The sequence below is a fragment of the Nipponia nippon genome, unplaced genomic scaffold (assembly GCF_047370975.1).
Source record: "Nipponia nippon isolate SJK-2023a ecotype South Korea unplaced genomic scaffold, ASM4737097v1 scaffold_7, whole genome shotgun sequence".
NCBI classification, from domain to species: Eukaryota; Metazoa; Chordata; class Aves; order Pelecaniformes; family Threskiornithidae; genus Nipponia; species Nipponia nippon.
The window spans coordinates 36,546,315-36,690,493 of NW_028262391.1; the positions used below are offsets into that span (position 1 = coordinate 36,546,315).

The 144,179-nt window shown below is 38.9% G+C and overlaps 1 protein-coding gene and 2 long non-coding RNA genes across 5 annotated transcripts; 2 read left to right on the forward strand and 1 right to left on the reverse strand.

The window, feature by feature from the left end:
* Nucleotides 1–26,245: 26,245 nt before the first annotated feature.
* Nucleotides 26,246–31,140, reverse strand: LOC148051009 (uncharacterized). The gene is made up of 2 exons (XR_015700480.1): nucleotides 31,011–31,140; nucleotides 26,246–27,544 (listed from the first exon to the last, which is right to left on the reverse strand). It is a non-coding gene; the product is annotated as an uncharacterized LOC148051009 (long non-coding RNA).
* Nucleotides 31,141–31,533: 393 nt separating this feature from the next.
* On the forward strand, nucleotides 31,534–110,030 carry TOX3 (TOX high mobility group box family member 3). 3 transcript variants are annotated; one of them, XM_087739527.1, is made up of 7 exons: nucleotides 31,534–32,007; nucleotides 83,923–83,988; nucleotides 87,937–88,191; nucleotides 102,546–102,815; nucleotides 104,210–104,437; nucleotides 105,793–105,873; nucleotides 108,081–110,030. In XM_087739527.1, the coding sequence occupies exons 1-7, from the start codon at nucleotides 31,906–31,908 to the stop codon at nucleotides 108,819–108,821; spliced, it is 1,743 nt and encodes a 580-aa protein (XP_087595653.1). In that variant the 5' UTR covers nucleotides 31,534–31,905; the 3' UTR covers nucleotides 108,822–110,030. The 3 variants fall into 3 exon arrangements, with proteins under 3 accessions (XP_087595653.1, XP_087595654.1, XP_087595655.1); XM_087739528.1 differs by having other exon boundaries at nucleotides 87,940–88,191; XM_087739529.1 differs by lacking the exon at nucleotides 31,534–32,007 and adding an exon at nucleotides 63,074–63,335.
* Nucleotides 110,031–130,275: 20,245 nt separating this feature from the next.
* LOC148051010 (uncharacterized) lies at nucleotides 130,276–139,494 on the forward strand. Its single transcript, XR_015700656.1, has 4 exons — nucleotides 130,276–130,322; nucleotides 136,431–136,572; nucleotides 136,698–136,790; nucleotides 137,600–139,494. It is a non-coding gene; the product is annotated as an uncharacterized LOC148051010 (long non-coding RNA).
* The last annotated feature ends 4,685 nt before the right edge of the window (nucleotides 139,495–144,179 follow it).

Sequence of the window (144,179 nt, forward strand, 5' to 3'; positions counted from 1 at the left end):
GTTTCTCCATAATTTTTATGGAGTCTACCTAGTTCACATACTGTGTTTGGCTGTGCAGTTAAGATGACTATGAAAAAGAAGTGCATTAATTTCTCTGCATATGAATTGCATGCACATAATTCTGAACCTCAGGTAGCAAGATTTATTTTAAGACTATAAATATCCCTGTGTTTCATTTGTTGCAGTGAAGCTTGACGATAATGGTATTATTAAAGTAAAACTTTGCAGACCTGCTGGAATTTAGGAAATGTATGAGCTCCAATTAATAGCCTAAAAAGATCCAGCCCTTTTTAGGAACTCGGTAACAATCTAAGGTAGTTCAGGTTTGTGTACCTTAAAATTAAAGACTGTTTTAGCTGCGTGCTCTTGCAAGAGGATATTTATGTTTTGCCTTTGCTCCAACAGAAGAGGAGTTAGGCCCATACCAAAGCATTTTCTGAACGCGCTTTTCTCAAGTGCTGTGGTTCAATGAAGTCACAGTCCCGTAGCTGTGGATCAGAAGTGTTGGTCTTGTGTCCTTGAGCAGATTATATAACAATTTATGATTACGTGGTGTTTGATGTGGCATCTGCTGATTAATTTAAATGCAGTCTTACAGACACACCCTAATGATCAGTATTACCATTTTTAATAACTTGATTATTTGTAATGGCTTTGGAGCAAGGATTGCTTTGCTGTTGTTTGTATTTGTCATTGTGGAAGGGAGTACTGATTCAGAGTTTGATTTCCTCTGTGCCTGCCATAAAATGAAAGCTAAATAACAATATTCATAATAATTTGGAAATATAAGTCAGGTGATGACTTTAGTTTCTAAAGATGATTATCTGTCTTGTTCTTGCTGCTGCTCTGAATATGGAAAGTTACATTAGGGGAATAAGAGTTCAGTGGTTTTTGATATATAAAAGGAAAAACTGAAATATCTTATGGTGAATCCATGAAACAATTTTAATATTAACTGAACAAACAAAGCTCATGGGTATGAGCCTCTGTTACTGTTTAAATGATCATTATGTTTCAGTGTTTTAATAAGTGGAAGTTGCTTCACAATGTACATACTGTGTGAGTTAAGCTGTTCCAAATCTTTTTCCTGACTCAAATCAATTAAGAATATAGTGTATCAATGAATATCATTGTTTGTGTACTTATAAATACAAATGCAGTCTCCCTCTAGAGAGCGTATACATTAAAAGAGAAATATTCTTGAAGAAATAGACAAAATGGAACTGGAGGACAAGAAATTACCAGCATGGTGTTGAAAAAGTGTTTCCTACATGAGACACATCAAAAGTGTATTAATTTGTATCATATCCAGTAATTATGCATTGCATTACTCAGCATGTCATGTACCTACTTGTTTTATTTGCTTATAATAAGCTATGTTTCTATATAATAGATTTTCTACTAATTTTCTGCTGGTCAAGATGAAAAAACAGGGGAAGTATATATATATAAAACAGAAGTAATATTTACTCATACAGGAATGTTTCCTATCACTTATTTTTTAAAGGAATCTCAGTGTTGGAGTGAGAGAAACCTCTCTCATACTATTTTAAAATCTTTTTCACATGCTTCTCAGCGTTGGAAAGAGCAGTGGAGTCAAAGTAATCTTCATACTGGCTTTCCTATATACAGGCAAAGTATATTTAACAAGGAGCATTACTGCTATTTTCTCTTGTGATTTTATTTAATTAATGTTATTTCATCTGTGTACAGATGACATACTGGGTTGGGTTCATAATATGTCTGTTATTGTGAATCCATTAACTTCAGGTGAGATACAGCACAAGCTGAAACCTGTTCTTTGAATCTGATTACACCCACGTGTAGCTTAGTTGTATTTATGCTAGTTTGGACCCTCTCCTCTTTCCTCTCTCTTCCCTTTCTTAAAGCTTACCCAAATCATAGGGGAAAGCCAATAAATCTTATGTAAAGAAACAGTTATGTAAAAACAAAGAAATCTGTGATACGGTTAATAGTTTTTCATCTACTTTGGGTGAAAGACATGAACTGTCTGGTGCTCTCCTTGCCTTATTTGTTCTGGAAGAAGCATAATAGGAGAAGGTGAGTCATTAGTATGTTACAGGAAAAATGCAGCTCAGTAATACACTCTATTTGTGAAGCAGACTTACTGAAACTGTTAGGAAAAGATGATTGCATAGGCAGTGAAAGGTCTAAGAATACTTTTCCAGCCCCGAAATGATCAATTGTGTGTGTGTAAATGATCGCCCATGTAGCTTTTAAGCTGAAAAGTTTTGACAGAGGTGTTCAAACAATTTCCATGGAGCACTGCAAAGACAAATACTCTTTCTAATGTCATTGCAGATTACAGATTGTTATTTGCTGAATGAAAATGAAAACACTCACAGAACACAGAATTTCATCGCATTCATATATCTTGAATGAGCTGTTGAAAAGGAAGATATTTACTGGAATTCAGAAAGAATTTTCTTGAGTTCTTATGGTGATAATAGGCCCTCTTTCTCTGATGCATCACTCAGCAGGTGTCAAGACTGAAAACGTGGGCCTAAAATTTTCACATGGAGTTTTCTCTGTTATATTATTATTTTTTAAGGATAATAAATAGTGTTTTTTGTTGAATCCAAGGAAGAAATTTGTTGTGACTGTAGAATGTCATTCTGTAGAAGAACAATGTGTGGTAGCAAATAGCCAATGAATCACACTTTCCAAACAAAACACCGTGTATAAAAAAGATCAAGGTTTATTATGCCTCACTTACTATCAATGAAAAATGTACCAGCAGATGCAATGTTAGCAAATTCATGGTGCACTGTTCACTTTTCCACAGCAGATGAATGACTGTCGTTGATAGACTGGTCAGACAGACTAGAACAAAATAATATTTATCTTTTACAGATCAAGGATTCACCTGCTTTCTTTTCCAAGAAAAACATGAAAGCTGGAATGAAGTTTTATTGGAAGTGATGCACCTTCATTGTCAATAGCAGGCAAATGAGTAGTGGAGTGACAGAAGGTAAGCTCAGTGTTTGTATTTAATATTTTAGAGCTAAAAGGCATGGAATTCTTCTGAGTCACTCGTACTTTTAAGAGCAAGATTGAGCAAGACTCAGTGTCCACTACCAAGTGACAAGGCCAAATGATTTTGCAAAATTTGCTGCGTGGAACAAAATCATTTAACTGCTCAGTGTATCTCAGGGTGTGTGCCACGGACTCAGCAATATGGAAAATAACCATGAGGTTGTCCTTCTACCATTTTTTCTCCTTCTTGCTGGATGGTATTTTTCTCTATGGTATACCTAATGACTCTTTATAGTTTTTTGCAGGGCATTCCTCAGTGTGCTTAAAATATTCTTGAAAACACACGTTATCTTTGGTAATCTCCATTAGAGGAGAAGAGCCCATCCACATTGGTAGAAAAGATCTTTGGTCCACATGGCCTTCCCCCAAGTTAAACTGTACTTTTTTAGTACAGGAGGAATGCCATAGTAAAATGTTAGTATAAGGATAGCTTTTGTGGACTTTGGTTGTCTTCCAGTCTCTCAATTTTCTTGACATAAAAAGTACCCTGCCTACATAATGTACGACTACTGTAAAATTCGGAAACAAGGTAATTCCTAAAAAATAAATCTGAGAGCTAGGTCCCTGCTTTGGTTTGATTACAGCAAAATGTTGAAAAAAACTTTGTCTTTGAATTCCTACCATGCAGACTAACTCATCTCCTTGTTCACATTGGTGCATTTCTTTTATAATAGTAAATGTAAATAGGGGCTGGAAAACTGAATCCAGTGATCGCTTCAATGGGTACTCACTATATTTATAGTAGGAAGAGGCAATAACTTAAAACTATGTGAAAAAAGCAGAAGGTAAAGTTGGTGGTCTTATAAATCTAATTTTATCCAAAGATTTCCAATTCAAACAAGGACTTGCAGAAAAAAAAAAACACACTCTTTAAAAAAATATCCATTATTCTTAAAAAAAATTAGGGCACTTCAAAAAACTAAGGGAAAAAGTTTTGTTTGCTGCCATGCTATCTAAAGTACATGGCCTTTGTGATGAAGAAATCCAGTATAGAAAGCAACTTTTCTGATGAGAGCTGAATAAACAGTAAGCTAATTGTGTTTCATTTGCAAACTATTAAATTTATGATAACCCTGTTTAAACACTATGATTCTCTACTGTACTTGTCTGATACAGTTCTTTCTTTGCAGTATGGCCATATCCTTTCGATATATGTTGTCACATCTCTGATAAAATGGACTTAAGAGTGGTGACAAAGCCAGAAACATCTGTGAAATGAAAACAGAAAAGCTAAGTGTCAGATAGCAATCAATGGATCACTTAGGCAATTATGCTTAGGAAGTGAAAGTAGTTCGTATGATGTAGTTTGCAGATGATCAGGCTGGTGAAGGGAGTCAGCCCTGCTTCCCTTAGGCTGTTACGGAGATGTCTGTGCAGATGTCTGTCCCAGAAATGCCACACATTCAGGAGAAACTGTCAACTCCCTGAGGTACCACCCACTTCAGATGAGATAGAAGAGGGCATATGCCCTGTGGCAGTGCCATCCATTAGAACAATCTGTGTAAGCTACACTGCAAAGAAATGAGCAAACTGGAACAGAATGAAACAGGAATTGTAAAGCACGGAGAAATTCTCCCTCCAGTCAGTTTAAGCTTCCAGGCTCAGTCCAATCTCAACACCTCTGCAGTGACACAGAAGTTACTCCGTTTTGCCAGGTCTGTCCTTTCCCGTTTGTCCAAGTTCACTTTTTTGTCATTTCAACTTAGCCTGTTTTCCGTCTCTGTGTTTTCTAGTGCAACTAATTTAGTGATTTTGCTCCCTTCCTTTTCACATCCTGTCAACTAATCACTTGCCCATATTTCTCCTGCCTCAGTTTGGCTGACATTTCTCCTATGCAACAATTCAGCTTTATGTTCCCCCCCCCCCCCTTAGTACTCTCCCCCCATTATTATTTATTAATGGATTGCACAACTCCTCACCAAGAACCTTGACATATCTTAAAGATGTTTGATAATTAAGCCCCACAATGAACCTAAAAAAGGATGCAATTATATTGTCTATTTACCAGATGGCTAACCAGGAACAGACAGAAGTTGGGTAAATTGCCCTGGGTTAAAAGTTGGGGAAAGGCAGCACTGGGAATAGAATCCAGAGTCAGTTGAGTTTCTTTGCCAAAAGCTTATAGTACTACAAAGTACATATACCAGCTGTTGGGGAATCACTGTGCTGGCCCAGAATTGTCCTGTTCTAGCTCAGAGCTTAAGATCTATTATTGAATACATTTTCGAACTCAGACCTTGCCCTTTTCTTTCCTAAGGGGACAACCGAAACATCTGAACTTGTAAAGTTAAAATAAAAGTCTGGCTATGTTTTCAGGTCTCTCCTGTACTAGTTCTGTAGATTAGTGAGGTCTATGCATAGCTGGATTTTTTATTCTAGAATGTGTGTTAACAGCAAAACTGTGTTAAGAAGAGAAGATCATTGTATCTCTGTCTGCCTGTCCGTCAATCTCTCTATCTGTCTGTCTATCTTAGCATGAGCCAGTCAGACAGCCTATCCATAGCACCAAAAAGCCAGGCTAGATTTGTTATCTGTGCAACCATCTGGACTACATACTGAATTCTCTGTCACCATTAAACAGATGAATCACACTTTGTAAATAGTGACTTTAAGGGGGTTTTGCTAGAGCTACTTGCTTTATAAGACTGGCAAATTCTTAAGCAGTCCTTGTAAGATTAGGTCTTGATGTCCACATTCATCCTATTATCACATGTATGACCCTGTTTGATATGTAGGATATTGAGCAGAATATTAACAGTAGAATATTCCAGATGCAGGTTTGCAGCACATTTATGGAAGCATTGACATGGTGCTCTAACTATTTTCATGAAATATTTTAGGATCATTTTAAGTCATCGGGGGGGGGGGGCAGTGTTACATTGCAGACTCATAGTCATTTCATGATGAATTAATACACTGCGATCTTGAAATCTCATTTTAGAGTAGACATTCTTAATTTTGATGCTGGGAATTAATCTACAAAGGGTAATTCTTATGATGGGCAAAAGTACTGATTCTCTGCTGCAAGAGCTGCAGGCCAATGTGATCACACTTATATAGGTTTGGTCCCATCACCAGGCATTGTGTCCCTGCTCTTCCTGTCCTGAACTGCACCGGACCTGTGGATGGAGAGCCAGTGTGCAAAATATTGTTGTTATTCAGTTGTAAACATGAAGAAATGCCGCTGGGTCATTTTGCCTTTTGGTTTCTGGTGCCTACCTTGAACTATTTCTGGGTTCCTGGAAGCTTTCCAGTATGAACACTGAGGGCAGTAGTCTCCAAGCATTTGGTATTCTCAGCACATTTCCAAATCTACAAGAACTAGTGCATTCCAGTGCCTAACGTGGTGCCTTGCAGGAGGGCTAGTTGCAGTATCCTGCATAAACTCCGCGGAGTTGCAGAAGATCTTTAGGGGCCGTTTGAGGTTTTGGCATGAGAAAGATCGAATGCTGAAATATAGATTGCCTTTCTGTTTTGCGGAGGAAAAAAAAAGCCCATTCATATGAAATTGTGCTCATTACTGAGGAAAATAAATTCTTGTCTGTCAAGCAAATGGCCAGCCTTTAGAACTGGATAGACTTGCACATCAATTACTATGGAAAAACAGCACCTGTATACACTAATTATTTCTTTAATGGAAGGTTTTCAGATACGGGGTCAAATTCTACACTTGCATCAATTGTATGCCAGAAAAATTCCATTGTTGTCAGCGGAATAACTCCTGATTTACACTGGTAGGTGTTAGAGTAAATTAGGTGAATAGTATGTTATGGCACACAACAGCAGTGTCACTGTAATAGGTGACAGCTTTAACTTTTAAATATATATTTTATATATTCTTACATGATCAATGTCCCTTTAAATACTGTTTGAGTTAAACTGAGTACAGTTCTGTTTCTTGTCTGTCTCATGTTTGTTGACTTTTTACTCTCCTTACTACTGTCAAAAACATTTTGATGCTATAAATAAGAGCATGGATTAAATACATTCTTTGCGACAAGCAATGTGCAGTGTATTCACTTCTTTCTTCTAGAAGATATATTATCTTTTTTATTATTTTGAATCTGCACTCTCCCATTATTCTGAAGATCAGGAGATGTATATCTGAGACCCAGTTACAAAAAAATGATGTCTCTGTGTGTGTGTACATATATACACACGCGTATAGGTATATATATATTCTGCTTGTGACAGATACATGCTTGCACCTGAAAATATCCACAGTCATACAAACTACAATTTTAAGGAAGTTGCAGACTCTGTGGTGTTGTTTTTATTTACTAGAGGGGTTCCGTATGATGCTGTGCTACAAGATCTTGTGTTATGATGAGATTGCATATGATTAATAGGATAAATCTATTAGGGTTTAAGTATTCCTTCTGGCTAAAGAGTTAGCTGTACGAAGGATCAAAACTGGAGAGGTCATCATGCATTGGTTGTACCTCCCTGTACCCAGGCACCTGAGGAGTTGTGTCCTAATTCCTACTGCAGCCAAGCATTCTGCAACAGGTCTGATGTCCTGGCAGGTATGTTTATGATTTATATGGGTATGGCCAAGTCTTTTGCCAAGTATAAGTTGACTTGAGTGAAACTGTGTCTGTTTGCATTGAAGGAAAATTTAACCTATGATGTGCATTATACCCGTTGCACAGGGATACTGATGCTTTTTGAAAATTTGACCTTGTCACTCCTTGTGGTGCACAGTGCAGTAGGAATTCACTTTAAATAAAAGCACGATACACGCAGGAGGAGAAATCAAGGGCAATTAGGTATACATTTTAGGTGCAGACAGCAGACATTGTTGTGTATTTTCAAGTTGTGTATTTTCACTGAATACCGTATTAGGCCAGTGATTTGCAGGCAGGAGAAAGACAGAAAAAGGATCCTTCCCTGTGTAACTGTCCTAGGGCTTGCAAAGTCCAGCGACTGTGAATTCTAGTCTCATCTCAAGCAATTCTATTTTGTATTTGTCTTCATTATTGAGCATGCTTCATATTCTCTTCCTCAGCTCACTGCTGTTTCATTTCTTCATTTTATGTATCAGGAAGCTGGACAAAGTCAGCTCAACCGGCAGCAGAATTTAGACTTTTATTAAATCAGATAGAAATCATCTCTCTCAGTAATCTGGAAAGATGGTGAGAATTTGTGGGTTTGGCATGGTGGTCTTTTTTAATTACTGTGGATTTCTGATCTTCTACATTTCCCTGCAGTTTAGCATATAGTTGTGAACTTGCAACATGCGTGTCAAACTCCCCTCTAGTGGTTGCTCTACACAGAGGATAAACATTAATTTAGCTTGATGACAAGTACTTAACTCTGGACTAAAAAAGATGACAATTCATGTGAGATTCTGATGACTGTACATAGCATAATTTATTTTTTTGTCTTTCTTCCTCTTTTAATGAGTTAGTTACTTCACATGTTGAAATACTGTAGTTAAAACATGAATCATTGTCAAAGCAAACAAACAAATAAAAACAAACAAAAAGAATTATGGCATTATACTCTGCAAAATGCGAATGTGCCACCTATTGGTCGTGGCTTTGCACTTCTTGATCACTTGTTCCAACAGGTCAGCAGCAATGTCGCGTCGAACACTGTCATTTGTCCCACACAACACAATAGAGCCACACACAGCTCTGTGTGTAGTTGTATTAATGCAGTACTAGTGCTGCAATAATATAAAAGCAAGAATTGAGCAATAAGTGTGAAATAAAGAACTGAGTGTTAAAAATGTGCAAAGAATAGAGTGACTCATTAAGTGTCATTAAGATTAAAGAGTTCCATTTCTTGCTAACAGAGTTCTCAGCAGCAGATTGTGAAACCAGAAATATACTCTACAAGGCAGAAGTTTTTTGCTATGTGTGAAGAGGAAAGATATGGTGAACTTGTATGTTTCTCAGCCATCTGAGCTGTAAATTTGCACCTCTACAATCCTCTCAGAGAATCTGTTAATAACTTTTTGGAAGCTATTCTACTCAAATCTTATAAGGCAGTAATATTGGACCCTGCCGGCACAGGGTCTCTGCACAGAAAGGAAAAAGCCTAGGGACATCTGACTTTGCAAGCTCTTTTGTGAAGGTTTTATTTCCCAGTTTTCAAAAGGGGCCTTCATTCATCTTTTATATATATCCAGAATTATATTTCCGTTGATTATATGTTTTACACAGGTACCTCTGGTCTTCTGTAAGTGCCAGTAATTACACTTGTGCATGCAGAAGTGGAGACTATATTTTAAAACTGTAGTTCTAATTTAATTTTCTTATGGTTTATATAGCAGTTACCAATTTTGCATCTTCTCCAGGATAATATTCGGTCACTGCTTGTGGTACAGTACCGCATCTACTTTATTTTATTTAGTAGAAAAAAATTTAACGGTGATGTTATTAGTTTCCTCAGCCTAAAAAAGAGAAAGTGCTATTTAGTAAAAATTTTTGAAACATGTTTTTGCTCTTAGTCTTACTGCTTCCTCACAGCTTAGTTTTGGTGATGGTTTGGGTATTTTTGTTTGGTTGGGTTTTTTTTTTTTTTTGTGAGTGGCTCAGCTTATTGAAAGGACAGAGTCAACCTGACTGGCTGCAATAAGCTAAGCAGTGATGTGCGACATTAAATGTACACACTAGAATGTAAGATGTCAATGAAAACAAAACCAGTTCTGGAGAGATAAGGTAATAACGATAGCTAGCATACAGTAAGCATGATTAAAATATACCGCAGTATAATATTTGAACTTTTAATCGTCTAAAAATATTGTTTTTCCTTAGTCTTGAGATTTGTTAGAATAACAAAACAACCCAGCAAGCTAGATAAAACTTGGAATGAAGAACCAAAAAAGCACATTTGAAAATATGGGGTATGTTGTTATACCCATAAAGATTGTAAAGCAATAGCTGTGTCAGGTCCTCTTAAAAATAATATGCTTTCATCTTATGTCTTAATGTAAGACCGTCTTTTATAGCAGATGTTCTGGGAGTGCTCCCTCCCTTACGCAATGACAGAAGCATACCAATGCTCCTAGAGAGGTTTACCTTTCAGAACTGACAAGTGTTAAAAGAAAAGGGGGGTGAGAACAGGTTTATAATCTACATCACAGATATGTGGGAAAGGGTTTTAAAATATACGGTGTAAGGGAGAGGAGAAAAATCAGACACATTAAATAAAATCTGTATAAATAGTAACAGTGAAGTCATACAATGATCTTTAGCAAAATAAGCCCTGCTAAAGCAGGCCATGAGCAGTGAGAGCCTGCTATTTCTTATGGGATGCAGTGATAAAGAAATTACGTACTTATTTGAGAGGAACATAAATAAAGATTAATAGGTTAATGAGTTATTTTCCTTTCATTACTATACTATTGTACTTTATTATAATTGCTTTGCACTCATTTAATTAAATTTGAACTAGGGCCAACACAAGATAATTTGTTTTCCCTGTACTAAACAATGAGTATGCAGATTGGAAGTACTGAAGCAGTAATCAGCCCTCTGTTTGCAACACTTTTCTACTCTGAGTAGACATTATAATTGATAATTTGATTGTTGCAGCACTCCATGCAATATATTTTAAAGCAACATTAACATAATGGAAATTATGTTGTGTGCCTAATCCGAGCTTTTCACTGTGTAAGTATATGAATCCCATTCTGTAGTGAATTAGGGCACTATCCACTAAACATTCGTACAACCTTTACATGCCTCATTTTGGAATAGAGCTTTCTGCTTCTAGTCTCCATTCAGTGTCTTTCCTATCAAGTTATATCACTGAAGTTGTATGCAAAAAGAGTAACAGTCACAAGCTAAAATAGCTAAGCTAAGCATTTCAGTAAAACTTGATTTGTTCTGACATAAATCTGTCATTAAAATTAAGTAGTTTTTGTATAGTCCCTGTACAATTCTTGCATTATTTCAAAGGAAGATGTTTATGCAGTCCATTAGAATTTATCTTTCCATTGTCTCTTTCCAGCTTCTGAGAAACCTGGTAGTAATTGACCTAAGTAGTGAAAAAATGACATGACTCAGATACCAAGGTAGGAATTTTTAATGCCTATAATATAAACAAACTCACCTCAGGGTCTCTTTTTTACATTTTTATATATATTGGACTGACTTAAGAATCAGACAGTGTTGTTTGTGCGCGTTGTACAAGAATAAAAAGAAAGGCTGGGGTTCTGTTTGATCTTTTCTGTATCCCAATCCCATGCCCAACATGCACTTTTAATATGTTGCTTCCTGTTGCCCCCAGGACCTGCTTGGGGAGTTAGCCTCTATGTGTCCTGACCAAATGAAGTCCTGAGAACTGTGGGACAATCCTAAGCAGTTGTGTGTGACCTCAGCAGTCACCAAGGTTACCTTGCCTTTCAAGTTTGGGCTGTGAAAAAGAAGTGGAAAAACAAAGTGAAGTGTAATGGCTTATAAAACTCTGCCAACATTGAACTTTATCTGTTTTCTGACAAAATAAGAGTGGCTTTTCTTGCGTAAATGTTTGAGTCACCTCACTTAATATTTGCCTATTTACTTTTATGGCCTGAAGTGTCCCTGTACTAAAAAGGTGAGTTGTGGGCTTGCAAAATAAGTTCAACTTGTTTGAGAAAAGTGTTGTAGAGGAGAGTATTTCACTTACTGTCTTTTAGGACTGAGCTGACAAAGCATCCGATGATCTTTCTTGTGCAAGGAATCCTACTGAAGAATAATCACGATTAGTATTTTAGAGAAGAAGTCACGATGAGATTAAATGTGCCTGTTGGTCTGGTTGGAGAGCGCTGCCAGTGAGTGCGGAGTGGTCCAGGTTGCCTGCACAGGCTTCTTTTGTTCTGTACCATGTTTCCAAAGGAAGTTTTTGAAGGAGACGGGAGGCCTGACTAACAGGCTTGACTTCACTTTTTTTTGGTTCTAGTGTGTCATTCTTTTTTCTTTTGCTAACGATTGTTTAACATCATTATGAAGCCCAGTATGTTAGGAGAGACGCCACTATGATATTCCTGGAGCTGACAGAAAATTAGGAGCAGGACAGGAGAAATGAATGCTGTTACATATATTTAAAAAGGTGTCAGAGAACGCTCCCTGCATCGCCAGCTCTAAAACGACTGATCCTCTGAGAGGTTCTCTCTGTCCCTTGCTATAGTCTGAGATTGCGTGCCACACTTTGATCCTTTTGGGACTTTGGCAGGTTTCCAGCCCTGTAATAGGTACTTGAGGAATCCTGCCCCGGATAGTCTCTCTCTCATATACTGAGCTTTCACTAATTTTGGTCTTCAAGTTCTGTTTAAAGTCCAGAAGTAATGAGGTGGACTTTGTGTCAGTAAAATGAGATGGAGCTGACTGCCAGTGGTGAGGCACTGTGTTAGGAAGGAGCCTGGAAAGCATACTTCCTTCTGTAAGTTAGGATGTAGGGAGCTCCTCCTCTTCATTCAAAATCTGTAGGCAGGTTTCTTTCCCGCAGATAATAGCAGAAAGCACAGGAGCCTTTGTAACTTATCTACTCTTAGGCCTAACCAAAAAGTCTCCTGAGTCTTAATAAAGGTTCCAATCATCCTCAGCGAAGTTCAGTTTTGCAATAAAGGCTGGGGCATTTCAGCAGCTTTTGAGTTTCCCAGAGATAGGCTTGGCCTGAGCAAGGAGACATGGGATCCATGGAAGACAGGGCATCATTTAGTCTTCATCTCAAGGAGTGGTGGGATTTTTCTGCACCACCTTGGAATTTGTTAAGGTGGGTTATGCCTTCAGAAAAACTAATTCATGTGTCTCAAGTAGAAAGTGGATCATAAGTGCGCTCTCTTTTTATACAAAGCCACTGCTATCAGGCCACAAGGCGAATCCAGGGAGGTTTCTGTTTTCCATTTACCATACTTTCGATTGATTGGTCAGTGGTGTGTATCCTTTTTCAGTTTCTTTATTCCCTCTCTTTCACACTTGGAATACCATTGCCTGAAATCCTGAGGGTAACGTTATAGATTTTTATTCTTTCACACGAAGACCTTTAAACACACCACATACCTGAATTGCCCTTCCATCTAGCTTTAATTCAATCTGGGTGTATAGCCCAAATCACAGGCTGAACACTGTAATACTGCTTCTTTACACAGTTTAAAAGTTTGGACTAAAAAGAGAACAAGCCTTGTCATAGGAGTGAATAATAAATATAGCATGACTGGAGATGTAAGAATGGGAAATATCTTGATATGAGGTGTTATAACTGAGTTAGGTTTATAATTAAATCAAAAAGCACATGAAGAAAGAAAAGCTCTAAAAAGCATGAGGATCAAGGAAAGGTATGGATGGAAAATAAAATAGGAGATTTTCAAAGCTAAAGTTTTGTAGCTAGAGAATTATACCTGCCATCCAGTGTGGATATTTATTTGGGATAAATAAAATAGCAGTTGAGACTGCTAAAATGCATATATCAATCATCTGTAAGTTAAAGTTGGTGGGGAAGATGGAAAGATAACAGAACAAAAGGAAGAGTGTAAGCAAAAAGAACAAAATAAAAGAAGTTTGTGGAAATGGCTGAGATGAATAAGAGATTTTCTGAATACAAAAGAAACAACGTCACTGGAGAAAGCAGTAGAGTTTGAGACTTCGCAAAGGTAAGCTACCTTTGGTTGAGAGAAATGTATTATTCAGGTGTTAAACGTTTTGACTCAGTTTTCTAAATGAAGATAAGGATAATACAAATAAGAGACACAGAAACAGAAAAAGAATAAGGAATTAATATCGCCTCTGAATACTGACAAAATCCAGGACTTTAAAAAATCAACCCAGTTTTCTGTGAGAATTTAAAACACTCAGGAGGAGACATGAAGATGCTGAACATGTCATGGGAAATAGTGGCTGGCTGAAAATGCCTGATGACTTGAAGTATGGTCAAAGACTTTTAATTCTTGGCAAAGACTTTTAAGTCATGACAGATGTTTTGGATAGTCTGTGGTTACAAAAGAATAGTTTTGCACATAGCAGTTTCCATTATCCTTGTGTACTACGTGCTTTTTTTTTTTTTTCTAGTTTGCTGTAGAGAGAAGGGCACCAAAATGGGGCCAAGCTGAGGTTGGTGTGGAGGAGCAGTGATGAGAGGCCACACCCTCATTCCACTTGGGTAGGGTTTTCAGTGGTGTAGATTTAACAAGTAAAGCAGTTGAAGAGGAGAAAGAATCTGCCAAAGCAAGGTCTCCCAGTGCTTTGCTAGTGCTTGTTTATCGTACCTTCCATAATCTAGCCCAAATTCTTCTATTATAAATACAGTAAGAAAAACTAGATGTATGGAGTTTCTGTACAGGCAATTTTGGGTTGTATACTCTCTTAAGTAATATGTATCCTACTCGTCATCATCCCATATAGTTCCAAACAGTACGTATATGTAAATCCTCGCTAGAAGGAGAAAACACAAAGATATGTCATGACATTTTTGGATGGAAGTAGGGGTAATTTTCAGAAGATGACTTAAAAATCTGAGAAGGAACAATGAACAGTACTTAGGAGAATAGAAAAGACCACAAGCTCACAATCAAGTAAAGAATGTATAAAATATGCTTTCAAAGACGGCACAAACCAATGGACAGCAGTAAGGCTGAAGATATTTCAACAACAAAAAAAGAATGAACAACAAAAAGAATCACGGCAAACTGTGAAATGCAAATACAGAGGCTTCATGTAGTCTGATATCAGTGAGAGGTGACAGTATTGTGGTAAAGCTCAAAAGATCAGTCTCTGGTTTTAGTTATTTTTTTAAAAAGCTCTTGTACAAACAGACAAGGTTCAAAACCAATGCTAGTAGGGTACAAGGGCAGAGAGACCTTAGTTATTTGTTAGAGAAAGCAAGTCTGTAGAAGAGAGGAAATTAAGAGGTCATCTCATTGAGTCAGAGATAATTCTGAAGGGAATAGGCAGGATAAATGCTACCAGGTTAGTTGAACTCTTCTGAGATGCAAGAACAAGGGAGTGTGAACTAAAAGAAATGGATAGCAAAAATATTTAGGTGGAATTTCTTACACAAATAGGGAGCAAGTGCATATATAAAATATTTCACTAATGGCAGCAAGAGAAAGAAATAATTGAAACAATAATTTAAAGGGTTAGTGTATGTAAGGCTTAAAAAATATAGACATTTAACATTAGCATTTACAGTGAGCTGTTTTCTTTACAAATAATTATGCATAATCTTTTTGCAAGGCAGCTCTATTTTAATAAATAGTAAAAGAAGGCAGAAAAACTTTGAAATAGAAATTTTAATTTAGAGGTGGTAATAATTGGAATTTTTTCTGCAGCAATTCCCCAGCAGCACAAGTGGGTTGTGTGGAGAGAGGGAGTAAAAACTACTTCACTAAATATATTTTTTTGTCTACCATTTACCCTGTTTGAAAACATGTATAGCAGAAGGGATTGTGTGATGTACAGGTCATCAGAGGAGTTATTTGTTTCTTTTTAAAAAAAAAATTGATTTAATTTTACCTCTGTGCAGAGGAGTACACAAATGCACACACCAACTTAGACGCAACTCAGGAATTTGCCTGTTGTAGTTCTGAAGAAAAATTGTGAGAGCACTTCAGGGATGGGTGCTTCCCGAGAGCCTCCCTGTCTAACCAGCAGCTCCCCTGGTGCTTCAGCCATGATCCTCTTCTGTAGCACAGCCCTTAATGGAAAAGTGCTAACTGAAATGTGAAGTAAAAGGACACATATGTGAATTTTTTACCAGAGACAAACAAACTCCTGTTTAAATGGCAAAATGGAGAATTCTGTCTGTAGGTGCCACAGACTAACATGTGCTTTATTTGTTGTTATACTTAGGAGATGCTCAAAAGCTCAGAAGAGGCTGTAGTGTCCTGCCTGGAAGCGCGAGCCTTTCTGCAGAGTGACGATGGATCACCAGATTCACTCTGTCAGATAGAAATCTTAATCTTGAATAACTGAAGCTCAGGTATCACGCAAGACCACTTCTATTCATCGAAAGATGACCGTCTGTATAGAAGCTGTCAGCAGAGGTCCCTATGGTCTGCTGAAACCTGGATCTTCCATTTTTCTTCGAGGATATGAAGGTAGGCAAAAAAGTACGTTAATAGTAAACGATGAAGCAAATTGAAGAGCGGAGAGTGGCGTATGATTGTAGTGATGATTGACTATTGAATTGCTGTATATTGAAGCAGTTAGGAACATTGATTACTGTGGATTTTAAATATTAGGGAGGCACATCCACTATCCAGGACATGTGCTTCTAGTACGTGTGCTTGAGAAATTGAAATATATGTGCCTAAGCCTAAAAAAACCTGTAGACTGAGAACCATTCCTGAAATATGCCTGGATTGGGTTTTGCTTCACTAAGGTCATAGAAAAGAGAGGATTCTCCCTCCTCCTTCTCAGGCAAAGTGGGTCCCAAATTGGTTCAAATTCCGGTAAGCCAGCCTGAAGAACAAAATATTCCTGAAAAGAGGGGGTACGCTGCATGCAGTGCAGATCTATGCCAGGGCTGCCGCTCTTACAGGCACATCCAAGCTGGCTTTAAATTAGGTTGCTCAGCTAGTAATGTAGCCACAGCAGCACAGGGCAAGCTGTTTACCCAGTTTTTCAGCCATGGAACAACATTCACATCAGTGAATGCAGTGGAGACATACCCAGAATAAGAATGTGATTTATTCTTTCAATGTGAGAAGCAGCTATATGTTCAACAAAGGCTTTCCTTAGACTAATGGCCAAAGTAGGCCCCAGTGCAGCTCCTCTATAGACCAAGAAGAAAGGATTGTTTGTTGAGGCCCAACTGTCCCCAAAAAACAGTCTGCTGAGTGGATTCCGTCATGTATGAGTTCTCTGCTCGCTTCATTGTCAAGGGTGTTTCCGCAAGCCTGCCATGCACAGCATAACTGGGGAATTTACTACAGCAGTCGCTGATATTGCAAATAATTCAAAGTCCTGTCACATCTTGAAAAGAACAGATGACTACTATAAACCAGTTTAATATATATAAGATATTGTTTACCGATGGAATACAGGACAATGTGATTTTCTATAGAACCTCTCATTCTCAAGGAATGGCAAAGCATTTAATGAAGGAATGAGTTAGAGTTGTGGTTGTTCAGTCCAGAGCATGGCTGGTTTAGCGTTTCAATGCAAAATCATTATGTGCTCAGCAGTAGCTCACAAGGCCGTGGCCAGTAAGGGCTGTCGTGCTGAGACAGGGGACACTGGCCCTGACACTGTCTTTGTCCTCTTGAACTGTTTGTGGTATTGCTTACCCTCTCCTCAGATGGGAACCGGAGGAAGAAAGAAGGAAACTTTTGTTAATTCGTAGCATTTCCCAATGCTAGTGACAATAATTTTGACCCTGTGGCACCGTTAATAGTTAATTGCAAGGGCTGCAATTGAGTGAGCCCTAGTTGGTGTGTAGGAATTCTGTTCTCCACAACTATTTTCTTGGTCAGTGTGTGCCTCCTGTATTCTTGTGAAACAAATATGTGCTCTCCTGTTCCAGTGTGGGCAGCTACCCTTCCTGAATAGTTGAAACAGCCAAGCAGTAAAAGTACATTATTTGCTTTCCAGGGGGACCTGACTTCAGCTGAGTTTGAAAGCCATTTATGCATCTAATTCATGTAAACTAATGCTCCTGAAAATTGCTGCTTTTTAAATCTAGTTTATAATATCACTCTTTTTGGACACTACTCATTTCCAGCCTTTTGGAATAGTGTTCTTATTTGCATATCTCTAGCACTGATTCTTGGATGTAACACTGCTGCATTCTTTGCGGTTCTTAATATTCGGTTTAGGTTATCATTATGGAAAAGCAAGATCACTCTTCCCAGCAGTGAGGTGTGTCTCACCAATGTATTGCAAGGACGTTCAAGCATGTGATGCAGAGCAAACGGTTGTGCTTGCACAACTAGCTTGTATGTTTGAACTGCACATTAGCATGGTTTTGGTGCTTGCACAATTTGCAGTAAACTTGGCTGGAAGTGTAGGATGGGAGTAATTGCTCTAAAATAAAGGTGATCAGCTGAAGGAGGCAGCATAAGTCTGGGAAGCTTGCAGAAGAAGGGAAAAAAAATGCATGTATTTAGTTGTCTTAGGTGAAGCTTGGTTATAAAGCACACGCTAGAGCAGAGACCAGTCCAAAAGGGGCTAGAGCTGCTGAGCCAGAAGATCACACTGCTCATGTGACATAGAAAATGATTTTGCTCTCTTCTGCTGCCTGCCATCTCTGAATAGCCCATGCAAGTTTTCCATTAGTGGGGGAAATTTATTTAGTTGGACTAATATTATTCTTCTGTCTGTAAATAATACCAAGGTGGCACTGAAATTACAGCTTTTAACCATTTAGATCCATATGGCCTGAAAACAATGGAAATGGCTTTTGTCTTATGTTGTTGCCATCACGGGCATTCAAATCACTCTCCTTAGTCTGCAGCAGATAGTATAGTTTTTATAATACTCTGGGAACCTGAACCACAGTGTGGGTTAAACAAAGCCTACCAAAGCTTGCTGAACAGATGCACAGCCTTGGATGTTGCAGGCAGCATGGCTCATCTCTGAATTGCAAGTGCATCCTGAGCTTAGCTCTGTGGCAAATGAGGCAGAACTCCAGGAGCAGTGTATCTGCCCATGGTTGGCCACAGGGTATCCCTGTACAGGCACTTTGGCTTTATGGTAGCAGCATGCTGTAGGTAGGTAAATGTTGGGTTTCTGATAGAGGTAGCTGGAGGCAGAGTTTCATTCCAGAATGCCCTGCAGTTTCTCCTAGCGTGCAGCCCTGAGCACAGGCTGATGCCCAGCCTTTATGAGATTCTGACTTGGTTTTTGTCACTATGCTGGTTTTGGCTGGGGTAGAGTTCATTTTCTTCATAGTAGCTAGTGGAGGGCTATGCTTTGGATTTGTGCTGGAAACAGTGTTGATAACACAGGGGTGTTTTCGTTACTGCTGAGCAGTGCTTACACAGAGTCAAGGCCTTTTCTGCTTCTCACTCTGCCCCGCTAGCGAGCGGGCTGGGGGTGCACAAGAAGCTGGGAGGGGACACAGCCGGGGTAGCTGACCCCAACTGACCAAAGGGCTATTCCACACCATATGATGTCATGCTCAGCATACAAAGCTGGGGGAGGAAGGAGGAAAGGGGGAACATTTGGAGTGATGGCGTTTGCCTTCCCAAGAAACCATTACGTGTGATGGAGCCCTTCTTTCCTGGAGATGGCTGAACACCTGCCTACTGATGGGAAGGAGCAAATGAATTCCTTGTGTTGCTTTGCTTGTGAATGCAGCTTTTGCTTTACCTATTAAGCTGTCTTTATCTCAACCCGCAAGTTTTCTCACTTTTACTCTTCCAATTCTCTCCCCCATCCCACCGGCGGGGGAGTGAGCGAGCGGCTGTGTGGGGCTTAGTTGCTGGCTGGGGTTAAACCATGACAGTCACATGCATGAGATACTATGCAGGCACCAGCAATGTGCAACTGGCAGGACACAAAGGTGCCATGGCACCATGGGCAGAAATGGCTAGAATATGATGGCGAGATGCAAAAAATCTGGAAAGACCTGAGAGGAGGATTCCTCAAGGGACAGGAAAGAGTTTATGGAAGTCACGAGCTACCTACAATAACTGCTTTGGAGCTGCCAGCGTCTTAGTGTGCATTATTAATGAGGGGCACTGACTGCCTTTCTTCAGTGTCAGTTTTCTGGTAATTATTTATATAGAAATTAAAAAAAAAAAAAAAAGGAAAATTCTCCATTCCAATTTTTCTAATATTTCCACTCACTGATTGTTCAGGCAGCTTGCAGGTGTCTGGGAGCTTTGTCTTGAATAAATACGTAACAATAGAATATTTGCAATATGATTTTCCCCATTTAAGACATCATATATTGAAGTTGTAATAAAGCAAATGTGGGGGAGCTCATAGACTGTTCCTGAGAGCCCTGAATTTGCTCTGCTTGAATGATACGCTTTCTAAGCTGAATTACAGCAAATCCTTCAGTGAGGGAGTTTCAGGACAAATATCAAATGTGAATTTTAAGTTACTTGTTGAAGAATATTCATCTAGAATTTATTCTGAGTGGATAAAAATGAGATTTTGCAGAAGACGATCAATTATTTCCACTTATCCCTCACAAAGAAGAGGAACTATACATGCTGACTGCTGAAGCCAGTAAAAGCCAACAAAAGAAACCCAGTCTAGGCATTTCACAATAGTTATTCACATAAACATCCACAATTTATAGGCCAGTAGGGTCTCATGCTTGGAGCATGAGACACTTAATGGATTCCCAGCTTTGGTCTGCCTGTTCCAGCCCTTGCATATCATGCGATGGTAGCTTGGCACAGATCCGCAGCCCCTCTCCAGCCCGGGTGTTTGCTGGCCCACACATGGTGTGTGGAGCTCCAGAGCAGGACAGAGATCATGATTTCATGTTCCACAAAAGCAGCGTTTCTTCCGGTTGGGCTCAGCTCTCAGAAGGCTGTTGTGCAGGTCTTCCTCCAATGTGGCTTGTCATACAGGGCCTCGCAGATCAGTATTTAGAAATGTGAGTGGTCTGGTTTCAACCCGTGTGAGCAAATGAGGATTTATTGAGAACACAATACTGTTAAGGGCTGTAATTCAATCAAACACTTAAGCGTATCCCTACCTTCAGCCATGTGAGGCATTTAGTTTTTAATGATACATGCCTTTGCAAAAAACACAAGCTGTTCATGACGTTTCATGAACAGAAAGGGAGGCTGTGTTCATCAGCTTTTTTTCTGCCGGAAATTATTCATTCAGGTCACCCTTTTATTGTGAAAGTATGGGAGCAGGAGTGAGTCGTGCTGAGTCCTTAAGGGGGTGGAGCTGCTCCATCGCATGCAGAGTATGGAAGAACAGGTGAGAGGGTGGGGAGGAAAAGAGCTGCTGCACCCTCATGCTCCTACTCCCAAAGCACTGCATCGGTCACAAAACCTCCGTGTCGTGGTATGGCATGGGGTCTGCATTCACGTGCTCCTGTGGCTGGCCCAGCCCCGAAGCCTCCCGTGTAAGAGACTGATTTCACAGTACCTCTCTGTGAGTGTTTTGCCTGCCTTCCCTCCACTGCCCCATGGCATCGGTGGCCCTCGGTGACGTGCCCTTCACCCGGCGGGCACTGCAGGTAGAGCTGCCCCCTCCATCTCCTGTGTCCCACTCAGTTCACTGTGGGCCAAAGAGAAACTTGCAGAGCTGAGGCCTTGATTGTCATGAAGGGCCTTGCAGTTACCTCAGCAGCTGGATGGATGTCATTGAAAGTCAGAGAAGGAAAAAAAAAAAAAACTAAAACCAAGTTAAGTTTTGGAAAAAAACTTGTCAAACAATACCTGTTGTAGGAACTGCTTTCAGCAAGATACAAACGCGTTATCCTTTCATTTCTGCAACAGTTCTGAGTTGCTTCATTAATAACAGACTTGTTTTGGAGAGTGACAAGATGGGAAACAGCACTGTAATTACACACTGCTCTTTTTGCGAGGACTGCCATAAAAACAACGATGTGTTCTCATTACCTCTAAAGACAAGGAGCGAAACAAATTTCTAACACCTTGCCCTCCATTACAGCTGGACACCGTTCCAGAATGACATGAATCATTCAAAAGTGAAAATGTAACCCATAGAAACGTTATTCAGTAGACCTCGTACAAAAGAAAGCATTTCTACTCGCCTAATTAAAGGATAATGAAAAAAATTTCTATATTTTTGGCAGTAGTTGTGGAAGTACATTGCTTTTTTCTCAAAAGTCAGATCATCATAGCACAAACAATTTACAAAAGAAAAATGTTTCCTTTTCCTGGAGTTGGGTAATTAAAAACTTTCTCCCTGATCCATTCACCGAGCACTGAAGGAGCCATTCTGTGGCTCTTTAGTACCTGGAATCCCTTTTTTTTTTTTTTTTCCAGTTGAAAAACTGTAGTATAGTGAACTAATATACACATGGCTTACCTGTCCTCTTTAAATAAAGTAGTGATAATCTTTATCATTGCTCTCTTGACTTTGTTGCAATGTGCTTTTTAATGCAAATTTCCTAATCTAACTTGTAAAACATTTAATATTTAGAATATACTCCTTTAAGATCCATCAAAAGAGGCAAAGCTGCATAACAATGCCTGGTGCTGGAGCATTGTGAGCCTGCTACAAAGGAATGAGGTGATTCTTTCTTTCAGGTCAGAAGGTCAGGCTTCACTGCATTAATTTTGCTGAGTCTCTTTGTTATTTATAACAAACAAGGTCATTTATTTTCATTTCCTTGTTTCTAATTGCATGCATCTCCTTTGGAGTATGAACTCGGTAAACAGGTGGCTGAAATGCTGGGGAAAATGCTTGAAGCTGTTCCAGAAAAAAGGGCATGTCCCACACTGGTAAAGCAATTTGATGAGTTAGAGATTTAGTCATAGCAGGATGTGCACCTGCTTGAAAGCAAACACGCTTCTCTTTGGCACACACAGATACATGCAAATTAAAAGAGATTATTTCACTCTGAATGGTGGGTTGATATTTGATCAAATTTAACATTGTATATTTTAAATAAAGCCTTGGTGTATATTAGTGAAATACAATCTCTTTTCAGCTGCTTTTGATTTTTTTCCCACTTCTCTTTGATGAGTATTACAAATGAGTGATATTTCTTCACTAGCTGAGCCTACAAAAAGAGTATATCTCCGGAGGAGAACTTTATCAGAGAATCTTTATGATGAGAACTACCTCCATGCACTGAAAAAAATGGAATAATGAAAAGCTAGGATGTTTGACTGACAAGGAATAAACCAGATCTTAGATTTTTAAATCTAAAACGAATTCCCACAAATTAAAGGGCATTCATTGGAGTGATTGTAATATGTCTTTTTAATCCAGTAAGACCCACGTTTCCAGGCAGCCCAAACGGAACTCCTAAATATATTCATGGGCAGCTTTTGCATAGGTAGTTATTGAATTTGCATTTGAAACTACAGGCACTATATGGCTAAATCTGTGGCTGCTTTGTTCTGGAAGATGAGATATATTATGGACTACCTTGATTTTAGGGGCAGTTCAGAATATAGCAGGAAGCAGTAAGTGTCTGGCATGACTGAGCTTTTGTTGTTGATAGCTGAGAATGGGTCCAGGGCTGAATCCATAAGGGAAAGAGAGGGAGCTTTTTCAGCAAGATTCTCTATTTCCCCAAAGAATGGGAGGCACCATGCCCTATGTCCGTAGGCTCTGTGGAGAGCTCCAGGGCTTAAGAAACTGTCTCTGAACAAGGGGAAAATGTGGGAGGAAATCTGGAGGGATGGACGTGCCATTCCAAGGGACAATTGTTTTGTCCATTTTCTAAGATTGGGCATATGGGGGGCGTTTGGAGGAGGCTCTGCAAGGTCATGAATCCCCCTGCTCTCCCTGTCATTTGTCTGCAGATTATTTCCTAAGAGTGGGGCAGGGAAAGCAATTTGGTTGTAAGGATTATGCTACAGCTTTCATTGTTTAGGATGCATACTGTAGCCTTTCTATGAGAAGATTACTGTCCTGGGCTTCTCTTCCCATGCATATGAAAATACACTTTGTAATTTCAGGGAGAAAATAGCTTTAAATGGTATGTTGGAGGAAAGAAAATATTTTGTATCTCTAAAAAAGATAAAAATCCAAAACCTTTCTGTAGGAAAATATTTGTTTCTTGAATGTAATTATAAATGTCATTGTACATTCTTCCTGACTTCAGTGCTTATCTTGAAGAGTTCAGTGAAAATAAATTGTTTTCATGAAAGCAGAGAAGCCATTTGATAAACACACTGTCTCAGAAAATTGTTCCTGAAGCAGAGGTCGTTCTCTCACTTTAAAAGAAAGAGAATATGTTTTAGAAAACAAGCCAGGCAGCAGAAATAAGCATTTTTTGTTTCAGTCAATTCATTTTAAAAAGCAATGTGTAAATCACATGGAAAATTCTGCATTGATTATTTTGACTGCTGTAGAACCCTGGAATAAATAGAGTTGAAATGGACTTATATCAAAGAACATTGCATTTAGTAGCAAGTCGAAGTGTTATTTTAGTACTGATTTTTTAGATTTGGGTTTGTGATCAGATGTTTTATTAAATATTAGCCATTCATGGAAATGAGGGCTGATTCTTTAAGAACAGCTTGGCACATACTGTTTATGAGCTTGGGGAAATAGTCTAGAGGACTGGATGAAATCTGTCTTCAGCTTTTCAATGTTGAAAACCCGGCCCATTGAAGCATCGAAAATGAGAGCTCAACTCTATAAACTGAACGTAAGTCGCCTAAATGAAAGTATAGCCGTTCGTGTTGGAGATGTTATTGCGGTCCCTAGATCACACTTCTAGAAATCTGTTTGTTAATTTTTAATCTGATGAATTTATGTATGTGTCTATTACTAAGTCCCAAACTCTATTGTACAAGTACTTACTAAAAAGTGTTTTATTTTTTTAATTCTCAGCTAGAATTATGCTGCTATTAATACCGGAGTTATTAATATGCTCTCAGAAGACTACATCATTAATTAGGAGACCTAAAGGATAACTGATGAGTCCTTTGGAAGACTACTTCCAGTTATTGTATGGATCTATCCAAATAAAGCTGTATGTCTACAGTCCTATCAAATGTGGATAAACTTCTGTATGTCTTCACATATTCTCTAGCATTTCTCACTAATTATTTTATGTTATAACCTGTGCTGGTAGAAGGTGACATTAATATCACAATAAGGCTCTGTACCATTTGAAAGGGACATGAGAAGAGCAGCATTCTTAAATAATGACTTTTATTTTTAAGGCATGACTGTAAAACTATACTTGGCTTTTTACCTTAAATCTTGGCAGCGTCTCATCAAGTCCTTCAGTGACTTCCAAGCGATGGCCCATCCCTTCCACACCCACCACCAAAAGATGTGCGTTGCGGTCACTGAGAGTATATACAACCACTTCCATGGCTTCTGGGGACAGCCAGGGCACCGCTTCTCGTGTCTCCCAAGGGCACCACACAGGCTCTCAAGGGTAAGTGTGCCCTCTCTCTGGGGCAATACAGTATTATTGCATTAAACCCACAAAAGCACAGAAAGATATTTTCTTGATCACTCCAGGAACATCACCACATCCTTGTTTAGATGCTTTATAATGAAACCTGTGCACCTGAAACATATCAGAGGTCATGTAGCTCTATGCTATATATTTCAAATAATTACTTAATAGAACATTGGATGAAATTAAAACTGAAAAACATGTGTGAGTGAATCTGGTGCAGATATAAGGATTAAATGTAACCTTTCTCACCCGGAAATACTCTTCACCATAACTCACCAAGACTTTTCAGATATGTTTCATTAAAATAATTCTTTTGGTAATTAGATTTTATTCTACTGTAAAATGAAAGTTTCTGGCTGACAAATTCCTTTAGACTAATACAGAAATTTAAAGAAGAATTTGAATTGCTCATGATGAACATGTTTTTCTTTCTGTAGACATTGTCCTTGTAAATCCCCTTTAAAAAGTAGATGCCAGCAGCTTCCCCCCCCCCCCCCCCCCCCTTTTAGTAATTCTTTTAGTTTAAATTCAACAAATGTATAAATGTGGAGAGGGCCAGAGGGGAAAAACAAACAAACAGAAACATACCACATAGCTTCCACAGCTTTATATCAACAGATGATATAAATGCAGTATATATACATGTATATATACACACAGAGCCATCGCTAACCAAGTTTTCCTGCCTTGTTTTAAGATGGCATCTCTGGAAGAAAGGAATACATTACAATAGTTTCTTAGTTTCAGTTAAAGCTTTTATTCTTTAATGCTAATCTAGAAATGACACTGTTCCAGTCATTGTTCTCTTAAAGAAGTTAATTTTTATATTACTGGACAGTTCCTTTTCTGTTTTCAGTACTGCAATCAGTTTGTTTTTCAATGTGGTCTTTATCTCACAATAACTGTATCCTAGTATGTCAGGATACTGTAACACTGCAGTCAATAGCAACAGGATATTCACTCTGCCAAAAAGTAATCCTATATTGTCCATTACACACAGGTTATTTTGGAGGGTTGTGGAATACTTTCTTTAAAGCAGCAGAAACCTTTTTGCTGTAACAAAGTTCAACAGTATTAGTGGTTGTCTCTGCTCTGTAAACAACTCAAATACTTGTTTTTCTGCTAGAATATGGTTAAAATCGTCGTACGTGAGTTGAGGTGGTAAAATGCTTCAGGTAAGGTAAGAGACTTCAGCAATCCACAGAAACATCAAAGTAGGCACATGTAAATGTTTGAAAAGTTTAATAATTTTGTTTTTTGCAGTTTCATGAAGTAATGCATTTCCTGGCTTGGGCCTGAAAGAAACAGACTTTTCACAAACAAAAAAATTTCAGTTGTGATTTTTTTTCCCTGCAACAGTCCACACTTGTAATTTGAAATAATGATTTGTATTTTTAAGGAATGACTATTAAAAATACTTTTTATTTTTTTTTAAATCCTTTGATGTGTAGTTTTATAGATGCAGCAACTGAGACAAAGAGAAGGTAAATGATCATCTGGCAGACAAGCACTAGACTCCAGCTCCCCCGATTATTTGGCTGCTCCCATCTGCTGGCTGACATTCCCTCCTTTACTGCAGGAAACATGGTCAGTTACTAATAAGTGTTTATTGATCTCTGCTTGAGATACTTGCTGAGAAATGTAGATATCAATGAATATTTGATCTGAATTAATGTTAAGAACAAAAGTTTTTTCTTCACTGCCTCATTTATATAGGATATTCATGCCTGCACGATCGCTTATAAATGCCAGCTGACTGTACAATCTGATGAGAAGGGGACTTCAGTGAGATAACTTTAATGAATTAATATGCTGTTAATTGTACTTTTTCTTAGCCAAAAGTTACCAGTGTAGTTGTTGCTTTGAGGGGTAAGTCAAAATATTATTGATTCTCAGCAGCTGTACTTGATAAGTAGAATATAGGTCTAATTCAAAGCCCATTGCAATCAATTAAAGGGACTTCCTATTGATTCTAGGAGGCTTTGGATTATTTTCTAAACCAGACCTGGTGCTCTGTCCTCCTTTTCTCCTCCTGTACTCCATCCTTTTTGTTTTGTGCCCTTTCCTCCTCCACATGTGCTCTGGGGGGAAGGGGCTAAGACACTGTTCCTTAACAAGTGACATCGAGGATGTTATATTCTCCCATCTCCTCTTGTCCCTCCCAGTTCTTACAGGAGCCAGTAGATGTGGACCCTGCGCTGTGAAAATGAATGTCAGGTCTTTTTTAATGTTGATTCTGCTTTGTGAAACTGCAGTGAAGAGTCTCAGTCCAGCCTTTGTTCATTCCACCCCTTCTTTCCTTATTCCTCATTTTCCTGCCCCCTCTCACGTTTGTTATCTTTGCCAGTGAGGGGACTGTCGCGCCAGAGACATGGGGGTTGTTGGGTTGCAGTACTTGTGGAAGACTTGGCTGGCTATGTGAACGTTTGGATGTTAGGGAGCTGGTGTGTCTGCTCTTATGTCTGAGGTTTCTTCCTGACTCTGCTATTGGTTGGAGTAAATCTCCTCCCAGTGCCTTTGACTTCTGTAGAGTAAAAAGAAAGAAAGAAAACATTACTGTGCCTCTGGTACTGTATCCATGTTACAGATTGGGAGGCTGACACAGGGTTTGCAAAGTAGTTCGCAGAGGCTGTATGGGTACCAGTTAAAGCAAATAAGCCGTAACCATTAAACATGTTCCCTTGCTATGTCCTGGTACAAAGAAAAGGACTCACCAGGCTTGCGTGGGAATCAGCTAGGCCTGGAACATCAGTATTTACCTGTGCGAGCTGAAAGGTTTCTGGGCAGCAGTGAGAATTTGTGCGTGCATACTTTCAAGTTTGTATATGACTGATTCACTCCAATACAATTTCTGCTCTTACATCAGAAAAGCAGTTTGAGTGTTCTTAATGGCTTTTAAAATTGAATTGTGATGATGAGTCAGAAGAAAGTATAGCTGAAGATGGAACAAAGTCACAGTTTGTGTGTTACTGCCTGAATCATAATTGTTGGCATCGGTAGGCATACATTCGAATCTTTATGGAACAGTGCTTTTCAAAAAGTTTCTTCGAAATCAAGGCTACCCAGGACCAGGGAAACTACTGGTGTACTCCACTTACTGTAGGTAGATGCTTACTTTTATTAAACCAGCAGAAAAGAAGGGAATACTTACTCAAAATTGCAAATACTTCATACTTCCAACTGCTCTGAAAGGAAAAAAAAAAGTAGAATTCCAAAGCATAGTTTTACTGAAGGACCTTAAGAGAAGAATTTGTTGGATTCCTTTCAAGCGATATGCACAGAAAGATGTAAATACTTTGGCTCATAGTCCATCTTTAATGGACTCCTGAGATAAATACATTGTTACTAACAAACAGATCTGACCTCATGTATATGGATTTAAAGTGTAGCAGAGATAACTCAAGTTTACTTATTTAATAAACTACATTGAAAAGGTGTTGAGAAAGGAAAATGCATACTTGCCTAATTTTTTTAGTTTGTAAAATTCTCTCTGGCACAATATCACATAAAACCTAATATTTTGTTTACAAAGAAAAACAAATCACCATGTATATCCATATATTTCTCTTCTGTTTTTCTTTAAATCACTCATTAATCTCACTGCAGTCTTACTAGTTCTGCAAAAGATGTAATTTGGGCACTTGGTAGAGGTGCCAAAGCCAGATTATAGTCAGGAACTGGAATTTTTTTGGTTGGAAATATCACCAAATGTCTATATTTTAGTTTCATAATTGTATAAATAGACAGTATTTAAAAACTTTTCACCAAATAGTATTTTGGGGATAAGTGTTTTGCCTGTGTGGAATTTATTTTTTTTTTTAATTCCGACTTACTCCATTTCAATTTTATATTAACTTCCTGCACCAGCGACGTCAAGATGGAATATTTTGGGGTTTTCCTATTGTGCCTGTTCTTTAATTTTCAGAAGAAACGGTGTTGGAAGCAGTATATTCCAACAGAGTACTTAAACTCATCATTATTTACATCACCATTATTTGCTTATCTTGAATTTAAGACTTCTAACCCAGAGGCGGCCGTTGCGCGCCCACCACAGCACCTCTTGTGCGTCCTGCCTGCCACCGCCTGCTCCGCAGCTCCTGTTTCTGGCTCCAGAGCGGAGGCGGCTGCCCAGGCGGTGGGACGGGAGCGATGAGCTGGGCTGGTCAGCCCGGGGTGTGCCCAGTCGGGCGGCCGTACCGCCCCTCGCCAGCCAAGGCTGGAATTGTGCAGCAGCCACAGTGCTTCGCAGGCCGTGCGCTGCCCAGAAGCCACATACTGTATAGGCCTGCAGCCTTTCAGAGGCTCCTTTTGGTATGACAACGGGACCAAATCCTAAACTTGGAATCATTTGCCATTCATTCCTCACTGAAGCAATTTCCCTTTGAATTCAATGGGAATATGCTTTCAGATTTCATTCAAAGTGTAAAGAACCAGAGCAAGGCAGTCTGGAAATACCCGGATTTATGTAGCAGAGCACCTCAGAACTTGGTGCCCATGATCTGTTCCTATACCTGAGAATCTGCTTATTCCAACTTTTACACTTGGGTTTACAGAAATGTGTGTCGCCCAGTGAATAAAACAAAGCAGGTATTACTTTATTAACCTCAGTTGAAACGTTGCAATGAGTTTGCTATGCCTATATACTACCACTTTTCCGTCACTGCTTTGGAGGAATGCTCTAATGCAATGTTGCGTTCTGAAACAGATTACATGTCTTTTTATTTCTGAACAATTTGTTTCTCTCAGGAGCATAAATAATTTTTGCCACAGGTATGGGGTGTGCCTGCGTCAATGCTCTATGCTGTATGTTCCTCAACCATTTCCCTTCTAGCAACAGAGTAGATTTTGCAGTTTTTTCCCTTTGGTTAAAAATGGTTGACTCAATGACCATGAAATTGGATTAAGTATTTGACGGAATATGCCTGTTTTCTACCGAGGCATTTACCAGTTGATATACATGTTTTCTCAAAAGTTAAATTCTAAATACTCCATATAAACACTGATGTATATCTGTGCTATGTTTAATTCAGCTCTTAGTGCAAAACGTCACTTTAGAGATCTTTCTTTGCTTCAAACTGTGGCGCTTCAGGATCAATACCCTGAATAAGGGTGATCTGGTGTCTCCTGTGCTCGCAGGAGCTACTTGTGCCACCATAAATATTGAAAATAAGATTTCTAGGAATGGCGATGGGAAGATGTTCCCTTTCTACGTGTTGTAGCTATTGACTGTTTCATGGTTTGCTCCCAATCTATGTAGGCAGTGCAAAATCATGCCTGGACGCAAAGCATGAGGCATTAAGCCCCTGAGGCGCAGGCTTCAGCCAGAACTGGGCCTGTGGCGTAGGCCCAGGGTATCTGTCCTCGGCAGCCACGGCAGAGATGCACAGACCTTCAGAGAAGGTCTTGCTGGTGTTGTACAGCTAAACCTTGTGTACTTGTGTTGTCATTGCTATTTTGCAACCAAATGGAGTAAACTAAAGACAGCCTGGGGTGTATTTCCAGTTGTGTTATAACTGCACAGGACTCAGCCCTAGACCTGAAGGGTAATTCTCTCCCTGTCACAGCAGCCTTGAGTCAAGGGCACATTTGCAGCCGCCTTCTTCCTCGCATCTTGTCGGCAGGGCACGAGTCATGAGGTTAAACGGCCTTTGTACTGCTTTAGTGTTTCCTCCAGAAGTTCTGGAGCAAGATTTTGGGTCAGGAGAGCTCCACGCAGGGTAGCAGATACAGCCGTGCACCACATATGACTGACTAAACAAATTTGGGTTATTAGTGGATGGCTTTGACTCAGCACCCAGCGACTTTGAGAGTTCAAGACGGTTTCTGTGGGGCAGGCTACTGTGTTTTAAAGTCCTGCTCTTGACAGTACGTTAGAAAAATCTCTTCTGCCACCAACCTCACGCAGCAAGACAGCGGTGTCAATCAATAAAGTGCATTACCAAAAGAAAACAAAAGACAGAAAACTGGTGGAAGCGGTGAAAGTTACTCACCTGGAACCTTCCCGGACGGAGGACAGCCACGGGAAGGGCCGGCTGCCGCCCGCCCGCCCGCCCGCTGCCGGCCCCGGTCCCGCTCCCGGCCCGGGCGGGCGAGCAGCGGCGCGGACCCCGCACCGGCCGCCGGGGGCGGCAGCGGGCGGGCGGCGGGAGGGGCGGCGGCGGGGCGGGGAGGGGCGCGGGCCCCGGCCGCTCCTCCCGGGGAGCGGTGCCAGCGCGGCGCCGGCTCCTTCGGCACTTCGCCCCGCTCCGCTCCGCCCGCCCCGGCCGGCGCAGCCCTGTTGCACCAACTGCGGGGCCGCTGCCCCCTCCCCGGCGGCCGCGGGGCGGCTGTGACACCGCCGTGCCCGGCTCCCCGGCCCCGCGGGCGGGCGGCGGTGACGGGTCCCCCCGCCTTTGTCGGCGGCGCGGGCAGGCTGCGGCGGGCAGCGGCGGTCCGTCCGTCCGTCCGCGCCGGGCGCGTGGCTCCTTTGTGTACAGCAGCTGCTCCTGAATGCGGAGGCAAAGCCCGTGGTTTGGCACTGAGCTTTTAAAAAACAACAGCCCTCCCTCCCTCCCTCTCTCTCTCCCTCCCTCTCTCTCTCCTGCCCTCCCTCCCCCACCTCCTCCCGCCGAGGCGGACGAGCACCCACCTGGGCTCCGCCGCCCACCTCTCCTCTCCTCCTCTCCTCTTCTCTCCTCCTTGTTTACCTGCACTTTCCCGCCGCCGCTTTCCCCCGCCGCCTCCCGGCCCGCGGTCGTCCCGGCTCCTCGGGAAGGCTCGGCGCTCCGCAGCTCCGGCCCCTCGGCGGTTTGCCCGCGCCCCAGCCCCGGGGAAGGCACCTGAAGGTGGATCTATTAAACCTCCCGGCGGCTTCTCCAAGTGCACTTCTTGGACCAAAGCACCGGCATGGATGTAAGATTTTACCCGGCTGCGGCGGGCAGCTCGCTTCCCGGAGACCCCTCCAACCTGGACTTTGCCCAGTGTTTGGGTTACTACAACTACAACAAGGTGATTATTCCCGCGTGCGTTAATTCCTCGTGCCGCTGCCAGGGCCGGGTCCCCGAGAGCCGGAGTTTGGGCTCCGTCGGGGCGGGGAGGCTCGGGGCTGGGGGATGCCCGGGAGCCCGAGGCGGCGGGCTGCGCCCGCGGGGCTCCGGGACGCCCGGCCCTGGAAAGTTGGCGGCGGCGGCGAGCGGCCGCGGGGCCGGGAGCAGCCGGGCCGCCCCCCTCCTCCTGGCGGGGCCGCGGCGGGGCTCGCCCCGGGGGGAGCCGCCCGCCAGGCCGCAGCCGGCCGCTGCCTCGGCCCGGCGCTCGGGCGCGTCGGTCCAGCCCGAAACCCCCAGAGCCCCGCCAGCAACTTTAGGGTGCGAGTTCCTCTCCCCCGCGGGCAGGGAACAAAAGGCGGCTCTCCCCAGCGCCCGGCCCTTGGCGGCTCGGGCCGGGACTTGCCGAACTTTTCCCCGGGCTGGAGCCGCTGCGGCTGCCCCGGCGGGTCGGGCAGAGCCCTGAGGGAGCTCGGGCGTCCCTGCCCAGGGAGGGGAAGGGACACCTCCCTCGGCTCGTCTCGGCTCGGCTCTTTCGGATGATTCCGGCTGTGTTACGGCCAGTCTCTAACGAAAGGATTATACCGAACAGGAGGATTATCTAAAAGTACCTCAGCTGCTAGCACGGGAAGATAACAAACGTTTTGATTTGACGAGGATTGTCAGAGAAGTTGCAGCACCACTTCTGTCTATTCACGCCTTCTCTGCGGCATGTGTAGTTTACGGAGTAAACGTTACAGTCAGAAGCAATAGTCGTTTCCCAGCGGCTACCTTCATTTGCAGAAATATGTTTTAATAATACGGGGATGATTTGTTTCACAAATTACCCAAATCTGGGAAGGGTAAAGTTAAGAATGACACTGTGACTCATGCTATTTTGAAAAAGACTTAGCTGTTTGCACTGTGATGTGTCAATAGCACATTGAGCTATTAGCACTGGGCCCTCACACATGCACATAAAGATCCCTTTCACACTGTGTTTTTCCTGGTGCTATGTTTGTCCAACCTCTGGGGCCTTTTGTGAGGCGCTGTATGAGATGCTGGGGAAGAGAAGGGTGCTGTACAAAGTCTAAACTTATGTTAAAACCTGGGTTTTTTTAGAATCCTTTCCAAATGAGTAGATAAAGTTTGATGAACTACAAAGATCACTTTAAGAGGGAGAAATAACGTGGGCGCAAAGAAGGAGGTTCAGTAGCTGAAGAAAACTTTCTCCTAGGGAAATTGCTTTTAAATAGATCTCATGAGTGTACCGTTCTGTTGTTGCTCTTTACGATAATCTCCATCTCAGCTGCTGCGATGTTCAAGTTTGTCATCACTGATTTGGTGGCTGCCTCCCTTGTCGCAAGGCAGGGATCTGCTCTCCCTGGAGATGCAGACCGGCGTTCCGTGGAGCCTGCACAGCCCCTGCCTCGCGCATGCTCTCTGCGCTGGGGCGATTAGCATGCTGCTTTGTTAGTAGTTAATATAGAAAGACACAGGAGCATGAATTAAAGATGAAATGTCAGCCTTAACTTTGAATGCTGCTAAGGACTTCAAGAGCTCTAAGACGCATAGTAAATGTTCGCTGTTGTCTGATATGCCAACTGATTTTGGAAACTTGCAACACTTACTGACAGCATGCTTACTGTAAATTTCACTTATTCGGTAACTTTATTCTGTTATGCATGGTATGCATTGTTTCAGGCTCTGTTACAGGTTACTGTACAGGTTCTTTTTTTTTTTTTTTTTATGTCCAAAATCTTGAATGGCTTCTGAAAACCAGTAGTTTATTACATCCATTAAGTTGCTGCAAATGCACAGTTATGTATAACCTTTTGACTGTATTTCCCTTCATCGTACAATGAGAACAGAGCACACATTCAGAAAAAGTCAAAAGTAACTAACTTTTGATCTATTCAGAAATGCATTTCAGTTGCTGTGCTCCTGAACGTAATTTTGGCAAGTATCTTGTAGGCCAGGCTTCCAATCTGCAGCAGAAAATATTTTAATTAACAGAGTACAGCTCATGACGCCTGTGCCTTATAATAGATATCTTTGTATGCAAAAGGCCTGATGCGGAGCAGACTGACACACGCAAAGCTGTGTTGCTGCTGCTGTGAGCTCTTCTTTGGCTCAGCTGGGAAAGCAGCAATGTGGTGTACAGGTGTTTCAAGGACAGAAGAGGAATTTGTGAATGAGTTCCTAGAAAGGAGGATCGTAACTGTGTTAATCTAATCTCGTTATCTGCATTGTTTATAACTACAGGAATCATTGTAAGGTTTGGGGTTTCTTTTTAATTATTCTGGCAAAAGAGTACATTTAATTTGAAATCTTTCCTCCCTCCCTCACTTTCTGTCCGTTTTGTCCTTTTCCCTGTGTTCCTGAGGAAAATAAATGATTATTCTGTTAGGCACTGAGATGACCAGAAGGCATAGAAAAAAACAGTTGAAATATTTACTCTGCTGAAGTAAATGGGAGAACCATTATTGATTTCACTGGGGACAGTATTTCACCTCAAGTCTTTCTGAAACTCATTTGAGTATCCTGCCCACTCATCCGTGCCTGCTTCATTGTTAGGAGCCGAATCCATATTCTCCTTGTGACAGTGACATTGTCTGTGACAACTGCTGGGAAGCAGGAAGTGTGATGGCAAGAGTAAACACGTTGCCTGGTTGTATATATGTGCAAACGCAGAATTATTTATGTGAAAATATTCTCAGGATCGTTAAGACATGGCATAAGTTGATGGCATATGGCCTACCTGTGGAAAACTGTATCTTGTATCGCAATGTCTAAAAATATTGAACGTATAAAGCCTTTTAGCGTAAACGCATTGCACCCTGCGTGACAATGCTGTCTTCCACCTGCATGCTTAAAAGAGGTTTTCCCAGGACTGTACAGTTTTTTTCCTTTTGTGGGTATGGCGCTGGCAGAAGTGTGGCAGGCTGACCCGTGAATCCCGAGGCAGGGCTTGGGATCTCAGGTTGCCCTGCGAGCAAGGGACTAGCGGTGGGAGGTGAATTGCAGCAGGAGTCCTGCGCGTGTAACCACGCGTGCTTGGGAGCTGTCCTGGCCCGTGCAAGTATCCTTTAGTTGGATTCCTTCTCCGCAACTGCTTTTTAAGAGCAATGTCGTGCTTTTGAAATCGGTTGTCAATACTGGATAAGTAGACCTGAGGGTAGGGGATGTCATCTTGGGGTTTCTTTGGGTGAGCATTAGTTTTGAGAACATGACAGGCATTTGAAAAGGGACTGAAGTACATAAGTATCCCTGCTGTTATTTGTAGCACAGCAGTTTCTAGAAGATTCCAGATTGGGATTATTTCTGTTGAGGTGATGCGCAACATGGTAAACACACGTAAAGGGCAAAAGAGGGAATAAAGACACAGAAACATGGTAATTTGTCCAAGGTTACGCAGTCGGTCGCTGACACAATCAGGGCCACAACCAAGGTATTCTGAGATTCAGTCCAGTGGTTTATGCTGAATCTCATTTACTCTAATAGGATTACTTACATGTTTAAAGTAAAGCATGTGCTTAAGTGCTTTGCTGGATTGGGGCCATATTTGATAAGTTTTCAGTGCTGGTGTGAGAGTACATAACTTGACCCTGCATGTGTCTGGCTGGTGGTGGTTTGGTATAACAGCGATCCACCTCTGCTTCATGGAATTGCATGAGTGAAATCATGGTCTGCCTGTTTCTAGAAGAGTCCTGCTGCAGTGTACTAAAAAAAAAATTCACCAAAAATAGCTATAAAAATTAGAGAAAGTTGAAAGAGACCAGCTGTTGTAAAACATTCTGCTTCTGTTTTGAGCCCTTTTATGGTTCTGCAGGTGGAGAATGATTTTGGACATTTGCTATAGTTGAGTAGTTTTTTCTAAACAAACTTTTTCACTTATTGAGTAAATTACATGTCTTGTACTAAAAATATTTAGGGAACTACTATTCATCATAGCAAATACTTTTTTTTTTTTTTTTTTTTTATTAAAGGAACCATAATTCTTATAATGCAATTTGGAAAAGGGAAAAGAAAACTCCAAAACCCAAACACGTACAGCTCAGTGCTTGAGTTATATTACATTCCAGAATCCTTACTTCATTATTTAGCTGTCTACATTTTATAATGTTTATCTCTCCTACACAGATTGTCCTTGAAGGATACAAATTTCAAACATACATACCTTAATTTAGGCACTAGCATACATTTGTGAATGTCAGAGCTTGATGCTTTTGGCTGAAATATTTTGCATTTTACAAAGGAAGCTCAGGAAGGTTATCTTGTTATTCCAGAGGTAAAGCGAAGACAGCAGTAGTTTAGTGGCATGCTAAACTGGGGCTATAAGTCATTCCTATTAGTGTGCTTTGTTAGGAAAAAATGGACTACAGTTATGCAAACGATTGAAAATTACTCTTCTTGCAAATTTAGTGTGGCTATATATGCATAGGTTTTTCTTTCATTTAGCAGATGGTGAGAGACAATGGGTGCATGTATGCTGTTAAGATAGAAAGCTCTATGCTCACTCATCATCTGCCCTGCATATATGCTAGTTTACATCTGGGCCCCCCTCTGATGCAGACGGGGGAGTCTCTGGTAGCTGATGCGTGCTGTGGTCATGCATGTACCTACGGTCTGACCATGACAGAGGTGGCCCCAGGTGATGGGAGAGTGCCAGAAAGCACCAAGGAGCTCCCACAAAGTAGAGAGTAGAGATGCATAAGCAGAGGCACAAATATGGGTCTCGCTGGAGGCAATTTAAGTAAGGGATTGGGAACTTTCTGTTGCAGTATCAGTTCAGTGAATCTTCAGTATTTCCCATTGATCTTCTGGCACATGTGGCAAGTGTGCTGAACTGCTGCTTTCCCAGAACAGCCCTGCTTTGCCTCTGATGTCTCAAAACCTCAGGACTATGCAGGCAACTACTGCTGGGGAGCAAAAAAGTTCCCAAAACATTTGGCTGTCCAATCCAACACTAAAACTGTTGGATATATGATTCCCAGTGCTTGGAACAGGAAGTGCAACGATCAGATGAGTATGTCCACAAGAATACAAATTATAATTTGTATCATCACCACAGCTTGCATTACGCTGTTTTTCAGGAGCAAATCATCCCACAGGTTTCATGACATCCTTGAAATGCTGGCTGTGAAAGGAAACCCTTATATGCCAAAGGCAGCAACTGTGCCAGAACCTATGTTGCTCAGAATGAGCACGTGTAATGGTGATACTAACTGGATTGTGCAGCGTACAATTTTTCTGTTGCTCAAATAATGCAGCTCCTATACTGAATGTACCATTTGTTATCAAGACGTAAGGAGCTGGTTGTATACAAAATATACTTAGTAGAAGTCGATTTTTAAAAATATTTTTTAGATGTTTTCATTACAATGGGTTACAATCATGTTAGTAAGGTACTTTGTAATAATGTACAATAATAGATCAAGAATTTGAGTTTAATGCTTAGAGGTAATCTGGAGTACTTATGGTATGTGTGGAAATGACTAGTGGGTGTGTTTTAAAATAATGATAATTTGTAGCAATCACAACTCTGATGCGTGCATGCCGTGGACATGGACACCCACTCACACGTCTGGCCCTGGAGTGAGGAAATACTGACTAAATCCACTTGGATGACAAGTGCCTCATTCCCATAGCATCGCCTGCATCAAACATTGTACTTCATGCAGAGGTACCCAGTCCAGCCTAACCCTATAATGAATTATTATGAATTTCTAATAAAATCTAAAATAGAAACACAGGAAATAACAGCTTATGTTCTTTGGCGTATACTTGAGATGAGAGTAGCTTGCATCAACTGTAAGTTGTGTGACTCATTTGTTGCAGTTTTGTGCAGTGTCTGGCAGAGCGAGGCCAATCAAACCGTGACCTTTGGGTTGTGCTGCAGGCTTTTATTAAATTTACAGTTAACACATACCTATATATTTGTTGAATTCTGACACTCCCTAAAAACCTAACTAATGCTATTGAATGATGATAATCTAATTTAAGAGGAGAAGAATTTGTACAGCACTAATCCTACCTTTTTATCTGTAATCACATTTCTACTGCCATAAAATTGAGTACTGTTATACAGACCTAATGGCAGGGTTGAATTTTCAAATGCTTCAAACTCTTATCTGATAGCCGTCTTCTATACTGTTACCTGTCTGTGTGATGTATTTATAGAGTGCCAGTCACCATAGTATCTTTGCGATGATTGCTACCAAAATTGAGAACTCTGAGGTGAAAATCTAATCAGGACTTTAGATAACAATGTCACACAAGAGCCTTCTGGTCTTTGCCACTATGCTCTGTTCAGATGAAGACTTTGATGAGATCATGCTTGCTGCCGCCTTATTCATTATTTATTTCTGTAACAAGATTTCTATTTCATATCTTTTCCACTGCATGTTAGCACCTGTCAAACCAATCCAAATTCTGTTTTGAATGTATTCTCTTTGTTTGTACCTGAAACAATATATTGAAAAATACAGGCGTTACAGGGCTGCTGAACTAGCAAAACCAAAAAGGGAGACTGTTGTTATACAACTGCTTCTGCCACAGGTACCTTGGATATCCGAACAGATGTTTTCATGAACTTTTTCAGACGCTTCATGGTAACAGGCAGACAGGCTGAAAATACTATTTTCATCACATTAAAAATAACTGAGTTTTATGAGCAGAGTGCTGGAGATACGATTGGCCAGTGCTGCAGACTCAATTCTGTTGGAAAAGGTTTGCTACTAAAACTAGACAACGTCAGTTTATTACTGAAAATGAAAAAGGTTTTAAACAAACAGTTCATCTAGTTTTCAGTTTGTTTGTATAGTTCATGAGCCAGCTATTGGCATCAGTGTTCTCTGTTTACCCCTGCATGGCCAGTTTGCCCAGCAGCTTGCGTTTTGTTGAAAAGCCCTGTGTAAGTATCGAGAGGGAAAAGAAAAGCAATCCGTTCTCAAAAACTGCAAGTTGAAAGTATCCCTTAATATCCCTTTAAGCCTGATTTTAAAAAAATTATAAAAAATCATGGCTAGAAATCTACTCCCCTGCCCCCCGCCCCCGGCACTTATATCTCAGCTTTGTTTATGCTCATTGAAGACTGACTCAGTGTGAGCATCTTTCACTTACTTATATGGGCATTAGATCAGGCCCGCCCTTGGCATTTCATGGGAGAAATTGTTATCAATTCAATGTTTTATTTTTGCTGTTGTAAAGTTATAGCCCTTCTTACTGTCTGGGTCACTACGACCATATATTATCATTCCTGGCCAAAGACTTGTGAGAGCTAAGACTAAATCTTATGGAAAAGAGTGGGTTGTGACATAGTGAAGTTAAAAATGAAGGGTGTGTTGGGATGAAATGCCAGGATTTGGACCGGCAGCCTCTGACGTAAGGGATTTGTTTGTCTTCTGCTTTTCTTTTTTAATTTTTTTTTGGTTGTTGTTGGCATGACTTTGCTGCTGGCTGAGGTGAGCGCTGCAGAGGCAATAGCATGGGTATCTCCTCACTTTCCTCATCTGCTTTACAAAGTATGTAATTGATGATTATGTAAAATCATTATGTTAAAGCAGAATATAGCTTGAGCAGACACATTTACATTTGGATTTTCTTTTCTCCATATTTGATATTCTGAAGAGTTCTGATCAACTGGGCAACCTAACAAAAGGTCGCAAATATGTAAAATTACCAGTATGGTAGGATTTGTGGAAAATGAAGTCTACGTGCAGATGTTTTTGGTCACTTGAAGCGACTTGTCCTCATCTCTCCATTTGGTGTTCTTAAGAAAATTTGTCAAGAGAAACTCTTTTGTGTTTAGCGGTCAAAGTGGATATAGTTTACATTGCAATTCTGTAAACAGTTACTATGAGAGAAATTAGATAGGGATCTAAAAAGAAATAGTTTGATATGCAAATTAATGATGCATTAGGGTTTTTTTTTTGTTTTGTTTGTTTTGGTTTGGGGTTTTGGTTTGGGTTTTTTTTGTTGTTGGGGTTTTTTTTTCAAGGAACCCATGCATGGACACAACCTGAGCTGTATGAATCATCCTTTCTATGCTAATGGGACAGCTCCTATATTTAAAGTCACTGAATTATATAAAGGTTTGTAGGTTCAGGACATATTTAAACACCTCAATATTGATTAACTGTCTATTTTTGATATGAAAAATTGTGTTAAAACCATGCAAAAACCAATTGCTGCATAGTCGAGTAGCTTATTTTCAGAGTAGATCATATTTATCTGTTATTCTTTTTATGCTACTCTCTTTATAGTCATACAGCTTATACAAAGAGTTGAATTTTGAATGGTTTAGGATACTGCATTTCAGTATTACTTTATTATTAATAAAAGTGCTTTTGTTAAACTGTACTTTTAGCAGTAAACTGTTTTACTGATAGAGGATTAGCAGGCCTCTATTTTTTAAGCAATTTGCTTTCTTAAATAAATAAGAATTTGATTAGGCATGGGAAAATAGTCATTATGTTTGCTTTAGTAGGTTAATGCTGTTACTTTTGTGGGTTCTTGGCAAGCGTGTGGATGAAATGATGATAATACTAGGCGGTCATGTAAATACGGGGATATCATGGTATTGATTTGTTCTAGTGAAAAACTTGATAGTTGTGGTTTCCAACCACAACCCAACATGGTTCTTTTTTCTCCTATAGTTTTGCTTGATATGGTTTGAAATACATTAACCTTACATTAAAAAAAAAAAAAAGCCTACTCTATGCCTGTGGCAAAATAAACTGAATTTTACAGTGTGTTTTCTGCTCTTTTTCACAGCAGAACTGTAAGTAAAAACAAGACTGATTTCGAGACTGTACACCAGACATACCACAAATGTAAATACATTGTGAGGTGCAAACAGGAGAGCTTAATTTAGATTCGTACCACAAAGTAATCATTGAAGTAAATAATATGTTTATACCTATGTGACTTAGTGTTTTTCAGAGAGTGTCCAGTAACTGTATTTCAAATGATAAAATGAAGTAATTTGTATAATTTTTTTTTGTCCTGCCAAATAATTTACAAGTGCAAGATATTCTTAAATAAAGGGATTTAACAGATACTTCTGCTGTCCTTTCCTTCTGACATTTTTAAAACCTACTTGAAGTTAACTTTATGCTCCCGTGGTGGTACAACAGAGACTCAAGGAGCGCATGTGGAGTGATAAATCAGACGTTATGTCACACAAGTCAGCCTGGCTTCCTAAATGGTGGCTTGCATCATTGCTTCCATGATAGAGATCTACCTGTTGTTTAGGACATAGCAGAAGTGCTGGTAAGGAAAGCCGCCTTTGTTTTGTTCTTGTACCTTTGTCTAAGCTTTTTTTAATATAATAGCTTTGCGCTGGGATCTTGGATGATGTTTGTAAGGTGCATAGGGCTTGTTGAAAATATGCAATTGTTTCAAGGTTTTGACAAGCCGTACATACACGCATTCTCAGTTCTGATGGTTGTCTTACCTTCGTCTTTTTAAAGTCATGTTTGAATCAGACGTGTGCATCAGTGGCTTCAGTGAAGTGTTGCAGTGCCCCATGTTCTCCCAGTCGTCATGCTTTACGGAGATGATGACTTGCTTCTGAGATTTTGCCTTTGTGGAATCAGCTTTGTAGGTGCCTTTTCTGTGAGAGGACCTTTGGAGCGTGCTCTGCGTCAGCGCATTCTGTGGACAACTTTCCCTTGTCCCCTTGGCTCTGCTGCCTGCTTTGGCTTGGACTTGCTGGCTGATAGCGCACAGCAAAAACCTGAAATTCTTAGAGCCACCCACAACTGGGACAGAATTTCAGTTGACGTGCAGCTCTGACTGAACAAGGTGAAAGGCAGGCAGTGTAATCTAGGGCTAAATAGAACTCAGAGGGATGAATCAAATATCATACGAAAGGAAAACATAGTAGTTCTGTTCATTAAATACCTACTCGAGTAGGCAAACTAATAGCCCTTCAGTACTTTGCATGCACAGATTTGTGGTATGTCCAGTGTACAGCTTAGAGATCAATCTTGCTCTTCTACCTGTAATTCTTCTCAAAACACAGCTATAAAATTGTATTGTGGGCTTCTATATTTATTTTGCCTCAATCTGCAACAATAGCTTGCCCAGTTTAAGTAGCAAACTGTTTTTCTAAATTTAGTCAGCAAACAACTTGTGATAGGATAGCAGCCTTTTTCTGTCTTCTCTGTTAGAAAGTGTTTGAGTAAGGATGGCGAAGATTGGCTTTGACTTCTATCAGCACAAATACATTGCTGGCGATAACATATCATACAAGTATGCTGCCTATCTTCCTGTATTCTTGTCTCTAGTAAATAGCAGTTTTTCAAGGAATGTCTCAGAATTTGCCCTTTTGTTAATAGTCTGGTGGAGAGTTTACATACCAGGAAAGAATCCTGATTCTTCACTTGATAATGTATTAAAGGGTTTTTTTTTGAGCTTTGTGTTGGTTTTGGTAAAGAAAAATTGGCTGCTGTTACTTGTAATACATGTCACTATTAAACGTTGAATCAAAAACGTGACTCTTGGAGTTGGACGTTTTTAAAATGCAGACAATGTGTATTGGTCTGCATCAGTTGTGACAATCTTCCACTGCTTAGAAAACGTGGGGAGAGGCTATTTGCTGCTGCACAGAACATATATCGGGATACGTACATCTTCTTTGGAGGTCATGGGACTCCTTATCATTGCTTGTAACTTTTGGATTGCTAATTAACTGAATTCCACTATAGCTGTCTCTGCATCGCATTCCATGTTATTTGTGTGTTTATGCAGAATTATTTCTAAACAAAAGTTTTTAAGGTTATTCCATCCTGAGGCATAAGTGAGAGACAGTGATGATAAAGAGCTTGATTCATATTATGACTAACTGCAGGTGAACATTATGTTGTTATGCCTCATTCTCAGTGTTTCTGTGACTCAAAAATGATAATAAACTCCATTAAAATACCATTACATCAATAGAGTGAGTATTTAAGATGCATGTGAAAGGATAAAGTCTAGAAATCATAAGAATTTAATAGCTATCCGTATAATTTTTCACTATATAAAGTATTTGTAGATCTTCTGAATTTCATTTATTCTCTGCATGGGTGAGAACTGATACGAAGCAAAATAAGTGTGAAAGTAAAAAAGAAGGAACAGTTTCCATGGAGGAAAATCAGTTCTGGTCCTTCAGAATCATGAGCTCGAATTGATACTTTGCAGCTACAATGAGTACAAGCAATGCACCACAAATCTGGTGCAGAATTTTGACAGAAATCTTCGATTTTCTACTTCTTTTTAACTACAGTTTTTCCATTTCTTCTTATTTTGTTGTGTCGTACTGTTTTACTTCATGTTCCACACTGCTGTTGTAGGAAGCAGTCATTATGTTCTCTGTTGCCAAAGGAAATGGCCGTTTGTTAATTTAGAAAAAGAACAGAAAAGTGAAGCACCTTAATGAGACAAGAGGGAATGGTGGCTAGGGAACATTGCTAAACATTTACAATTTGGGGATCAAGTATTTTCAGTCTGCCTGAGTTCCTAAACTCCCTGCAGTTTTGGGTGGTAGTGGTTTTGTTTTTTTTTGTTTAGGTTTTTTTTTTTTTGGAGGGAGGAGCAGGGAAAAGAGGGTGAAAATATGTTATTCACATTTAAGGACTTCCTATACATTTTGGATAGCTGATCTTTGGTTCTCATTTGATCAAAAGAAAGAGACAGGTTCATCTTTGCTTCTCCATTCAGTTGGCTTACGGCACCCAAGCAAAGGAACTCCTATCTGCAGCCTTTTTCCAAAACTCTAGTTGCCAGGGATCTGTGAATATAGAAATAAGAAATAACAAGATTTTAGATGATGAATCTCAGTATGCATGCTAGAGCAAGGCCAGTTGCTTCATTGATCCCAGCTACTGAAGTTTTCCTTGTGAAGATGATTTATGTTTATCTTAAAAAAAAAAAAAAAAATCAATGAGACAAACAAACTGAACTTCATGTAAGAACTGATTTAAAACATACTCAACATTTTCTTTCTCATCCTTACTTTCTAAAATCTTCTATGGATTCAAAAGAAATGGATGCAATCCTGCTCTTGCACATAGAAGTATATCCTCTTTGAAGAGAGATGTTTCTGCTTTTGCATTGAGCTTCATAAACTTGTTGGAAAAAAATCAGCTCGGAGGATGTATTTTGAAGTAGTAGTTTCTTGGGCACTGAACCGTTCATTTCCTAAAAGGATAAAGCCTCTTCTTTGTACCTGCTGACAAAACAAAGGAGTCAGTACTGATAATATGTTATGTGGGGACAGGCTGTAATGTTGGGGAGCGTTACTCTGGCTGCTGAAAAGCACCAGTGCTATCTGGCCTCTCATCTGTACCAGAAGCAACACATCTGCCTCACTGGAAATCATAAAAATGGTCTCCAATTGGTTTTGTCTGCTTTTTTACTAAATAAATGAATCATTATTATGTTTTCTCCAGCTTAGATACCAAACGAAAATGAAGCAAAATGCTGCATTCAGCTGCTTCAAGTTGGGAAGGTCTAAATAATCTTCATCTCTGAAGTGTGAAAGAACTGACACATAAAATTGCAGGTCTGGCAGCAAAGATTTTTTTTTTTTTTTAAATAAGTACCTTACAGTTGGAGAATTGATTTTTCTTAAGAAAAGAAGACATAAGAGACCTGAAGTATCTATGCTTTAACAGTAATACTGGAAACAGCAGGGTGAGAGAGAAGACAGTGTTGTTACAAGCGTGGCTGTATAAACGCTGGCTATGAGCTTAGACTGGGAATGAGAAGAAGGCCTTTTGCTTCCAGAGGAGTAAGGTGCTGAGGCAGCCTTCCTGTAATAGTGGGGACAGAGGAGCAGTAGTCACTTTTAAGCCTCCGAGTTTGTGCTAAATATCATATACTGTGGTTGGCTGAAACAGGGACCATGGGGTTGATTGTACTTTTAATCTTGTTTAATGTGGTTCTTTTAGGCTTCATGTTTACATTCCTAAACATATGATACTGAAGTTTTGTTATGCACTCTGTAATCCCCAGTGGGTTTTTGATTTGGACAAGGCAACCACAGATGTGATAGTTACTTACAGACTCAACAACAATTTTGGAGTTATGCACAACAGCTAGTAAAGAAAATTCATGTCTGAAGTCTAATTTTATAGTGGAAAACTATTATAAATGAGATTTATAGATGCTGTGGGATTACCTAGTATCTCTGAACATGGAGAGATTACTTAAGTTTTCCTTCAGAAATGGCGTGCTTTTCCTTGGTGGTGGTGGGGAGGGAAAGGCCTTTAAGCGTCTAAAAGAGGTGATGGAAAAACTCGCATCTTGTAGAAGTTTGACAGTCTGTAGAAGCGTGGTACCAAATTATTAGATGGTTTGTCTTGATGTGGGTGTTTTGACAGTGCGCATCAAATAATCATCTGCTTCCTTACCTCCATGCTCTGCTAGCTGGTAACTGCTTCAGTTCCAAGTTTCTAAAAATAATCTGGTCTCAGGGATCTGATTGAGAACTTCATTTTCAAAAAGCGTTTGGACAATGGAACTAAGCAGATCTTCAGAGAGGTATATGAAACACTTGCAAAAATTTGCAGCCCGTCTTAGTGTCCGTTTGTGTTCATGAGCAATGCAAGTCTGTTTCTCTTCTCTAGAGGTCATAAAAATTGAAAATGATGATAGTGGATATCTTTATTTTGCCTTTAACACATGAAGACAGAGTACGTTCTCTTGTTTGTGTAGAGAAAGTGCCATGTGCCAGCACCGTTGTAAATATTCCAGTCTAGCAAGAGCAGCTCCTACAACTGCACAGTTCTTTGCAGATCTACTCCTCCACCCCAAGTCTGGACACTTAAATTACTCATAGCCTGACCTGATTGGTTTGGGTGGCAAAGGGAAAACTCCAATTCCCTCATACAGTTGGTATTTTCTGCCATTGTAGAACACAGCCTCTTCATTTTTAAATGTAAGCAAAACTGTTGACAGTACCAGTTGTTTTTATATATATGATAAAAGTGGAATTACGGTAGAGTAAATTAAGGATTAGAGTTAAATTATGGATTACTAGTTAATATCAAAGGTACGTAGGTACAACATAATTCCATTCTTTCAATCTTTCCTTGAAAAGTCGAGTTTATAATCCTAGTTAGGTAGCAAATTGATGCCTTTTATACAACTCCTTATATAATTTTATAGAGTATTTGTGCTTGCAGACATAGTGATGAAATACATATTTTTGGCTAGAGTTGCAAGGATACTTCTATCTTAGCTTAACTTTACTAAATCAGTCAATTAATTTAAATGGAATTAAGTTCTAAAAGAGCTCTTGTATCAAATTTCTGTAAGCAAATTAGAAGGTTTTGAGAATGCAGCATTCTCAGGGAATATGCTTTATGCTTTATCCTGTGATGTTCATCTGTATCTGTTTTTAGTCCAGTGTACAAAAATAACAACATCATTTCTTACCTGCTTGTACAGGGAAATTTCTACTGTCCTCTATGATGATGATGATGATTATCTCTTTCTAATTGCTCTTATGATTTTTTTTTTTGGTATATTTCTTTTTCCTGGCCTATTATATGATAGAAAAATGTAGGTGGCGTGTTTGTTCATTTTAAATGAAGATTATCTGGTGACTTCCTGAGACAGTCCTCTGGTTGGAGTATATAAAATTGAAAATTTCCCCAATTAATTTTCTTCAAAAAGTTGCATTAAATAAGGGTAAAACTGAGGAGAAGTTGTAGGTCAACAAACAGTATCTTGAGAATTCTTCAACGGGGGTGGAATCAGTTTAGTTATTGTTTACAAAAGAGATGGCCCAAATGTGTGGTACAATAGCCAAAGACCTGGTAAATCATAGCTCTTTTTGAAAACCTCTCATTTGTAGCACTGAACATGGTAAGCTGATGCTTTTGGAAGTGATCATTCGGTTGAACTGGTTTTGAGTCTCAGACTTAAGAAATCTGTAGATTAATTTCAGAAGTCCAGAAAAATTTTAAAAGTAGCAAATATCTGCCAGTTCTGAAGTTTTAAGAATTGGATGGCCCTTTCTGGACACCAATAACCTCATTTTTAGAGGTCTCATTATTTGCATTTGCAGCATGATTTCCTGGGAATTACTGAACTCTAAAATGTACTGTGAAGATCTGCTGCTTGGTTATAAGGCAATTTGAGTGCAAAAATCTTACTGTCAAGTTTTATTGCTGCTATTTCTTAATATGTTCTGGGACAGGTACATAATTTTGTGCAATTAAAGTATGATTAAAAAACAGTATACAATTTTTTAAAGAGGGTTCTAGCTTCCTCTTTTTTCAAAATGTGGGTTCATTTGTTGTTGGAGTTAAACTTTGAAGCAGGTGGCTATAGCTGATGTAAAAGTTTTCTTCAAAGCCTCAATTATCCAAAGTGATGATTCTTCCTACTTCAGCTGCTTAATACTAACAGTAGGATTTTATTTGTTCATGCTCATGCATCAAATTGGCAAACAAGTATTTTATCTGGACAAAAAAATGAAAAACAAATTACTTCTTTATTGTGTAAAGTGAACTTTAAAAAAGGGGCTGGGAGATCTGTGAGGCTCTTTTAGCATCACAGAACCCTGAAGCTCAATGTCAGCGCATTTATCCTTGGCCTAATGTATCAAAAACTTTTTATGGTTTACTGGTTTGAGAGGTATGGGCTGGGGTCTGACTGGCTGGGAAGATCTGTTGAAAAGCACCAGCAGGTCCTGGTGGATAGTAACAGATCAACAACCTGGAGAGCGTTCATGGAGGACTAGCAAGATGGTCAGTCCCCAGCCCACTTAACCCTGTGAGCAGAGGCTCAGGGAGTGGGACTGTCCAGCCTGGGGAAGGGAAGACTTCAAGGGACTTGACAGCAGCCCCAGTACCTGTGAGGAGATGGAGCCAGACTCTTCACAGGGATACATGGCGGGAGGATGAGAGGCAACAGGCACCAGTTGAAATGAGAGGTTCAGACTGGATATAAGGGGAAAAAAAAATCACTTTGAGAATAACAGGGTATTGGAACAGGTTGCCCAAAAGGGTTGTCTCTATCCAAAGATGGTTTTTAAGAGCTAACTGAAGAAAAGCCTCAACCAAGCAGTTCCTGAATTCAGTGTGGTCTGTGCTTTGAGCAGAGGTTGGATTAGAGATCTCCTGATGTCCCTTCCAACCTGAACGATCCTAGGATTGCACAAGGTGAATAGATAGATTAATTTGATCCTCCCTATACTGTTTTAGAAGAACACAGATCTGGAAGAGTGGCATTGTTTCACCCTTTGCCTGGGAGGTCCATGCAGTGGTAGAACCAAGCGCTTGTTTCATATTCAGGATAGCTATCTTAACTCCGTTGGTGAAGAATTTGCTTTCAAGTTGAAGAACTAGGATGGGAGACCCAGTCTTGCAGGGTGTGCGTGTGCGTACTGGTGTGAGTGAGCTGATAATTTTGACCTGTCTAGAGCATATGGATTTAATACAGCCGGCTGGATACCTTTCCCTTTGTAGTTGCATCTGAACTCGTGACATCCTAAAAGAAATGATTTTTGTTTAGCTCCATGTAATCTTGCCGTAAGGCATTGCTAGTTAGAGCCCATCAGTTTGGTTTGGCAGATGTAACAGTGTAGAAAATAACAGTGTGTAATGACTGTTTCTTTCAAACTTCAGTCTGGAATATGTGTCACTGGTACCTGTTAGCTTTTTACACATGTGACTAGGGTGTTGCTTCTATAATTAAGTTTTAGAGTTTCTTCTTTCTTTCTTCATAATCATAGTCACATGATAATTCAATTTTTATTCTCTATAGTGCTCTTTAGAAAAGTTCATCCAGAGGAAAGTAGTTCAAGCACCAGAATTTCCTATAAACCCTGTTACTTTTGACACATAGAAAAACAAATCACAGTAGTTCAGCACAAATTTGGAGATGTAAAGTAGTTTTCATAGAAAATAAAACTTTGTTGTGCACAACATTCATGGAAGAATGTTTCTTGAAGGAAACTTTTAACTTAAGTAGGCATTAATTACTGGATTCTTAATTTCTTCTTCATCTCTAGTTTGATGCCAGTTGCTGGTTGCATGGAGGCTAAAGTGCCCACATGTGAGAGGAGTGGGGAATATGGTGAAGTTTAAAATTGTAGATTGAACAATTTGATACTTTTTAAAGTCCTAGTTCCAACCTACATCTTTGTGGTGTGTAATGGTACCCAAAATGTTTGTGTGTGGTAGGGTATTTTGGATTCTACATTGAAGACACTAGAAAAGTATCTGATTTTCAGAGGATGGATATTACAGTTATGAAAATTAAGCCCTTTAAAATGTCACATGTCCATGTCCAAACCCCTCCCCCTAATCACCATCCGTATTGTAATAAATTAAGCATTGACTGTTTAGTGCAGTCTGAGAATAGGAAGTGTGAGAATCATCACGGTAGTGATTCAGATCATTACTACAAGAGAGGAGCCTAATCAAATTGCTTTGTTTTGGGCGGGGAGGTGGGGGGTGGGGGTGGGGGATGGGACGGGGATGGAACCCAAACACTAAAACTGAAAAGAACTCGTGATTGTCTTCCAAAACCAAAGATTTCACTGTCATCGAGATCTGCTCCAAACATTGAAAGGAGCAGTAGGTTGAAAAGAAAGTATCACCACTTTTATATCTCAGTACATTTCAAAGCAGCTTTTTTATTCTTATTAAAGTATTTTATAATAGCATCAATTTATTCATCAGAAATAATTAGCTTTTCCAGCTTTAGAGACATTAGTCACAGAAGTCCTAGAGAATGTGGACCAGGATTTCTTACATCTGGCAAAAACATGGTGCTACCTTTCTGGAAATGGAGCTTTCCCTGTGCTCTTTTGTATTAGTTAATAGAAACCCTCCTTGAAAAAGAATACTCATCAAAGAATGTTTTATGAAACAGAAAAACAGTACTCATAAACCCTGTTGGATTCCAAGAGTTATTATGTTTTACATCATATACAGTTTATTTTTCCAGATGCCACGGTTCAAAATAATGTATTTTTAATACTACTTGTAGAATTCTACAGATTCATAATAGCACGTGACATGTTAATATCCTCTGTGACATCCTACTGGTCGTATCCTACTGTGATAAACAGTTGTATATGCTATAAAAGTGACATCTATTATAAAAATAAGGATAATGCAAAAGGATACAAACAATCCCTTAAATTTGTAACGACTGTTACAAATCTTGAATGTTAATTTGAAGGAAAAAGTACATGCTAATGCTAAGTTTATGCCTTCAGTTAATAGTCCTTTATTCCTTCAGGAAAAAAAAAATCAAGCAGCTATACTTTAAATGAATTTAATGAACTGCAAAGACTGACATTTTCACTATAAAAGTCACACTTCATTTAATGAAGTAGTTAAATATTGATGCTATATTAAAATACAGGCTGAATAAAAATGGCAATATGGTTTTCAAAATAGGAATTTGAGCTGGTTTTTTCTTGTTATATTGAAAATTTCATGAACTGAGAAAAGGGAAATACAGCAGAATATCTCCATAATAAACACAAAGCACTTTGTTGAAATAACATTAAAGTTGAAAGACACAAACATGTAAAAGCAAGGAAATTAAGTCACTGTACTCTTCATTCAGTCTCTTTGTGCTTAAGCACTGAATCTCTTAAACGAATGGATCCAATATTATCACCATTCGATGTGCAATATTTTCTAAAGTTCTTGGAAATGAAGACAGATTGTAACCCTGTGCTACAGGTGGCACATAAAAGACCTAGCCATGTGTTTACCCAGGATGAATAGTTATATCATGATATTGTTTGATCTTAATTCAAAGTAATTGTGTTTTAAGTGCTATGATTTTGATGGCAATATTCTGGCAAAGCTGTGTTGCCTGTGTTGTGGCTTCCACACATTTCTATTGATATAATTTGAGTTTTCAACTTCATTTTTTATATTTGCACTTTCACCATAACAACATAATATTGACAGTGGATAAAGGAATATTGCTGACAAACACGGCTGAGGTTTTTCCCAGCTCCAACACCTATGTGGTGGTAAAGGGAAAAGAAAGCAAGAATGAATCTTACCGTAGATGTGAGTGGGAACAATGATTGATTGATGATATGATCGGCTTCACTTTGATGGATTGAATTATGTTGTATTGTACTTGTATTGTACTTCATAAAGCTGTACTAATTCTGACATCAGGCTTCTGTGTATAGTAAAATACTGAGGATGACATCTTTGGCCCATTGAAGTCAATGGCAAAACTCCCATTAATTTCAGCCGTCTGTGATTTCATTCTCGGTGGCTGACTTGTAAAACAATGGCAAATTGATTTAGTTCATCCCCCCCCCCCCCCTTGGGAAAGACCTCTACTCCGTGTAAAATGATTTGTCTTTTGACTTTCATGCTCTTACTCTGAAAATATAAATTTTAATTCAGGATAAATATAGTCTGATTTCTTTCCCATACCTATTATTATGTAAACATCAAAGATGATGGAAGGAATTGGAGATATTTTGAAAGTGGTAGGTTGTATACACAGTTATATACTCAATTACTAATAGAAACCAATGATAAGGAATGCAGCTTTCCTACGGAAGACAAACAAATCATTTCTGTAACTAGCAGCTCTCAGGTGTGATCTCCACATGTGTTGGTGGAAATGTGATTTAGGTGTTTGTTTTTTTTCCCCTTATATGCAAACAGTTTTTCTTTAAAACAACAACAAAAAAACATTGGAATCTGAAGAACTACTTATATAAATGTATTTGTATTTGGAAGACATGCAGTATTTGTGTTTATGATAGTAATCCTCAAAATTCTTCATGAGATGCTAGATCAGCATCTATTTGCATAGTTATGTCTCCTGGTATTTTGCCACAGCCAGCACTGAAATGATCTACTTAATAGAACATAAAATTTTGTAGGGTATTATGTAAAATCACCAAAATTTACCTAGAATTAATAGAGCATTGAAGAGTTTCTTCCTCTTCTAGACATCCTTCCAGAAAAAGGAAGAAAGTAGATGTCAAATATATGTTCATGCTATTCATTGCCCTAAAATAGTTCAGGTTCTGCAATCGTCATAGCTCTTGGTTGCTGATCTGCTTTCTGCTTAAGGCAGTGGTCCCACTGAATAGAAAAGGATAAGCCATGGCCCAAAGAGAAGCACTTCGTGACATGTTTAGCAATCTGTGTCCTTATGTAGGTAAATGTTTAAAGAAAGAATTGCAAAAGGTACCTGAAAAGGTATTTCTATACTGCAGATATTCAACAGTTACATATTAGAAGGCTAATATTAAAACTGTAGCAGTGCTGCTGTCTTTAACAATAGTATAGGGAAAAAATGTTTTATTAAACACTAATTTCACTAGTTATTTAAGAAGTAGCTGGCTTTGCACACATTAATCTCTTTTTCTTTTTAATTCAAGGTTGATGGTCTAGGTCTTACACATTGTATTTATGAATAGGGCACTCAATAACTATGCAAAATATCTATTTCTCCCATGGGAATCTGTGCTTTGATATATTCTGATCCTTATTAAATTTAAACAGGATCAAATTTATACAGCTTTGGCAGAGATTTATTAAAATACACTGAGTGGACAGCTTGTGGGAGTGCAGTGTGCTGTAATAACATATGCCTCTTACCAGAGAATAGTAATTATTGAGAATCAAATAAATCTGTAGGAGGTTAAGTATATATGGAAAAGATATCAATTGTAGCTTTCTACAACCAGACAGAAGTACTGTCTGAAGATTTGTTGCTGTATAAAGAAATGAACCACCCTTATAAAACCCTAAATATTCAAAATGTCATTTACCAACAAAGCTAATATTCATCCAGTCTTCAAAAAATGTTAATGATATTTGCTCAATAGCGTTATATTGTTTAGTGCTCTTCATCTGCGTAAGCAGCTATTCACATTTATACCAAAGATTTATTAAACGTAACTGAAAGCTATGTTTTTTACAAAGTTTTGTAAATTTCTTTTCTTAATCAGAATCATCATGTCCTTGGAAAGGAAAATCCGGAATAATGGTCGCAGATTAACCAACGAATTTTTTTAAAGTTAAAAATATATTATATAAAATCCATCATTCATCCGAAGTTCAGCAATGGTCTGTTTAAGATTAGGTACTTTAACTTTTTGAAATATTGTATGTGGTAATTTCACTAGCGTAAGAATTGAAAAATCATAGATGGGTCAGTAAAAGCAGTAACTTCTGGCATAGTTGTGGTTTGGATGAAGCTTCTGTATTTTGTGATACAATTCTTTGGAATTTCAAAGCTTGAGACATGTAAAAATGGTAATTTTGTCACTAACCGTGGGGAAAAAAAAGACAAACAAACCATCAATGGGTAGGTGGGGGGCAACAACATATATCCTATCCCTGTCTTCACTGCTTCTGGCAAAAAGATTCATGGTTACGTGTTAGGACAGGAGGATTTGGAGGAATGCATTCAAGTCTGTGAATCTTGGGGAGGTTTTCCTGTGCTCTCAGGGAACATAGCCGAGACAGCTGGGTGTTTCTGCGTCTTCCGTGGTTTGGATCTTCCAAACAAATTTTCTTTGGAAGGCCAAAAAAGAGGTCTCTTCAGACGCCACACTGGTTCCTTCAGTTACGTACAGAGATCGCTACCTTGTTTTCCATCAGTCTACTCTACTTCAGATTATTTCAATCTAAAATAGATTTGGCTTTGAAGCAGTATTTAAAAATCTGTAATTTTTTGTGCTGTAGTAATTTGTAATAAGCCATTTTCATAATTTTTAGGGGTTAGGGATGTTTGAAAGTCAGCAGTACCAAAACAGACTCTCTGTTATGTATGTGCATGAGTGTGATTCAGCACTAACATGAACTTCAGACTCTGGGCTTTGCTAGAGATGGTTTAAGCGAGTAGGACTTCATTCGGACTGTTCTACTTGCGTTTCTCCCTGTGGCGTGAAAGGAATGGAGTAATTTCAGCAGGAAATTTATTTCTCAGGGCTTATTGTAGTAAGAAAGTGACTTTTTAAAGAAAATGCATTTAGATAGAGATTATATTTGATTTAAAACTAGTACCATCAGAATACTTCTGCATTTTATTATGAACATCTACTGAAAGCTGTCTAGTTTCTTGGTAAGAAATGCAAAAGATACTAATTTTGGTAAACATCTTTATGCTTAAACAATTGTATCCTTTTTAAAAAATTCACTGATTTACATTGATGTGGATGTGATACAAATCTAGTTCATTCCTTAATGAATTGGTGGCGGTCCTTTTATTAGTCTTTTGTCCTATTATTCTTCCTTCGTTCTATGGTTCCAAACATCGTCAAGATTTTTCTAAATAAACTAATGAAACCTGATTACTTCAAGCTAGCAAGTGTATTCTCTTAAAATAACAGATATTCTGTTTCTGTCCTTCATTATAAGAGAAGAACACTGTGTATTTGTTAAAATAAAAGTCAGGGCATTTGGGTTCCAATCCCATTTCAGTTATTACATTGCTGTGTGACCTTGGGCAAGCCGTTTATTGTACCTGTCCCTCACTGACTTTTTCTATGAAAATAGAGATGATAATATATAGGGACCTCCTGGTAGTGCTCTGAAGCTTAATTCATTGCTATTTGTGGAGGGCTCTGGGAGACGTGTCTAGGCACTACTGAAGTAGAAAACGTTTCTATACATTCATGTGCGTAATATCTGTTGTTATGTATGAAGTATATATAACGTGTATCAGCACGTTTGACTACCATCCTGTATGATTATAGTTTATATTAATGAGTCATCTTGTGACACTATTGACATTTTTGTTTTCATTTATGATTATAGTAGAATAAAGATGTAAGAAGTAGGAGCAAATTCTTTTTCTTAAATCCACAGGTGTTTTGATTCAGAACGTCTATTTCTGTGGGTGTCAGGGTTATTTTTTTTTAACATAGGTCCGCTTTAACAATATACACATGGATTTTAATTTATGTGGGGTTAATAAAAACTGAATAATTACACTAAAAAGAGGAATTGCAAAGTCAAATCACTAGAATAGCAGTCTGCTTATATCATTATGCAGATAGCAATACTGTATGGTAGGTAGCTGCCCAGTTGTCCGAAATTTTCGTGTTTAAGGCGGGATGGAATCAAGTAATTGTGGAATAAAACTGGGAATCTGATGTGCTGCAGTGCTAAGAAAATCTTCATCTCATCTGTTAAATATTTCTAGGTCGTGCTTTTCATTTTCTAAGCCAATTAAAGAAAACACAATTTTTTGCAACTGATTCCTGTTGTGTTTTCTTGGGAATATACTAATTTCCTTTGGTGCAATATAGATTAAGGAGTCCTTTGCTTAGAAGCAGACATAAGACAGTTTCTAGTTCAAGCATAGGAAATTTATTGTTAAAAAAGATAGCTTTATTTGTTGATGGAGACTAGCCACATTATGCTGGGTTGTGTTGACTTTTATTAAATCTGATATGTCATAGAAAAAGTAAATCTTCCAGGGTTTTTAAGTATTTTATAAGGACAATCATCTTTTGAAATTATTTCCTCTTTTAATGTCTCAAACCAAACGTATTGCGACAAGATATTAGGCTATGAATTTATTCATTCATCACAGTAAATCAAGCTGGCACAGTGACTTATAAAAGATCATCTATATTGGTATCTTCAGGGTCAAACTATCACATCACTTCTTACTTTGAATTGATGCTACTGTCTATATGCTTTACTACAGGCCCAAATAGAGAGGAAGATTGTTGACTGTATTGAGAGGATTATTAAGGATTTAAAAAAATATATATATTTTTTTTTTACTAGAATTTTCTGTTGACTGCAATAGTTGAATGTTTTGTATAACGCAACAATAAAATTTATTTGCAGATGTAAAACAATTTATGTAATAATTATGTCATTTTTTTTGTGCATGTTCTATGAAGACAGTGTAAGCTAAAGGTAATAGCCTCGTAGTATTTGAAGACAGCTAAATAATTGTTCTAAAATGTCAGTGGCTGTGACATTCTAAAAACTCTGACTTTCTCTTGAATGCTGTCTATTTCCTCATAGAATCGCATTGATTAATTAATAATGCTCAGATAGTAAAAGTTTTAATTTGAAGATAACATATGAGGTACAAGATATTAATTGCACCAAAGATAACGTGCTAATTAAAAGGTTCATGCACAGTTGTCTAAGGTTAACAGTGTGCATTGAAATACTTGGAATAGAAACCTAATTATCATCTAGTATCTGAATGCTGTATTGTTGCAAAGGTAGCATCTTTTGTGCTTTCTGATTTTCTTTTTCTGGGGAAGAATTCTTTGTGCAGTGTTCCTTTTGCAGTGAAGATATTTCAGTAAGAAAACAGGCATTGTAAGCCAATGATTTAGAGCAGTATAAATAGTTCTGCATTGAATATTAGTCCCAAGTGCAGTTGCAAAGATTGTGTCAAAACAAATGTATTTAAAGTCACAGTGTAGAAAAGAAACAAAATGTAAACCTCTCACATCTTTAAAACAAGGAAGTTGTTTTTACCTGTCAGATGCTTATTTTTCGATCGAGTAATGATGCACAGCGTAAGCAAGGTAATTGATAAAAGTCTTAAATATTAGTGCTTACAGTTTATGTGGCGATCTGGAGTCTGTCTCCTAGGCCAGCCTCCGTCTCATTCTCTTAGCAAAAATGGAAAGGAGAAAAATGCAACTCTTGTGGCTCTCCTATGATTTATACTATTGCAGTGCAATTTTCCAGCACAGCAGTTTCTACCATTCCTTCCTCTGTCCTTGGCAACCTTTTGGAAGTTTCAGTGTCACCTTATCTAGCTCACAGGAGTGAAGCAGAAGCTTCTAGCTCTGGAAAGCATTGGCTTTCATCTACAGCAAGGCTGCATGTCAGTGCTGGCTTCAAGCTCAATGAGATCGGTCTGCCACTTGTGCCATGAGTAATATAAATAAATAGCATATATAATGCAAGTGTCATAGTTTAAGATACAAAGATTATCTCATATTGAACATTCATGACTTTTTATGCGTTCTCCATGCTTGGCTATGCAGTGGAAATATACCTTTATCTACTTCCTAGATTAAAATGAAACCAACAACTTCACACCAGAATAAAACCAGATTAAATGGCAGTGAAGTGGGTTCTGAATTCTTACCTGCATGAAAAAATGGCTCTGGCCACTGACTGTGATCTCACACCAGTGTTAACATTCATTATTTGTTGGCTTGGATGGAGCAGCCATTCTTAAGCTCTATAAACCGTTTATAAGTTCACTAACTCAAAGTGCAGAGGCAGTATCACTTATATTTTAAATCATCAAGGTGAATAATGGAAAAATGTCTCTGTGCAAGAGAATTAAGCAAATATTTAAAGAAGATAAATCTTCAGTCTTGGCTTTCTCCAGTGCTACCATAGGCAGCAGCAGCAGTTGCTGTTCCGTGCAGTTCTATGCATGTGTAGGGGGAGGTATTGAGTTGCACATGAATGCTGCATGTACAGCTGAAACAGTTTCATATCACTAATATTCTGCATTGTACAGTCATCCTTGTACTAAGGGAAAAAAAAAAAAAAAAGTAGTCTTAAATTATTTGAGTCAGCCAGATGAGTTACCAGAATAGAATCCATCAGTCACTTCTTATGAGTGGTTGTTTCATTCTGTGATTCTGTAGTGCCAAGAACTAATTCACCACATAATATTTCTGTCATTTAGAAACCTAAATGGTTTAGAAGTTTATACCCTAGTGTGTAGGGCTGAGTTCTAAACAGAAAGTGTCTAAATCCAAAAGTATGAGCTTTAAAAATGTCTGCTTCAGTGTTCTTTTCCCTAAAGCCCGTAGGAACTTGCAATTTTTCTCAAAAGTGTTTATACCTGGAAAAAGTTCCTGTGTTTCTACAGGTAGCCAACAATGCCACTGTTTTGCAGAAAGCCTGGTAAAGAGAAGACCACAGCTTGAGAAGACCTAGATCAAAGAGAAACTTTACGATTGTGAATCATGCTTTCATTTGGGGCTCTAGCCTCTGTTGTGGAACTTGGATGCCTACAAGTTATGTGCAGGCAAGAATCTCAAAGGACAGTGTTTTGCAGATCTAGCCCTAAGCCAAGGGAAGGAGACTTTGTGTTTTAAATGTGGCACTGTTACACTTAAGGAGCCAACAAATGCCAGGGTGTCTCCAAAGAAAGACAACTACATCTTAACTGAACCTATAAGCATGTGGCTTTCTGTTGCTGTGTTTGGTTGTCTAACAAATGTTACATAACAGAAGTAGAAGCAAATAAAAAGAATTCGTTTCTAATCAGCAATTTTCTGTAAATAGAGGCTGTATGAATATTACCACTTTTTTTGCCTCCTTAATTTGATACCCAACTGGTTATTAACATACGGCCTGCTGATTAAATTTTGGAGCCTGATTTATCCTTTATCCTTACAGATTTTAGTGCTCTTGGCTTATTCTCTTTGCCTTTGCAACAACAGTCCTTCAAGTTTTCCTAATGACATTTTAGTGTTACCGAAAATCTATACCCTGTCACGTTAGAAGTTTTATTATTTTCGTTAGACACTCAGGGCCAAGAGTTACAGAGAAGTTAAGTAATTTGATCAAGGTCATGCAGACTCAGGTGGCAGAATTAGGAATTGTACATATCTTGTCTTAGCTGTAATTCCATCCTTCCTTTCCTAGTGAGTGTTTCCTGGTAAGATGCAGAAACGTATAGGTAACTCCCTTGAGACTGTTACATGTGTATCAGTGGCTTCCAGGAAAGAAATTAAAAAGCTGCATTGGACTGTTATCAGTAAAAGTCCCCAGGCTGGTTACAGTTCCCTGGGCTCAGGAGATTGCACTGTAGCATTAAAACTATTTCCCCCTGCCCCTTGGCACAGGTTGGGTTTTCCTAGGTTACCCCATTTGTGTGTCTGAGGCCTCTCTACCTCTTCACGGAATCATGTTCAAGAAATAAATAAAAGGATCTGTCTTCCAAGAGTAGTGATTCCAAATCAGCCCTAACAGATGTGAGAATAACTTCTTGTGCCAGAAAAATAAAAAATTCACAGGAATATGTTCCTGTTGGTTATTGCTCAGGGATAGAGACACTTTCAGATTTGATTCTAACTTAAATGACACATACCATTGTTTAAAAAAAGCTCAAAATGAGCATACATAGACATACAGATTTAAGTTAGCAAAGTTACATACTGTTTTTCACAGGGTATTTGTACTTTTGGTAAAGTGCTTTCACTTGGACTGGACATTGTTTAGGTGCTCTTAATTTTCTTTTTCTCTTCTGCTTTCAAGAACAGACCTTACCATCCAATAAGGTGCAAATTAATTTCCTCCAAAATATAAAGATATCTGAACTACCAGCTATTTGCTTAAGCAGTTAAAGACAAAGACATTACCCTTTGAAAATCAAATCTTCTGCTTATGATTTTTCTTATGTAGACTTCAAAATACACTAAGCCCTATGAAAAATGGTAACATTTATGAATGTTTTCCTGAAAAATACCAAAGTGTGTGTTCTGTGTCACATTGCATTAAATTCTTTTCTTGGCATTCAAAATATTGCTTTTTTCAAGGCAGCTTATTTGTAGCATCTGGATTTTTGAAAATAAAGAGTTCATGTTTCATAGTCAATAACATCTCAGGCCTTTTCAGCCTGTAGATGTCTGCGTAACAAAAACTTGGTATGGTTGGTGCTTCAGTTCAGCAAATGCCAGAATTCTCCTTTACTCATGATTTTTTTAACATAGCGTGGTTCCATGTAATGAGATGCCCTTCTGTGGACAGTACTTACCATCTTCACTACAGAAATGAGTTTAATGTTCTTCGGAACAGAATCCTGAAAGCACTTATTTGAGTGGAATGGGCTGAATTGTCCTATCACATTGAGCAAGCGATGGTTAGTACATTGCCCAGTGGTGTGACAACTTTCAGGCTTTGAAAATACAGCCTTTAGGGCAGTTTATTTAACTGTGGTAACAGCAGAAGTTAGGACAGTTATCTAAAAGCTCAGTCATTCAGTATTTCACAGAGGTTATTATTTTGGAATCATTATTATTATCCCAGAGAGCATTATTTCATTGTAACAGAGGTTCACATCAGAAAATCTGGGAGATGGTGCTTCCAGGAGTTATTGTCTTGGCAAGTCATAAACAGATGTTTTGGTTCAAAGCTGGTGAGTGTGCTGTGTGGAGACGCCAGTCAAATTCCATGTTAACAGAATATTCAAGGGATGAAGGACCTTTTCTAGCACCTTTTGATCAGCTCCCTCTAAAGAGAAGTGCTGTTAGGAGTATTACTGAAAACAGTGTGTCAGTGGCACTGTCCTGGAAATGATCATCAGCAACTCCTAGCGCTGCATGCTATGTCAGAAGTATTATAGCCAGTGTAATAGGTGTTAGGTAGAAAAAAACCTATCTGAGAACAGTTTAAACAAGCTGTAACAAGAACTAAGGCAGATTAAGCCACTACACTAAATGAGGAAGAGAAGCACAATGAAATTATATCCTGAGGACAACATGTGTCAGATGCAAATATATTACTGCCTCTAAAGGAAAGCAGTGTGGGCTTTTTTTTTTTTATTTTGTTTAAGTGTAATAAACAGTTGGTGTAACTAACTGGTTTGACCTTTCAGGGCTGATTATTGGGAAGATTAAAAAAGGAACTTGAATTTTAAAGTATAGTTAGAACTCAGCTGTGTAGACCACAGAAGCTGTGTACGTGGAATACATAGTCATTGCTACTCTTGGGGAGTGCAGCAATGCCTGCCTGCAAGCAGTTGCAATAATGGATAAATAATTGTCAAAATCTGGGCTTCTCTAAGTCATACCTGTGAATGAGACTGATGCAGACTGTCTGAAATCACTCTTCCCCATAGCCCAAGTTGTTCCAAGCATACTGAACTGAACTGGGAAAGAATCCTTCCCTTTGCAGGAACTGGAAATGTGCTAGGTAAAGCTCTCATGAAAGTCAATGACTTTCTAGGCACGATGCTATGAAGAGCTTAAATTTTGAACCTGTGCATTGAAGCCTTTCCTTGCAAGCTTTTTTTATTGATGCACATTTCATAACTGAATGGGTTCAGTATCACAATGCAGTATCACTGTATTTGTTAAAAGAATCAATGTGTAAAAGTCCAATTTTGAACAAGGAAAGGCTGTAGCTGCGCATACATAATGGTTTGACAGTCCAAACCTGCATTGTATGTGCAGTCTGTTCTGACAGCCAGCGTTATTGTGGTGCTTAGTTGGCCTTCTACCTTGAATGTACTACTTATTCTTTTTAATGTTATACTTACTATTAAATGCTCTCCTAATCACTATTTCTGATGCCCTGCTAGTTCAGCAAGCAGCTCTGTAGTTCACTTAAAATATAAATGAGTTTTCTGTGGTTTTTCTCCTTGATACCCGCTCGTGTATCATAATGAAAAAGAGGTATAGAAAAGCCATGACAACTTAAGTTTTCTACTACTTTGTACTGAACAGTGCTTAAAAAGTTTTATTGAAGGGACAAAAAAAACCTTACAAAGCCTTTATGCAGACCTATTCCTTTATTTGTGCTTGATTTTTCTACTGGAATAGCTGTATCGGGAGGGGCGTTCAAGGGTCTTAAATTTAATGTCGTCTCCAACAGTAAGAATGTCTCTCTTTGAATTTTGTGGAATTATTGTAAGAACTTCAGACCTTGTATAAAATTTCAGGGTTTTTTGCCATTGTTATAGCCTCTGCTAATGAAAATGTCCATTAAAGTGCCACAAATATTTAAAATACATATTCATGCTGTGCTTGAAATCCTGCACATCATTTTCTAAACTAAGCCATTAGCATTCATAGATACTGTTATTTTGCAAATCTTCACTTCAGCAATTCGTATATGTCAAATTTAACCACTGCACAATATCTATATAGAGTAATAAAAACGTCTGAGTTTAGTGCTGTCTATACACAGCTCTCAGTATCTCTTTTGACGGTTGATAACAATCATGCTGCTAGATATGTTTTTCACTGTATAATGCAGAACACAGGTCACTATTGGTAAACCTATTCTAATCATGGCTTCTCAGAACACAAATCCATTAACCTGTAGTGATAACCCTGCTGCAAAGGCTCGACACAAACAATGCTGCACTATAAATGATAGAGTTCATGGCTGAACTGCATTTGAAAGGGCATTCCGAATAAAGTTAAGAAAGTAATGTCGAAGAAAAGTTAATGAAATTTAAGATGAGTTGCCTGCTGTCAAGGTACAACTGCTTACTGAAGTTGCTACTCAGAGAAAGGCTAATTCCAACTAGAATATTGCACTAATGTATGCATAGCCTAATTCAAGCAATATAGAATACTTTTGTTTCTTTTTTCTGAAGGTGTTTAGCAAATACTTTTACAGGTTGCTTCAGTGTCACTCAGTCTTGAAGAACTGAAGAGCCACTTCATCATCAAGAGCCATAGAATAATTCTGGCATGACAGATGACGGTGATGGTAAAGCTGACATTATCATAACACTTCGTCATCACTTTTGATGAAACATTCCACAGCAAACATCAGCTAGCTGAGGTGAAAATCTGCTTCGCTTCTTGTTCGACTCCACTTCTTGGAATATCTGTTTGCTTGGATTTTTTTACCCTCTTAACTCTAGCATATAGGGATTCTCCCTGTATATATCTGTATGGCTTCTTGGAAGCAAATGAAATGATTGCTTTTTTTCCTTAATCGGGTCTGCTTAGACCTAAGGGTAGTTTCTCTGACACACGTTCTTAGACTTTCATTTAACATTATATCTCTTGCTATATGCAGCATCATCTTTGAGCCTGTGCTGAGATCTCTCTCTCCCTTCTGTCTTTTTCAACAAGTCCCTTGAAAACTGCTTCAGGCCTCTCTTTTTCATTGTTTAGTGTTTTGATTCTTCTAGCTCCTAACCTTGGCAAAACAATTGTTTTAATCTTGTTGGAATCAGGCTTCATTCAGGAACTGAATTCAGTAAAATATTGAAAAGTCATTGTCATCTTGTAACCAGAGACTCCATTTAGAGCAGTTTGTTTCATTATTAGGTTGATATTAATCTTTTGGAAGAAGTCACCTCAAAGAGAATTGCTCGATAATGGACATGAGGCTGATCTTGAGAACCACTGGATCTACAAGCTGATCTTTCCAAGTTGCTTTGAGAATCAACTGTCTGCAGCAGCCGTAGACTGAACCACACGTGAAAACCACTTGTGAAGTTTTTTAATCTCTCTGTCATCGCAGACACATTCATTCATTCTTGAGAAGAATATGTTCATACAAAGAAAATGGCCAAGGCCTGTGTCGTCAGTGAAGGAAATGTGACAAACTTTGAACTTGGAATCAATGCAGAGGGCCTGAAATCTTCAGCATCTCAGACAAGCAAGTAAGAGAGAACCCATTTTTTTCCTTCCGAAGAGATGCTCAGTGTGTATTGGTAAAGGCATTTGCAGTCACAGTTACTAATGCAGATAATACTAATACAGCATAATACTGGATTGGCTCAGGTGAAACCTAATGCCACTGATGGCTTTCTTGTGAATTTTTCTTGTGACTTGTCTGTAAAACAGTGATGAAAATGTGGCCAGTGATTGGTGTGTGATTGCTGTAACGCTAATGTAAGACCATATAATTATGATTAAAAAGAAGCTCAGATCAGCATTCCAGCTTGTAGATAAGCACTCCTTATGTTGTGCAGGGAAGTGCACCACCTTATCAGCGATTACTTAGTTACTACCTGTAATGCATTCTGTAGTGAAGAAATTAATGTACCTACCAGAAATACACCTATGCCAGGTCTTGATTTTAAATTGCACGTCTGTTAATAATTTTTCTTGTCTGCACCTTTGGAAATGTTTTCAGTATTTCAGCATAGTTTCTGATATTCGTAGAACCCTGTAAAATAATGACAGAAAATAAGATGTTTTGTTTTCCCTTGAAGTCAGATACAATTTGAATGCTTTTAAAAAGAAAAGTAAAAATTTTAGTGCTATAAATCCAACATAGCATGACTGAAGTATCTGTTCACAAAAAGACTCTATTTGGTTTGTATAAAAGAAGTCTCTGGTCATCTTCTGGTGATCACAGTGAAATCCATCTTACCTCTGTATCACACATATGTATTTTCTGTTTGATTGTGCAGTCTTTACTTGCATTCAGCAATGCTTTCCTGGATGAGTAAGTCCCTGGTGTGCTTAGCAGCTGTATGGAACCACTCATGTAAGACCTGATCAACATGAAAAAGGGTTGAAGAACTTAGTGCCTAAAAGATATCTATGTGGGTGTATTTTAATTGCTACATTACCATGACAGTCTATAATATTTATAATTCTAAAGACTTCTTTGAAAAAGGAAAGATAAGCAGCTTGTGTGCAATAGAAAACCAGAGTCAATACATCAGATGTTTGTCAGATAAACATTGTAGATCTACCCTAACGAAGGTACTGCAATTGCATCAATGTCTGAGATAGTTTTAATGTCAAAACCTTAATGCTGTTTGGTGCCTTTAGCCTTTCTGATTTCCCTAAGTGATCATAAAGTTATAAACAGTCTTTCTAGGAGGTCTCTAAGAATCCTGTTAGGAGCTTTTTTATTATACTGGCAAATTCATATTGAATTGGTATTCATTTTCACTATTACAGAATAATCAAATCAGTGCTGTTATTATTATACTGTTGAAAAAGAAAATAATGGGATTGTAATGTAAAACTGCTAATGTGATGAAGCGCGCTTATTATGTTAGGTTAAGAATGCTATGGCTGCTCATTCCAGCTTGCTTCAAGCAGTGATTGAGGGAGGAAATGGAGGGCGTTTCGTTTGTGGCAAGAGGTTACGTACATTCTCATTTGAATGTGTAATTGTGTTTTGATGGCCGAAAGGGTGATGGCTTTGCCTGCTTGTGCTTTCTGCCAGGCTGCACTGTTGGTTCCAGACTGTAAGAACACTGCTGTTCCTACTGTCACACATACGGTGCTGTGATCTCCTTTCTTAATCATGACTAGCATGTGATGGTTCTCTCTCCAGAAGAAATGGTTCATATATTCTTTTATGTTCATCTGAGCTTTTTTCCAAAAGGGAATAGAGCTTTTAGAGTACATTGTTAGAAAGTACAACAAGCCCCCTGAAGGTTCAAATTTGACAGGGATGTTAGGAGGCAGGTCAAGTGACTGCCTAATGAAGATGAATGGAGAAAATTGCTGGTGCAAGAATCACGTGGTGGGCGCTTAGCCCAGGTTGCTGAAAGTGTGATGGATTCTCACGGCTTCATTTATCAGTGTCATATTTGGGCTAAAAGTGTGCAGTATTGTTCTCATTTCTTCCAGATGGATAGGTCAACTTTAATATTTATTGCTCTTGTAGAACATTTGTTTGAGGTATTTCCATTAGCTAGGCAATAATAGAAAAGCAGTGGAGAGAAACATAAAACAGCTCCCTTCCTCTTCAGCTGAAATATGGCATATACTAATGTGTAAATATTTCTAAGACTGTCACTGATTTTTAATTTTTTTTATTTGATGACATGATCATATATATTAAGGAGTTTCACAAAAATGGAAAAAACACATCACGGAAATATAAAATATTTGACTTTTGGTGTGTGATTGTTAATCTTTTAACTTTTCATGAGCTTATAGTGCCTTTCAGGAGTGGCTTTTGCTTAAGAATGTCAACTTGAGAGAGAGAGAGGAGACACAATAACACTGTATTTGAAGGACTGTTATAAGACTGGAAGTATTTTAGCAAAATCAACTTACAATTTTGGATTTCTAAAATGGAATATAAAGATGTTTGTCATTTTTTTTTAAATTTCTGTCATTGCTAATTACTTTTTCTATGATGGAAAGACCAGTTAATCTGGGTTGATGTAAAAATTTAAATAAATAACATATCTAATGATTACAAAATGGTGGCTCGTAGCTAATAGTGGTAACCTCTGGTGACTGTTTATTAACCAAATTTTTTTCCCGTTTTTAGGAATCAGGTTCAAGGTGTTTGACATATATTATTTTATACTGTGGAAGGAAACTTAGCTGTTTGTGAAGCAGGTGTTGTGTTAAGTGCAGTGCAAACATCCTAGCCATATGTTTCTATAATTTAAATTAATTTGGTACAGTCATACTGTTAATCTTTAGTGACTTGTTGATTGGCATTTTGCAGACATATTTCTGGAAGGCGCCCAATACCATTTTCTGTAGCCTTTCTGGCAGTAGCAGAGAGTAACATTTCCACAAATTGGAATCTTGTACAGCTCTGGGAAGGGAGCCAAGATTTAAATTAGACAATAACCTCTGCTCTGTATATAGCTTCTATTCTTCAGCTGTAGGGAAAGTGATTTGTTTAATACAGTCAGCTCTGTAGCATATAATAGACTGATATATGAGTCACTCCTTGGCAATGTGTGTTTCTTAAATTTATACAGATTGAACAACTAGTTGGTAATGTACTTAGTTACAGTTGTGCAAACAATAACTATTAGCAGAGCTGAACAGACCTAGAAAAAATTGCACTTGGTTGGTGTTTGCTAAGGATTCTGCAGAACTGTGGATTTTAGAACAACCCTTCTCTTCAGGTGGAGAGGAAACAATTTCATAAACATTGAGTGTTGTTTGAGCTTTGGAAAATCAACAATAAAGCTTTTCTATCATAGTTCAATGTTTCTTACATTTTGTATATGGACGTGTGTACACAATGTTCCTTAAAAATTAAACTTAGCATCCGTCTGTGTTGTAGCTACATAATTAGGTTGCAGCTTTTTTTGTTTTGCCCTTGTATATTTTTTTCTCTCTTCATGTTAAAATCTGTTGCTGTCAATTGATATCTGTGAATGCAAAGAATTCTTTTCTTTCCAAACAGCAAGGATCTTTTCTTAAAGGAGAGCTCTTTACACCATTCGGTTCATGTTTATTTAAAAGCTTAAAATCATTAGACCAAATCTCACTTTTTGTCCAACAGAAAATTGATTTTGCTAACAAAAATGGTGTGGGCCTGAAAGAGAATATTCAGAAATATGCAAATAAGTAGAGATAGAAATCTGTTTGAGCAGCTGAACAAAGCAATCAAATTTTTCCCATTGAAAGTTTATTTAGCTTCACTGTGAACATTTTTGAACAAAATTATAAACTGCTGTTAGTGAAATACTTCTGTTTATAGGGAAAAGGGGAGTCATTTTAAGCAGAACTATTTTTAATACTCTACGTTTTTCTGCCAGGTCTTATGTTTACAAAATAAAGCACATTGTAAATATTGAACAATGCACAGATATATTTCCTAACAGTTTATAGTACGCTTCATATTCTGGGTGGGTTCCAAGCAGTAGTTAGTAGAAATGATATGCCAATCAAAATTATTTTTGCAACTATAACCTGTTATAATGCAGTCTCTTATCTGAAGCGTCAACTTGATATAAGCCAGATCTCTTTTCTTAAGCTTTAACTCTTGCATGGATAATTTCCCTTGTCCTGAACCAATCCTGCTTCTGTCCTGTAAGCTTCTTGGTAGTGCAAGACAGCAAAGCATAATTTATGTACTGGTTATATAAATCTTAATCATCACATCTTCCATTAGGTCATGTGCCTTTTATTCCTTAGTCAGGAGTGAACTGTGTACAGAATATCTGTACTTCAATGAGTAAATAAGATTTGTAAATGTCCAGCATGTCCCTTCCAGGCCAGATTTCTAATAATTCAGCTTCTGCGTAAAAGCTGACTTTTTCAAAAAAGCCCCCTGTAGCCAGCAAAGTGATTACTGAAAATTTGACTGTTTCTATTGGTAAATAAATGTGTGGTTTCGTAATGTGCCAGGTTTGTCATTATAGCTAGCTTAAGGAGTTCCTTCCTCCACTCTTCATTCCTGCCCCAGATGAAAGAGAAACTTTAATTGCATTTACCTCCCCAAATCCTAATGAGTTCAGTGTTTCATTTTTGCAGTGGGACCTCAAAAACAGTTGTATCAGCATAAGCAAAAGGATACTGAATCGTAGAGCGAATAACTAAACAAACAAGCGGGTGGAGGTTTGAAGCATGATGCACGACACCTTCTCTGAAACTTGAGGTCACTTAACGGTGTGGCTGCAGGTGGCAGTGCTGACACTGTGACTTTGAGTCACTGGAAAGTCCTTTAGTTTGGTTCCCACTGCTGCCGATAGCTGAAATTGAATCCTGCATACAACATTTTATGGAAGCTGGAGATGCTGTAAGTTGTCTTTGTTGTCGTTGATGACTGTTCTAAATGTTGACGACTCTGTTTAGATGACCTGGGAACTTCTGGTGTGAAGGGAGTGTCTGAAATTGCCATTTTTAGATTCTAATTATAAAAAAATCCATTAGTGAGGTTGAAGTGCTGTGATATTCACAAGCTGAACACTGTTCTATATTTCTGAAAGAGACAGAGGTTACTGAGTCAGCAGCATGGTTGTGCTTCCGAGGGGATGAAGAGACCGGAAAGGGGCCTGACTTTCCCCAAATTTATGTTTACAGAGCAAAATGCAGGAGGAGTAAACACAGTAGAAAGAGAATTTGCATTTGAGAATGGTGAGGGGTTTATAGAGACTTGCCATATTTACAGAGATTGGGTATTCTTTCAATTTAGTGTTCTGTTTATGAAGCATTCAGTGTATACATCTCTGTAAGGAACGTAATCGATACGTGCACCCTCACTCACTCCTTATCCCCTTTTCACACACGCATGGTTAAGTATTACAACATGGCAGAAACTTTTTTCTTATCTCAGAAGATGATGTATTTTCCTGGTTTCATCTGGGATAGAGTTCATTTCATTCTTAGTAGCTGGTATAGTGCTGTGTTTTGGATTTAGGATGAGAAAAATGTTGATAACACACTGATGTTTTAGTTGTTGCTGAGTAGTGCTTACACCAGTCAAGGACTTTTCAGCTTCCCATGCTCTGCCCAATGCACAAGAAGCTGGGAGGGGGCACAGCCAGGACAGCTGACCCAGGCTGGCCAAAGGGCTATTCCATACCATATGATGTCATGCTCAGTATATAAACTGGGGGAAGAAGGAGGAAAGGGGGGATGTTCAGAGTGATGGTGTTTGTCTTCCCAAGTAACCGTTATGCGTGATGGAGCCCTGCTTTCCTGGAGATGGCTGAACACCTGCCTGCCGATGGGAAGGAGAGAATGAATTCCTTGGTTTGCTTTGCTTGCGTGCACGGCTTCTGCTTTACCTGTTAAGCTGTCTTTATCTCAGCCCGCAAGTTTTCTCACTTATACTCTTCCAGTTCTCTCCCCGATCCCACTGGGGAGGAGTGAGCGAGCGGCTGTGTGGGGCTTAGTTGCCAGCTGGGGTTAAACCATGACATATATTTATATGATGACATGAAAATTGATAGCCCTTTTATTTTTTTTTTTATAGTAGCTAGTTTAGCTACAGATTATGTTCCAGTTACTAGAATATAACATACAACCATCACCACCATCTGAGTCAAATGGTACAGCCTGATTTATGTTGGCAAATAACCCTTCACTGTTTTTCTCCCTCGTAAGTACCACTGCGGATTTCTGGTTTTCCTAGATGATCCTTACACAAATTATTGTTTGCATTTTGATTTTATGAGAGATGTGGGGGTTTTGGTATATGTATATAGAAGCGGAGGTGTTTCTTATAACCAGTGGTTTGTATATACAGTTGGATGAAGGTGAGATTATAGCACTGGAAGAGATTCCTGTCTCACTTGTAATCTATCGTTATTGGTTTCAGTGGTGGTGAGGAAGGTCCTGCACAGAGATGTGTGAAGGATCATCATGGCATGTTACCCAGAGTTTCCCATGGACATATGTGAGCTTGGACAAGGACAACTGTTCCATGCTGTTGAGAAGGCAAAAACATGAGATTGTATGGGGGAGAAAGGAAAAAGACCTTTTTCTCTAGAGTGATTAGTGGTCTGGAATTATGAGATTAACTTAAAGTTCATATTCACTGTTAGAAGCTGTCCATTTTTTCAAAATATGAAAAAAGGACATTTATATGAAAGAGTATGTAAATACGTATGCTTGAATTGCTTCCAGATGCCCTCAAAATCATGTTTTACAAGGTATCACAAATTTCTAAATCTTTTTTCTTTTAATTTTGAATACCTCTCCTTTGCTATGCATTAGTTTTTCCTCCAAGTTTATTTTCATTCCTTTTCTCTTACCAGTTTTCAGTTTAACTTTTCCTTATCTATCTGATAAGCTAATTTTTTATTATCCTGCTCTGATAATCATTGTCTTACTATACCTTTCTATGGGCCTTTCTTCCGCCCTTTCTCTGCCTCCTAGTACCCAGCACTTGTACATCATTTTATTCCTCTCAAAACCAGACTATGTATATAATATTTTACAACTCAGTTCTCCCATTAAAATACATACATATTTTTTTATGTTGTTCTTAACAACTTTTTAAAATACCATTGAGCAACCTTGTTTTGATTAGCAAAGGAAAACTCTTTCACTGGAGCACTGTTGTAATAATTCCAGGGCAGATCAGGCAAGCAATTATAGGCAAAACCATTATCTTGAGGATGGTTGAGTTTGAGTTTGGGGTTTTTTAAGTCTAAAAATCACTGGACAATAAAATATTATCCAAAACTATTCTAGATGCTTATACAAATGAAGAGAAAGTAATGATTTATAACACCATTCCGTTTTTACTGTGATCAATTAGTTATTTCCCCACCCTTGGTTGGTATTTTTCTCTTTTGGTGGCCACAGACCTGTCAGAACATCACACGCTATTCCTCTGTTCCTGCCGCCTTTGTTGCATTCACACTAACAGTGTGCAGTGTCTCCCAATTCAGGTAGAAAAAATCACTGAGAAATTTTATGGTAGAGCAAAATCTCCCCAGTTTTTGCAGACAATGAAGCAACCAACCCTGTGGATTTCCTGTGATTTGTTCTTACAGTGAACATACAAAGCAGTTTTCATGTTTCATGCTCCCTTGCATGGTTTTGCATTGTTTCACTTGCTCACCAGAACTAGACGTGGGATTAGTAGTTCTCAACTCTTATGCAGCTTTGATCTCACAGAAACATAATCTGTCTGTGTCGTAACACTTGGCTAAAGTTATGTGATCCAAAATGTAATATAGTAATGAGGCAGTTTTAGCCCTGGCTATTTGGAAAAAAAAAAACCCTGAATATATAGGATTTTCTGAGAGTGCACTGAGTCCAGGTCTCACTTCTGCTATGCAAAGATTTCTGGTCTCTGGGAAATTTTCTATTCTAAAAGTGGGATGGAATGATAAGGTTCAAGATATAAAATAAAAATGAGAGAACTCCCAGTAGTTTGCAGCTAGTTGTAGCAGGCATCTGCCTGCCAGAAGTCCACGGTTATGGTACAAAGTATTATTTGGTTCCATCAGAATGGTTTCTGTATCAAAAATACTGTCTCAGAGACACCCGAAGAAATGTTTCTGTAGAGCTCAGATCACCATCATGCCATCAGCTGATAAGGAAAACTTAAGATTGCTACGTGAATATAAGCTTGTGACTTTTCCCATTTGACCTCCAATTATTAACCTGGCTTGTAATTAACAGGTATTCATAGGAATATCTTGCATAGTTTCTGAACATTCAGACAAAGACAGTTCATGAAGAGATTACGGCTAATTCATACATCTAGTTTGAATTCATACTAAAGCTAAATCTGATTATATAAAATTCAGCTAAGAAGTATTCCACTTCTTGCACATTTTTGGTGTGAATAGCATAAGACACTGAATTGTCTCAGTCCACTAAATTGGGAGAATATTTTCAGAGTGTGAGTTGTGAGCTGTGGAACAGCTTGGCAGCAAAAATGCCACTAGGATCTGATGTCTCTTATACATCAAGAAAAGAAACTCAAGAATTTGCATGCATCAAAGCTCAGGCTTGCTTACATCAAGACATGGAAGGTAGTGCTTGCCTGTTCAAGAGAGCCTTTATTACCATTTTTAATCTTGTATTAAAAAACATTGTTTTTTCTGTGGTTTCTGAAAATTATGAGGAGAAATTACATTATTGAGATGCCTGATGTGCTTTTAATATGCACTTAATTCAAACGCTAATTAGTCATTAGTATTTTGAAACATCAGTGCTGAAGATCACCTGAAGACTTGAGAGGCCTGACTTTCATATGGTGCTAGACATTTCCAGCCCTGCATGTCTGAGGCTGTTGGTCGAGCTGCATCTGAAATAAGATTATAAACACAGCAACCTGATTTTTCTTAACTGGCATCGGTTTGCTTAATATAAGATTTCAGTATTTTAACATTAGGATTTTCATGGGGTTTTTTTATTACTGGGAGTGAAGGTTTTGAGTGAAACTGTATTCATTTCACTCATCATAAATGGAATTTGCTGTGTACCCTTTGTGTGTCCTCAACTCTCGGCAGAACCTCAGGGGCTGCAATCAATATCAGAAGTAATTTCTGTGCCCACTTACAAGAAGAAATACAGTGACCCAATTAAGTGAAGAAAATGCTAGACTGTAGTAATGGATGAAAATGCAATTAAAGTAGGTTACTCACCTACAAAACAAAGTTTCTGCTGCCCAAAACGTTGCCTTTAGGTTGGAATGAAACAGTGGGAAGCTAAAGATAGATAAATTAAGCCTGATTAGTCTCAGTGGCATAAATTAGGAATACAAACTAGCATGAGGGATTATTCCACTCTTAAATTTAATTCTCCTCTACTGTTATTGCAGAGCATTGCATCCAATTCAATCTTGCATGTTTAAATAAAGTTACTTGTTGCTGAAGACTCTCCAGAGGCCTCCCTGCCGTGGGATTTGTAATCCAGCCCCAACTAAAAATAGTGAAGAAATCCTCCAGGTTTAAGGTTGATGTAGGATAAAGAAACAGGAGGAAGTGATGTGTTATGTGCCTGTTTCCAAAATGCATCTATAATCTATATTATATTGAGACACATAATTTTTCCAAATTGGAAAACGTCTTCACCTGAGGAAAGTTCCCAAATCTCGTGCCTGTCAGTTATTTTCTTGTACAACCCCTGTTCTTACAGGGTTAGCATATGACATCCTTGAGCCTCATCTGTGCTTTTCTGTTCTTCCCACATAGAAGGGCATTGCTTGTTGCGTGCTGCAGCTTAGAGCTTTGGTTGAGGGTAATCATCACTGACTCTAGCGCTGGAGTTGGTGTATTTCTGGGTGGCTATTCTCTGTTTCTCATTCGGATATGTGTGTAATAAGAGCAGAGTTACATCCTCCAGGCTGTCTTTGCAATAGACGGCTTGCTTTGTACAGCCTTGTACATAATGAAGTAGAGTTAATGTAGACTTTAAAAAAAAGAGCTATTTTTCTGTTTGATTATGACTAGTATTTCTAAAGTGGAAAGTATTTAATTTCAGAAAAAATCGCAGGAACCCATGGTATCAACACGACTGAGAGATGAGATATTTAAGATTTTATGCATGTACTGATTTTTATCCTGAAAGTGTCTTGACTGATCCTCCACTATGATTATTATAAAATGTCTACATCTGCTTCACCCTTTCTCTATCAATTTTATATTTAAAACTTGATATAATTTGCTAGTGTAGTAGAGCTGAATCACAGTCTAGAATGGAATTTACAATTTTTGCTGGAGTGAGTGAAATTTGATATAAGATTCTAAGAAAAGCTACTTACGGCCCAATTGCAGTATAATCACATCACTTTAAATTCGTGTGAGAAAATGTTACAGTAATCTTGAATATAGTGATATAAAACTATTTCTTGGGATTCTAAGAATAAAATGCTGTCATTATGTTAAGAAATGCTTAGATTCAATGCTTAGACAGTTTATATAAAATAAATGGGGGAGGCAGACATGATTAACACCTTGGTTGTATGAACTTAATCCCTCAAAGAGGAAAGCGTAACAGAAATATTCATATGGCGAACAGTTCTGTATTTATGCATTTCCCTCCAAAAAAACCTGTAAAAATATCCCTTACAACAGTTAAAAATAAACTGTTGGGGGTAAAAGGATACTCAAATAGAGGTGTAGAGTTGTCTTGTACCCCTGCTGAGGGAGAGTTACAGAAGGGCCATTAAGGCTGGCCTTGGTGTGTATTAGGGCAGGAGGGGGATGGTGCTGCTCTCTCTCAGGCCGTGGCTGGCTTTCAGGTCCTGTGTGTGCTGGAGGGCTCCTGTCCCCGAATGGGGCACAAGCTAGCTGCCTCCAGTCATGGCACCAGGTGCTGGCATCGGTGCTCCTATCGCAACCTGGAGGGGCGTGGGAAGGTAGATTGGAGAGACAGCCCCAGAATCAGGTCCAAAGATTTGGTTTAGGTCTTTCTTGCAAGTTATTTTGCAGTACTATGTGTACGTGTTGAGGCCATTCTGAGAGGCTGTTGATCTTCTTCCATTTGTTAAACGTCATGGAGAATAGAGACATTTCCACCCTCTCACAGGACCATGGAAAGGGAGCAATTGTGCTTTACTCTTGCTTCAGTTCTTTAGAGCAGTTGTGGGAAAAAGTATAATTTAACCACCATCTGTCCTCTGATGTCATCGGAAATAAGATCTTATGTATAATTCGAGCTGTTCAGAGAAGTGTAACTCGTAAAATACATACATTGAATGGATGCTGTGAAACTGCATATTTGAGAAGACCTTTCTCATCTGGAATCCAAATTGCTAAAAAGTTGTAGAAAAAATATATATAAACAAGAGACCTAGCCATATAAGTAAGTTCTTTTTGCGTTTTAGCAATATATTCCTTCCATGACATTTATGTCTGATCTTGTTTATTCCAGCAACAAGTACGTGCTAATGAGAGTGATCACGAAAATAATTTTGTAGTTCGTCACCGCAAACATCTCTAGGTTAGAAAGCAAAGAAAGAAAACATGTTCTTTAATATTCATATATTTTTAAACAAATACTTAAACTACTGTGGGCTCTCCTTGGCTTTGTTACTGAATGTGTTTATCTTAACATTTGGTCTCTATTTTAAGCTTCAGGCAACAACAGGGTGTGATGATAGCGAACGTACTTCAGAACTCTTTGAAGTAACATCTGTAGATCTTCTGGAGTCTTTTTTATGTGAAACTTAGTGGGTCGGTCTAAGTTTGATATTTGTATTAGCCTTGTACAGAGGAAGAGTAGCCTTAGTATATGTAAGTGGGTGCAGAGATATACCCAGAATCCATGTTTGATTCTCCATTTTACTACCTTTGAAGGCAATGTGGGCAGAATGGAAAATCCATTCTTGTCTACAAAGAGCCAAAATGGTAAATTGAAACTTCTTTGAACATGTGACAGCAAAATATTTGGCATGTTTGTCTTGGAGAGAACTTTCAAGATTCAGACTAATTTTATAACACCTTAATCTTGTATAAATATTAGGACCAGGACTGTACTTTGGACCACCTTTTAATATTTATGCATTTAAATATGGAATAAGTAGCATTAAAAAATCTGGCATATATTGAATTGCCTTGACTATCAGTCAACAGAAGAATAACACTGTGCATATTCATACAAAGTTACTTCTTGCATATAAAAACTATTATAGACTGTATCCTTCTTAAGAGATCTGAAAATGTCTAACATGAGACCATTAAATATTCCTTTCATTACTGTTCCTAAGACTCGCACAGTATCACACTTGGCAAAATATCATTCAGTTACTGCTTTTGGCCATGGAATTCACTGAAGGAGTTCATATTAAAGAGTTTGGCTGGAATTAGAGAGATTTAGTCAGTGCTTTTTATTGTTATTGTTGAAGTTTTTATTTGCTGGCTGAAAGCTTTTAAAGTAACTTCAAATATTTTCATTCTAATTGCTTTCCTAAAACTTTTAAATCTGTACTATCTGCAAACAGTGTGTCTGATGGAGATTTGAAGATATATGAATAAAATATAAATGCCTGTTTTTCTTCAGGATCTTGCTCAAGTATTTTAACCCACTGAGATTTTTTTGGCTCTAAGCAAAGAGTAGAGAATGTGTGTGTATACATATATACATGCATAGGCACGTGTATAAACATATATATAACAATTAGTGTGGCAGATGTTTAAGACTCAAAAATTGGCATCTAAATAGTCCCCTGAATTAAAGGCTTTTAAGATTTTAAATATCAAAAGACTGTCAAATGTATGGTGGTACAGATACTTATGTACAGATTCAATAATTAATGAACCACTAATGAGATTATTCATTTGCCTAAAATTCAGCATTGGGGATGTGACTGCAAAACTGGGTACTTAGATACATTTATTTTAACCTTTTGTGCTCCTCTCTGTTTTTGGCTAGTTGCTCATCAGCGATGTGTTCTTAAGCAAATTAAGCTTTCAGGTGTGAAATCCCCTATAGGAACTCCTTTTGTTTTCAACAGGGCCTGCGTTTCCTCCTGATTATTGCAGGATCCTGATATGGTGTGTTAGAGAATCCTGGTGTGGAAGAAACGGCGAGAAATAACTCGTGTAGTAAGTTCTGGTGGCCGAAGTCACCAAGGCTAACACTTCCTGGGTAGTTTTTCACACGTACATGATAAATTTGTAGGCAGAACCTAGCAGGAAATGAACCCACTTCCAGAAGATATATCTACTGAAAATAAGAATAATGCTGTAATCTGTCTCAGAAAGCTGATTTCTATTGTACTATCCTGTAATAATCACTAATTGTAAATTTGCTGTAAGTATAAGAATGGAAAGGCTCAAGTATAAACTTGGCATATACAATACATGTTACCTAGTGGTCCAGTACTTCATTAAATTCTTCAAAAATTGTATCTTTTGCTGACAAAAGCATTGTTTCTGTGCATGTATGCGTACCCTTGTCCACACACGCACATAGCGGTTTGATCTTTGATGCAACCGGGATGTGTTATCTGCTTACTGACATTTGGTCGAAGGCTGACCCAAATGGACAGCCTTTTGACTGCATCTGGTCTAACTCTCCATCTCCTTTATACTCAATGACTCAATCCTTAACCTTCGATGGCTGCATTTTGTCTATGGTAAATAATACTTCTTGCATCTGGCAGCGCGTGCTGTTTCTTCCAAAATGTTAGTGTCCTGCCAGAGGAGTACAGAAATTTCTACAGATAGCTATGTAGTGTCAAAATCAAGGATACCATTTTGCATTCGTTCTGCAATAGAATTACTTCTTTATGTTCAAGGTTTTAAAATTCAGGTTTTAAAAGATGCTTCATTCACTTCTAACGATATAAATCCACTGTAGTGGTATTGCATCCATGAGCCAGCTACTAAAATCTGCCTTATTGTTTCTAGTAGCAAAAATAAAATAGAATGCTTGTCTTTTATAAAATAATACGAATACCACCTACTGCTTCTGAAGTACTGAAACTGTCATGAAGGACTTGCTCTTCCAGAAAAGAACACTCTGCTCCTGCTATGAACACATCATACTTAAAAGTAAAGCCTCTACAGAGATTAGCTTGATATCCATCTAGAACAGAAATGATTGGAGAATTCTCATCTGTTATTTTTATGTTCATTGAGAAAATAAATTGTGTTTCCTGATGAGAAAAAAAACCCAGTATTTAATACATCTGGTGAGGACACTGCTGTTCGTAGATGGTGATAGTTGACACTATTAAAAAAAAAAAAAAAAAAAAAGAAAAAGCCCCCTCTCCCAAGCCTCCTCCTACTCCACCTACTTCTGTTGCCAGAATAATTTTAGTGTATATTGTTTTGTTTGGAGTAATCAGGCTGAAGTAGCATTAGTCCAGCTTCTCATCTTTTAATTACAGACAGTTTATTGTCTATGCTGTCCCACTTTCTGCATGGTTCCCCACCAGCCAGCTAGACTTAGCAATCTCCATTAATTTAATTTGGCATTTCATTGAATCAGACAGGCTGTGAACATGATGAATTTTTTTTTTTTTTTAAATAACACAATGCTCATTCTTAATTGATGTCCTTATCAGACATTGTATTTGCCAGAGCTGTAATTATTGGTCAGGCAGCAAAATCAAATCTGCCCAAATGCAGTGAAGATGTTCTCCGGTGAAATTATTAAGATACAGTACTTAGACCTGCAAAGTAATTTAGTTTTGGTCTGTAATTACATCTTTTGGGATCGTTATCTTTCTTTTTACTCACAAGGATAGTGTAACCTCAGAGGAATTAATTTGCCAAATATGAAGATAGAACTGAGATCCTTGCCATAATATATATTTGTGCAAGTAGATATTATTCTATATAAAAACTATGAGCATGCACACACCATAGAAGAATGATTTTATTAATGGCCATATTTTAAAAAAATAAGGCTTCTAATTTTATTGCAGAAATACTGGAAATGTGATCAGTTGAGGCTGCCATTTTCCATAAGCAATAAATTGGCATCGGAAATGATAGAATTTGGATGTGTAACTATCTAAAATACGTATTCAAGCAGATATGTAGTGCTGTGATAGAACTAGTGTAGAGGTAGTTCTGCAGGCAGTAGTTCAGCATCAAGCCAGTGAGAATTTTGTCTGGAGATACTATCCCGAGAAACTTTAAATGTGTATCTTGTTCTAAACATTAACTAATAATTATGAAGGGACTGTTAGTGTCATAACTAAGTCTGAATTCTGTTTTGCAGTAAGGGTTGGGATAGGGCTTTCTTTAATTAAAAAAAAAAAAGGCAGGGGGGAGTGGATTCTGTAATGACTCCCATTAGTTTTTTTAATTTATTCTTAGATATATGATATGTAGTCTTTGAGTACAGAATTGCAGTCATTCCTTTTAAGCAAAATGTAAGTCTGTGGATTAGTTATGAGAAGATGATAAAATGTGTTTCATTCCTATTCAGGATATATTTTGGCTGAATTTTTCATTTGGGACATTTATTCACATTCCATGGTTTTGGTGGTGGTCTGTGCTGGAACAATAACCCTTCCAATGGTTTCTTCTTCCTTGTGGTTGCACTATTAAATTAAGCAGCAATATTATAAAAAGAATTATTTAGCAAATCTAATGTATTTGCCTGATGAATCTAATTTTACTGTTCAGCATAAAAATACTAGTATCGTAAAAATTCATTTTTGTTCCATTGAGATGCTCAGATAAAAGTCTGGGCTCCTCTGTGTCTGGTTTTAAGTTACTTATGTATTTCTGTATTTGCACTTTTTAAGAAATGAATAGTGGGTGTGAGTTCTAATGTTTTTCAGATTAGAGTTGCATCACAATTGAGTTGATTTAAAGACAGAAATGTAGAAAGTTGTAATAAATACTAATGATTGAATGTTATAAGAAAAATAATTTCTCCATTAAAATCAGTAGCAAAATTCCCATTAACTTTTATAGGTTTAAAAATGTTATTCTGTGTGTCCGTAACACCTTCAAACTTAGTTATTGGCTTTACTTTTTATGCTTTTTTTAGTATTATGGTTTTGTGCTGTAAAATTCTCCTTTGCTTGTTTTATTTCTTGCTGTGGCTTTTGACTCATCACAGTTGCAAAAGAAGAGCCCAGACAGCAGCCACTATTTAACCTTTTGAGATTTCCTGAAGATTTTTTTCAGTAGGAATTCAGACTCTGGACATTTAATCACTGATTTGTATCCCAAACTGCCAAGGTTTTCTGTGATGTTCATCATATCAGACTTCTCTCTTAAAACAACCATTCATTAGTCTCAGCTTTCATAACCAACCAGTTTTAAGCTCTGGTGAGTGCAAAGGGTAGCTTGAAAACCCAAGCAGCATTGTGCTGTGCTGATTCAAAGTGGCTAATCCCTTGATGTGCAAACAGGTATCATAACATCTGGCCTAGGAGGTTTGGTCTATGAGAACGTGCAGTTTGTAGAAGTGGGGCAGTGATACAGTTTTTATATCCCCAGTCCTGGGCAGGAGTTGATTTGGTCTTCATTGGGGAAGGAATAGAGGGCATGAATTTTCCCTTAGCATCGCAAATATACACCCTTCCTAGACAAGATGAATAAGGCTAGATGTTGGGCTTCAGGTTTGGTAGTCGAAGCTAAGAGAAGAGCTTCCACAAGCTATTTTAGAAATAATCAATTTTCTTGACATTTTTTATACAAGGTATTAGTAAGCAAACATCCAGTCTCATTACGGTCTTCATGTCGGTTCGTATGGATTTCAGTAGGGCCAAGCTTCAAGTGCCCTTGCAACGTAGAAGAGTAGAGGACTGAACTGTCATAGTTTTAATGCAGTGATTTGCATCAAGAATGGAAGCTGTGATTCACAACAAGTTCAGAAGAGGTTTTGTTCGTTTGCAATCCATTTCATGAAATCAGCATATGCGTGTGGTTTCCGTTGGTTTGCTGTGGCTGTAAGTTGTGGTACTCACGCTTAATATATTTATCAAAACTTAAGGTGGAGTTTGTTGAACTCCTGAAATCAAAGGAAACATGTAGTAGTTTGTAATGCAATGGTGTGTTGCCAAAGGAAGCTGAAAAGATTTTATTCTTTCATAGTTATAGAGCGAGCGTGCTCTGAAATCTTTAGATGCAGAAGTTCATGCAAAACCTTGCTAATTGCTATGGCTAAGTAATTTGCAAAGCATCCCAATGCCAGCACAAACCAAAAAGATAGCTGGACTAGGTGCTGCATCCTACTCTCTTTCTGTCCCAGGGAAATCCAACAGGTGGGACCCCGCAGGAGTGTACCTGGGCAGACCAAATTGCTGGATCTTGCCTTTAATTTGAATGCCTGTTGTCAACTCTAGGAATGCTCTGAGATGTTTATGAGGGGTCTGAGCAAGGGATCCTTTAGAAAATAAATGGAGAAAAATGTTGACTGCAACAAGAGGCATTTCACAAAAAACATCTTTCCCAAATTATTTTATAAAATAGACAAGAACCCCTTGTTCTATTTAGAATGATTTATAACTGTTCCCAGCTGATCACAAAGTGTTTCTAAATTAAAAACCATTAATTATAGCCTTATATAGATACAAAGATATGCAAGAAGTGCTTTGTAATTCCAGCTCTGCACTTCAGGTGAGAGCTTTTTAAATTACTTGGACCATTGGAGCCACCTGCTTGACTAAATGCTGAGGGCCCTGTGTTTTAGTACTCATCAGTGCATTGCAGTGTTAACATTGTTACTGATTTTTCTCATTTCTCCAGGGCAAATACTAATTAATGGATACAATTCACAGCTGATTAGCTGTAGTTTCTTCAGTAATTACATTCGCAGACTAACTGTTCAGAAGAGGATTTCTAACCCAGTTCTTATTTCACTCTAAGCTTAATTTGTTTTTTGAATTGTTTAGGTCCTTAAGATAATAACCGTTTTATTTTCTTTTGTTGTTATAGGTACCACTAGATAATAAGGAAGTTTAATCTTAGAAATACTCACTGATAGTTGTTGTGTGCCATCAATGGATTTCTAATTCAGAGACAAAAAATAAATTTAAATATTATTAGTTATGATCCATACTAACAAAAGCCCAAATATGCCAGGTTCTGACATCAGTGCCTGGGGCAAACACAATTGGGTCTTAAACATTGTAGCCCAAGAACAGAATGAATCTAAGGATATGTACTTGTAACTTTTAGCTTTGACATTCCTCGCTACGCCATGTGCTTCCACAGTCTTAATAAAATGGAAAATTATGTTGTCACTTTCCCCTTTCTTTAATAAAACAAAAAGGAAGAAACCCACTTGGCAATCAGAACAGCAGTAGCTGTGGTGTGAGGAATACATGTAGATCAAAACAATGTAGAATTTTACTCTTCAAGGTAAAAATCAGCTACATTTCCATTTTGAAGCACTGGAGCCCCTAGGATGCTAGGCCCATTAAAATAGGATAGGGCTTGTTCCCACTTATTTATGCAATGTTAGAGCTATACTTGCCTCTTGTATCTTTGCACTTAGGTACAATTTGAAAACCCGATTTCTTTTTTTTTTTGCTGCTGTAGAAAGAACAGCTCTATTGGAGCCATATGAGTTTTTCATGTAAATCCTTCTTAGTTTGCCACTAACTGACATGAAAAAATCTCACTGTTGAGCTGAAGTACTATGTCTTTGCACAACAAATCCACACACACATATCCTTATGTGCCAAAACAGTAATTTGAATGTGCAATTTTATTTGAATTTTTTAATCTCCAAAAATGGGTGACATCTGGGCTTTTAAAAAATGGATGACATTACTTGAGTATCTGCATAGCTGGGGATAACAGAGTTTTAATAGCTATGAGGCAGCCTACATATTGCGTTAAGGCCTCTGTTGCTTAACATGTGTTATAGGTTGAAAGATTCAGCATGTTAAGTACACAAATGGAATTTCATACTTCAGAATGAGGAATCTCATCTCATATTCCTTCCTTTCCATGGTTGTCTTCTGATTTTGCTGATGTCCTGTTTTGTCAATCAGACAATTCATCAGGTACACGAGGCTCCAGTTCTTTGTGTCCACCTTCCTTTTTTCATCTCTATCACTACAGTTTCTTTCTCTTCTTTTTTTCCCTCCTTTTAACTTTTGTTCTTATTTTCAGAAATGGATTTTGGAGTTTTCAGGGAAAGAGCCTTTCTTGAAAGGATCACTCTGGCCCCTCCACTGCTGTAGGACCCTGGAGGAACTGGAGAGAGTCAGGGTCTGAAACACTTCCCTGCTAAAAACAGTCAGGCACCAAGTACTGCAGTAGCAAATTGACCTGGAGCAAAGTGATTTTTCCTTTCAGGACAGGTTCAGCTGCTCTGAAAGCACAACAGAGTTTCTTGCTTGGAAAGAACAATCTGTGCAAGTGCATCGTTACCCATCCTCGTGCACTTGTTGCAGAGCTTATGCTGGTGGTGGTGGTGGTGGTGGTGGTTGCTGCTGTGGTTGGGGGGGGGGGGGGGGCAGGTCCACCAAGATCTGGCAAGATACAACAAAGCCTTCCTGAAAAAATTTGCTTTACAGAACTCGAAAATGGGAGTTAAGGGAAGAATGCTTAGTGTGGCTTTAGCAGCAGTGATGTGGCAGGGCATTGTAGGGACAGCACAGGGACTTTTCTCTCATTTGATACTCTTACTTTGCAGTGTGCACTGTGTCTGATAATAGAAATGTGAAAATATGAAAGCCTGTGATTTAGCATTTTAGTGGTAGCTGCATGGTATGCGTGGTGTCTGTTCTTGAAGCAAAGACTCTAGACACCTGCCTGCTCCAGGAACACATGCAGAAGTGACTACCTGCTTTTTGGAAATGCTGTTTAAGGGAATAAGGCACATTAAGTGCCAGTTAACCAAATGCTGATAATCTTTCTTTTCTGTGCTCAGTCTGTAAAAGAAAAAGTACTTTTCTTCTTCAACAAATGTTCATACTTGAGAATTTGGAGAAAATGACTCTATGGCATCCGAGAGGATCCTTTCAGATCACTCATGTGTGAGAGGAGTTGCACCTCAGTGGGAGCAAGTGGGCACTTGGCCCACGCCACTCTGGGTAGATCTCAAGGTCTCAGTGTGATACCATTTCTCTGATTTGCAAAATCTTCTGGTGTTAATGTTCACTGGGGGCATGGGAGCTCAACTGGAATGAAGGATAGACAAAGGGGAATTGTTTGGCTTTTTAATTTTGTGGAAAGAAAGGGATTTTAAGAACAACGCTGCAGATTCTCATTCTTCCCCTTATTGACCTTCATCTCTTTAAAACCAAGTCTACTTGGAATAGTAATATGCCAGCTACTTCTAGCTGCAGCAATCATCTGGATCAGGATTATCTGCAGAAATATATAATGTGTGTCAGGAAAGATGTAGTAGAGTCAAAATGTCTTTTCTGGAGAATAGTCTCTTTCTAATGGACACTTAATTTCCAAAGTCACCTCTAGGTCTGTGGGGTGGCTTTGCTACGTGGACAAAGAAAGTTGAAGAGATACATTTGGATATCTTCCATGTAAAGACCTGGGGATGCAGAGTATGTAATAATAATAACGTGGTATCCAATCTAGTTCTGACTTCAAAGAACATCTGCAAAATTACATCTTATCTGTTTGTTGGTTTGGTGGGGTTTTTTCCAACGTTTTCGATGCCAGTGAGGAGGTAAAGAAAAGTTTATTGTGGCATGCATTGAAATCCAAATATTTATTTTTCTTTCAGTTTGGAAACAATAACAACTACATGAACATGGCAGAAGCAAATAATGCATTTCTTGCTGCAAATGAGGTAGATGTTTTTCTTTTTTATCTATGCTCATATTCTGCTGTTTGCTGTGAAAATGTAACAGACTTTGAATGGATGAAGAGTGAAGTGCCGAATTTCTGTGTGTTTTATGGAGCACAAAATAAAGACTTTAACGAGAAAGAAAATAACCTGACAGCTCTCCATTACTAGTCAATTTAGCTGTCCATAAGGCTGTTACTTACATAGCATGTCAATAGAAACAAATCTGCTTTATGTGTGAAAAAAATTATAAACAGAAGGAAACAAATAAAAAGCACAGTAGGTGTACACTTAGAAAGCAAGCTTAGTAATAGTCATTACTAGCTAACGTGCTAATTCCTGTTATAGATACAAACATTTTAATTTGGGTTCTTAATACTCATATAAGTTAGAAAACCAAAACCACCTTTCTTGCCTGAAGTGTATGTGCTGTGTGAAGGAAACTTCTGACCAGGATCAAGAACAAACCCAGAGGCCAGGCTGGTGGAGGCTGGCTGGGTTGTGGAGATGTAGTTGATCACTGCCTTTGAGAATGGAAACAGGAGAAAGGTCTGGCAACTACCATCTCCATGTATTTGTTACAGTGGTGCTGCCTTACAGCCAGTTAATAGACTATCAACATGCTAATACTGACCCCAGCTCCAGACAGAAACACCTTTTGCTCATCACTAAAAACCAACAGCTCTTATTCCAAAGGGAAGGATGGAAAGTACGAGATGCACTGTCTAGTAATGTGCATAGCATTATGGAGAACAAGAACTAAGTATTTATATAGGATGCATGCCATAAATTATCTTCGCAACATGAGGAAAGGTTAGAAAATTGGGCAGCTTTGATTTTCGATGTTGTAAGTGGTGATTCAGTCACAGGTATTCTTGTGCACTTTTAAAAAAATGACCTCAGAGAAAATAAGCAGAAAGGTGTAACAATAAATATGAAGGTTACAATTAAGAGTCGTATTTTATGAATCATTTATACAATGGTCACCATCTCTTTTTACCCAGCAAGACTGCTTAGATAAGGGAATATTGTTTGGCACTAGCTCCAGTGTTATTTGTGATAATGAACACAAACCCCATCTGTAATGACAACATGATGTTTCTTTCTGTAGAATTTCTTTCCTACATTTGAATCAAACATTGATGAAAGCTCTGCTGCCAGCAGCTGTTCAGAGACAATTTAATTCCAGCTGTGATAATTCACCGTGTCAGACATTGGCTGTTATATGTTGATACAACAGTTCTCCAGATTTGCATTTTTATCAAAAGGAACAAATGTTTTGAACATTTCAGTACAGATGGCATTTAACCATGCACACAGGGTTGTGGTTTTTTGTTTTTTTTTTTTTTAAATGTGTAAGATATAAATATTTGAAAAGTTAATAACTTTAAAAAATGTAATTGGTAAGATAAATCCCGCAAATGTTATACCATCTTTTGGTCATAACAGCACCTTTCTGCAATCCCAAATTGCAAACTATTCAGGCTCTTTTTACAGGCTGAATAGCCCAGTGATTTGGATTTAAGACTGCTTCACTAAGGGGCTTGCTTTCTTCTTAGATTACATCTATTTTATCCTCAATTTTAGGTCCGTTATATGTTTTTAAAAAAAGATATATACATATTTGGACAAGTTACATTGTGAGAATTAAATTCACATTTAAAAAATGTTAAGGTATTCATCAATTTACTCTCCCATTTGTAGTAAGCTATAAGCATTAAGATGAATGCTACTTTTCTAAGTAAAATATTGTATTATTATCTAGCTGTGTTACGTATTTATACAGCTGTCCCAGAGTTATTCTGTTAGATGGGGGAAAAAGATCCAGTTCTTATAATTACTACTATCTCATAAATATGTCAAGTAAAGAGTGGTTCAAATGTACTAATAATCCTGATTTCACTGAACCCTTTTGCTTGAACAGGGAATAAAAATATGATTAAGTGTTAGTGTTCGCATTAAAGCGTGAACCTAACTTTGCAATTACTGCATTACAATGTATTTAATTATAGTTTTTTTGCATTAACATGAATGTAGCTTTCTCACTATGATTTTGGGCCTGAGCACTGCTTAGCTAGAAGCCCATTTTATTCCTGTAAATAAAGCCTTAAGAGTGTAATCCTAGAGCACCTTCAGGCTTAGAAGCCACACATTTGCTTTATGTTTTCTGTCTCTATGTCATGATTACTACGACCCATTTTAAAGCACCTTAAATATTTATTGAAATAATATTTCAAGTGTTAATTACAGTGGTAATGAAAACAGCCAAATGCCACATATCAAGAATGAGTGTTTATCCGTATTGTTAATGTGATATGTTAGATTTCATTAAGCAGTAATGGGGTAGCAAATGAGTCACAAATTACAGTTGCATCTGTTACTAGACCGCATTAGTGCCAAAATAACTGCAAATGCAGCCATAGGGTTATGTTCATTAGCCAACCACTTCTCCTGGCCAATCCATCCTTTGTGTTTGGGAACTACAGGGTCCACCGGAAGAAAAATTCACACCTTTTGTAATATAGCAGCGGGGAAGTCAAACGTCTCCCTAATCCAGGCCCAGCTTTCACGTCCAGAATTAAGTTACAGTCTTGCAGTTCGAGCGAGATGGGTAGAGTCTCAGCAGACTCTGACGGTACTGCAGACTGCAGCAGTCTGGGACCTCATCATTTCTGGTGTGAGACCAGTAATGACAGCTGACAGGTTCTATATGCAAGCAAAGGTTTTTCTTGTGTTTCAGTTTCCATCTTCTCTCAAGCGGTTATTAATTTATATCATCATTAACAGTTTGAAGGATGACAATTTGCAGCAGTTAATGAGATCTTTCACTGAACATATCATTTTTAAATTAACTGGCATTAAGTCACTCTTTCAAACAATGTAAATAATACATAAAACAATTTCTCCCCCTCCCCAACTTGAATCCTGAACTAATGCAAACAAACAAATCCCAGAGCAGCCTTGCACATCCAGAACAAGACAAGAGTGCCTATTTTAGGATTGCCAACTGCCCAATTTGATCAAGACAGTCCTGATTTGGGTACATTTAAAATGGCCTGATTTCAAGCACTGAATTTCTATTATTAAGTAGCAGTGGACCTGAAATAATATATGAAAGTTCACTTAACTTGCAAGAAATTTGAATAAGCATAGCTCATTTGTTTCCCAAATAAAAGTCAGCAGTGTTGAAGCCAGATAGACTCTACTTGAATAAAGATTATCTTTGACAGACACATGCACATGTACAAACATGCACAAACCCTGAAGATAACTGGCAGTAAATGTTTTGCTCAAGGCATCTTAACAGGTGTTTAGTTCGTAACAAACCTACTGTTCAAACAAAGCTGGCTTGCTTCAGAAAGCACTGGAAGCCGCTGTAATCACCCTCACTCTTTTATACGTGTCTCTCCTCCAAATTACAACCCTTGTTTAAAAGGGTGCATTGTACTTTTGGGATGGAAAAGAAAAGAAATAAAGACCAGAATTGTAATATTTCTTGTTTATTAGTGGATAAAAAGGAAACAAAAGATGTGAAATGGTCAGTGCTGAATTAATGTTGTGCGTGTGCTACAAAATGGTCGGTATTTTATGAAGCATGAGAGTAATGTAAGCTGTTTGTGCTATTTTACTAACATATCAATAAAGTGGCAATTTGTTATACAGCCAAATCCAACGTAGCTGATATTCAGACTAACAACAAAGACAGATGTTGCTAATTAAGTACACATTAAAAAACTGTTAATACTGATACTCCATTAAAGCCATATGATAATGAAAGTTAAATCTTTAATCAGAATGATCCACGAACCCCTTCAGTATACGAAACTTAAAAATTTTTTTGCATATAGAGTTAGCATTTGAGAATAAAACAAGATTTGGACTGCAGGTCTGAGGGTGGTTGCTGACAGCAGCGTGCCCTAACGTGCTTTGCCTTGTCCCGTCCTTTTCTAGCAGACGTTCCATACGCCAAGCCTTGGGGACGAGGAGTTCGAGATCCCACCCATTACCCCCCCGCCCGAGTCGGACCCTGCGCTGGGGATGGCAGATATACTGCTGCCCTTTCAGGGCCTTGGAGACCAGCTGCCTGCACAAGGAAATGAATTTACACCTCAGTTTCCCCCCCAGAGCTTGGATCTTCCCTCTATTACAATATCCCGAAATCTCGTGGAGCAAGACGGCATCATCCACAGCAATGGATTGCATATGGTAGGTCTGGTTCTTTGTGTGTTTCTGTTGCCTAATATTGTCTGTCAAAGCATAGTAATGTAGATTTGTGTCATCTATCAGTTTTAATTGACCTCTCAGAAGATCTGTATGATTTCTTGGTATTGTAGCCTGACCAAGCGTTTGCCAATGTTCTGTATCATGTGCAGGCGTATTCTGTATGAATGATGACATGTGTTGTCAGTGTTACACTGCAAACAATGGCATGCTATTATTCAGTTCCCTAAGGCAGTTGGCAAATGGTTAAGGGTTTAATATTAGTGGATTCAGGAAGATAACCATGGTTGTTAATGTACAGTGCAATGCTATACTGTGTGTGAACAGATCTCTTGTGAAGAAGCAGTCAGGCTTTATAAACACAGAATTTTAATTCTGGGAATGGGCTTGGAAGCCCATGACCATTGGCATCATGCGCATCCCAAGTGCTGCTACAGTTCAGAAAGGTGTAACACAGCTGACACTGGCATCAAGAGCTGAAAGACCATTGTGTTGGCTGGGCTGAAGTACAGCATTTAGAAGGAATTGCTTGTCTGTATTTCAAGTATAAGACCCACAAATAACAGCCATCAGGATATTTTGCAAGTGCAGTATCGAGAGTAGCTCAGAAAGGGAGCCAGACACAGTATGTCAGCAGTAAAAACCCATATATTTCCCTATATTCTGTACATTCCGTGGGCTAAATCTTTATAAGTGGAAACTGATTTATATATTTTTTTTTAAACTCATAATAGAAGTGATAGGGGTGTATTACCTTGACCATAGTCCAAAATACAGGGCCATAAAAAGACTTTGTTCTGTCCAGTGCTCTTGTTGATCATAGAGGCTGGGGCAGGTTGGGCCTGTTTCTCCTGTTCCTGGGCTGTTTCCGAGCCTTCTGGAATGGGGAGGGATGGTCTGGGCATGGGGAGGGGCTGAGTGGTGGGAACTGTTAGGCTAATTCCAATGATCGTTCCTGTTAATTAGAACAATGAAAACCAAGGCTGTGTGGAGTCTTCTCCAGAATCTATACACACTTTCTGGCTGTGATCTCGGTGGGAGGGTATATGGGGCAATTTCCACTTTCTTGTTGTATTTCCCTTTCAGCTTTAGGGGATCTCTCTGCTTGGCTTTCTCTAAGCTTTGTGCAGCAACATTCATACTCGTAGCGATGAGACACAGCTGTGAGTCAGTTTATCATACTTAGCATTTTAAACTCAGTGGTTAGAATTAGAATTAGTTTCTGTATTGCATATTGAAGACAGAATGAATGTTTAGCTTGAACAGATATTTTACATCAACCATATTTTTTCTGATTAGCTGTTCTATATAGAATCTTTTGCTAAACTTGGTGTAGTGAAAATACAGATTTACTGCTGGACTGTAATAAAGGTCATTGTATTGTCATGTTATGATTGCATGTAAATCTCTTTTTCTTTTTTATTATTCTGGCAAGCGAAAATTAATTAGATTTACAAATCAACATGCAGCAAATATTTCTCTGGAATTCTGCAAGCTGCTGGCTTTGTTACAAATTTTAATATTTCCTTGGAGGTCATGAAGAGTAGCTAGCACTAATACAGAATTAAGCACAAACTGCTCACTGCTTAAGAGGTACAGAATTCAGTAATTCCATAGATACAAAGCCAGGACTGCCTAAAACAGGCCTTGAAGGATATCATACTACTTTTCAGATCCCATTTTGCATGGGATTTTGTATGCACTGGACATGTTGGGTGACTACTAAAGAAAGACCAGATTGATAAAACGTGAGAGTCAGGAATGTTATGCCTGAAAACTAAAGTAATGGAGCATGTGTACACTGAATACAATGACACTTGCTCAGAAATATGTAATAAATATCATGGGCTGGATCAGTGTTGTGTTACGTGTATGAGTATCCCCTCAATGTTATCAAGTGGTTTGTAACCTGATCCCGTTTTGCCTTTTAATTTTGCATCTTTTCACTGAATGTGATTCTTCGATGAGTAAATGCTGTTACCTTAAGAGTTCCAACCAGAAGAGGCCTCCTGGTTAGATATCTCTTCTCTCACCTCTTCTCGCTCTGGATGAGAGGCTTTACATCTTTTCCTTTTTTCTAGACTGTGCAATGTAGAAATTAATGGCATAGTTTACATTGACTTCAGTGGTAAGAATTTGTTCCCGTATTAGGTCAAAGAGAAGACCTAGAGAAGCTCGTGCCTTCTTATCCCAGTAGTCCAGTGGTATTTTCTAGGGTGATTGCCAGTTCAGAGCTGTGGGTTGGGAACTTGTATGTGGCTTTGCTGCAAAGAAACGATGAGGAATTGCGTGATTTGATATGGAGGAGCCACACAGGGAGGTTTGTGTGTCAGACACTTCCCCACAACTGCTTGATTTGTTTTATACTGTGAGATGGAGTGGCCCCTGCCATTGCATTTTAGTCAGTAGTCTTTTTCTCTTCTGCTCATAAATGTTGGGTAGCTTCAGGAAGTTTAAAAACATTAACAGAAAGTCCTTGCATAGGTTTCCCCTGGACTCGCATAGCTCTCTTTAGTACTCAAATTTTCCAGCAGTTAATCTGTATTTCAAAAATAGAAAATGAAAACATTATATCATATTTTATGTGAAAAATGTGCACTTTATTAAACTGGTAAATATTTATTAATAATATTAGAATTCATCTTTAAATTAGACATTTCATGAATTACCTTGCCTTGGAGCTATAAAAACTTTATTGCAGCAATAAAAAAAATGTAAAGGAGGCATTTTGACTATGAAATTTCATTTCATGGTCAATTGAATTTACTATATCTGAAAGAACTAAAGATGGGGTTGTAAAATAATTATAATGTTCGTATACACTTACAGAACAATGTTCTTATCCAGCGATACTAGGATAGTCTTATTTAAAGGCTGTATTAATGGTGTATTGCTAATCACTAAAGCTTCTTTAGCTGAATACAAACTTAAATTATTTTAATATGAACTGCATTGAGTTTATTGGTTGTCTTGTGAAGCATTAGAGAGCTTTACTGTAAGCAATATTTAATTTAGATAAAGGTAGTCCTACCCTGTTGAAAAGTCCGGTAGGAGAATTTCACCTTGAAGAAATGTCATGAGATTTTAAATCACAAATGTTGAAAAAATAAAATGGGCTTGGACAGAATTATGATTAATACTGTGTGTCTTTGGCTTTTTTCTATGTACTACCTGACATGTTCACCTATAAACTTGAATGCAGAATCGCCAGAGGCATGGTTAAAAATAGGTTATGTCAAGGTTTTCCTATGTCTCCCTTAGGGTATGGAGTTGGCTGGCTACCTCATAATACTTCTGCAGGTATCTCACATATTTCCCACAGGAAAACCAAAAAAAAAAAAAAGAAATCTTTGCCTTTTTAACATATTCTTTGTGTATTATTATATTGAAAAAAACATTCACGGTGCAAGAAAGATATTTATTCTCAGCATAAATGTGGCCTAGCGATTATTAAAAGATCGTATTGATGAGTTAAAAATTGTTCATACTATTCAGATATACATACTATGGAAAGAGTGACAATTTGTCACAATGCTGATTAACTTCATTATTATTGGCAACAAACACAACACATTTATCTTCCTTAACAGCATTCTTCTGCATTTAAAAACAGACAACAGCAACAAAAAGAGGAGATAAAATGGAGGCAGTTTGATTAATTTTAATATTTTAATAATATGCAAATAAAATCCTGATGTTCAAAAATGAGTCACTGAAAAATGGACTGTTGATGTACATTTGACTTCAAAGAACACATGGATTTACATGATGCAAATATTATCCCTATAAATACTTGAATATAAATAAGTGGAAATCAACAGTGCTATCCTCATTAAAAATGAACCCCCGATATTTTACATTAATACTCTTTTCAGTTGAACTGCCCATAGAAAAATTATTTTAATCTGCAAACTGTGGCAATTCTATAAAACCACAACTTGTGCTCCTGAGGGTTCCTTTTTTTAACACCTCTCTATAATCTGCCCAGCCTGCTGAGTAGCATTGACATCAGTAGTACATCAATTTCAGAAAGTGGATTATTTTTACTAGACAGCTATTGTGACATATTGGGTCAGTCATAAATGAAAGATATTCATGCAAGCATGCAATACTTGTAATGAAGTCTCACTCTGACCTTCTGTATGATTGATTCTGTAATTTAGTTTTCTCAGGCAGTGCCTGAAATGAAATGAAATCATGTTGAACAAGTTTTGAATACCCACAGTGCACCAGGAGAAGAAAAATCTGCAGCCCCAGAGGCTTGAGAGAGAGCAGCTGAACGATTTATCTCCATGCTATTATAGCCTTTGCCAGCATTCAACATTTCTTTTTTTTTTTTTTTCTTTTTCTTATTTGGCTTAAGTACTTAATTCTGCAGGTAGCTGTAAATGGGAAAATAAAATGCTGTTCAGATTTAAAATGACAGGACAGGAGTATGTGCAGGGGACTGATAAAATATCTTGAATAGAACTGACCTTTCATGTAGCTGAAAGTTACTGGGGGATTCATCCTCATAATTACCATATAGATTATTTTTATTTCTTTCCTGCAATGAAACATTTCAGAGAGCAGTAGTGCTGATTGAATGAAAATTGAACTTGTTAACATTCTTTTCAGCTTAGCCTGTTGTACATAACAGAAGGTTAGCTTTGATGAATTTCAAAATTCTCTTTCTGATATCTAAGAAACAGACAGTAAAATAATTGTCTCTCTTCAGTCTGATTTTTTCTTTTATTCAAAAAAAGTACAGATGTTACAAAACCAGACTGATAATTTTACATATATTGCTCCCTGTATTACTTATGCTGCTAGAGAAAATGTGTTTCCTATTTGATGAAGATTTGAGCCTGTTTATATTTTATAATTGTTGCAGTGCTGTCAGTGCATTCAGGATTCTGCACAGATAAGGCTAATTCATAGTGGAATACGCTCATCTTTAATTACATTACTACTTAGGAGTGGCACTGTGCACAAATCAAAGACATGATGGTGACTATCACTTTTATTTCAAGAAGAGACTTTTTAAAATAAACAGCTCAATGATGTGGCTTTAAAGAGCTGAGTTGCAAATTTGAGCTTATTAAAGGCTGCATACAACAGAAATATTAATGTTTCAGAACAGTGGTGCCTTTTACTTAAAGGTCTAAATCTTTTTTAGTAATTTAAATTCCCAAATTACTAATTAACATTAAATGAATAGATTAACAGAAGATTGCAAGAATAAAAGCTGAAAAAGTTGCTTTAAAATTGGCAAAAGACAGTTGTTTCACTGCTCACCTGCCTGCCTGCCTCTAATTTATATGTTTAATTTTCCTTTACGAAGAAACTTATTTGTAAATCTCTCTTTTATCACCCGGTCTGTAAGCTCCTATCTAGAGAGAATGGAGTAGGTTTTCAATTAATACAATGTTATAACAACATTGTTTAATGTGTTGCAGATGAAACAGTTATTTCATGGGTCATTAATGTGTTTAACGCCTGGAACAGTCTATTAAAACAAACCCTTGTTATTGTTATGAACATGTTTTTATTGTCATTTTTAATACAAAACATACAACTAATTCCAGAAGGTTATAATTATTCATTTATAGGGGTAGCAACTATTCTTACTAGAAAGAGAGATTGTCTTCAGAGATTTCCTATTTCTGTTTTGTCTTTGATTACTACGGTGGATTACTAAACTCAAGTTTTAAATCAACAGTGTTAGTCTGGTTTGTATTGGACTTTCCCAGCAGAAACGGTAGCTGTTATCGCCACTGTTTTTAATAATTTGTGGTACCAAGAAAAATTAATCTCAAACTTAAGCAATACCAAATTAAATGATGCCCTGGTGGCTCAGATCAGTGACGTTTGGCCATATACAGAACCTTTCAAATGGTGGCGGACGCTTTGTAAAATTAGACCTTTAGGACTCAGTTGGGATTTTGCAGCTCCGGTGCCCGCTGTCAGCTCAGTGCTGTAACAGCCTGGTTTCTGCCCACAGAGCTGAGCTGTGTCCTTTGCTGATAAACTTTCCAGTCTTTACAGAGTCATTTTTTTTGATTGGTGTATAGTAAAAATTTTATTTTACGTCTAATGGTGTAGTTGTGCGTTTTTTAGTTACCTTTCAGAGAGCATGCGTGCACAGCTCATGAGGCCTCGGGAGAAGGTGGACAATGGGCTAAAAACCCTGGAGGCAACAGACAGCAGTGACTTCTGCACAGACGCTACATGCTACGACTTTAACATTATATGAAGATGGTGCTAGCCTGATGATGTACTAAATAACAGGATTTTAATAGTGTGTAGATTTTCATGTCCTCAGTGGCATTGTAATACTTGGTGTGGATAATAGTCACTTTTCTAAGAGACATACTCTTCCCTCCTTTCTCATCGATGCAGACACAATGAGCCATCTGTTAATGAGCTGTTATGGCTGGAGAACAAAACGTATTCTGGTGTTCTTTTCAAAAACAGGCAACCCGTAGTAACTGCAAGAAAGGACCTGTCCATAGAAACAATATGGCAGCAGTTGCCAAAGACACCTATCTGAATAGCAGGTACTGCTGGTGCTAAAAAAAAAAAAAAATTAAAAAATGATGCAAGTACGTTATTACCTATCAAGATACATGAAGGGCTTCTGCACGAAAGAAGGGAAACAGAAACGTTGGCAGAACAGTCTGGGAAAAAAGACTGTGACTATTTTATATTAATAATGCCTAAATCAAGATCTACCAGCTCCAGAAGATATTGTAAGGTGCCATATGAATATGTGGAAAATGATACACCCCACTGGGAAAGCTGTCAGGAATTGGAGCAGATGCTGAATCTCTGATATTCCTAAGAACTGAGCTCAGAAGGAATGCAGACATCTATGACCATGGACACCAGCTGTGCATTAAGCCCGGGCCATGGCTTTAAACCATTCTGCTTCCTGAGTTTAAAATCAGGTGCTGCTTCCTTAAGCCAGCCAAATGAGGCAGATGCTGCAGCTGGTCTGGATATGTTGTACCTGGCCAAAGGCTTTGTTGGGTCCAGCCACCCTTGTTCTTGGGTCATTTGAAAACTTCCTTTGAAATTCCTGCTATTCTTTGCTGTTACCACCTGTGTTTCCCCTTGGACAGCTTACCCAATACTCAGCTTCCACTTCAAGTTCTCAAGCTGTAAAGAAATGCTAAGTCTCTGTAGAGTTTTAAATTATTCCATGTTGTCAGGTAGCTGGAAGAAAAAATACCTGGCTCTGGTAATATGAAAGATAATGAGATCTACTTTTCTGATTTGCTTTAAAAACCCACAACAAACAAAGAAAACCGAAACAAAAAACCTCAACACCCCAAAAAACCCAAAGAAAAAATACCCCCACCGAACATAGCTACCAACACTTGTAGCAATTTTTAAACAAACAAATGCCATGTAACCCCCAAGTGTGTCCCCCCCAATTCTGTGCACAATTTTTGTTACCTTTGATAATGTTTGTTAGTTGTCATGCTTCCTTGCAGTCTCTCCCCACGTTGCTTACTGCATAATAAGGACCTTTGAAGTCTGCCTTTGATTTGGTAGCTGAAGCACCTGAAGTTGCAGAGGTTGTAACAAAACTGCTAACAGCATTTATCTGACATTCTGGGATTTAACTTTAACTACCCAGGGTTTGTTTGCAATGTGCCTTCGCTGTTTGCATACAGCAGACCTGAGCTTGTACTGCTAATTTGGAGAGAAGCTCCTCATGCCAACAGACTCATCAGATCAGAGCCCAGATCTGTGATCTGAGTCACACATGTATTGTGATCATGCTGTTGGGTACCTTGTCCAAAAGGAGTGTGATTCAATATGCTTTAAAGTATGGTAGATGTTTGGGGAGAAGAGATTGGAGAATCTGTTTTTAAATGCCTCCACAAAATGGTGTAAAAAATACATCATAAAGAAGCTGTGAATTAGGTGATGCTAAAGCATCAGTAGCAGCCACTGTGGATGGGTGGAGGGCTATAACCAGCCTATGGTGCTGTCCGTCTGTAAGAGCAGAAGCCTTTCCAGAGCAGAAGGACCCCATAGCAACTGAGCAGCATTACCCCTTCAGCCCACTTTGGGAACTGCATGGGGAGCCTATGGGGTCACAGGAAAGTAAATGGGTAAGAACAAAGTTCCCAAACAGCAAACGCTCCGTGCTAGGGTGGTGGGGCATCTTGGGTAAGAATTATAAGCGTTTCAGAGAAAAGTCTTTGTCTCTTAGTTTGGTAGTTGTGTGATTTTTGCGTAGCTGTCAGCTTTTAGTATTTCTTCACCTTGTAATGTAGCATTTTGTTAAAGATAGCTGAGCACGCTGTGAATGAGCTGGTACCAGTAGAGGCCACACAGCAGTGTTGCAGAGGAGCCTAGTCAGGGGACCCGCAGCAGTGTCAGTCTGGCAGGTGCCCAGGCTGCTTGGCCCTGTCCCTTGGCACCTTCTTGCTTGGAATCACATCTCTGAGGTGGTGCTGCACTGCCTGGTGTTGGTGTGCTCCTGCTGCCTAAGCCCCGAATGTGGTTCCATAGAAGAAGTGGTTTTAACTTGTGATTTGGTGGTCTCACAGCACTCTTACCACCCCCTGTAACAGGTCAGGCCGGCTGCTCTGAAGGAAGCTCTGTGCTGCACAGGGGAGCCTGAGGAACACCGGCCATCACTGCAAATGTGATTGCAGATCAGACACCAAAGAAAAGCAAGGGAGAGTAAATCAGAAAGATTTCAGTAAAACATGTTAAACTAACTTGGCGGTTGCAGCTGTACAAGAAAATTCGATCATATAGCAGGAGATTAATTTCTAGAGACATCTGAGATTGCCAGAACAAAAGGACATAGTTGCTCAGTTTTGAGGAATAAATCAGTGAGCCCTCAGGTTGGTTTGGTTTGGTTTCTTTCTCTTCATGTCCCTTCTCTGGCTTACGTGCTCTGTGTGAACAGAAAAGAGTAATTGCTGATGTAGCAGGACTGGGGGAGCACACAGACCAAGAAATTGCATATTCCTCATGTTCTTCAGGCAGCAGAACGTGCGTAAGCCTCCTGTCACCAACCGATCTTTTAGATCCAGCTGCAGACGTAATTTTTTTCTGAACCGACATGTACTGTTTATTGTAGCCTTTATTTGGGAATTAAATTAGGTAAGGCTTACTTTTCTACAGAGGCATGAAGCAAAACATGGGAGTTTTCTTATTGCCAGAGAAAAGAAGCTGCTGCTTGTAGTGGATCTTCTGATAACTGCAGTTTGACAGATCTATTACTGATGGCAGTATCTGAGGAGGGGAGAGGAAGGACACTTCTTCAGTGGTGGCAGTACCAAGTGCAACTGTTTTGTATTCTATTAAATAATGATTTAATCTCTGACAGAGAAAAGCATCCTGTTAGTTTGATTTGTTTTGATTGGCAGTGAATTCCAATCTTGTAAAAATTTAGATTAATGGATTCTTTTATCTGTACTTTACTTGTGGAGAAAAAGAGTATTGAGGATTTCTTCTAGAGATATGCCGACTTGCCCAAAAGTAAAGGGAGTAATTTACAGACAGGGACAACTGAGGATTTCACTCTTTAAATTGCAGTGCATTTGCTTCAACTTAAACATATCCTTTAAAATATTACATCAGCTTATGTTACATTGACAGTGATGAATTCCTAAGGCAATAGAATATATAATGTTTTAAGTCAACTTCTGAAACCGGGGCACAGTGAGCATAACCATAAACGTTGGGTTTTGCAGAGTTATTTTTGTTGGCAGATTTCTCACTTTCCTTGAAGAACTGGCTCATGCAGTATAGGGTCAGATCCCAGCCCTACATCTTCCTGTAGGCACTTCCATCGGCTCGGTCCTGACGTGGCTAGGAAGAGTCTTACTGGAGGTGTTGCCTGTTGAAATGATTGAAGGCTGGAGACATTGATTTTAATCAAGACTTCAATATTACTCAAAATGTTCTAAAAAGTAATTTCCTAGTTATATTTTTAAATATCATGTTGAATGTTGCTAGAGACTAAAATTATATCAGGGTAGAAATCCAGGATAAAACTACTGTATGTAAATGGTTCTCAAAATGCAGGATAAGTGGAAATTAGGGCATCTCTCGATGTAATGGCTGGATGCGTTTAACTGTCAAAATAAATACTAGCTGTGTTACTAGCTGTATTAACTACTGGATGCTTAATGAGTTGATAACAGAAGAATGAACTATCTTTTATTACCTTAATTTTTCCCTTAGTATTCAGTGGTATGTTTCGCTTTTGCTGGCTCAGGTACAGTAATTATTGAAAAGCACCTTTGATAATACTGTATAAATTAGAGCGTGGGAGTTCACACATTCCTTTTTTTTAAGTCTCATTGCTCTGTTGTTTGCTTTCCAGTGGCTATTGAGGAATTGATATTTTATCAGTTTTTGAGAACTTACACTTTTACAAATCAAAGTAAAATAAGCCTATATATTTGGCATATGCCGTGAGACATGTGTCCTTTGGCAGTATGACTAAGTATGACTTCTTTGGCATGACTGTCTAAATAGATTAGAATAGTTGAAAGTAGGATAGTTTGATGGATTGATATCCTTATGGTTCCTTTGACGAGGCCTTCTATGCATCAAATGCTGAATGTCTTTATAATGTGTGCTATTGGAGCTGTGCAAGAGAGTGGTGACAGAAAGCCAATGTGCCTAGATACAGTCACCATTAAGTTGTTTTGAGAAGGAGGAAACATTTTGGACTGTATTTTGCTTCTTTTAATCCATGTGTATAGTTGAAGAGAGCTGGCTGGCATTCCCCTCAGTAAATGTCTCTATACCTTAGGTTTTTTGTAGCACTCACGTAGGACAACAACAGAGAGATCTGAGACAAAGTCATTTCAGTCTGCAGGGGAATCACACTAGTTATTTCTCTTTGGTTCTCCGTTTCACACATTATGTCGTCGTTTGATTGTCATGCTGAGTAAACCAGTGGTTGAGTTTTGTCTGACTTGTGTTAAAATCACCAAGTTTTGCCTAGCTTCAATCCACAACTGTAAAGCAGATCAGGCTCAATCAAAACTTGATTCTGTCCGCTTGAGAAGTTCATGAATTTTTGTCAGAACTAATCTGTCATTTTTGCATAATGTTACAAAAATCCTGAATGCTCATAATACTTGTGTATCACTTTTACTTCTGGTTAAGTTTATGTAAAAGAGCTTGTGATATTCTCTAAAATTTTCACAGTATTCTCAGTGGATTATTTTGAATACACGAGCTTTTCAATTTTCATGAAGTAATGTAATTAGGATGTCATGTGGATGTTTTAGTGCACTTATATTTCCATGCATGCTCCTGATATAAGATGATTTTTGTTGTTAAACATTTATTTGATAACATTTGGTGCATAATGAAATGCTACTGATCCTTTTGGCTCAGTGTTGGTCTTTGTAGCATAAGGGAAAAAATAAGAGTTAAGATAATTGACGGAAATTTTGTTTTCTTGATTATAGATTCCTCCTTAGAAGATTTTGTTTGCTCAGGAGCCATATACAAATGCTGTAGACTTTAGTGTTGCTCTTGACTAGCTCCCCTACCTTCTTGCTACTTGCCAAACCACAGTACAAACATAAATAATGGAGTTTATGCTTCCTCATCTGAAAGCTCTTCTATAGGTACCATAGGTTGTTGAGGCCCACAACACTGTACCACAAAGTGAAAAATGAAATTCCCATTCCTTTCTTTGTGATTTTTTTTAATATTGATTAGCCATATAATCTAAATTCAAAGTGCAGAAAATATATTGTTTGTCATTATCATATGCACATAGGATGTAAATGATGAGGATTGGAAATGATACAAAATATTTTCTTTTATATAATACGTCTTATCTGTTTGGTGCTAGATAGCCAGTTAGAAAATATTGTTGTTTTCACTTCTAGCTTTTACTGAAGTTTTTAAGATTAAAAAAAAAAGCTTAAAAAATTAGGAAAAGATACAGAAAAGAAAAACTGGAATTAAATAAGTGAATGTGAAAAACCACACAAGCATCAAATAGTGTCAGTAAAAGGGACAGTTAAGAATTCATGGGTGTGTGTATAAAATTAGATTCTGGGTCAGTGCAAGTCAAGAGAATTTAGTCTCAATAAAATCATAGATGCAACCGAAATGACAGGACTTGGAGTAAATGGTTTGTAACCCATGTCATCACATTTTGTTGCCTCAGTGTAAAGGCCAGGAAGGCCTGTATTGTGTAACAATAAAGAGAGAACAAAAGCTAGTCTTTTAGATGTAGAACACCTCCAAGAAAGTACTGCCTGCAAAATAATGAAGAAAGTTAATTTCCATGAGAGGTCATTCTGATGATCTCCACCTTTGCTTCACCAGCAGATTTTTTCTTCATGCAATAAAGTGATGTCTGTAAACTAAAGTGGATGGAGTAATATGCAGAAAGCGATATCCTTTTACAAAAGACTTTGAATGACTTCCAGATGCCACTGCCAATACAAGTCACAATCAAAATGACCCTATAGTTAACAGCAGTAAATTTTCACAGAAAGGTGCCCTGAAGCAAATGGGCATTTCAGCCAATAAGTTTGATGTTTTGATCTTTCTGTATCAAGTGTTCCACTTTTGGCACATGCGTTCATCTCTAAGGAACTGCACTCCTTTACTGAAAATATTAAAAGAATTCAAGAAGTAGGAAAAGGAGCGTGGTGCGGTATGGATAATGAGCTAAGCTGACAATAGCTTGGAAATCATGGGGAAAATGAGGGTGAGACCTCGTGTATAGGATCTGGATCATGAGCTTGTGGAGTTAGCTTCATCTGTACTGGATCCAGGTGCAACACTGTGTGCTTTTATGCTAAGAAGAATTTCTTTTTTCTGTATAGGCTTCAGCAGAGAGGCATGAATGCCAAATTCAGAATTAATATGATTTATTGCTATGGGGAAGCAGTGCGCTGCAGCACTTGTACATAAGATGGATGAAGCAGGGTGTGCATCTTCTCTAACACATGTATTGCTTCTTTGTATGCCTGCAATTGTCCCATCCAAGAAAATGTTATCAGGAGCACAGAACAACTGCCTCTGTTGAGGGGAGAGTCGTAAAAAGTAAGAGGAAAGTCTCTTGGGCTAACCTTACCTCCATGCTGACACAGATTTTTGAAAACTGGTTTGGGCTTATCCACACTTAAGAGAGCACTGGGAAGGTCAAAGTCCGTTGTGGAAGTCCGGTGGACTGTACGCTGGGCTCCCAGCATTGCTGTTTTGTTCTGTGTCGTTTCATTAAGGATCATTGCACCTGCTACTAATTGCCATATAGGTTATTAATAATGAAAGAGTTTTCAAAATCTAATTTATTTCTCATGTTTCTGTCTGTTCAAACAATGGCTGTAGATTAATCAGGTTGTTGAATCAATTTGTGAGCTATTTATTCTCTTCACTTACTAAATGTTTTAAAAATCTTCTTTTCTGTTTAAATGTTCCTTCATTGTGTATTGATCTGTGTGTGGTTAAAATAACAAAACTGAGTTGTTCATAGGCAGATTCCAGTTGACTTTACCTTCAGGGTCTCGCTTCTTTTTATTTACAAATGTGATAAGTGTTGTGCTGATGTAGAAGGCAACATAGTTTGTGCCCTCAAGAAAGAGTAGAAACAAAACCATGCAAGCACTTGAGTTTCTGAGACATGCAGTACAAGAAAAAGAAAGTCGGTGATTGGTACACAGCTTGCTACTTCCACATGCTTTGATTGTTGGATTAAAGATAAAAACGTGTAGTTTTGTGTGATACTCGCAAACAAGGATTTTTAGGAGTGATCAGGATTACTCGAACGGTTCTCCAGCGTGCTGCGGTGTCTGCGCTCGAGACCTGGCAGGGCAGTGTTCTTTGTTTAAAACAACTTTAAAATCCCACTCAGACAGGATTGTTTTATACCTACTGCTGTTACTAGAAACACCTAAGAATAATTGAATGTCAGCAAAGGAAGATGCTTTTCTCTATATCCATATATCACGCCCCCCACCCCGGCTTTGTTTACTTTCCGCATTTGACATCAGTTTGTGTCTTCTCAGCTGCAATGTTTTCCCTGTATTGTCAGTCAGCCTGTTTCCCTGTTTTTTATGCGGGTATTTCGCACTGCATCAAGAGAAGAAATGTTTAAAAATGGGGAAATGCAATTTTTATTCCACAAGAAAACCCCACCCGCAAGTGGCAGAGAAGTGAAGTCCAGGGGAAGTGTGGTAACTGTTGCTGCATTGAATTTATTAACAATGCATTTAATTCATTAAAAAGAAACGAAACAAACTGCAAGTTGACAGTGTCAGTTCTGTAAGCCTGTGAAAATAACTTTACCCGATAATGCTATGTGGTAACTGCTAATGACTAAATAATGTTTCAATCTCTTTTAGGATCAGAGTCACACGCAAGTTTCCCAGTATCGCCCGGATCACTCTCTGATTATGAGATCTATTGTCCATATGACTGATGCTGCTCATTCGGGAATTATGCCTCCTTCTCAGCTAACCACCATTAACCAGTCTCAGCTAAGTGCGCAGCTGGGGCTAAATTTAGGAGGCACTAATTTGCCACACACTTCTCCCTCCCCTCCTGCAAGTAAATCAGCCACTCCTTCCCCATCAAGCTCTATAAATGAAGAAGATGCAGATGAATCAAATAGAGTAAGTTATTCCATGCACTGTAGTGAGTAAGCTTTACATGTCTATATGTATATTTTCATGAATGTGGCAGTATCATCTCAGCTGCAATGTGGTCGTATAAAATACAAATGTTACAGTATAGTGGAATATGATTCATTTGCTGTTTAGCTTCTTTACTTAAGAGTTTCCATAATACCTCCATAAAAATAAACGTAAAACTATACATATATATATATATATACTTGGTCTAATACATTCATAATTCATTTCAGATTGTATAGATCTGGTGAATCTCTTTACTCATCAACTTTGGACAGTTTTGTCATTGCGGTGTTCTCTGGAGTCATAAAACATAGATGCATTTAGATAGAAATAAAATAAGCTGCTTATAATTGATAGTTTAGTTAATTTACATTTTGCTTTAAATAAATCTGTTCTAAAAGGAAAATTTTATCAACAAAATAAAGCACAAATGTTATTATAGCAGTATATTTAAAGGGCCTAATTTAGATTGTTCCATGAAAAGTTTTCTCATTAAATTAATGGACATTGTGGATATGGAAAGACCATTGTACAGGATCCTCAAAATATCGAAGTAAAATGACTATCATAGAGGTATATTTAGAGTCACTTTATCCCCTTGTTGCAATAATCTGTGCATAGTTCACCAAAAGAGGGTACAGGGCACGAGGAGCACACAGGGACCAGAGTTACCTGTGACCCTGCGTGTGCTGCTCTGGGGGTTCCCCATCCCAGCGGCAAGAGGGAGACGTAGGTGCAGGGCCAGTGCCTGGCAATAAGGCAGAGCCTCCAGCGCTACTGCACAGGCACCTGACCCTGCACGAGGAGCAGTGGAGGTGGGTGGTGGACACGGTGGGTGGTGGACACAGTGGGTGTTTGCCACAGGTGGATAGAAACTGCAGAGTTCCTACTGCTTTTTGCCTGAAGGGTGGGCTTTTTAACCCCTGACCCATGTCTAAGTTGACAGTCTAAGTCTGGGAATCAGGAAATGCCTCCAAGCTCTTGTCTTTTGAGTCTCTACTGCTGAAATTACATCTTAATGGAAAAACATAGATTGCCTATTCAAAATATACTATAGATTAAATCTTAATTTTTTTTTAATACAAATTAGTGTTGAGGTGTACTTTTTCAGGTCAAGCTCATAGGATTTGACTCTCTGAGCCATGCTTACAATGAGTAGTAACTATTCATGCATTTAGTTCCAGTAGATCTGATGAGATTAAGCTGAGAAATTCAAAGCCAATTCAAAGGCTTGCAGAACAGGACTCTCCAAAATGTTGCCTACATAGTAGCTTTTTCCATATATTATTAAGCCAGACTGTCAAACATTTTTTGGAATTAATCTGACTTATTTCATGCATATATTGACTGTTCTTGTTATTACTGTTTCTTAGGCTACTGGAGAAAAAAGAGCTGCCCCGGATTCTGGCAAGAAGCCCAAGACTCCAAAGAAGAAGAAAAAGAAAGATCCCAATGAGCCACAAAAGCCAGTGTCAGCATATGCCCTTTTCTTCAGGGATACACAAGCTGCAATTAAAGGGCAGAACCCGAATGCTACATTTGGAGATGTTTCAAAAATAGTGGCGTCTATGTGGGACAGTTTAGGAGAAGAACAAAAACAGGTACAAAATTGATGCAGGGTTGTCTCACAAGAAGTAAAATAGTAATCCTTGTAAAAAAATCCTTCTACCTCTGCTCTGAGTGGACCATGCTAGTTGCTGATGTAGACCTCTTACTCTATAGAGCTCAGGAGCTACACTGATTTTTGAACTTGCTGAAGACCTGGCATCTAAAAAGCATTTTGTTATAAGAGCCAGTAGGTAGTATTAAATGGCTGTATTTGTCTTTAAATTTTAAAGGGCAGTTTGTAAAAAAAACTCAGGTGATATTGTCCTAGAGTCCTGTTAAGACCATCTTTTGATGATTCCTATTTCAAAGCTCTTGTTTCCTATTAATCAGAAGTTAGAAGAGAAAAGGGGAAGGTACAGCACATTTACCATTTTCCTTTGATCTGCCTTATGAATTTGTTACGAAGCGTGTTGATTTCCAACCTTTGAAGCCAATCCTCTGTGCCTCATTACAATGTCGTGTGTGAAATGTTATCTCCAACTCAAACTTGGTACAGAATGATGAGTTTTGTTCTTCCTGGAGCGTTATTCTTCTTTCTATACACATGTAACTCCTACACACGGATTGAAGGGGAAAAAAAAAAAAAAAATCCTTTGAGGCTGTTTGTCTGTTGATACTCTGTGCAGCTCCCAGTAACGGTTAGTGGAAGCTGCGATGGAAGAGTAGACTCCCATATAGGACACCTTCTGGCAAGATATGAATGAATCTGATCTAACAGATGATGGTGGGTGAACATGATTTAAAGGTGAACTTTAAGTTTACTGATGATTAAAAATACAGATTAATTCATTTTTGCCTAACTGTTCTTGTGTAACTCAATGGGATTCTGTCATACTGGCTTTGAGGAAAGTGAATTGTCCAAGCTCTATGAACCACATTTTCTAAAGGTATAAAGATTTATTTTTTTTTAATCCGTAGTTCGAATATGTGTTTAAAAAAAATATTGCATAGCCATTTTTTGGTATTTTATACTACTGCAGATAATTTTTAGCATCTGAAATACTCAGTGTTCTAATATCCCCATTACTTAGAGTGATTAAAATATCATTTCCCGGGGAGGTAAAGTGTGCATAGGTAGTCTTGTCAAACAGTTGGCTGCTCCAGCAGCTTTTTTTTTTCACGATAAATCACCATAAATTGTGGTGCAAGTCCAGCAAGTAGACCTGAAAGTCTGTAACCACCTGCAAGAATATTTAGGTCTTTCAGGGAAGAAAAAAGCACATCTAACAGTAGAGTGCTTTCAGGGTTTTTGGTCTGTGTTTTTTGTTTCTTTGCAAGTGATTTTGAGAGCATTCTGGCAAAAACGTCTTAATATTGAAGTTCGTGAAAATGTGGTCTCTTTTAATAGGTATATAAAAGAAAAACTGAAGCTGCCAAAAAAGAATACCTAAAGGCACTCGCTGCCTATAGAGCAAGCCTTGTTTCTAAGGTAAGCCTAATAATCCCTTCAATGTAACGCAAGATAGCTTTTGGCAATGGTGTTTAAATATGGCGGGGGTTGTGTTATGCAAAATAGAAGTAGAATCCTAGGATTTCTGTAATACAGCTTTACAAGATGTGCTGCTGCTTGAACCCTGCTTAGTCTCTGCAAAAAAAATTTCATCTCTCTAATGGCACAGTAATAATAATAACTTTGTAAATGGATGTCTTCCTTTATCTATGCAGGCAAAATAATGCACTTCCCTGCAAAAAGTAAAATTCAGTCATGAAAAATATACTGACCTTTTGACATTAACATTTGCAAGCTATTTGCAGAGTTTTGTTTTTCCTCAAGTGCTGCTTCTCAAAAGACAGACTTGTTTTGTGTGGAGCTGGAGAGCAGTTATTGTATGACAAAGCTTAAGTATTTCTTGCAGGTGAGGGGGAAAAAAAAATGCATGGTGGCTCTGAATTTGGAGAGTACTTACAAATGGACTAGCTGGCAGTGAGCCACATGGAGTATTTTAGTGGATCCCAAGTTAAAATAAAACTCATGAAGAAAACAAAGCTCTGCTGTCTTATTTGAGAATTTACCTTTTTTAACCGGCAGCAGTACATGGGTTGTAGATCTGTTGCATCTGAATACCATAAATGGAAATATGCTTATGGCCATCTAAAATATGGGTAAAAATTAATCAAGGTGGTTATTTCTCTAATAGTATTTCATAAAGATCAGTTACAAGAATATCTTTGATCACAAGAAAGCAACAGAAGAAAATGATGATCTCTAACTCCTGAGAATACTTATTTGAATGTACAACGGCAGAGCATTAGTAAATCACACAGAAAGTTGCTGTGTATTTTAATTAATGCTTAGAAATACAACAGCAGAAATTAAGACCTGTGCATTCTTGAAAGCTGGAAGATTTCTTCTTGTGTTGAGAAGCTGTGTTTTTCTGTTGTCTCTAGGACTTAGATAATATTCTCAAAGCCTTTAGTATCACAATGCTAAATTCAATGGCAGCTGGAATTGTAAATATCTTTGAGGGAATTTATTTTGTCAGTCCTAAGTTCCCTTTTCAAAAACACCGTAAATCATATTTTCTCCTCAAATCCACGGGACCTGGGCTGCCGAGTAACGTGTCGGAAGACCGTGAGTGGAAATTACACTCTACGTCCAGAATTCATTTCCCTTAAGACATCCTTGCTGTAGCTTTTTCATCTGAGGTTGTTGCTGCGAGTAGGGATGGAATAGACACTTCTGCAGCATAATTTGACACATTCTAAAGTAAATGTCTAAAACATGTCAGTTAATTGTGCTGGCAGAGACTTTATCTCTCCCTTGTCTTTATATAGGGACATATATAACGTTGCCTATTTATATAATAGGCAACTATTCTACATGTCGTGTACAATGCAGATCTGCAAGACCGAGAGACGAATCCTACCTTTGGTGCTTGAATATATCTAATTTAAATATACACAATATATGTAAATATACCTAAAAAAACTATGCCTTCAAAGGCACCAGAACACCGCATTTATTACCATAGGCCTGTTTGGACTGTAGTTTTCCCTGGAGGTGTGTCTCATCGGAAACCTGCAGGACACTGGAAGCAGGCAGGGTTCCCTAAGCAGGGCACCCTGCTGATGCAACTGTAGTGCTTCCAGAGTGTTCAGCTGGGTGCCTTGACGATGTTCCCTTAGGCTTTTGTCTGTTGTAGATACTTGGGACTTGATGCCTTGGATGCGAAGAACTGCAACGAGCAAATCAAAAAAGTTGTTTGAGAAGTTTCATTGTTTGTACACCACTCTTATGCCATGATAACTGGTGCAGGGGGATATGCTTCTGCTTGGATTTGTCTCCCAAAGAACAGCTTTTTTCTGAAAACATATAAATATAGAAAGTGTTAGGCCCTTTTTAGGTCTTTCAGCCACACAATGTACGTGACATCTGTGACTTTCTGGTGTTCAGCAAGGGCACAAGTTAGTTTTTTTGTCCCAGTAAGAACTGGAGGTACTGTATACAGAGACAGATGAAGAGGTGATGTAATGGATTGGTGGATCAGTGATCTTTTTCAGATTGCTGATTGATCTTTTCTGATAGAAAACAAAAGATGAAAAAGTCTCCCTGAGTAGCTGTGACTTTTATTTCCATGTAAACAGTAACAGTGTTTTTTCTGTTAAAAATACAATGAATTTCTTTTCTAAACACAGGCTGCTGCAGAATCTGCCGAGGCCCAGACAATTCGTTCTGTTCAGCAAACATTGGCATCCACAAACTTGTCTTCCTCCCTTATTCTGAATACTTCTCTTTCTCAACACGCAACAGTATCGGCATCTCCTCAAACTCTTCAACAGTCCCTTCCCAGAGCAATTGCTCCAAAACCTTTAACCATGAGACTGCCAATGAATCAGATTGTAGCTTCTGTTACCATTGCACCAAACATGCCAACAAACATTGCAGCTCCCTTGATAAGCTCTATGGGAACAAATATGGTGGCAACGCCATCTTCATCTCAAGTAAGTCCCTCAATGCAAAGCCAGCAGCACCAGATGCAGCAGCTTCAGCAGCAACAGATGCAGCAGATGCAACAGCAGCAACTACATCAGCATCAAATGCATCAGCAAATACAACAACAAATGCAACAACAGCATTTTCAACACCACATGCAACAACATTTGCAGCAGCAGCAGCAGCATCTTCAGCAGCAAATTAATCAACAGCAAATGCAACAGCAACTGCAGCACATACAGCTTCAGCAAATGCAGCAGCAGCAAATGCAGCATATGCAACACCAGTCACAGCCTTCTCCTCAGCAGCATTCTCCGGTAGCCTCGCAGATCACTTCTCCCATCCCTGCCATTGGGAGCCCTCAGCCAGCACCTCAGCAGCACCAGTCACAAATACAGTCTCAGACACAGACTCAAGTATTATCACAGGTCAGTATTTTCTGAAGATAAACGATCTTGCAACATGGCTTTGTGTTGGTGGAGGGGGTAGGGGTAAACCATATTTGGCTGAAAACTGTAAATTGTTGATGGTACTTATGCAGGGATGCATAACAGATCAAATGATCCTCTAAAGTGTCTATTAGATAGGCAATAAAGAACTACAATGTAGCTGTGTATCATCTTTTAGCTGACTATAAATCATTTTGTCTAAAAAAAAAAAAAAAAGCTGTGCTCTTTTTCATGTGATGCCTTTTTAATTTATTTAAGCTTTACCTACAATATGTGAATCAAATGGCCTAATAAATACCTGGACCTTATGACTGCAAAATGGCCTTTCAGAGTTATATGATATAACCCTTCTTTCTCTCAAAGTGAATAATGCACTTCAAGGCAGTACGAACTCATGGAGCCCTTAAAGCACAGTTGTAACTACCTGTAAAATGATGATTGGATTTCATACAATCATACTTGTATGACATGAGTTAGTTGATGGCATTTTTTGTCATGAAAAAATAGAGTAAATCACAGATTTTTGCCAAAGCTCTTAATTTTTTTTTCTCCTAAATGTCTTCAGAAAAACAAATGCAAGTAACTGAACTTAAATGTTTGACCCAGCCTTTCACTTCATTTCTCCAAATAAACCTACCATAGTTTGTAAGAAAATATATATTGACATTTACCCTCTTACGTTAATTCCGATTACAGAACAAATGTGAATATTATATTCTGTGTCAAAGTGATGAGTTTCAGATTTAATACACTGTATTTTTAAAAGGGAAATGCACTTAAATAGAACTGTTAATACAGAAAGCTAAGATGAAAAATGCAAGAGTTTTTAATACGCTGTAAAACCAGTAGAATATTTAAATGAAACTCCACAATCGAATAATCAATGTAAATATTTTCTTTAAAAGTTGTAAGTTTTCATATCATGTGTTGTAAAGTTTTCATAAATGAGGCTTTAATGTAAACACTGGTAACATGAATTATTAATTGCTACATTGCTTATTGTGTTTTTATGCTGTTTTATACTTTTTTATGAGTTACGATAGCAGCAATTAAGTTGTTTGTATTTTGCTTATCTAAAATAAATGCTTTTATCTTGCTATAGAATAAACACATTTCAGTAAAACCGATGGGCATAAGTCTTTGATACAAAAACCAGAAATGTTTCCTAATGAAAACACTTTCCTGGAAAATTTAACTTTTTGGATTTTTATTTTAGCAAACACACTGGGTAAATAGGTACCGATCGGAGCCGAGCGTGTGATCAGCTCTTGTATCCATAAAGGTGCGCTGCTGAAGAGTCGCGTACAACTTCTCTGAGGTTTCACGCCTTACTTCAGAGAGAGAAAGCAGGTGGTAGAGTGACAAAGCATTCGTGGTACCCTGTGTTACGTTTATCCGCAGGAACAGGACAGCGAACCACTCTCTCAGCGGTAGTGTTCAGAGATGCAAATAAGCACAAATTGTGTTTTTCTTTGTGTCTTTGAGTTTCAGATGCAAACGCTGCTGCTGCCATGGGCTTCCCGTCTATAAGCCCCTAGCTCTGACTGATTCCGAGCTGTCTGACGTACATTTTATCATAAAAGTAGGGCGTGATAGAGGAGGGGTGGAGAGGGCAGGTATTTCATATGAAGGATGGGGAAACATTCACATGTAATGTGTTGTCAGGATATTAGTGCTGTTTATATGTTTTTACTCTTGACAGAGAGGAGAAATCCTTTATTTTCTTCTTTCCCTTCTTTGTCTGCAATAGCTGTGCTGCGAGTGCAGTCTGACCACTATCCCCAGTTGTCTTGCATGATTAATTACAGCATCTGTCCTGTCAGAAGCTATAATGAAGAGGTCTTGATAAAAATTGCAAATTACCACTGGCAACAATCTTAAACTGCTTATGATAAAATGAAAATTAAAAACAGCAAGTGTCAAACCTGAGCAGAATCCTAATCCTGTTTGAGGCGGTGTCCATGGCTACCGCGCGCAGGCCACAACCAAAAAATAATGGAATATAGATCCCCAAAAAGTTGCAGCCAGACTTGAGGGAAGAGGTACTATACCGTGTGAGTTTATTAATAATGAATTCAGCTTTCAATATTTCATCATCCTCAGGTACTCTGTTTATTATGTACAAATATTGAACAGCAAGAGATTCTAATTATAAATTTATAGATTTCTCGGAGCAGAAAAAATCATGTATAAATCGAAGCTTTTCATAATAGGAGTTAGTTGACAGCTACCCATGCTGATAATAGCCTTAGTATGATATCTAATAATGTCTGGGATGGCGGGGGTTTATTCCAAGAGTGAGGAAGCCTGCCTGCATTAGAAATGGCACGGCAGAGGCTGGTTGGGAGAGATTTTTGTGTCTGTCGGTTTTAAGCAATGTTACATAACAAAGGGAACCATTTTATAGTCGTTTTGAAACCTTTAGACAAATGTCTTCAGAAATAATTGCTAAACTGCATGTGACAGTAATTGCGTATTAGTTCTATAATTGTCATTTTGAAGACCTATGAAGTATCGTTGGAAAAATGTCACTAGTGATAAGAGTTAATTACAACTGAAGTCTGTTTTCAACTATTTGCAGCGAGAAGCAGGTGTTATTACACTCATTAAATGATTTCATAAATCCTGGGTTTTATCACATTTGATTAAGAGCTGCTGAACTACTGATGGTCAATTCCAGGAAAAATAGTTTTAATTACTGCAGCTAAAAGAAATTAATCATCAAGCAGGACTGTACATTTTAAATATCAAAATTTGAGTCTTGAAAAACTGCAGCATCCCCCTGCTCACTACAAGATTATATTTTACATTACCCACAATAGCATATTGCAGAACATCTTGTGTTTCAAACTGTGCAAGTTGGTGTTCATATTCCCTAAGCCTAAGTGAATAACTTTGCTATCATAGGTCATAAATAAAACTGTTAATTTAAATCGCTTAATATGCAATTTATACCAGAAAATTGCAGTATCCGTATGATTTCGGTGTCATGCGCAGTTTAAAGAATGTTTTCCTTCATATCATTTACAAGCACTTAACTGCTCCCTTCTTTTCCCGAGGTTTCAGATGCTTTATCACCCCGGTTAACCACATTCTACTTTCACATTAACCCAGGTTGACACATGATGAAAGAACATAGGGAGGTTTAATTTTTAGCTGACACAGGGTCATTAGTTTCTAACTTGGAGAACAAAGGCTTTAAATACCTCTATGCAACATAATCTCAATTTTATATTATCACCTGACCATTGTGGTTTGCAGGACAGATGGATTAAATATCTCAAGTTTAACCAGAAGTCTTGCACTGACTCTTTTCAATGGGGATTGGCTATTTGAATGGCTCCTTTTCCATTTCTCACTTCATGGAGTATTTTGCAGCACTGGACTTCATTCTAACCTTTCCCTCCCCCCTTTGTTTGGCTTTTGTTTTGCAACAGCTGTTATTATCGTTTTTGGTCAGCTGTGATTGCTAGAGGCAAAATAGGACCAGATGGTGTTTTGCTATGCATGAATGGCGAGTTAGAGGAGTTTAGATTGAATAGGCCAAGTTTGAATGGTGTCTATGCACCACCTGCCCTCTTCAGCAGCAGCATACACATCATAGGAGCATGATCTGTCTCAGACCTACTAGAATTGGATGGGAATGGAGAGAGCCTCGTTGGATTTTCTCCATATTTATTGATCTTCCATGCACTAACAGCATAATGCAGTACACAGTCAATTTAAGATAATTGGATATGACACAGCATGTACATGTAATCTATCACTGTAGTCTCCTGGTACACTTTAGGTTTTGCTGCCACAAGAACATGCAGTATTAGCCTGCATTAATAGGCTAAGTGGATGGAAGTAAAACAGGATCATTGTAGGGCTTGATGTAACAAAATATACTGTAGGTTTAAAACGATGCCCTCGAAACTGCCAGAGATGCAGTTGAATATGAACATGTCGCATTTGATAGAGTGGACCGAGTATTTTGGCACAGAACAAAATATACCTCATTCCCATGGTTTTCTGAGAGGTTTGCCAGTGAAATTTAAATGAACAGTTGACTAAAAGTAGGGAGCAGCGTCAGTAGTGATGAGCCAGTGCTGTTCAGAAAGGGGCGAGTGTTTATGTGGAGGAATCTGCCTTGTAGCAGAAGGGATATTATATTAAGCAAATTCTGATTACCAGCCCCTAAACCACAGAAATTAAAATTAGGCATCCAAATTGGGTTTGGAGTAGCAAAGGGCTGCTTGGTGTCCTAAAACTGGTCATAGAGGTAGAATTTCAATGTTACAGAAATTTAAGATCTGTTGTATCCTCCATTAAGGTTGACTGAAAGACGTTGGCTCTGCAAGAGCTGTGTCTGGATGTTAGGGAATAAAATACATACGTAACAAAGAATGAATAAAATATATAACAATAACATATAACACATAAATTACTTGAATTGTTACAGCAATTGGATGTTTAAAAGCCTACTGACGTACGTAACTGGGGTTTGCGATCATGCTCTGCCTAAGTTGGCAGGAGCTACTCGCTCAGTGTCTTTGTCTGTGGTGTCAGGTAGCCAAGTGAGCTACTTTATTATGAAAATTGCATTCAGCTGAAAAAATGCTAAATATTTTCAAGTGCCTGTGGGAAAAGCTAGGTTTGTATTAAAGGATTTGGTTCTTAAAGTCACCAAGAAGTTAATGCTTCTCAGGTGCATCCAAGGGAGAGAATTTTAGATTATAATACTAAAATCTTTGAGAAGAGAATGTATTGCTTTGAATGAGCTGTTCTGACACTTCAATAGGCCACGCTGGAGATTTATAATGTACTCTGTTTACCTCAGTTAAAAAGTAGAAGTGGTATTTTAAATAGTGGGTTTTGTCCAAGTTCTTGGGGCATTAACATCTTCGGCCCCTACACAAACCAAAGTAGTGCAGAGTTTTCTTACAAGGTTTGAAATGAAATTTATTTTAATCCTCTAGATAAAAAAAGTTGACCGGATAATTATACTTGATGTGGTGTAGTTACATGGGCACTTCCTACAGGTATCATTTATTCTCCTTCCCCTCAGGGAAAATCTTTATTGATACTGCCACCTTTGGTCTGTTATCTTCTCCAAACTGGAGTTGTTACATTACTTTAACTCTGCTGATCTAATTGAAACAGAAAGGCTTTGATCCAGCAAATCACTTAAAATAAGTGGATAATTCATGTATATAAGTAGTAATTTCATTAAAGTGACTACTCATACCCTCCATTGCACAGTTGCTCAAGTGCTTGCATAGATCAGGGGTCTAAGTGCAAAACGTTGTATTTGTTTTCCAAACAATTCCAAGTAGCGATAATAAGAATAATCAGCATCTAGAAGTAACGTACCCTAACTTAGGTTTTCTGCATTTTCTTTTATTAAATTCTATTCTAAACAAGTCACAGGTCTGATTTTCAAGTACAAGCATCTAACCTTTGTGCTGGTTCAGTGACTGTGCATCATCATGAATGTGTAAAGAATTAACCACCTGACTGGTGGTCCTTTAGATGGGTTTCTACTGTGCACAGGTCTGAAAACCTGTACCTGGATCAACAGCCACAGTTCTTGACTGAGCAGATGCCTTGACCAAATATTTGTATTTACAAAACAGAGAGTAAACGCAGGCAAACAAAACACCATTTTACCGACTGGCAATATTTGTGAAACCTAAAGGGTATAGTTACTGCAGGCTGATTTATTTTTGATGCTATATCCCATGGTGTACTGATAACATACATATACATTGCATTAGCATAAAGTACATAAATAATAAATCCCATGTGTTATACTTTTATACTGGTGGTTATAGGTGCTTCATTTTGGAATTCGTTTTGGTGTTCCACGAATCATGAGAATTGACCATACAGCATGGATATTTAAAAAATAAGTGGCTGTACCATTGCTTAATTTCTTTCCTGTTCCTAATTTTGGAAGTGCTGAAAATCATAGGTCACTTTTGAAAATTCTGCTGTATCAGCTGTTGATTGCGGGATTCTCACTGCTGCACCGATGTATGTATGTGTGTATATGTTAAGTATAAATTGGTAGTGGCGAGGAATCCATGTTAGGTGCTCCAGCCTTACACGAAAGCGCCCTTCTGTGTGTGCCCTTAGCACGGGGCGGTGAGCGCTTTGCCATTGACTTCAGTGAAACTGGGCCAAACAGCTGTGGAGCTGCACTGTGGCATCAGCCAAATCATATTCCCTGGTCCTCCCAGCTTCTTCTCACTTTTCCTGTTCTCCCTGTCCACCTTTCTCTCTGCTCTGCTGCTCACAGCAGCAGCCAGGGCTTACTTGCCCCAGGCCAGCTTTTGCACCCTGCTCCAAGCTGCTCACCACCGATGGAATGCTCCTCTTGAAGAGCTGCTCCTCTCCCAGACCCCCTTCTCGTTCCTACTATTCCTGATGATCACAAGGAAGTGAATAAATAGTCCACATACAGGATACATATTTGTTTGAATAAAGAGATGTCCAGATGTGTGCATTTAATTTTATGTGGAAAATGTCTAAAATATATGTAAAAATGAGACATGCATTTGGGGACTTTTTGGGTAAGATTCTAGGTGCTTTGCAGCACAGGCTGCCGAAGGATTTGGTTACTGCTCAGCATGCTGTGGCACTGGCAGAATATAGATGAAGCTAGTGATAATTATCATCCTTGTATAAACAGGCTTTCTCCCTTATAATATTGTGGCAGAGAAATCTATAAGTGTTTTGGTCATTTACAGCAGATAGCCTATAACAGCAGATCTTGAGCTCCTGGTGGAATATACGTAATTCCAAGTGTCAATTTAGAGATACTTTTGTTTCGATAAGGAATGAGCAGCGTTTCTCTTTTTCTTCCTTTTTTTTTTTTATCCCAGTGCAAATGCAATCCTTATCCATCACTTCAGAAAACAGCCAGAGCTTGCTAGCAGCCTTGGACAAATTAAACATCTTTTTGAACAAGAATAGTAATGAAAATGTAATACTCTCACATTCACTTCTGTTGAAGTCTGCTGAAGCTGTACTTGGCTTTAAACCCAAGGCTGAGTTTGTTCTGATTATTTCTTTCCATTTTCAAAGCTGCTGATCAGCAAAAATTAATTGATACATGATTCTGCATCTCTGCCAGTTCAGCTGCACAGCAGGCAGATGCCCGTTGGGAATCTGTGCCAGGCCCGGTGCCTGCAGCCCAGCTGAGGGACACGGCAGGCAGTGGGTGCGAGTCCATCAGCACAGGCTCCGTTCTCCTCTCATTTCACATCATTTCAGTGTTAAAAGTCAATGCAAGATATAACTGATAATTTGAAAGGGAGGAAGATGAGCCAGTCTTGGACCACTGCATCTTCTTGGCCCTGTCGCAATCGGTTGTGTAACTGCAGTCACTTTTGCGGGGCAGGAGATGGCTTCTGTGCCATTAGGCCAAATGCTCCGCATAAGCAACTCCACTGAGCACCGGACCTATTAAAAATTAAAACCAACTTTGCAGTGTACTCAGGGCTAAATAAGAGGTCATGAAGCCAGTAGAAATAATTCCAGTGGTTTCAGGGGACTTTGGGCCCGGGCTTAACTGAAGATGGGCACAAAAATGCAGCCATTATGCGCATACTTGTAATTTTTTTCAAATGACGTAGGAATAATTCTTCCAGAAAGAGAGAGAATGCGAAGGAGAGGGAGGAACAGCAATTTTCCTCCTGAACTGAGAAAATGAAAACTGTTGGGTATGTGTTGCTATCACAGCAAAGTGTTTCTATCCAGGCTCAATGCTTCAGCATGTAAACAACTTCCACTGAAATCTGCAAAGTGACTGTGCAGAGCATCTGGGAAAATATTTGTGATTTAAATGCATTAAGCAAAATGATAATGTTATTTGACTTTGGTTAATCAATAACAGAGGAGAAATGTAACACTTTAGTTTGATTAACCTTCTGCCATACAACACAAAGTCAATGAAATCAGAAATACTTTGTTCTTTTTTTAAATTTGCATAAATTACAGTGGGGTTTCATTTCTGGGAGTGTGCAGTTTTTTCCCTATCGTTATCTGTATATTTTATCTGAAGTTTGTTTGTTGCTTAGAACAACGTATTTGTCCACTGTAGACAAAATACACGCTTTGTTCAATTCCTTACTTGAGGTCAAATTCTCTTGAGGAGAACAAGTGTGGGTTGTGTAGCTGTCAAAAGAGGGTTTAGTGCTTGACCCTAAGAAGCATTCAAAGCCCAGATCTCTCTTTTTTTATTGCTTCTCATTTTCATTGTTTGTACTTTATACTGAAGAAGGGGCCTCTGCAGAGGGGAAAGCCCCTGCTTTGGTATTCACAACTAGCAGCCTTCTACTGAAACACCTCAAAAGCTTTTCACGGCAAGAATCTGGAAGCCACGGCTCTGTGTCAACCGCTGGTGCATAATCATCGCTGCGCATGGAGGGGCCGGGGCAGGACGCGGTGGTACACGCGCCGGATGGCGCCCAGGGAGGGCTGGGTGAGGCGAAGGCAGGGATTCAGGGCATGTGCATAAATGTGCCTGCAATAAACAGAAAGTACTGGAGGTATGTAAACTTGGATGCAATGAAGCAGGAGTGTGAATCCAAAAGGGTAAGTTGCTGAATTAATGTAGTTTAGAGGAAGATACAGGCAATAGCTGTTTCACTGGATGCTCACTGAAAAGTTGATGATACAGTTTTATACATCTGTGCTCAAACAGAAGTTGTCTCTTACATTCTCTACAGATGGTGTTTATATAGTGTACACAAACTCAGACATAGCCATAAAGAATCCTGAGATTTTGTATAATTATTCACAATTACATTTGTGTAATTGGAAAGTGTAAGTATTATATTAGATTTTACTTTATAGAACTACAGTGCAATTATACTTGGTAATAGCTGTTAACAGTATGAGGTGCCTTATTTGTAAAAAATGCAAAATACTTGCAGTATTCCTAACTGAACATGAGTTTTGGCTAACATACAAATGTAGTAAAGGTGGATTTCAAGTCCTTTCCATCCCAGTTGGCAAGACCGTTGGCCTTATCTTTTTTATCTCGGGTAGTAACTCACGATTCTCCAGGGCCATTCCAAGGGGGCAGGAGCATAAGAGGACCAAACAAACAGATGGACTGAGATAACACGAACCTGAGCAGCGGAGGAAGGTCACCTCTTTGCAGAGTTACACAATTCTTGCGTGAGCCTGGCCACGGCAGGGCCGTGGCTCTCATGGGGTGATTTCAGGTGCTGCCCGGTGGGAGGGTGGGGACTGCACGAGCCCTCCCCTCTGCTGGTAAAGGCATGAACTGGAGGTAGTCTTAGGAAAAGGAAACAACTAAATATTTTCTCAGCTACGTCTCTTGGGATAGACGACATATACTATGTATTCTGGGATAATTTGCACCCTTAAGAAACCCTAACAAGGAGCAGTTGCAGCCCTACTCAGAGCAGAGACTCCAAATAAGCGTTTGTGTGGGGAAGCATGATTTTAATTACACAGATCTTCAGCCAACGTCTGGGAGCCAAGGAAATGCAAGGGTACACGAGCACTCTCTATCAGCATCATCTGGTGCAGCAAACCAGAAGCATTTTGCATGGTACTGTCTTGACAGAGAACACAGGCAAATAGAAGTTGAATAAGAAACCATAGTAAGTCATGAAACCATACAAAGAAGAAATAAAATAGCTTTCAGGTTCTTTGAAAGTATCAAAAATGAATTTTTTTCTCTCAAAATTATGGACTGCATGAGCTTTTTTATGTGCCATAAAAATTCCTCCAGAATTGTATTTGTTGCTCCTAATATTCAACTGGGAATAACATGACAGACTTGCAGAGTCCCTGCAGGGCGGTGTGCACGTGTAGGCGCTATCCAAGCTACATTCTGGAGGGCAAATGTTACTTTCTGTTTGTTACCACTGGGTCAGTACTCTCATTTTTATGCAGACTTGAGGCCATATCATTAGTCTCTGAAGCCTGTTTTCAACAGTCGGCTGGTCCCAGCAAGGCAACGTCAATGATAAAGTGACTTTCAGGACCATCATAGGAAGTCCCTGAGATGTGAGGGAACCTTTCCTGCAAAACGGGGCGCATGGGCTCATGTTGGCCCTGCTGTGGGTTAAGGGTATTTTGACTGCTGGCTGCATCAGGCATGGGGAAATAGGAAGGCGCTTTGCAGGTCTCGTCTGAGCACTTGCCTGGGAGGTCATGTCAAGCTCCTTGTCCTGCTGATTTGAAGTGCTCCTTTAGGTGCTGTCTGAGCAGGGCCTTGTAGGAAAGAAAATCTTGCCTGAATTGGAAAGCTACGTCTGCTGTGCTGGTGCTCGAGCGTGCTGGTGGCCTCCAAGGTACTGGTGGCAAGGAGGGGCCCTGCTGTGGCCACTGTGCTGGCTCAGCCACAGGCACTGCTGGCAGCCCTGACAGAGGCTGTTTGCAAAACACCAGAAAGTGCAAGCTGTAAACCACGCAGCAGCATCAACAGATAAGCAGAAAGAAACAAGTGATAGTCAGTGATTTTTTTTGCCTTCAGACACCTTCACTAGAGGATCCAGAGCTACAGTCAATATGAATTTATTGGAAAGGACTAGCTTAATGCACATGCAGAAAATGTTATGTGTCCCTTGTAAGATTAAAAGCCTGGGGAGGAGAAGGAGGGACATGAGAGAGATGATTTCCGGCCTGTAATCCTGCACTTTCGATTGTTTGATGTGCTTCTGTTTCTGTTGCAGAGCATTAGCTGTATAAATTGCAACGTCTTGGGGTCAAGGACAGTTTGTTCTTGGGATGGTAGATACTGTAATGTGGCACTGATCTGTCCAGTGGTGGCTGTACGCTGCTTAAAAATAATTGGTAACAAGGCAATGAGGAGAAAGGTGGGACTCGGTGTAATTGATTGGAAATGCCTACAAAAGGAAAACAGTTCCAGGGGATTCACTGCCATCCTCCCTGTTGGTGCAGTTTGCTTAGTGAGAAGAAGAGCGTTACTACATGCACGTTCAGCTGGCTGATTTTGTGACGGATGTTGGGACTGGGTTTGAGTATGGGGCACTAAGCCCTGCAGGCTGGCCTTATTGTATTTCAGCCCTTACTGTACAGTGCAAAAGCACGTGTTCAAGCCTATTGATATTCAGGTGAGACTGATTCAGCATGTGTTTAGATGTAAAAATCTGCTTAAATTTCAAAGATTTTAATTACAGAAAAAATATAAATACTAATGAAAGCCCTGATCAGATCAAACCAGCTTAAGTCTCCCACAGGCACCAATGGCCTCTGTTGCCCTTTGAACCTGGAGATAAGTTAATGGTGCCTGTGGCCTGCTAAGAGACCATTTCTGGTTGCCAGCGTCCTGACTCTACCTTGTTCCTCTTGGATTCGATGACTCTTAAGCACATGCTTGAAGTTAAGCTCCTTATGAAGTATGTTCCTGAGTAGGAAATTAAGATTTAAGAACAGTAGAAAAACCTGTAACTGCTCATAATGCATCTCATCTTTCTCCAGGCCTTGGAAACAGAAATAATGAGAATTCCTAAAGGATTTCTGTTTTACTTTTATTTTACTTTTTGGTTCTGTTAAGGATTTCATTCTATGACAGTGAAGTGAGAAGAAAAGTTTGTTAAGGAGGTTTTTGTTAAAACTGAAGCAGCAGATTAAATAGGTGACTTCATGAAAAGCTGAACCAGGTTGCTATTATTCTTGGTAATTAATTAAAGTCTGGGATGTTTAAGTGCTGATAACTGTGCCTGTTTCTTTAAAACATCCTCCTGGGTCTCCTATATGGAAAAGCACGGGGTGAGTGGCTGATTGTCTGCAGCTCAGGGCAAATATTGCTGTGGCAGAGATTTGCTGGTCAGGTACTGAAAGAAACTGAGTCCTTGGAGCAGAGTAGATAGATGATTCCGCTGTGAATTCAACAGCACTTGAATAAAGATTCATTAACCCATTACAATATCATATAAAGCATTTCCATCCTATGGTTTTAGTTTAGTGCCAGTGGGGTTTCAGCCATCACCTCTTGAAATCAATTGCAAAGCTCACAATGGCTTTGGTGCTACTGGACCAAATCCTGACAGAGCAGCTTCAATACTTTTATTAAGTAAAAGAATTATTATAACTCAGAGCTGTGCTTAAATGCCTGCTGTAAGCGAGGTGAAGGCCGTTTTGACTCAGAGCCCAGTGCAGCCATGTTTAGCTTTCCAGCCCTGCACGAATGACTGTGAGCAATACCGAGCTTGGGGAAAAATTGGGGACGGAGTTGGTGGTGAAAGAGTTGATATTGTTTCCCCTTGAAGTATGGTTCGATTCACATATTTGTGAGTGCGGTGTCTCACCTTCCACACCTAGGCAATTAAGCAGCTAGTCATTACAAAACCAGATGCTGTCTCCACTGTCTTGATATTTGGTCACAATCAATTTTGCTATGTTTTTTTGTCTTCACATAGTGGTGGGATTAGATTCTTTTCCCTATTTCTCTTCCCACTTTTGGTCCATATACAGCTCTTTAAAGCAACAAGGGTTTGCTCCAAAAAATACCCCTGGCAGCATAAACCAAACCCAACTGTTTTCATTGAAGTGTTTTTTTTACATCATACCTGCTACTTACCATTTTTATTCATCTTGCGTTTATAGAGAAAGCTTGTCTTGATATCTTGAAGGCACTTTTAATGAGTACACATCATGAATTTTCCAACTGCTTTTAGATTGAAAATGATTTCCTTTCTATTTGTCACAGAATCATGTTATTTTACATTTAAAAAGGTTCTTGCACACCTCCCCAGCACCTGGATTGTAAGTGATTATTGGCTATTGTAGTTTGAAAATGAAAGTCAGTAGAGTTTACTTCAAGCCTGTTCAACTAAATAAAAAAGTTAACTTCTGCTTAAAAAAAGAAAAGAACAAAACTGCCACATAGCAAGTGTACTCTCAGTTAAAGATCTGCTCTGACATATTCACAAAAAAGGTTAAATCCTGCACTCCTTGCCTGTAAAGCACCTGTACCAGCCACTCCAGTGCTCTTGCAGAACATGTCATCAAACTGTGGAACTCCTGACAAGATGCTAAGAGTTTATGGGGGTTCAAAGGACAGACAGGTCAAACTTATCAAGGAAAATCCATTCAGGTTTATTCAACACAAAGACACCATTTCTGGTTCACGAAGCCCCCTAGATAAAATTTGTTGGAGACTGGAAGGCAATCTGGGAAAATACCATGTTGTGTGTGTCTTGTGCTTACCCTCGTCCCACAACAGCTGGTTTTGGACACTGGAGAACGGGCTGGGTAAACCTTTGCTATGCCTATTTTTAGGTCTTATGTTTAAAGGACTCATTTTAAAACCACTGCAAAGGTTACTCTGGCTTTGGGAAGTTTCAGAATGGGGAAGGCAAAGCTGAGTTTCATGAACAAACTCTATAGGCAAAATCTGTGATAACGGGAGGCTAAGCAAATGCGAAAATTTACTATATTAAGTTAGTCTCTTCCAAGCCTTAAGCCTAATTGTCGAGCTCTGAACAGTAACTGCTAATTTTCTTTTTTAACCAAACTGTAAGTAAATGAGGAGTTTTTTCTTATTTTATTTTTCAAATATTACTAAAGTTGAGTACCACTGAGCTTTGACCTAACCCTGCTCTGCCAAATTGGCCGAGTAACTCTCAGTTTCGACGGGAACAGATGGAGGCTCCTGCCTGTAAGACTGTGGCTGTTGTTTGATCACCGCTAGTCAGATGACTTTGCTGACCTTCACTATTCAGTGTAAGAAAATAGTGCATATTTTGGTCATAACCCTGTAAAACTTCAGTTTGCATTTAAAAATATTCAGAGTGAAGAGGAATAATGAACTTTCACTACCCACATTAAATAGATAATTAAGAATATGAATATTAAGAAGCCTGGTGTAAAGTGCTACTGATTGATTTGCTGCAAGTGACTGTGAATAAGGTCTGCAAGGAGAAAAACAAGATTACAATTTAAAGATTGTCATTAAATTGGTTAGAATTTGTACTGTTTCCCATTCTCATTACATTTGCAGGAATAAAGGACTTCTGTCACACAATTTAGCAATTACTAGGGTAAAAGAGATCTATCCTTTCTGTTGCTAGTTATTTTGATGATCATACAGTCAATGCCAGAAAGCGGCCAAAACCATTGTTGTTTTTAATGTAGGTTGATGACGTGCTTTATTGTCTGGGCAAACATGGCATAGAGTGGTAAGGACCATGTCCCATGGAGGGCATGAAATGAAAGTCTTGCTTCCATGGTTTAACAAAATAAAGCAAGAAATCTGCTGGAGAGCATCATGCTTCCCATGGTGATCCCTGGAGAGTGCAAATACTTCCAGCATCGCAGGGGTGACGTAGTTAAGGGCTGCTGGCTTTCTGTGGTGTGGTTCCCCACACTTTGAGCACTTTTCAAGTGTTCCCACTCCGCGTCCAGTTGGGTAGGTTTGTGGTCAGACCACTAATAGTGGCCTTTGAAAGGATTCCTTGAAATGGGAGGCCCGGCAGACTCCTGGCAGTTCTTCGGGCTTAAGCAATTTAATGCTGATGCCTGACACCTAGGATCTAACGTACAGTCTGCTCAGTGTTCATATTTAAGGACAAATTTGCAGACAGGGAGCAGAGAAATGACTTGTTTTTTAGCTAGCTATCACATATGGCTGTTCAGTTTTTGTGTGAGGTCTTTACAGAGAGATCTAAGACTTGTTTTCCAAAACTCACCAGCAGAGAGTATGATGGCAGTTCTTATTAGGAAACAAACACAGCTCTATTTATGCAGAAAAGCTGTCTGTTCCTTAATGATCTTATGTAGGTAATAGCAAGCAGTAGTGATGGTAATTCATTGCTTGGAACACATTTTCCCAAAATACTTGCATTTATTTTCAGAGAAGATGACATATACTGACTTGTTCAATACAGATATAAAGAAATATCTGTTGTGTTTTACAGAACAACTGTCTTTATTCTGCTTTTTCCTTTGTCCTTTGAGCTTTAGAGTATGACTATTTAATTAAAGATTGAATGAGAGACCAAGTTTAATTTTTTCTAAACAATAAACTCCAACATATTCAACAATGTCTCATGCCTTCCTGGCATTTTGACGTACGCCTGCAGCAGAGAGTCTATTGAATTTGGTATGTGACTAAAATCTAACAAAGAACACTGTCTACTGAACTCTAAATCTGCTTGGTTAAATCATTCAATGTGCTGTACAATTTGTACAGCTGAAACTGAAAATAAGCAGAGCCCTTACAAAACACAGCCAAGAAGAAGCTTAGCTAAAATTCTCAAGACATGACTTAGGAGCTTTGGGTAGTTTTGACAGTACAAAACAACACTGAAATTATTACTTTATATGAATTCATCTTTTTTTTTTTTTTGTTACTTATCACTACACCATTACTACTTCAGTTAAAACCGGGAGAAATGTGTTTGGTTGGATCCTTGCAACCAATTGCCACAATGCTTGCTATTTTGGTAAATACATTATTGTAGTAAGAACTCTCTCCGACTGGGACACGGAATTGGCTTGGCATTGACATCCATACAGTTAGACAATAAATCCTTATTGTGCAGGATGTAAAAAAAAAAAGCCCTCTACTGAAAAATAAAAGTCCTCTTTTGCATCTCCAGTACATTTTTCTGTCAGACTGTACTCTGCAGGGGAGACACTTCCATGTATTGGCACACTGTAAATAATAAAAATAACAATAAGACAGTACATTATCACATTTAAATAACAAATAAAGGAAGTGGAGGCAACACCCACTGAACTTTGAGAGATCTCTAAAGACTACATTTCATGCTAGATAGGGCCTAGAGGAATGGGCAAAAGGAGATGAGAACACTCTTAGAAAGCTCATGAAACAGTTTGTTACAAATCCTGGGCTAAGGATTCATCTTTGGTCAAACTCTGTTAAAAGCAGTGATTGGAAATAAAAAGTGAGGATATTTATGAGCTGTTTAATACAATAATCTGAAGCCATGTTAAATCTAAATGACCTGTTCCACATGGAGATTGCACCCTGAATCATATTGGGGCACTTATAATGAAAATAGCAGGTGTCCTATCGCTTTTTGGTCAATTACAATAGTTAATGAATGAAGCAATTTTTTTATTACAATTTAATTACCCAAGATTGTTCAGCTCACTTGCAGCATCTGTTTTTCTGCAAGGGCCTACATTTGACCCCAATTTTTTTACAAGTAGGTCATCTAGAGCACAAAGAACTTGATCCAGCACCATGCACATGAACTTCTCTACCCAGAAGGATGGGAGAGGAGCCCCAAGGTCAGGGAATGCATCCTCTTGTGTTTCAGACTGGAACTATTGCATCCGCCTCGGAGCTGAAGTCTTTCCACCTCCTCACATCTTGCCAGAGCCGTGTTTCTCAGCACTGTGTTTTGCAGTACCATGTTTCTTTCCACCAATGACCGTAACCACCAGCAACAGAAGGATGGGATTAATATAAATACGCACTTTGTTTTCAGGCTGTCACTTCTCCACTTGTGTAAAGTCAGTTGCCTTAACCATTGAAAAAAGAGTTCCTCTTAACAAGTACTTTCCCTGGATGGCTGTCCTGACCACTGTTTCCGTTGCTGTACCACAGCCAAAATGCTAAAGCCATTAGCCTGAGCACTTCCAGCATGGTGGGATCTAGCCCAAACACAAAGGACCCAGCTCTTACAAATGGGACATCAGGATACCACAAGAGCGCTTCACCGCATTGTGTAGCCTTGGCATATTCATTGCAAAATATCCTTATGGCTCACTGTGCAGTAAATACCTGTGGCACTGAGATGCACTCCTGCTACCAAAAGACATCAGCTCGATAAATGAATTATTGAGTAAAACTGTATGGTCAGACTAGGTAATCACAGTGATCCCTTCTGGCCTTAAAATCTATTATCTTAATTCTCATTTACCCTGAGGCCATTTTACCCCCCTCTAGCAATACAAACGGGCCTTAAGGTTTGAATATTTACATCCCCTTTGAGGTATCTTTATGCTGCCAGAGTGATGCCTCAGTAACCTCTGTGTGAATGAGAATGAGGAGCTCCGAGTCCCTCAATTGCCATGTTGGAAGCTGGCTCAGGGGCTGGGGTTTTGCTTGTTTCTGTGGTTTTCCTTGTCTGATCAATACATGTAGACTGTTTGGGAGTCCTTGTTTTAATAATTTATTAACATTGATTCATGTAACTTTGCTTATGCCTTTTGTGCTGGGGATTGACTAATTAGTGACATAACCAATAGATCCAGCTGCCTTTGGCATAGTGCTCAAATCAAGGTGTACACATTTCCCAGATGTGATATGAAATAATACCAACCTGTGGAGAAGTGAAAAGAAATCAAACAGTAAATCTAAAATGGTCTGGACTATAAGCTTGGAAATGAGTCCTAATGGCCCACAGCTGGACATCAGATGTCTCTGTAGTGTTGGTGAGTCTCAGCTGGTGCAAATCTGGGTGGCACCAGGAGCTCCGTGTGAATGTAAACTGCTTGACCTAAGGGCTACCTATTAACGTTATCGTGGCTGTGCCTCCAAGATTGGGTTTTCTGCATTAAAACCTGCAGTAGGATGGCCCTGATGAGCAACACATGCATGCATGCTTTAGGAGCAGCCTCAATTGCAGTCAATGGCTCTATGTCCAGGTGGAGACCGGTGACGAGTGGTGTCCCTGAGGGTTCTGTCTTAGGACCGGTGCTTTTCAATATCTTCATCAATGACATAGACAGCAGGATAGAGTGCACTCTCAGCAAGTTTGTGGATGACACAAAGCTGAGTGGTGCAGTTGACACACCTGAAGGACAGGATGCCATCCAGGGGGACCTGGACAAGCTGGAGAAGTGGGCCCATATGAACCGAATGAGGTTCAACAAGCCCAGGTGTAAGGTCCTGCACCTGGGTCGAGGCAATCCCAGGCATGAGTACAGACTGGGAGAACTCACTGAGAGCACCCATGCAGAGAAGGACTTGGGGGTCCCAGTGGACGAAAAGCTGGACACGAAAAGCTGGACACGAGCCAGCAATGTGCACTCACAGCCCAGAAAGCCAACCGTATCCTGGGCTGCATCAGAAGAGGCGTGGCCAGCAGGTCGAGGGAGGTGATTCTCCCCCTCTACTCTGCCCTTGTAAGACCCCACCTGGAGTACTTCATCCAGCTCTAGAGCCCTCAGCACAAGAAAGATGTGGACCTTTTAGAACGGATCCAGAGGAGGGCCACAAAGATGATCAGAGGGCTGGAGCACCTCTGCTGTGAAGACAGGCTGAGAGAGTTGGGGTTGTTCAGCCTGGAGAAGAGAAGGTTCTGGGGAGACCTTATAGCGGCCTTCCAATACTTGAAGGGGGTTTATATAAAAGAGGGGGAGAGACTCTGTATAAGGGCAGATAGCAATAGGACAAGGGGGAATGGTTTCAAACTGAAAGAGGGGAGATTTAGATTAGATGTTAGGAAAAAATTCCTTACTCAGAGGGTGGTGAGGCACTGGAACAGGTTGCCCAGAGAAGTTGTAGATGCCCTGTCCCTGGCAGTGTTCAAGGCCAAGTTGGACAGGGCCCTGAGCAACCTGGTCTAGTGGGTGGCATCCTTGCCCATGGCAGGGGGGCTGGCGTTAGATGGTCTTTAAGGTCCCTTCCAGCCCAAGCCATTCAGTGATTCTATGATTCATTTTTTCTTGTGGTCTAAACATGGTATAATAACAAACAAAAATTCATGGTGGGTGCTCGGATTAGATGAACATCTGCTCACTAATCTGTTTTTAAACTGCACAGTGGCTCTTCCCTGTAAGCTTTTCACTTGGATGAAAAGATAGTAAAGAATAAAAAAATAAAAACCAAGAGAGCAATTCAGATGCTCCAGATTCCTGCTGGATGAACACTGGCATTCAGTGCTTCCCGGAGCACAGCATGCTGCTCCATGGAGCCCTTCGTGCAGCTAACGGCGACCCAAATGCCTCCTGCAGAGAGGGGATCTTTTTCTTTCATTGGGTATTGAATGCAGTGTTACAAGCCATGACTTACCGCACGAGAAGAGCAGACACCCGAGGACAGATTCCTCTGTTGCATAATTCCACAGCTGAGAAATATGCCAGGGAATGCAGAATTATGACCGAGACTTTTCCAGCTTTCCTTCTCGTTGTCTTCATGGCCCAGTAGAAAATTGTGACAGCTGGAAGTGAGGAAAAAAATGGAGCTTTATTGCTTTCCAAACCAGTCAGATGGCCTTCAGCAATTATTCTAAGAAGTGAGAACTGGTCCTTTTAATGGATCTGTTGCAAATCTGTGGACTTGGTCTGCTTATCTATCGCAATTGTTCTCCTAGTCCCACGGTGCTCCCCAGGCGTCTCTGAACAGTAAATGCCTCCAAGATCTTCCCACTTGCAAATCCACAACTGCAGCTGCCTTCAGCAAGCGTTCAAACCATCGCTCTGCCTCCTTGGTGCAAGGAATAGCGAAGTGGGACAAGCTAAGCTTAAAACTACGTCTGGTAAAGCGCCATTCATTTTCAACCCAAAATTGGAAGCCATACAAAGTAAACAGCAGGGAATAACTTTTGTTGCTGTTGGTTTTGTTTTGTATTTTTTTTATTTTTGTTTTGAAATATGGGAACTGTCAGCAGGTCTGTGCCAGGGTATGTCCCCGCATGCTCCAGCCGCTCCCTCTGCCCATGACCTGGGGGCAGGTGGTTGCAGCGTGGTCTGGCCGCTCCGTGTGGAGACCGGTGCAGGGTCCTGTGCTGACCCTGCTCGAAGCGGGGTGCTGGGCTCAGCAGACCAGGGGTATCGATTGCGGCAGCACCCAGCACTGTTGCACAAGTGCTTTAATGAGGCAACAGGCTCTTTCGAGCTTATTGCTTTGGATTACACCGTGTCACCTTCTGTTACACTGCGTGAAGCCCTAAGCTGGGCTGACATGGTGTAACTCAGGGGACCTTGATGTGGAATGACATTACATGATGCAGTGTGTGAGAAAATCAAAGTTTGTCTCTCTTGGCGTCGACTACTCGCTCCCCATTTCCACAGCGGCCGTGCAGTCCAGCTTTCAGCAGGTGATCAGCAGGGTAGGTGTTTGGAAGAACTGGGATATTTTCATTAAGCAATTTCAAATCTCATTAGCAAATTTTCATAAAGTGATAATGCAGTAGCAATATTAGCCTTATTAATCCAATATGAAAGCCACTCTCATGACAGAGAAAAGTGCCAATAAAAGCCTTTCATTTTGTATAGGCTAACAGCACATGCACCAGTGTGTTCTTAATTAAATGATGCAGAATTTTAATCTCCCCAAACTCAAAGCTTTGGAGTACAGTGTATTAATACCAATGGAAACAGTTTTAAAGGTTCATTTTTACATTCATAACAACTGCCAGTACTTGCTCAAATCAAGAATCATTTGATTTAAAAAACCCCCCAAAACTAAACAAAACTCAAAAAACTTTTTATTTAAGCCTGACAGGCAGAAGAGATGTGTGTTGTCGTATAGCTCCAGATAAAAGCAGCATCTAGAACTGCGTTTCAGTTGCTAGGATGACTAACCACTGCCACACACTCAGCCCTGGTGACTGCAACAGGGAAATCAAACAGTGAGTGATGGGTCAGCTCAACCATCAGCCTCGGTAGCAAAATAAAATAGTGGGGCTATGGTGATTTCTGGATTGTGCTTGTACTTGGCCAATACTTGGTCTGAAGAGAAAAAAATAGGGCCACCATCAATTTCTATTTTAGTCTTCAGATCTTAAAGCTTTTTGTAAGGACGTAAATTACAAAATAAGTCCAAAAGTTTATGCATTTTGCAAGCCACTTGCTTTCCTCTGGCTCCGTCATTTTGCTCACAGTATGAAATCTGTTTCATAGACTACACCCTCTAAAGCCATCTGAAATCAGAAACCACGTCTTGCCGTACGGCTGATTGCACAGGGCAGAGGGAATAGGTGCAGGGCAGCACTTGCCCTTCTCCCATCTCCCAGCTGGTCCCGTCCTGGTGGTTCACAGCGAGACAGACCAGCCCTGTCAGCAAGTAGGTGAACCCCCTCTGCCACAGCGTGCTTGTTCACGCTGTTCCCAGTACAGATGTCTTGCCATAAACTCAAGCTTGTATGCAAGCAGACACTCTGAGGAAGGTATAAAATCAACTGTATTTAATTCCAGGCTTCAGACCTGTGTCCTCTCCATGTAGGGAGCATCAGGTGGTGCCAAGGCACAGGGCAGAGCTGTGCTGGGTCCAAGGTGGGGCCAGTAATTAATACCAGCAGCGGTTAGTGTTACAGACGAGGACTAGTTGATGCACAACAAATTTAATTAGGTGCTGGTTTCTCTTTACTATTTCAGCAGTTAGTGGGAGCACATAGTGGTTTGTAAAAAGATCAATAGGGTGGGGTTTTAATTACTTAGAGAACATTATTTACATTATTTATCCCATGGTCAGTCAGGTGGTTTGTGTTTATAAAAGGGACTTGGAGGTTGCAGGGCTGCTGCTGCTGCAGCCCTAGTGAAGCTGGTTAACTGCTCGTCGTGTAGGGGATGCTGCTCACGTGAGTAAGTGCTCTGCAGTTTTGTGAAGAGATGTAGATAAATGCTTCCTAGAAGTAATCAGTTTCTTTGGTTTCATACTGCATAAAGAGTTTCTAACTTTGAAGACTCTTTTCATGAATGGGAAAATATGAAATCAATTCCCTTTATCTGAATGAATCTTTCAGCAAGCTCAGGGTTTAGTGTGGGGGCACTGCAGGCAAAATGTAACAAATGTGGTAGCATAAAAATGATTAAAACATGATGAGCAAGGTTATAGAAATAAAAAATGAGAGGGAAAGAGTTGGAAAAGTGAAAACAAGAAATCTGTGTGATACTAAAGGGTTTGTCATTATTTTTCATGTTTACTTCTTCTGTGTTCATAATTTTTTCGTCTGTCATCAATCACTGTCAATTTGAAAAAGTGCTATACTTAAGGTCATTTATCCAGGGCTATTGGAGGCTAAAATTATGCAGTTTCAGTCAAATATACATGAATAAAGACTGTCATTTCTGATTAATGACATGTGACTTCAATGTCTTACAGAATTATCTTGCCATCCAAGCTTTACAAAAAGGTTATTATGTAAGGCCTTTTCCATAATATATCTACTTTTCCTCTAAGAACACTGCAGAAGCCATTTTGCTCACATTAAAATCAGTGCTGATATCCCTTATTATGCTGGTGGTAATTGCTCTGCAGATTTTGAGATTGCCAGAATAAGTAAATTTTTGTGGGACTTGAAGTTACATTATGAGGATGGTTTCCAAGCTTGTGGTTTTGGTGCTGTTTCATAGTTTGCTTTTTATTTTAGTTGTAAGAGAAAGCCTTTTCTTTTATTGGAAAAAAACAGGCATATAAAACACTAATCTCATGCAACGTATTAAAAAAATTGCCGCACATGGCATTTCAACATTAATTACTGTTTTTCATGATTCACCATTTCCCTTATCTCCCTGTGCATAATGCAGCCTTTGTATGCATTTGTCTAAGAAAAGAAAGGAGAGTTTAGAAACTTAAGGGAAATGTCACAAAACGAGAGAAGGGGGGAGAGCAGGGAAAGGAGAGGAGAGGCGCCCATGCCAGGGGCTGCAAGAACTTGCCCACAGCCAATTTGTGCACACACTGGTGCTCACATGGAAAATCTCCTGGTTGCCTCTGAAGCAGTGCCGTGGCAGTACCGGGAAGCGCAGACTGCAGCGTGCCGTATGTTCTGTTACAGCCTCTCAGCTACTTCTCACTCCTCTAAGTGGACTGCATATAGCACCATCATACAGGCTCTCTCCTTTCAAAGGTGTTTTTTCACTCCAGGACAGATCATTCCTCTCACAGGAAAGCTTTGCTTTGAGGGGAAAAAAGAAGGAGCTTCTCTGCCATTTTGCCTCCCATTTCTTATGGCAGGGGCAGAGTTTACAGTTTTGCCAGAGACCTTGGAGTCTCTGGGTACCCACAGAGGATGCTGCAGGGAACCCCTCCGTGCTGCTGTATCGCTGTGAGGGCCCCTCTCTTCAGCTCTTCATGGTACCAACAGCAACATTAGTGGTTGCAGCCCTCCAAATTCCCATTTCTACAGCAGATGTGATAGTGGCTAGGCTACAGCTGTATTTACTAGCCATTGTAACATTTTTTTCCTGGTACCGTTGCTGGTAACAAGTGCTGCTCCATCAAAATATATAAGGGCTTCTCTGAAGTCCAGTTCTCATGGAGAAACCTGAATATTTTTTTTCCTCTTCCCTGAATGTCATTAGCAAGACATACTTCTTCACTTGGGAGACCATAAAACAGAGGAAAGTTTGATGAAGGACAGGAGTATCATCAGAGGAACTGAGGCACCTGCTGAGAGCCCGGCTGCCCATAGAGCTGAGCAGGCAGTAGTGCAACTCCTACCCTGGGTCATTCTTTAAAATCATTTTTTACTCCCCCTGGTCCCTAGACAAAAAGTCCAGTGAACAAATATTCCTGCCAAACACTCTTCCCTGACCCTTCCTTTTTCTGTATCACCTGCATATATGACTTGATACCAGAAAATTAGATTGATCCCAGGTGCTGTGCGTTTGGGAGGCAGGTTGCTCAGAGGGCTCCCAGGTCCAATGCTGCTGGTACGCCTCTCCCTAAGCCACAAACCATTCTTCCCACGTGAGCCATCACCTCCACGCGGGCTGGGTCTCCACATTGCTACTACTTGCTAACTGTGCCAAAACCTGCGGTATAGCTCAATGTGTCTGTGCACACAGTAATAAAACCAGGCTTGGAATAATCCAGTAGAAGGGCCTAACAGCCAGATGAATTGATATTTATCATATCATGTCAGAACAGAGCTATTGGTCCAGATTGTCCCCTTGAAACCTCCTAGTTTTAGTACTTATTGCTCTTTTTAAAACTGGAATTTGTAATTCATATGAATTCCATACAATGAATGAGAGGAATGGCAATAGCAAGAAGTATAAAAACTAACATGTGGAAAATTATTAACAAAAACAAAAAGTTAATTCTTTCTCTAAGGCATATAATTTTTTATATTTCTCAAGAAGGTTAAGGTAGAATTTTGTGTTGCTGTGTAGGTGCACAACACATTTTATATTTTTACCTATTTCGTTTGTTCAGATTACTTTAACTTTGTTGGGAATCTCCTTTGACCCAAATAGAAATGCATTTTTCAGAATAAATGTGGAGCTAGACAGAGTTCTCCTTGGGAACTGTATTTCCAGCCCCATGAGGTGTTACTGTTGGTGAATGGGCTATGAGCTGAATACTGCTTCTCGGGCAGTCACTGACTTGGTCAAATCCACAATGGAAGAAGCAAGCAGCTTTGGGGTGGGATGAGTTTGAAGGCCACAGCATCTCCAGCAGGCCTTATTAGCTAATCTTTTAGTTGCTCTGTTATTTTTAGATGCTTCTTTTGTAAAAGCTTTCTGTTGGTCTGCTTTCTGCAATGTTTGGGAAGTTGCTGAGGTGCTGTTCTTCACTTCCCCCTCCCAACCCAATTGAAGGCTCAAGTATTATCCCTGTATGTTGCAAATTTTGATCATTACCAAATGGTTAAACAGACTACGTTTAAAGGAAACTTTCCTAAACCAAACCAGCATTTTTCTGAAAGCAAATGTTATTTTCTTCCATTTTGTTTGTATGTTCATGGTACTGTTAGTAGAGAAAGACCCGTGTGTTTGGCTGTGATAATTTACGTAGCGTTTAACAGTTAAGAGCTACAGACATGGTCAATGAGCTAATTCAATAATCTCTCACCCTCTGCTGAGTAAGTGAGGTGTTACGGGAACATGTTTGTACAGGTCCTAAATGGCAGCAGGACTTCATGTCACGAAGTGTCATTCTGCTAGGACATAGCAGCGGCTCCAGGGGTGGGCATGTGTTTTGAGAGATCCCTTACGTAGTAACTGCTTTGAGACCTTGGGTGCTGTCACCACTTACATTTATGACTCTGTTTCTTGTAAATTAGCCTACATGATGTACATAGAATCAGCATTTGTTAATATATGTATGTGTGTATTAAGGTCTGTGAAATGTGTATGTGCGTGCACACACACATATAATGTCTGTTATATGCATTAGTGTTCAATTGCTAGCAGTATTAATGGATAAATTTACCTACTGCAAAAAAAGTTACTGCTCAAATGTGAAGGTCTTGCTGGGAAAATAAATTACATGAAGGGGAGAAAATAAGAACAAGAGAAAAAAACCCAAGATCACGAGCCAAAGGAAAAAGATTTTGGGTGATCGATATACAACAACACTAAGAGTAGGGAGGAATGTGCAAAACCTCCTATTTGCATTGCATAGTGCAACATTGTCCTATTTTATGCTATTTTTTCTCTGCAAATCACATGGTATCCAGAATCATGGTATGATATAGTTGAATCAGCTCTCATCCATTATGTTTAAAGGCCACAACATGGGGCATCTGTAATATAGGACCGTACATATTTCTTGTGGTTCTGATACTATTAAAGCTACTTAAGTGTCATGACGTGTTTATTTATGAGATCATCAAAGTCACTTAATAACTTTCTCTTGGTTACTTGTTTACATCTGTATAATACAGAGCCAGATTGTGCAGCCCACAGTCACATCAGTGAGCACTTACTCATGCAAGTTGTGCCACTGACATGAGGGTTTCACAATCTGGCCCATAATGTATCAAAATACATGAGGCCAAGATCTTATCACTTACAATCATGTAAATCTGGTTTTAATCCATTTAAGCTCCGAGTTAGGTACCTAGATATAAATCAGTGAAATTTCGTTGGCTTCAGTATTTGATTCAGTGGAGCTACTCTGATTTACGCTGAGAAGATCAGGTCCATTAGATCTGCAATTTAGAAATGCATTTGCTCCACTGCATGTATAAACGTTAGGATAGCCGAAATTAACATCACCACAAAAAAGATTATTTTCAACGCTGGCTATTTAAAATATCTCTTTGCACAGTATAAACAAAGAGAATTATGTTAGAGTTAGAAGCAAGAAGGTTTAAGAGTCACATATGTCTTAACCTTTACACTGGCTATGAGTACATCAGTTCCTACAAGATGAACTGCATTATAAAGTAAATAGATCTGCTTTAAAGAAAGGTCAGGACACATGTTCTGCTAAAATCTAATTTCAGTCTATTGCCCTATAACCTACTGCTCTCTGGAATACAACAGATATAATAGTAAAGAGCCTGCATTTAATTATCTGTGATATAAAGCTTCCTTATCCCCCTGAGAATATTCACAAGAATAATAGAAGGTATTCTCAAAATACTGCATTTACTTCTGTATAGTGATTGCATTCTGTTTTAACTGTCTTTCCTGCTTTCTGGAAATATTATTGTAGCACCTTTTGTACCCTTAATCTAATGTTATATTACTTTTATGTCCTGAAAGACTAGATTATTTTACAGATCCAAGCAAACTGCATTGCATACTGTTAGCTAGTGGTAGGTTCCTGCGAGCATATTAAGAGCAAGCTTTGCTCATCATCCTTATGCATTAACTGTTTGCTGCTGCCTGTTTCAGATGAATTACATTAGGATTCAACAGCTTAATAATAACATTAATGTTGCCTGATACAAGCCAGAAGAACTTTAAAGTGAAAGGTACTTGCCACAATCTCAGTGTTAGCCTGGCAGAGAAACCCCTAAAGATAATGTGTAGACTTAAATAAAAGAATAATTAAGATGGGCTTAGTCATGTTATAATTGATGTGCCATGCAGTCCTAAATCAACATATCATTTAGAAAGGAGTTAGATGGTAAGTTAGCTTTTAATGGTGATCATTCAAGCACCTGCCTGAAATATTTAAACAATTTTCAGGAAACAAAAGAGAAAAACACCTGTCTAGGGCTTAGATCTAAACGATGAAATCTTTGTCTCATGTTTGACACTGCATATATCATTGCAAACAGGCATGTACAAACTATATTCTGAACTGATATCAACTGGCCTAATTACTGAATTAGAGTAACTCCACCAAAATACAACAGCTGAGGATCAGGCCTGAACCAGCCATAGCAATCCATCTCACCTGGGTTCCAGGACGGACTGTCCTGGAGGCTGCTTTGAAAGTAAATGCCTCCTAAGAATTAGCATTTTAGCAGACTTTAAGAGGTTTCTAACTTGATTTTTGCACATGGGTAAGGATCGATTCCCTATAGTTTGACTCCAGAAAATGACAGAGCTAACCGTGTTCATACTGCACGCTTCTGCTGTCATTCCTCCACCCATCACCAACTCCATTATCTTAAGATGATTGTTCAATATGGCATTGAATTAAAACTTCATATATTTATACATACATTTCCATGGAGTCTTTTCCATGGAAGACAGTGATAGTCATTTAAGGAAGTATTCTGTTATCATTTGAAACTCATCATTCCCAAGTCCAGGGTGTTCTGAGAAAAGAAAGAAAATGACAGGAAAGGAAGGAAAAAAAGGAAAAGGAAGGAAGGAAAGGAAACAGGATGGCTCCTAAAACTGTTCCAGGAAAATGAATAGCCTGAATTCTTATACCTGTGAGTAACTTGGGAGTTAGACTGGAAATGCCTATGAAATTTTTAATAAAAAGAAGTGACATTCTCTTTCCTTATGAAATGTCTCACTATGTTATTGTCTTGTTGGAACATGCTGCTCTGGTAGAGTTTATGGCAGAAGCTCCTTGTAAGACGCACATCACTTTTGGTACTGCTGTGCAGAGGCTATTGGCGTTATATCCATGAAGGTCCTCCCTCCTGCCGATCCCCCAGTTGCTGAAGCACATGAAAAGTCTTGCAAGAACCAGGTGATTAAATGTTTTGCTATAGGCTCTACCAGGCACAGCATGGTGATGAGCTCAATGTACTCTTTGAATCTTTCAAGGAAAAAAAAAAATCACAACATGGTAAATACTTATGTCAACTGTTTCAGTCTTGCTGCTTATCGATTCCCTGGCCACATATCTCTAAAAGGCCTTCACACCTGGTAAAAAACCACACTACAAAATGAGCTACTGGGCCACTGGTAAGTGCAGATTTTTTTTTTTTTTTTTTTTTTACTTTTTCCTGTGTCTCTTTCAGGGACCACCACAGGGCCTACTTTCAGTCTGGGATTACTCTAGCATGGCTCCTTTGTGGAGGAAAAGGGCTGACATGACCCATTGGGGAGTGGGGGGACTCTGAGTGACCTCCCGTGTAGGCATTTTCTTGTCCTGTTTGGCAAGTCCATAAAACTGTTGCAATCTGATGCACTTTAGAAGTATAAAAGATGTTAAGGCATGTGACTGTGCTGGGGAAGCTGGTTTAATCATACCCAACAGAGACCAATAAATTCCACCTAGAAGCAAGAAAAATGCCTCTAATTCTCCTTTAGGGAGCATCTATATAACTAACTTTCCTATTCCAGTGCACTGCAACCTAGCAGTCTCTGTAGAGACTCCTGGTTTTAATGTTTCAAGTTTTCTTAGAAAACTTAATACTTCCACACAGAGTTCCTTTTGGGGCACTAAAATACAGATCCCTAGGACCTCTCTTCCATTTCTTGCAAAATTAATGGTAATTACCAAGAAAGATTAGCAGGTTCAGTGCTTATTAGTCTTACTTTTTAAAATTCTGAAACAAATGTTTTTTCTTCCACTGTAACTGATCATTTTAATTTCTCTTCTTTGTCTGTAATAAAAATTGACGTTAAAGGATGCCCGAGGCAGTGTAATGAGAAAATGAAATTAGTTTTTCAGTTGGCTGGTCAAAAGCATTTTATACACGATAATAAACAGTTTATTTTACTCTTTTGCTTATGACATAATAAATGATAAAAACATTTTCTTGAAACAGATATTGCCCACTTTGCTACAGAGAGCTCAAGCTGGGATCTTTTCCATTCATGGAGTCACATAACAACTCTGAGGAATGTTTGCTGCCTTGATCTGCTTTTCTTAACCTTTTTTGGGTTGTATGCAACAGTCGATCTCCACACTGAGCATGACCAAAAATTTAGGGCTTTTTTCTTCCTTCTTGAAGACCTTTCTCAGAAATGCAGGGTCAATTACACTGTGCAACCTAGAAGTAAATCTGGCTCAAGGCATTTCTGAAGAACTCTTCAGAAGTTCTCAAGAGTTTTATAAATAGTAACCTTAAAGCCAAGCCAAACCATGTATTTAAAACGAATCGTGCTGTTTCATTTGCAAACTGTTCAGCAACAGAGCAAGCCTGAGCAGGAGCACATGCAATCCCACTGCACTGGATGAGCCCATTTCTTCCTCTCTGTCTTTAAACTCGGTGGGATGGGGAAGGAACTGGGGTTGTTAATGGTTTGCATAAAGTCTCGATTGTCAAACTATCCACTGATTTCTGAGGCCATATTTGAGGATGTTTGCCGATAAGGGGGGAAAAAGAGGCTCAGATATCTATTCTGAAGAACTGTTCAGGATTCAGGGAAAGTCTGTGACCACTTTGAGATTTGTCGCGTTTCAGCTACCTACTCCTGCATTCGTATTTTGTGAGACTTGTAAAAGCCTTTTCTTCCCAGGAGTTCTTTCTGAAGTGAACATATGAGACTCCTTGAGTTGTTTAGATTGGGTTAGATTGATTATAGCAGCTTCTTCAAAGCAAGAAATCAAAATAGGCTAGTGGTGAGATGAACACGTAACATATTGATAAATGTAGTTACATATATGAAATGGGCAAGAAAAAGAGAGAAAAGCTGAGTTTCTCGCATATGATTCTTACAGTTCTTGACAGCTCGAACTCCCACATGCTTGAATAGTTCAATACTGGATTAGTGTGATGCCTGCTTGGCAGATCCTGTGGGGCATAGACTCACCAAGAAACACATCATTCAGGATTTTGGGGACAGCTTGTAAACTGTCCAACACTACTGGCAATCCCACTCAAAGTCAGACTTGAAGATGGAACAAGTCGGGAGGGAAATAGATGCTCTCTTATTTATGCTCCCATAATTTATGTTCTAAGTTGCTATTAGTCCATTTCTGTAGAATAGTGTCAATGAAAGATTTATTTGTAAAATAATACGAACTGCATCAAACAAGCTAGAGCAGGCTTAATCACAAAAGCAAGAAGGAAAAGCAAACTGGACATGTAAGGACTGGACTGAAATAATGATTATTTATTTTTACTGAAGCCCATGGCAAAAATGCCATTCTATTTAATAAAGCCAGGGGGTTACCTATTAACATCAGCACCTGATTTTTTTCTGTGCTTAGGGAAAAGGAGAATTCTCACTAAAGTACATGCACAGCTTGCTTGTAAATGGCAAGTAATTGTGTTGAATTATAACCTTTTGGTGGGAAAAAAAAAATAATCTATTGTTAAAAACGTATTGAAATCTTTGGCATCTTAACAACTGCACCAGTAATATTAATATTCCTGTTAACATGTTAATAGCACCACTTTTATTATGTGCCAAGATAGTTTTCACTAGAATAATCAAGATTTAAGAACAAAGAACCTGTTTGCATATTCCTACTCATATACATTTTCCCATTGACATCACTGGGAGTGTTCATGAAAGTGAAGACTGCATTTCTGGTAAGACATGCTGCATCTATATGATGGGTGAAAATCTTAAAATAAAATGTGGGTATGGGTATGTATTAGAAACAGAGACCTGACGCTATGGTGCTCATGAATCCAGCAAACAAACCCAAGTCATAATGTAATAGGTAGAAAATGACCATCAAGATTCAAAATAAAGAATGGCATAAGTCAGTGTTGGAAAGACTCCTCAAGTGGTCACCTGCTCCAGTTTCTGAGGGCAGACCCGCTATGTCGGCATTTTATTTTTTTGACAGATGCTTTGAATCTGTCCTCAAAAACCTCAGCAGGGAAAGCCATTGCATATTCCACTCCTCAAGGGGCTGCCCGGTCTCTACTGCACAGGCAGCCCAGTGCTCCTAACTGTAACCATCACACAGGATTCCTTTCCTCTGTATCAATGCCTTCTATGAACTTTTGAAGACTACTGCTGATCTCCCCTCTGTATTCCCCCCCACCTTGTTTCTGCTGAACAGTGCAAGTTTAGTTCAATTTTTCTTCATGAAGTGAGTGGAATTCAAACCCAGCTGAGGTGCCACTTCTCAGCAGGATATTATAAGGACAGTTAAACAGCAGAAACTATTAACAAGGAATACAGTAATTTGTCCATTCTTTAACATTGTTAAATCACAGTGTATCTGCTGGTACAAATGCAAAATACTTGGATGGATTATTGGGTGAGATTTGGTGGCCTCTGCTCACAATTACAAAACTTGTTTGGAAACACTAGCTACAGATATTTCACAACTTTTAGGAAGCAGCTTACTTGCTATCCAGATTAACTGTGTTGCTCTTCATGTATGCGTACATGAGGAAGCCCCAGGAAGATGAAGAGAAATGTGACCCTTACATCTGAGGTCCATTTTCCCTGCCGAATAATGGCTATTTCAGTTTTTAGTGCATCTCTGCTGGGACGGGGCCATGCAGGGTCTGACCATAGCCTTGCTTCCCCAGCTCTAAATCCAAACCCGAAAAGGTGTTTCCTTGTCTTGGCACCAGCACAGACCTAGAGATGGTAGGGGAAGGCAAGAATGTGAAATTTCAAATCAAGCTAATGCAGTCAGTGAGGCTGATTACCTAACTTATACCTTGAAATTTACTCCATCAAACTACAAATGAATTATCTTTTGTTATTCCAGATGTATTTCCTGATAGCAATTTAATTTTGGAGGCGGTGAATTCTCCCTCTTAAATTTCTCAGGATTACATAATTATCCAGGAATTTCCTTCAGATACCCAGAAAACATTTTAGCAAACATGAACATTGTGGCAGCGGTAGCAAACTTGAACCTGTATAGAGCTGTAATTAAAACAGGGATTGTTCCACAGATATTCCAGTTCTTTTTTCTCCAATGATGAAAACAGTGAATTTCTAAGGAAACCATCATTCATGCTATGTATTCCTTGCTTTTATAAGACCTTAGATAAACTAAATTCCTGAAGACTGGGGGTTTTTTTCTATGCAAAAAATGCAACTGTTTCCTACCTCTGCTTAGCATTTGATATCAAAATTTCATTTTGGAGATATTATCCCCAAAGTATTTTATTTAATTCAAGTGTTTGTCATAAGTTAGATGACAAATTGAATTAAGACTTTCACCTGGCTGCCCCTCCATGGGGTGTGCAGAAGAGGTCATGATATCTTCCACATATCTCTGACTTTCAGTAATTTTCCAGGAAGCCCAAGGACAAGCAGAGTGACCTCCCTTTGGTTTTTAAAACTCAATTATGGAAAATAGAAATGTGGCAGGTGAAAATCAAACTTTTTTTGGAGAGGAAGCAACCACTTTTTGGCACTCAGTATTGCTTCTCCCTTTCCAGCTCAGCCCCCACTCGTGTGGTGTCCATATGGATGAGGTTTATGAGTATATATGCCCTTCTAACATATCAAAATATTTACCTTGTGCATTTCAGTACAACATCATTAATTTTACTAACCTCCTATTCTCAGTAAGTGCCAGCTGTCTTTGGGTTTCCAAGGCACTCGGATCTGATAAGTGAGCTCTTGTGTTAGCACTGTGACGGTCAAAGGTCCATGTCAGGTCAGGACCTCTGCTCTGTGGGAGATATAAACTGATTTAAAACTACCAGAGGAAACAAGTAAAGGGAAAAATGGAATTTATAAAGCTTATGAAATGTCATGAGATGTGTTACAGCCTTTCGGACAAATGCTGAATGCAGTTAACCTGGAGGAAAAAGGGGGAGATCAAAAGATCACCTGCTACTAGAAAAAGATCCAGTGCTAAGGATGAGTGGGACATAATGAGATCTTTTGTAGCTGTATCTGCAATGATGCTTCCATTTCCTTGTAAGAGACTGGAAAGGTATAATTAGGAACATTTTTTTTTCCTCTACAGATTCAGCTTGTGAGTTTTATTTAGTACAATAAAAATTCCAGAGAAATAAAACCATCATATTTAATTTGAGTTCACAGTATAACATTTGTTAGTATTTGTATATTTTTGGTTAAGTGGATAAATCATATAACTATTAAATATGCAAGATATAAACCACAGTCAATTAAATGATAGCTAAGGTACTGTGGCAGACCTGATTAAATTGGTGTGTTATTAAGATTATATACACAACATCCGTGGAACAACATCTCGGATATGTGCTGTGAAATTGAAAAAGAAGTTTGCTGGAGTCCCAGCCACCCAGATGTGGCTCTCGTGCTGAATATAAACTCTGAACCTTCAGACTGTCTGGTCTGAGCAAGCCCTGTGAGTTGTCCCACCTACCTGCAAAGGCGATCTGGATCTTCACGTATTTATTTGTACCAGCTGCCACTAAGAGAAACAGCAGGTGACCTGGGCGGAAGGTGCTTAGGTGCAGTTATCCCCCTTTCCTCATCAAAAGGTTGTGCCCCTGGGGAGGCTCTCGCTGGAGTCAGGGAAAAGGTGACAGCATTTGAAATCGGTGCTTGCCGTATTTCAGAGCAGGATTTAGCCCTGGACTTTCAGGGGTTCACAAGCATGAGCACCACTTCATCTCTTCTCTGTTGTCCCCAATAGGAAGCACTCGACATTGAAGTTCCAATGTAACTTTTAAAATCTTTAATCGAATCCTGTAGTTAAGATTCAATGGAAAGATTCATGCTGGAAATAATAGGTTGGTTTTTTTTCAACTGTCAAATCTGGAACAATATTAAATGTGTCATAGCAGAATTAGTATTATCTCTTCTCAAATTCTTTTCCTAAGGTTTTTTGATGTGAACAAGTGAAGGTATTAGGGAAAAGTGAACTAGTTAAGAAAATATAACTAAATTGTGGATCAATTTAGAACTAAATCAGAAATAAATTTATTTTATACACTGTAATAATAAATGTATACCGCCTTTTTTCAGTTTTGCATTTTGAGACATCTGTTAGCATTGGCAGGAAGAGTTATAATGCTGCATAGCAAATAATTCTTGCGGAGATTCCATCCACCTGACAAAATGGATCAAAATAAGAAAATTCTTTTTTCTCGTCTTTTTCTAATAAAATTTTGCATGTTTAGATTAGTAGGAGACTAATTCTGCAAAACCTAAACTAAATGAAATCTGAAGAAAATGCTCGTGTTTGAAATTGTAACTAGACAGTAAAATCAATAGTTGTTCAGTCTTCAAGCATTTTCTGAGATGTTTTAAGATAGTATTGTAGTATTTTCAGAATTTTTTTTTGAATGAATGCAAAAGATTTTTATTTGTGTGTTGTGTTTTGTTTTGTTTTGTTTTTTTTTTCCGTAGATATTTGCACAGAAATAGAATAGCTGGGAAATACAGCCCAAGAATTGCTTAACTCACCATTTCTAAAGCAGATACAAGAGTCTCACAGTTGCAGCATCTCCCCAGGTACACCACGCATGGGTGGCTTTTGTTTCTGCTCTGCCAGCCTTTACAGCATATACGAAGTAAAAATGCATTATCTTGGCACTTCCTATTTTAATTTCTGCATGGCTAGATTGCTTTTCTCCTCCATTTTTGTTAAGAAGGGTGAGAATGGTTCAGAGTTTTGCAAAGCTTTGCCAGGAGATGTTTCTTGCCTATCAAGAAAATCGGGCAAAAGCATGAGTAGACAAGTGTGCACATTTGCCATCTTGCTCTGCTCTTGCAGTGCTGACTCCTTTGTCAGGGATAATAACATCAGCGAGATGTTACCTTGTGAGGTAAACCACACATATATTTAGTCTCTAAGCTCTGCTAGCATGTTGGTTGAAGTATGATCTTTGTCAAGCCCAGAGATGTAATTACCCTGAGAGTTAATGCTAATTGGTTTATTGAGTTTAATTGGATATCATTAAAAATACTGTCTTCTTATGCAGGAACTTATTCTTCTAAAGGAAGAATGATGATTCTTACTTTATCATTTGTGTATAAGCTTAATTTTACATCATTTTGTCACAACAAATTTTGGATGAACAAGGTCCACCACTGAGGACATCTATTTTTAGTTCTGCGTACTAGTCTCAACCTTTTCCAAAGTTTTGGATGAAGAACTTGATAAAATGTTTGATGATATTGCTAAGGTTAATTACAATTTCAGCTATGGCAAGAGACATGCTGTAAATGATTTAAAGAATAATAAAACTATAGAGGTCAAAAGAGCTGATAAAGGAGGTTTCAGTCGTCATAATGAATAATGAGTTGGAATAATTAGACAGTTTTAGTGATGATTATCAGAAATTAACATGTGATCTCACTAAAGAGTTTCAACTGCTCTTAGATGGGATTACTGATAAGGTTTTGAAAAAGGGGCAGCTTACAATTAATAAGGGTATTTTTTGTCATTGCTAGGATGGCAACTCAGTATGGTGTATATTATTTAAGGACACAGGAATTTAGATGGTCCTAGCTAAAGATGGAGGTAGAGTTCTGGCT

What these genes read in the sequence shown, in the direction of transcription:
- TOX3 (XM_087739527.1), top strand. Translation starts at nt 31,906, where the DNA reads ATGGATGTAAGATTTTACCCGGCTGCGGCGGGCAGCTCGCTTCCCGGA. An exon ending in CATTTCTTGCTGCAAATGAG is followed by an intron (nt 83,989 to 87,936) that starts GTAGATGTTTTT and finishes GTCCTTTTCTAG; the next exon opens with CAGACGTTCCATACGCCAAG. An exon ending in TAGGAGAAGAACAAAAACAG is followed by an intron (nt 104,438 to 105,792) that starts GTACAAAATTGA and finishes CTCTTTTAATAG; the next exon opens with GTATATAAAAGAAAAACTGA.